Source organism: Blennius ocellaris, assembly GCF_963422515.1.
Source record: "Blennius ocellaris genome assembly, chromosome: 22".
Classification (NCBI taxonomy): Eukaryota; Metazoa; Chordata; class Actinopteri; order Blenniiformes; family Blenniidae; genus Blennius; species Blennius ocellaris.
The window spans coordinates 3784715-3928893 of NC_137671.1; the positions used below are offsets into that span (position 1 = coordinate 3784715).

Consider the following 144179-nt stretch of genomic DNA (forward strand, 5'->3'; position numbering starts at 1 on the left):
ACACAACATTTGCTTTGTAAATGGTTTTTTTATTAGCAAAATAAGGGAGATGAGTCTACAAAGATTCTCCTTTCTGGGAGAACAAACACATTACACTGACGGTTGTGGCAGTTTCTTTTCACGAACAGATCCAGGACCAAAGTTTCCGCCACTTTTCTCGGTAAAAGCAGAATCACAGACCCCAGCTCTGTCCGCCTTCTCCAGGGAAACTCTTCTTCAGACTGTCGTCGCCCGTGAGGAGCGACCTCCTCTGTGGTTCAGCTTCTCTCCTCCCAATATGTTAAAATATACAGTAAAATGTGCCGACCCGGGTCTCTGCACTGAAAACATTTGAGCGTCGCCCCTCGGCTCACCATCTTCTGAATGGACAAGTTTATGCGTTTTAAAAACCAGAAGCCCACGTTTGTGGGGTGAAAGTAAGAATTTACATCTCAGTATTGTACTGTGATCAGCCATTGGCATGATGGGGGGGGTCTGTGGAGGCTACATGTTGGTCCCAATGAAGACCAATGTACCTGCAGAGGGGAGACCAGCATCTTCCTGATGTGGGGGGGGGGGGGGGGGGGGGGGGGGGGGGGGCACAGAGGAGACAGTAACATATGAAGACGGTTCCCCTCTTATGTCTAGAACAATCAGCAGGCAACACAACGAGCATCAGGACGACGACCGCGGGAAAATTCATGCCAAGGCACAAGAACCAACAGACTGGACTCCCGAGTTGTAGCACCTCCTTTTATCTTCCCCGCTTGTTTTTTCAAAAAAAAAAAAATGTTTTTTTTTTTTTTTTTTTTTTTTTTTTTAGGTAAAAGGGAAGAAAGAAAAGATGCATTTCCTCCAAGTTTCCTTTTCCAGAAGACATGACAAGAACGATCGCCTCTTTTCTCCTCGAAAATAAAAACGAAGAAGGAAAACAAAACAAAAGACGCTTTTACAATGATACAAACATCCTACACAAATGTTGCAACGCTAAGTTTTAAAATGTTCCAAGACGAAAACATAAATAAAGCTGTTTAAAAGTGGCGTATAGTACAGCACTGGTCCGTGACTGATCCTCCCCGATCCGCTCGTCTTCAACGCCGAAGACGCAAGAAAAAGTGGCTCCGCTGCCTGAAAAGACAAACAAAGAAACGATGAAGGACAACTATCTGGAAACTAACGGTTTGATTCCCGTTTCTCCCCGTATAACATCTCCATGGAAACGCAAGTTTTTGAAAACGCCAACACTTTGACTCCATGGAAATGGGGAAAAAAAAAACCAAGTTTGTGAAAACGGTACGACTTCTTAGTGGCAATGGTGAAAAAGCAACTTTTTGAAAATGTTCAGACTGTCTAAAACACAGAAAAACCTTTCTGAAACAATGCCCCTGCACACAAATGTTTCCAGGGGCCAATTATTATGTTGTATAAGAAAATGTGTTTTCACATAAAAAAGTTACTCGAATGTTCGACAGGCTGTTTGGGAGCGTTTGTTTTCCTCACCAGGAGTAAAAAGATGGCGTTGCGGTGTCCGCCCGCTCAGAAGAGCCCGCAGTCTTTCAGGTTGTTCTTGATGATGACGTCGGTGACGGCGTCGAACACGAACTGGACGTTCTTGGTGTCGGTGGCGCAGGTGAAGTGGGTGTAGATCTCCTTGGTGTCCTTCCTCTTGTTCAGGTCCTCGAACTGACACTGGATGTAGGCGGCCGCTTCCTCGTACGTGTTGAGGCCTGCGGAGGGAAACGAGGCAGTAAAGTCCGACCCCCCTCTAATGTTTCACCCCCCCCCCCCCCCCCCCACCAGCTTTAGAAAGCTGCTTCCTGCGTTGCCGCCTCACCGGCGTACTCGGGGTAGCAGATGGTGAGCGGACTCTTCTTGATCTTCTCCTCGAACAGGTCCTTCTTGTTGAGGAAGAGGATGATGGAGGTGTCGGTGAACCACTTGTTGTTGCAGATGGAGTCGAACAGCTTCATGCTCTCGTGCATCCGGTTCTGAGGGAAGCAGGAAAATTTTTTTTTTTTTTAAATTGAACGAGAACTGAATGGAAACCAATGGATTACAAGGTTATTTGATCCGTCACACGACTCCCTCCATCGTTTGTCGCGGTTGTTTGAATTGCTTCATGTCGTCACCTTGACCTTTGACCCAATTGCTTTCACAAACGGTAACATATCGACGTACAAACAAACCAATAAATAAACAAATAGATAAATACATGGGGACAAAAAGGTCATCGAGAGCCCCTCACCATCTCCTCGTCTTCGGCCAGCACCAGGTCGTAGTCGCTCAGCGCCACGCAGAAGATGATGGCGGTCACGCCCTCGAAGCAGTGGATCCACTTCTTCCTCTCTGACCTCTGACCTCCAACGTCAAACATTCTGAAGGGGAAGGTCAGCAAAAACAGAGAGAACGCTCATTTAAACACTCCTGTTTGCATGTGATGCCGTTATTGTGAGTAAATATTGCCGTTGCCGTGAGGGGGGAGTTTACAGTTTAAAGCAACATGATGTATTTAATCAGGAGGGGCTCGAGTTGTGTCAGAGTATTATTCCTACAAGCAGACAATCCAATGCCATGTGGTCCATTTTTTTCACCAACAAATCAAATGTAACTGGGAAAAAGGTTTCATTCATGTAGTTGTTTAAAATCAAAATCTGCATCTTATGTTGCTTTCATAAGTTTACAATCAGTAACAATTTTCACAATTTCAGCTGTTTTTGTACCGGATTTGAGTGGTTTCATCTGTGTTTTGCAGCATTTTGAGACAATTCTGACATGTTTGAATTGCATACAATAGAAATACTTTATTACATTAAGCACTGCTCCACACAGATTCAATAGAAAAAAAAGTTGAAGATCAAATAAGACAGGATAGAAAATGATACATTTTAAATATCAATATACACAAGGCTTAACTGTGACATTTAAGTTATTGCTTCTTTTGTTAAAGCCTTTTTTATCCAAGAGATAAAAGTCATTTTGAAAACAATTCTGGTTTTGTAAATAAACTAAAAACTTCAGATAAAACTTAGTGAAAGCTTCAGGGAGCCACAACAGACGATCCAAAGAGCCACAAGTGGCTCCAGAGCTGCAGGCTGCAGACCTCTGAAATCAATTTACAGAGTAAATAAAATATCAAAATATAATTCAAAAAAAAAAAAAGTATTTTGAGCATGCAATCTTAAGAAAAAATGGTTACTTTATTGTGAAATAACCCCACGAAAATATTTAATTTGACTATAGAATTCCATAAAAAGTCATTTCAGCAAGTAATTCTCCAACAAACAATTTCATTTTCCATGTTAATACTACGAATGTGGTTCATCTCGGCATATAATTCCTCAAAATCAATCCCAGTGCTAAAGCACAGCCTGGTAATAGTTTGGCTTCTCAGGCAGAAGAAGAAAGGCAGGGAGGGACTGCGTGACGTCTTTATATGCTCAAATGGAATCAATAAAACACATTGAACTTGTTAAAACATGCTTTCCAGCTCAGCAGGTTGGCTCTCTTTCATGATGAGTAAAACAATGAGAAAAGTCGTTTTCTCTTCCTTTTCTCCATGAAAGTCTTCAGGTTTCTCTTTTTTATGATCGACCATAAATACATGAACTTCTTTTACCTTAATGTTTTTAAAAATGACCAAAGAAAAAAGACAATTCTGGTCCAATATTAAAGAGTAAAACCCTCACTTGAAGTGCAGATCCTTGAAGGTGAAGTGCGTCTCCACGATGCCGGTGGTTTTGACTCGGGTCCTCAGGACATCCTGCTGGGTGGGGATGTAGGTGGCCTGGGATATCCTGTCCAGATCGTTCAAATAGCTGCGAGGACGAGAAGAAAGGCAGTGAGGAATGTGTCGACAACTTTTCCTCCTTTCTACCCCAAAAACTGCCACTCAAAACTGATTTAACAGTTAAATATTCAGTTTCACATTGGAAGGTGTCCAACCCATTGACCTTTAACAACACCTTGCGCACAAGTGGGAAACAGACTTGAACCAAATTGGAACGTGGCTCTAAAACGAACATTCACAACAGAGTGTCACTATTTGTGCTTCTCTGGAGGTTTGAAACGGTTGACAATTGGTTCTAAATATATCAAATGCAGAACTTGCATTTAAGAAATTTTCCCCTGGGATAACAATAGTAGTATAAATTTGTTTTCTATTCTATTCTATTTACCTGTAACAGTAAGAAGGGTCAAGTTAGTTTAGATTTGTATTTATCCTTTAAAATAATAAAACAGTTTGAGAAACACATTTTTTTTTAAATCATTTAATCAAATTATTAAATCATGTGAAAGTAACTTTTCCATGGGATTTTCTTGACGAGTATACAAGTACTACGACCTTGAAGTGCTAAAATTGGGAATTAAGTTGCTTTTAAAGTAGTTTATAATTATTTATTGTGTCTCTTTTTTGACTGAAATCTTCACAGTGAAGTATGCGATTGTTTTATTGTTTTGGACCGGTGGTTTTTACGCTTTCGTTCCAGTCAAGTCTCGCATTTACGCGCCGACGTTTCGAAAAAGGTGTACGTTTCCATTTCCATTCGAAAACGTGGACGCAGCCTCAAAACGACGAGGAAGAAGACGGCGAGCCTCTGCAGCGATCACTTCCCCCCCGGGGGAGTTTCAGGTTTTACGTATCATCTGCTGTTAAAACACCCCGCCGGTCTTTTGCGTGTCATTTCTGTGGTCGGTGGCGTTCCTCTCGGGCGCCACTCCGCTCCCTCCCACAATCCCACTGGAAACTCCCCACGTGTGAGCCTGATTGTCTCTGTGCATCAGAGCCTGTAATGGACTCTCCACGTGTCCAGGGTGCCGTCCCACATTCTGCAAAGTGCTGGGACAGACACTCTCCCGGCTCCACAGGAACAGATGATTGGATTTTTCCTCAGTTCTCATCAGATTGAGCATTTTTCCCCAACTCCTTGGCCTTGACGCGAGTCATCTTCAAACAAACAAACTTTTTTATTTTACTTCAACCTTCTATGTTACCGTGAATTGAAAATGTCAATGGCACGACACTAATTATTTCACACCTGGTGGCCACATGGGAAAAAACATCGGCTGGTTGGAAGAGTTGAGAAATAACTAGAAATTAAAATAAAGACTCACCATCTGGTTCAGTGCTTGTATTTGTTCAGCTCCCAGTTTCACGTCCAGCCTTTACTTTGAAGGTTAGGATTAAGACTGTTCTATTAAATAAAGTTATTTTCTTTTTGAATTAAATAAATACAGTTGGGCTGGTTGAGGACACACTGGATTATTTTCTAGTGAAGCTGCTGCAGGTTTAGACTGCTGGATGACCGACTCTCTCTCTCTCTCTCTCGTTCATTCTTGATTGCCTGCTCCCTCTCTCTATCTGTTTCTCTCCATCTTTTGCTTGTTTGTTCTCTCTCACGCTCTCTCTCATCCACTCACTCTCTCTTGCTCACCCTCGCTCCTGCTCGTCTCACCCTCTTCCTCCCTCATTTGTTCTCTCGTACCCTCTCGCTTGTTCTCTCACCTTCTTTCTCGCTCATTCTCTCTCTCGCTCATTTGTTCATTCTCTTGCTCTCTCTCTCACTCTCTCTTTTTCTCTCGCCGACAGTGGAACTGGATGTTCGTGGTCTGATCCTCCATCACGCCGGCAGCATCTGTTTGCTTGTTGCTCTTTGTTTCATCCTTTTCTCTCCTTCTATCCTCCAACAGAAAAAGCAGAGAGCCTCGTCCTCAGAGTCTGGTTCTTCTGGTTTGTTCTTGTTAAAAGAGATTTTTTTTTTTCCCTTTCCACCATCTCCTTGAAAAGTGCTGGGAGACGACTTGCGTTATATTTGGTGCTATAGAAATCTAATTAAAACTGAACTGAATTGAATCTCACATCTCATCTCGATACTCATTACTACATGATATCATTACTTTAAAAAGTGATGCGGCAATCGGACCCGTGGGAGTTTCTTGTTTTTGTGCCACTTAAAGAAAAAAAAAAAAGTATTTTGACTTCACATGACGTGGTGAATGTTCCAGCACTGGAGTGTCAGGTCAAAGTGCCGCCACTCTACAGGCTCGGTGGAGGAAGGCAAATATTGACAGTGTGAAAGTCCAAACTGCTTTCTGAGAAGTGAAATGACAGTAATTTTGGGCTTCTGGTGAGAGGAGGTGAAACACTGTGTGCGTGTGTGTGTGTGTGTGAGAGAGACTCACTATGCCGCCGAGTCGTTGAGCTGATATTCTCGGGAGCGGATGAAGCAGGCCTGAACTCCTCCGTCCTTCCACAGCCGCTTGATGACGCCGGCCAGCTCGGCCGTCATGAAGCCCTCCTCGGCCGAGCCGGCCAACACGAACAGCTGCCGCGCGTCGTCCTGGAAGAGCAGGCAAGGTCAAGAAAAAAAAAAGCCTTCAAATATATAAACGAGAATCTGTAATTCCGGCTCTGGGAGCAGCTCGACACTCTTCTTTTAATCTTCACCATCGACAGAGATGAGGTATCAAAGTATACATCAGTTTTAGGGCTCCTCTCAATGTAAAGGCCACTTTCAAATGGGGGTTTAACTTATTTTCCGACACCACAAGCTGCCGTCACGCCTCTGCTCTTAACCGGACCACATCCCGCTCCGATCGCCGTCACTCACAGCTCTGGCAGCGTTGCCGAAGTCGATCTTGAGGCGCCCCATGGCTCTGATGATGGCGATGATGGACTGGATGGTGTTGCTGTAGACCACAGCCTTGTACTGCTTGCACTCCTCTTCTGAGTAGCCCGCCTCGTGGATGATCCTGCAGAAACAACAGCAACAAAAGAAATGGTCAGGAAGTCCAGTCCGGAGACCCCGAACTCATTTTCACAAATGTTCCCCACTGAATGGCTCGTCATTACTTTTTGCCAACACTTGAACAGACTGATGTGTCTCCGGGGCTCAGTTCCTTTTAAAACACCTCCAGCGTATGCTAATTGTTTCATCCACACGAATACAAAGTGGCCGCAAAGGCCCTGAACTCTTTAATTCCAGCCACTGGAATTCTGATCATCCAGGGACACAAGTCCTAGATGAATGTACCACAACCTCATCAAGACCTACTGGTTGACCTGAAACGGGGATCAAAAAGACTTCATGTCAACCAAAATGATGAGGCTAAATGTCCGAGCTGCTGAAAACAACCCGCAAGGCAATGGCACAGGACCATTCCCAATACTATGCTTAGTTGATAGAGTACTACTGTTCTAGAAATGTTCAGGCTACACATTTTAATTAAATCATTTCGTGCAAAAACAATAACTGAGAAATAAGCTCCATCTTTACCATTTACATTGTCGAAAGCATTTTGTCAACTGAAACTGTCTTATACTGCAATCACTAGATATATCATGCCCAAAGTATTGACGCAAGATTTCTCAGCGTGGAACATTCAACCCATGACGCATCGGACGCTGCAAAAGCTAAAGAATAAACATGACTGTGCAACTGACATGTGCACGTCTGTCCATTGACGGGAGTCAGCTTATGAAAGATGCAATTTATACGCACACATGCAGATGCACACGCACGCAGGCTCAGTTCAAATATACTGCTGGGGCGTCTCCCTGATCCATTATGCACGGTATCTGCTTTGTACTGCGATCCGCAGAGCGTAGCGTTGCCCAGAGAGACGCCAACAAATGCATGATTGCCGTTTGACACTGTTTGTGTTCTGGAAAATTAATTCTTTCTCTGGAGTGTAATCTACTGTGGTGCCACAATGCTGATCTGATAGGAGAAGTCACGTGTGTGTGTGTGTGTGTGTGTGTGTGTGTGTGTGTGGGGGGGGGGGGGGGGGACTCACTTCATCTGCTTGACAATTGTGCTTTTCCCCGATTCGCCAGCACCTGAAACAAACAAAAGAAAGCTTTATTGGAGGGTGTGAACATTTCAAGAGGTTAATGCCGACAATATATATACACAAGATTAGATGAAGCTCAGTTTGTAGAGCGAGTCTATGTGCAATCTCAAGGACGGCAGTTCGCCATGTCAATTGTCTAAATATTACTCTGGGGAAAGACACTAAACTCCAAATTGCTCCCAATGGTGTGTGTGTGTGTGTGTCTGTGTGTGTGTGTGTGTGTGAGCATCACGCATGGTCGCAATCACCGCCGGTGTGTGAGATGTAACTGATCATGTAAAACGCGTTGAGACGGCTGAAATGGTAAGAGTGCAGGATACGACTGAAGTGACTGACGACGTTCCTCTTCTAGCTTCACGTTTTTGCTCAACGTCAGAAACCTTCTCAAGTGAAAACGCAAAACTTTCGTTGCGTCTTGGGTGTCCGGTTTAGTCGACAACAATGTTCTGAGCCACTGAAAACATGATTTTAACTTGAAACTTTGTCATGCAAAAGGGGCCTTCGTCAGTTTATGTGTTATCCATGTGCAAACAGCTCCGTCAGACAGTGGTGGAACAGACCCTCCTTTTAAATCAGCTTGTCAGAATTTGCATTTATTAAAAAAAAAAAAAAAAAGTATGAAGGCTATTTCAGGAAAAAAGAAAAAAGACATATCATCACTCAACTGGAGCGCCAAGCATCCGTGCACTAACTTGCACTGAAGTACAGCTGCTGCCTCTAGTGGTCTACTAAAACTGGATTTCTGTAAAAGATTGTCTACACACTTGCAAATCGTACTCTCCCATAATCTCCCGTGCTTTTTCAAACAAAGGACTATTGAATCTGACGTACATTTGAAAGCCAACATTTTTCTCACACCAGACAAGAACGAAATGTGCAAATTACCAAACGAGGTCACTTATACAAAACGCCGATCTCGACAAAGAAAATTGCTCCAACATGAGAATTCTTTGTGACCAGATGGCATGACAAGAGACCTGGGAATGAACTCCGCGCACAACCACTTCGATCAAAATGTTACCGAGAGACGAGTGTGTGTTCAACCTGAGGTCCGCGTATGACTTGGATATTACGGTTAACGAGGAGTCTTTCACAACTGCTGCTCTGTCCTCCGCTGCATGCGGTTCAATCTTCACGAGACAAGTGCGGCTCCCCTCCACCTCGGCTCACCCTCAACGTACACAGAGTGGAGTAAAACCCCGCACGGTACGTTCTGGAGGCTCCAAAGCATCATGAAGCCAGTGGGAGGGGAGGAGAAGACACAGATTCATCAATAACATGTGATAGCGTACCCTAAACAAACCAGCGATTGTCGATTAGATGCACGTCGTAATATATCGTCGCTGAACTGTTGGCGAAACCGAGGAGGAAAACAAGAAAATCTGGAAATAACAGAGGAACTGAAGTGCCTGCATTCAGAGCTGACAACCGACTCGGAAATCTCTTTGCGGGTGGTTTGTTCTGCAGATTGATTCCCCCGTGCATCAAGTTTGTTCAAAACCGTTAAAAGCATCAGGCAAAGCCGACGATCGAATTGTTTCATGTCATTATCCTGGGCCGGTGGAATAAATGCCAGGCGGTAACCACACACAATGATTACTTGAGGAGAAGCAGATGTTCCTCTGGGATCCTCATTTCCTCCTGGCATTAAAATGCATTCTGGATGGGTTGGACTGGAGTCAAATAGCATCCCACCACATCAAAGTTCAACCTCAATACATCCGAGGTGTCCGATCGTGACTGAGACCAGACTAAACGGTCAATTCGTGTACAGCAATGATGACCACCACTCTCCTCTGCAACCAAATGGCTGAACGCCTCAACGCATCGCTTGTGGATGACAACAAACTCAAGGCAAATAAATCTAATCCAATCTTGTAAAAGATGCAGAAACAAGACAATTTCTTTAGTCATGGTTTAGACATTATGTCTTACATTCATGATAAGTAATTTGCAGAACCATGCTTGAAACCAAAGATAAGATGATCTTGCCTTCTGACATCATTGGATCTATGACTTAAAGCTTCACACCAAACAGCAAAACTGGTGTAACAATCAATGTGACAATAGAGAGATTAGCTGAACTATATCAAGGTAAAATGCAAGATTATGCTCACATATATGTATCACAAAGAACAATATATTTGCCATGGCAGGATTTATGCATGTTGATCCTCCTATAGCTTCCATTCACGTTTGACTCGGGGATTCCAAGTTATCGACTTGATGTTGTGCCCAAGTTCGCCCATCACATCGGCCACTTAAGTACAAACGATTTCAGTAACAGCGACTGTACGTTTTTTGCTATTTCGGTAAACACTTCATGAAGAGGGCCTTTAATCTCTTCGCACCAAAAAAAACAAACAAAAGACGACCAGTCTGTCACCGTTCAGCTGTGGTGCTTTATTATCATATGCAGTCGTCACGGAAAGATGATGCTCCAGATGCACCCCGTCAATGAAGTGTTTGGTCTTGAGGGAGAAAGTAGCACGGAAGCAAGCAGAGCAAAGTACTGCAGCTCATTTTCATTCCTTGACAGTCGAGTTGTCAAACTCATTTTGGCTCAGGGGCCGTAGAAAAACCCAGTTTCAGGCCGGAGAAGTGCCGTGAGCCGTTTACTTTCTGAAAATGGTCTCTGGTAGGTATATTTCCTTATTTCTGTTCAGTGGATGCATTAAAGGCGACTCTGCTAAGACGCTCAGCAGCGTGTTGACCATTTATGTTCATGCATGCAGCAGGAGTACAGTTCACCTTTGTTTATTTCTTTTAGTCTCACATGTAAGGGATGAAGAAGAAAAAAAGACACGCATGCAAAAAAGTCCTATTTGTGTGGTCAATTTAGCACGTAATCCGTGATGAAGCTCTTATGGGAGATTACCAACCAAGAAGGAACGCGCAGGAAAACCCCAGGACTGTTTGACAAGAGAAGCACTATCTCAGAACCTGGAAACGACGAGCGGAACAGAAACTGTGTCAAACTGGCATAAGATTGCCAGATTAGCTCAAGATCATTCGAAGTGGCATGATTTTGTGGATGCCCCATGCTCCTCTTAATAGCATTGGGCTAAATTAGCGAACCAATTTTTCCAAAAAAGTAAAAAAATAAATCAAATGTAGATTTAGACATCACCACTCAGCAATCAAACAAACTGTAAGGAGAATAAGTGAGGCAACCACTGACGTAGGGGGTAACAACAATTCAAAATGTACTTCAGGGGCGAAAACGACAGCAAAAGATGAACCAAAGTTAAATCAGATGACTGCTCAGTTTATATTTTTTTATCTATTCTAATGTGAGCAAGTCTCTCCTTGCATAAGCCCGCTGTGTGTCTGGAATTTTATCAGCTCACCTCATGTTTTGGGCCGGGAGGCCGCTGCCTCACAGCTGACGGTAAAATAGATAATTCCAGGAAAAGACTGTTGACGGTTTACGAAGGACGGCGGAGATGACGAGACCGTAAATCTCTCAAACGCAACAGTGTCATGGCAACTGCTCTGGTTATATCTGGGACACGTCCAGAGTGGATCTACAGTCACCTGAGGAGGATCTGTGGAGTGTGTGTGTGTGTGTGTGTGTGTCATATTGGCTCCCATTATGTATTATGCATCTGCTGCCCTTTCCCCCCTTTGGTGTTCAAACCATTGGAAGTGCTCTTTCATGGGAAATCTTCCGTTTACCAATCCCAGTCATAAGTGATATCTCCATAAGCCATCATTAGAGATAATGGGAATTACTATAAACTACATTACATAAAGCCGAATCAATGTTATCGTGTTACAGGAGAGACTTCCAGCCAAGCCGGATCTCTCCCGACGGAACGCTCCTCTGCCACCGGAGGAGGTTTCTCAAACCCGGCGAGAGTGTCGACTCCCTCAGTAAACACTCACAGCTTCTCTTGAAACAGCAGAAAGAGGAAGTGCAATCATATCAGGAAATCTACCGCTTGGCGGGTTGCTCCCTCGTGATACTGTCAGCACAGACAACACGGTGTGTGCTCTTGCATAATAAATCATCCACCGAGATCTACTTCCACTTTTTTGCAAAACACGCCACTCGCCGACTTCGTCTCGAGCTTGAATCATTGCGTGCGTGCAACAGCTCCGCCACAATCCCGGGACAACACAAGATGCACGCAGAAAACCTGAAACCGGACTCGAACCGGGGACTGTTGCACTACGAGTCACAGATATGAACCAAAAAACCTTAAGAAAATCCCTGTAAAAGTACCAAGAATGTCGAGAAATAAATGCTTCGTTGGTGCTTTTTAGGGTTTGACCTTTGATTGTAATTAATTACGTGTGAAACTGACACAGTAAAAGATTTAATTCTGTTTCATTTTTACATTCCGAGATTAAATACCTCACAGAATGAATAAAAAGTCCCTTTCAGACTCTCACATGGAGCGATCATGGAGATGGATCAGACAAAAGAATTGCAGATAAAAGCACAGCCAAAAGAAAAAAAAGGCAAGATAGAATTTACATTTCAAGTCTTTGGTGCAGGTATTTTGCTTTCTTTTTTTTGTTTTCACGACATACTTTTGACATGTTTCGATGGTGTTCTTTTGTTGATGGAAGATCGTCATGATGAAGACGGTCAAGAGGTTTCAATGGTGAAAAGAAGCAAAACACTTATGAACAAGCTAAAGACATACTGAACTTAATTGAATGAAGTCTTAACCCCAATGCTCAATGTGTAGCCATGAAGTATCGTTGAGGTTATTCCTGCTGTAATATGAAAAACACATTTTAAGTAAGAAAAAAAAAACCCAAATAAACATGATCAGTAAGTCTACTGTTTCATTCAATCATCGACCAAAATCACCTTGAAAACCATCGTTCTTTCATCAAAAAATTATTAAAATGTGATTGACTGCAGCTAATTTCACAATCAAGCCCCATCACATGTTCCTTGCTAAGATGGGTTATCCAATATCTGATGTTTCCGCATTTTCACAATTGTCGGGGGTGAAAGCACTCAGCTGAGTTGCTCAATCGTGCTCCGCGACGGATTGTATTCCTTCGCCGTGTGCACACCGGCGGTCGAAATTCCTCCAAAGTTTCCCACCAGTCACAGCCGTGTGCCGACCGCCCAGTCCGGGCACTTCACCTTCAGGAATAATTGGATGAGAGTCACCTGAGGACACATTATTCTAATTACGTGTCACCACTCAGGCACTCCAGAGAAGGGGGTGGGGGGGGGGTGATGCTACAGTGGCAGCTCCCTGTGCTCCGGGGCCAAATGTTCGGCTGTGCGAGTCCCTGAAGGGAATCGGGCACAGCCGCCAACACCCCTGCAGCCATTTCCACCACACCTCGGACACTTCACATACCAGTGCAGTGCTTCTCGGATGACCGGCTACTTCAGGCTGCCAACAGGCTCATACCCAAGTTCAAGAAGCCTCCTTATAAAGGAAACTCAGGCTAAGTGGCAGTGACCTGGTGAACGTCGGCTGACGTGTCTGAGACAGAAACCTCATCGAGCCACTGATTTAAAAGGGAGCATATTAGGCAAAGGTCACTTTCCAAAAGTGATGTGCGACCCCCATACGTGGAAACGACGCCCCAGAAGTGACGAAACTCTGTCATCGTCCTCCCTGGCTAGTCATGCAGCTCTGCTCTGGCACATGGCACCACGAGAGGAAGTACTACCTCCTCTTCCCAAGATGGGCATGTGTGGGCGGAGCCAGTCCAGCTCACACAGACACAGCAGATTCTGAATGCAGCGCCTATGATCCGATATTCTAATGGAGGAAAATCTAGGAAAAGCTGGATTTGGAGCAATAAACTTTGAAGTGTGATAATCGTTTTATCTTTTGCTTTTTCTCATAACAGGTTTTTTTTAATGACATTTGAGAAAACAAATTGCTTTTTCTTTTTATGAGTGCAAAAGATAATGACGCTCCTCAAATTCAGGGAAATAACTTGTCTTGCTCAGCCAAAGTAAACAGCAATGTCAGTTAAATCATAGTGGAAATCACTGTAAATGAAACCAGCTGTACAAACGCCGACTCCTAACTTTTACGCGCTCAGTTTAGGTAAAACTGGATGAATCCTGTACAGTTTGTGGGTGAGCCTTTATTCTAATCAATGAGACGTGAGCCGTGTGTTTATGCAAGTGTCCACGCAACACCGGTGATATCATCTGGGTGTGTCTCCTGTCAAGGCCTGGAGGTCTGGCCGGCACCAAATGCACACGCACTCAAAGACTTTTAAGGGTTTTAGAGGAACCACAGTGTCATGTTACACACTTTGATACGCCCACCCCAAAGACCGCGACAGACCGAAAACCACTGGAGCAGCTGGTTTCTGTTTCTTGTGGGTTCAAACTATTTTTAGGGGAGGATTCGAGAGTAACTCTTGCAGTGGAAATGCTTCTTCTTTTCTTCCACGGCGAACAGGGCAGCCTCTATCTACTGACCACAAACACTTCTTTCCTTTGGGTTCAACCTCCCCTAAGTAGGAAGTCAGAGAGGACAGGGAACGTCGTAGAACGACGGCGTCTGCAATGAAATGAGAGGAGAAAAAAATAAAAGGGGGCTACTTTTCAGGCCAGCAACAGTTAATGTTGAACGTTCTTTTAGGGTCATGGAGATAAGTTTGGTTTTGAGACGTTCACTCTCAGTTGAGGAGTTGAACGGCCCCGGGAAGGTTTATGAGGTTCTGCACAATGTGCCAAACACATTAGTGATGCCGCATTAGTGGCATGAGCCACGTTGACCCTCTCCTCAGCTTTTTGGTTTTCCGATCCGACCCAGCCGCACACATCCTTCAATCTCCCACAAGCCATTCTCTCTTCATGATTTATTCTTCCTTTCATTCACTAAGCAATCTCCCCCCACCCCCCCCGACACAGGGGGATGTGAGCATGACTCACTGCTGAAGGACTCCAGGAGCGCCGCGACGCTAAATCACGAGGATCGATACGCCACAAGAGGTAATCGACGGCCGCGGAGATTGTTTTCCCCCCCAAAACACGTGCTCGAGCCTCCAGACTCCTCGCGGCTAATTGTCGCCAACTCCAACAATTGGACGACTTTGCCTTCTCGCGTTCCACCCGAGGAGCCTCTCGTCTGGAGGATGAGTGGCAGTGTATGAGCGGTTATATAACGTGAACTGGATGGGAAACATCAGCGGGGAGAACAATGGCTGAAGTCACGCAAAGCTGCCTCGAGGATTATTAATAAAATCTTCCCACCGTTGCACGGCAGCCGTAGAGTGAGTAATTAGGCTGAGGTGATTGTAATCTATTTTAGCACGTAGATATGAATAGTAGGATAATTGGGTCCTGCAGAGGACGGGGACATAACGAGAGTCAAGGAAAGACTAAAAGGCTTAATGAGAAATATGCTCAGCGTATTACAGAAAAATATGGAAGTACAACTTCTTGTTTTGTTTTTTTGCCATTTTGACCGACAGAGAAGACTCTAGAAAATTATAAATTTTACACTTTAACACAGTTGTTCACTTAAATTGACCCAACTAGAGATTTTCTTACAGGAGGAGTGGGAAGTTGTGGTCACAAGACTGCTTCTCTAACCTCGAGGCAGGGACCATGAAAACCAAGAAAATACCTCTTGATCAAGATATATGGCGGAAAGAGAACTTCCTTCAGAATGACTTAAAAGAGTGAATTGGGAAAAGGCCTGAAGGCTGTTGACATTCTTTTTGAAATGTATAAATAGACAGATTTTTTCACAACGTAATCCTCTCTCAAAGACAAAACGAGATCTGATCTCGTGTTTTAATGTCATCACATTATGCTGTCGCGCATTATCACACTATAATCTTAAAGACTATTCCGGAAAGTTTTCCAGTTAAATTAACCCTTTATGGTGACTATATTTGGCAACTTGACACATGACACATGGCATAGTTGAACTATATATTGAAACATCTCACATATACCTTAATGGTTTTACCCTTTTGGTTCAACTGCTAGAAAATACAGAAAAAACATTTAATTGTGTTCAATGTACATGTCTAATGATTAATATTAAAGTCAGCTTTTTGCAAGTAAGACATTCAATTGTTGGTTTTTGACAGTATTCAGCTGCAAATTTTGAAATAAATGTGCTTTAGGTGAGTTTTGCACTTTAAAACTGATTTTAACACATATTGATGACCTAGAACAGCAGGTTTAAATCGCAATAATGGAATAAACCCAATATTATATATGAGCTTTGCAAATCTGAAAATGCTACAGCGACAGTGTATTCCGGTTGATCTCGGAATTCCAAGTCAATTTCCAAGTTCCAGTAGGAATTCCATGTTTGAACTTCAACCCCAATTGGATCTCGATAGGATTTTGAAGCTTTTCTTGAATTTTTTTATGGAGAGTAAAATCCTCTCTGGTGAAAAGCTGCCTGTATGTATGAACTATGGCTGTTCTTGTGAATTTAATGAGATTTTTTTGGAAACATTTCCTCAGAGATTCATTTTTCAAGTCGATAAAGCCCGATTTCCACAAGCCCAGCCAGGAATTCAGGGTTTGAACTTGAAAAATAAGGTTTCAATATGGCTACAGACTTTAATGTTTAATGTATACATGCACTGCAACGACTACTACAAACATAAGACTTTGCTGTAGAGCCATGATGGCGTTCTTGTAAATGGAATATGAATTTTTTTTCCCTATAATCTGAAAAGTTATACCAAAAAATCTTTTTCTTAAGCCCTCTGTGTTACATTACAACTTTATGATTAAATGAAGAGCAACAACTTGGGCTCTCCCAGGAAATTACATCCTTCTAACTTGGGAGTTTCTCATTAAATGAAATGCACCACTTTAAAATACATTATGAAAAGTTTCTCATCATAGTGCAACACGGATGATTATGACAGCAATTTTTTTTTGGGGTCCTTTTTCACTTTTCCTTAATTCATGACAACATAACAAACCAATTTTTGTAGACGTGCACAAAGTTGTAGTCATTTTGAACCATGCAACTTCCTGTTCTTGCATGTATGTAATGACAAGAGCCTTTTAGCACCTGATCGCCATTCACTGTGACGTTCTGGAGCCAAAACACCAAACTGCGACCAACTGGACTGGAAGTGTCTCTAAAATTTGGTCGAGTTGCTCAACACCTTGAATACAGCACCTCTGAAGCCGCGCCAGCTGTTTACAACCAATACACACGCTTTGTTGACTCCTTCTCTTTGTGGACAGGGTGTGTTTGGAGAAAAGCGCACACTGGAGTTCACAAACCTCGGAGAAGAAGTGTATTTTTAGCGGTTGTTTATCCGTACGGTAAACAGCTGGAAAGCCGAACTGGGTTTCGCCGGCGCAGCTTCTTCATTTTTAATGCCTTGGTCACTCGCTCTCGGCTTACAGGCCCTCGCTTCCTTTCTCCCGGCATGTCTGTGGTGTCACTTCAGGCGAGTAACCTGAAGAGGCTGAGCGGGTTACCTGGCTACCGGGGCGACGGGGGCCGCGTGTCCGACGGACGGTCACATCCCACACGGAATGCAAAGTCGTTTTCAAGCCTTCAGCGGCCAAGCACAAACTTGACCCGACTCGTCTGGCCTCCAAGCTACCCCCCCCCCACCGAGGAATGCCGCCTGCCATTACCACGAAAATATGTACATTCCTCTTTAAACACAACACTAGCATGGAACCGTCACGTCTGTGTACCGGGATTTTAAAAAAAAAACCCGTCTATTCATACAATAAACACTGGGATAAAGAAGCCGGAGTGGCTGCGTTTATCTCACTCGGGCTCGTTTTGTGTCCACAAAAGCTGCAAACAAGCGCTCATTCTGTCGCATTCTGCCAGGTGTTTGCTCGCCACCGCCACTGACTACAAGCTTTGTGTCCTGGTAACCCACATACCACGTGTGTGCATGTCAACATTCCCCGCAGCTCCGTGGAAAAGTTTTTCACCTATGGCCTTTATTTAGGAGTAAAACAAGAGTTCCCCCCCCAAATGTGAGTAAACGCCAAATATTTACACACAACGAGCTCCTGACATGCGAAGGAAATCGTGTCACTGCGAAAGAAAACAAGCCAAATAAATGAGATAAACTGCAGTAATGAGGGACTGAAGACTTCAAGAGTTGCACAGGGAAATTTAAATTAGATTGTTTTGGTTGTCAAAAGTGCCGGAACATATAAAGGTCGGGGGGGGGGGGGGGGGAGGGGGGGGGGTAAAACTGGCCTCAGCTGAGAGTAATGAGAGGCTCGTGAAGTAAACAACTCAGCATGTAATGTTATAAAGATGATTGGTTATTTAAGAGGATCACAGCCATTTAGTTTAATTGGAAACTACTTTCGGCTCCTGTTTTGACATTTTCATGACGCAATATTTCAGCGAGCTCAGTGAGAACTGAGACTAGGTCAAGTGAGATCAGATTAAACGTCTTGTTGCATTCGGTTATTCAGTTTCATGAAAGGTACGCGATCTAAAAAATTATAATAATAAACTGAAGGGAATTATTACCTTGGTAAAACCAGAATCTTCATGACCGTACAGGTGAAGAAATGTGTTTGGTAGATTAGTTCTCTTTTGTAAAAATGCATCCATGCAATAAATCTGTTGGGAACGCTGTCCGCTTCTTTTAATTGATGCATTTGTGGAATAAGGAGAAAAGCTGTGTGCGACATGAGAAAAGAAAGATAAATAGTCAAATATTAGTTTCCCCCCATATTTTTTGTCTTTTCAGGCATGTAGGTTCCCGTTGCAAGTTAAACTTAAAACCTTTATTGTGGTTTGGCCGTCTGTTTATACGACAACGCTGCTCAGAGCCTCTCAACTTTCTGAAAATGCAACAAAAATCGTTTTCAATACGTTGCCGCACAAATGCAAAACCTTTCTGCAGAAACGACGCATTTTCACTTGAAACGTTGTGGTGTAAACAGGGCCTTAAAAAGCTACTTGCCTGAAAAGACGAAATCAAAATACTAAAGACACGATGGACTACTTGTATACGCTCCGTGTGCAGAGGTGCGTTCTGCCTTTTGGGGCAGATGTAGGAACACAATGTAAACCAATAAGACATGCTTGTCATGGGATTTGAAAATGTCATAATAGATGAGCTGAGATATCGTTGATGTTGCAAGGAGAAATAGCTACCCGCAAAAACTTACATTATGAAGCAGATATTGAAAAGGTGTTTTTGGAAATTGGACCGGTTTTATTAAATTTGGCTTGATGTTGAGCTTGTAGTCATTTTCAGTCGTAATTGTTTGGAAAAGGCATTTTCATCACATGTACTCTGCACAACAACAAATAAAATGCTTTAAAGTTTAAATTTAAAGGTTATTGTGGCACTACTATACCAGTCCTGCGCACTACGGATGAGATAGGGCCGTTTGTGGCCCCTGAAGTAAAATGTGTTTGACACCTTTGTGCTAAAAAGGACAAAGGGGGAACTTGGTAAGAATAACTAAGCTTTAGTCCATCAGGAGGTTCAGTTTTCTGAAGGGCTGATCCTTTGTGAATGATGAAAAATGAGTTTCAGTCACCCTCACTCAGGCCTGGGGCCCCATTGAGCCACTGAGCCCATTTCCACTGGATTAACCAAGAGGAACAGTGCCATTGTTGGGAGGGATCCGGTCTATATACCGACGGTCTGGGCGGGTGTAATTGAAACAGTTGCAAGAAAAGGGAAAAGGTGGAAATGTCATCAAGTGAGAGTTTTCAAAGGGGAATTAAGATTTGCGAGTTTAATCATGTGTTGAGTTCACTGGCCAGAGTGTGCCATGGCGCACGGAACCCAAAGACGAACCAAGTGTGATGTGGTGTATAAGAGACGATTAAAAGAGCGGTGTGATTCCAGGGAGTGTCTTCCTCCTCCTCCTCCTCCCTTCCTTACCCAGCAGGAGCAGCTTGACCTCCCGGGCAGCCTTCTCCCCGTCGTCCCGCAGGTTGCGGTCGATCATCTTGCTGCGCTCCACCGCCGCCTTGTCCTCGGTGCTCAGCGTGCAGCCCATCCTCCACCGTGTCCTTCAACCCACACCGCGCTGAGAAGAAACACCTCTACAACACCATAGATCCCGGCATCGAGGGCTTTAAAAACTGCCTTCAAACCCGCACACACGCCCTGTTGTTTGTTTGTTTGTTGTTGTTTTTTTTATGGCGTTTAAAAAGCAAGAGAGAGGTACAGATTAAAATAACGGAGGGAGAGGGTGTCGGGTTATCTCCAGGCTGGTTGCCGATTCGCGGGGATAATCCTCACAAGCATCCGAGAGGGAGAGCGATGAGAAAAGGGGAACGGTTCCTCGGTGCTGCCTCTCCCGCCCGTCCGCCTCCATTCGATGCAGTCAGCGGTGACTGTCAGTGGAACGTCCGTGCGGCTCGCGCTGCGCGCCGTGCGTAAAGCTGCGCCGACGAACGAGCGAGCGCGCGCGCGCGCGCTCCCGGACGTCCGCCTCGACAAAATAACAGCCTCGAGATTAAAAGTCCTCCCGCAAAAGTTGGCGTAACATGCATGGTGTGTCAGGTTGTGGTAAAAGCAGCAGCTAAGTAAACACCATCCATACCATCTATCCAATTAAATCACATTTTTATTTCTAGTGCTCCAAATACAACACAGTCATCCCAAGAAACCTTCACGGGAGATAAACACAATTCCATATGAACAAACACATAAGAAGGTGGAGAGGATGAAACACATTTTTAACAGGAAGAAACCTGCAGAACCACTCAGGTGGAGACTTTTTGCTGTTCTGGTTGGAGGTTAGATGAGGGAAAGATCTGGCAACCAGTTGACAGATTGGTTTTGTGATTGTGTAATAGTGAAACATGGAGAGGAAAGAAAGTCAGTGGAGGTCTCCCAGTAGCCTAAACCTATAGCAGCGTCACTGTAAAGTAATCCACAGTGTTCATCCATCCACCAGATAGAATAAGAAAGAACCATGCAATAAAGCTATTAATGATCTGCTGGCTCCACATCAGCTCCTCCCCAATGTGTTGAAGGTGGATTGAGCAGCTGGTTGTGTCCGTAACGCTGCATTACATTTACACTGGATGAATTTTCATTCAAATGTGATTTAAAGAATCAGAATGTGGCTTACACACAGACTCGGTCCGTATGCCTCCATCAAACAATATTTAGTCCTTGTAGCCTTTGACCAGCTGGTATTCTACACAACAAGAGGAAGTGCTCATAGCCAGGCCTAAGAGAGCGAATGCACACATTTCAGGAAGTCTCATTTTAAAACAATGTATTGCTTAATCTCATTTCCAAAATACACCCAGCTTGGTTTTCCCTATTGAGAGCGTGTTGATTACTCACCACACTTCAAACACATTACAAGACTGCTGTGTTGATTCACTGGAAATACATGATGTCATCTTGTGAGAAGTTTGAATATATTTTCATAACGGTACATGAGATATGAGGGATCATACAAAGGCCTCTGGTCACATTACCCGTTCAGGCTGGGGGAAATGAGCAGCCAGCCTGGGTCAGTCCCGTCCCAGTGCATTCAGCTGCACGGCCATTGTTTGTGTTCTGAATAATTTAATCTGCCAAAGTCAAGTCTGGTTCTTCAAAGTCACTGAAGTCTGCGATGCTCTCTTCGGGAAACCTTTTTGGAATGGTGGAGCAAAAGTTCAAAGCGATTTACATTAAAATAGATAAATAAATACATTTCTGAGCTTCTGCAAGCTGATCATGTGACCTCTGAATTCTAGTGCCTGCGGATTTACCTGTCACAAGATCACACTGAACTGGCTTGAAGGCTGACGTTGATTTATTTAGCACATAAAAACCACAGACAAGGACCCATTGATTCATTTCCATGAAAGAAAAAAGGTTTAGGCTTCAGGCAGTTTACTGTACATACATTTCTTATATGTGTCCAAGAGCTATGATTTGTTGAGACTTATGTGTTTTGATGTGTCTCTTTTTTTATTTTATTTATTCCATCCATTCATGCATATATTAAACTAACTTGGATCTGGAGTCTGTCTCTGTTGACTGTCTACGTCTGTGGCAGTGGGGAGGACTGGGCAGGTTAGTTCACCCTGGCCTGGGTAAACACATGGAGATAAACAATCACATGACCTTTTATTTGGTCTATTCGTTTTATCACACAAACATCTGCATTTAGATTTTTACTAAGCGTATTGTCTTTGCATTGTATTATTAGGGCAATAAAAAAAAAAATCTGTGTTTCTGTGTTTCCACTCAAACCGAAATCCAGATGTTGTATTGGCAGGATAAACGCTCGGCGACATTCGTACTGTTTGTGTAAAAACAGACGTATTTGCCATGAAGCTGGGCCTCCACACTGCACATGCAAAATCCTTGAATGAAGGAATGCTTGTGCTGCACTCTCGTGGTGGGCATATGTAACTCCACAGTGTGCAAGTCGTTAAAGGTGCAGGAGCTCCACTAAATCCTCCAGGGTCGACTGACAATGCACTTAAACAGAGGGAGAGCGTTTTCAGAAAGTTGCATTTTCTCCTGTGTGCATGAAGATGTACGGAGCCCCTCTGGTGACATTGGTGAAAAAAAAATATGATTGCTTAATAACGCGTGGCCACGCGTTATTAAGCAATAATATTTTTTTTCACCAATGTCACCAGAGGGGCCCCGTAAAGATGGACTCAGCATTAAAAAAAAAAAAAAAAAAATGCATTATGCTCGTTTTCACAGAGATGGCGTCAGGGCAACGTCAGAAAGTTGTGTTTTGCCCCATTTCCATGGCGATGGAGTCGCAGCATTTTTAGAAGGTTGTGCCTCCCTCCTCTCCCCCGTTTCCATGGAGATAGTTTGAGAGCATTTTCACAAAAGTTGCATTTCCCCACATTTGCACGTGTGTTTTCCAAAGATTCCACCTTTGGAGGCGTTTCCAAAAAGGTTGCGTTTCAATGGCTGCGAGCGCCGTTGTCGTATAAACGGACAATCAAAACAAAACAGACATTTTCTCTGTTCATTTGAAGACATCGCTGTGTGAACTCGAACTGGAGTCGTTGCGGGGACTCATGATAAGCATGGGAGGGGGGGATATCTCGGCGAGATAGAGAGCAATGAAAAGACACGGCCGCAGATTCCAGATAAGGCTTTGCGATTGTGTCTGCACAAGGAGAACACACTGAATCATTGATGTGGTGTGGCTTGTTCTCAAAGTCGCGGGTTGACGGAACGGGCAACGAGTTTGGGGCAAAAAAAAAAAAGGAACGTGATGAGCGGGATGGACTGGAGGGGCAGTGGTGGTCTTAGAGGGTCAAGAAGCAAAGGTTGCATTGGGAGGTTTACACGTTTGAATATCTGATTAATCAGTATGTAGTAAAAAATTATCATAATAATACTAGAAAGCTCTCGAAAACTTGAGTGTTTTATGTAAAACTCACGACAATCAAGTGGAGTACTCGTACAGTATGCATGTGCATCAGGTTCACTTTCAACCTTTATCCTCAAGTAATTGTTGCTGTTATCACCCGGTCAGAAGTTGCTGATACCTGCAGGGGAAGCTCTCAGCTGACCCTCCAACCCGCCATGTGCTTATATAATCGCGTGTAGGGGAAGTGCCTGGGCACCTGCCAGAGGTGTGTGTACCTTTACCTGGCCTTCCGTCAGCTCCTCCGACGGCTCAACACCGCCCAAAGTCTGCCGCTCCTGCTGCTGGGACACAAACACAGGCAGAGCTCAGAACACACACACACTCTCTCACACACACACACACTCTCTCACACACGCGCTCCGCCGGCAACACGGAGACAGAAGGAGAACCGGCGGAGAGACGGAGAGATAGCTGAGAGAGGAGGGGGAACGCAGACTGCCATGGACTGCTGTAACAGGAGGTGCGGGCTGATCGCCGGAGCCGTGTTCGGGGCGTTGGTGGCCATCCTGGGAGGCGCCCTCATCCCCATCGGGAACAGCATCATTCAGGGGACAGTGGAGGAGGTACAACGCTCCCTTTCACCCCCAGATTAGAGGACAGAGATGCTTGAACAGTGTGTGTGTGTGTGTGTGTGTGTGTGCGTGTGTGCCATACGCAGGGATCAAGGTGAACGAGGAGAAAGCTTTTTTGGGTTTTTTTTGGAAAGCTGCTTTTAAATGGCAAACAAGGAGCCGTGCAGAAAGTGTGCTTTTCTGAAGACATCTGTACTTGAGAAATCTTCACCGATTAATATCCAATTTTCCTTTCAGATGACATTTTTATTTTTTTTATTTTTCTCCAATGTTGTCAGTGGAGCTGCCGGCCTGCTGGCAGTCTTGAAGGCGAGTTAAAAATAGACCGTGCCTCTGTCTTGTGGGGTTTAGGAAGCCGTGATCGAGCCCGGAACCACGGCTCATGACAACTGGGTGGCTGCAGGGGCAGAGGTGTACAGGCAGTTCTGGTTTTTCGACGTGAAAAACCCCATCGAGGTTGTGGAGCACGGAGCCACACCGGTGGTGATGGAAAAAGGACCGTACACGTACAGGTGAGAGCGGCTCGTTACCTCCACCTATGGGCGGCATGACATTTTGGGGGAAAACACACTTATGTGGACGATGTGAATGTCTATTTTGAGATTTGTTCCTTCTGTGGACAGTGCTCTCTCTCTCTCTCTCTCTCTCTCTCTCTCTCTCTCTCTCTCTCTCTCGACACAGCTTCTTGACTTTGTTTTTTTTTTGTTTTTTTGTCATTTGTTTCTACTTTTTTTTTTGCACCTCTGAGTTTTTCTAAAGATTCAGGAGTCAAATCATTAGAATTTTTCAAATTTGCTCGAATGTTTTGAATTTGCAGAAAGTGCAGCACCCGGAAAGAGAAAGTATCACAGTCCAGTCAGTCTTTCGCAATGCGTCTGAGTCATGTCGCAATATTGATCAGTAATTTATTGTGTCGCACTTCTTCACATTTGAAAATTTCATTCCACTGTTTCTCAAGTCTCTTTTATTTTTTTTTTCGGGACATTTTTCAAATTTTCATTTGGACTCTTTGCCGTCTTCAGGACACGGTATCTCGCCAGATCGGACATCGTATTTAACCCCAATATGACCGCGTCCTTCGAGCTGCCCAGCGGCGCCATCTTCGAACCGTCCATGTCAGTGGGACCAGAGGAGGACCGTGTCACCGCCCTCAACCTGGCAGTGGCTGTGAGTACCCGGCATCCAAGGCCGAGGACTTCACTCGTAGCATTTTACTCGGTTCCCGTTTGTGAGCGATGCAAGCAAAGCCAAAGCAAACTGTGCAGGCCAGGGTGGGCCGCTTTGGTCCGCAATCAGTCGGTTTAGTCAACCTTTGTGAAATCTCCCCGTCTGTGTTTGGGAAATATCGCCAAAGAGCTGTTCTACGTCCTCCTTGGGTATTTGTTTCGACTTGAAATCACTCCAGAGAGCCATGATTAAAGAGCCATGACATCGTGAATATCAACATCAATATCCTCTTTGGGTTCAATCATGAGTAACCTATTAACATAGAAGGATTTACTCAAACTCAAAGGACAAGAAAAGGGTTTAAAAAAAAAAAGATGAGAAAAAACAAACATTTCAAGAAAGAGCTAAAAAAAAAAAAAAGGCCAAAATATTTCCAAAAAAGTTAAAATGACCAAAAAAATAAAGCTAAATAAAGATTATTTGATAAAATGACTGCTGTTATAAATTGTACTTCGTGAGTGTCATAAATGCCAAAATAGAAAAAACTTGCAAAGGAAAATAAAAGCTTAAATTGTGTGACATTTCTAGAAAGAAAATAAAATCAATAATGGTAAAACAACTAACGCAACTAAATCCACAGATTATGGCTAAAAAACACAGAAATGCATTAAAATGTTCACCAATTTGAACAAAATGTGAATTTCTTTCTTTCTTTCTTTCTTTCTTTTTTTTTGACAATCAATGGAAGACTATAAATGGCTAAAACTGCAAAATGGAATGGTTAGAACAGCTAACAAACTCAATCGCGCCAACCCATAGTCTGGCAGACTATCAACATCGCTTTCAGCATTTCTGCCATTTTTGTGTAAATGGACATCATCTTCAGAACGCTGTGGTGTAATGGTCATATTTTCCTTAAACGAAAATGCAAAAAGAAGGCGTTTTTGCTTGAAATGTTGGGGTGTAAACGAGGCCTCAGTTGCTAATTTTTACAAAGGGAAAAAATGAAACAAGCTAATATAGCTTAATCTCTTTTCTTTTGTAGATAAAACAAAGCAAAAAAATGAAATAAAAATAAAAGAATCTTAAAAAAATAAAACTGCAAAATGAGCAGCGAAAAATTCATGAATATTCTTTTTATGTAAATAAATAAAACAATGTGAAGAACTACATGTTCTATGTTGTCTTGAAGTTGAATATTTAATATTGAATATTTGCAAACCTCTGGTCTCATCTTGGCTCAGCTCGAGTTTTGGATCATCAACAAACCGAGGAACATGTTTAATATTGTTGCCATGACGATTGCATGCCACATCACGCCGGTTCCTTTGATCAGGAGTTAGCATGTATCCTTTAGTATTAAAAGCATTTTCGCACAGTTGCTGCGCTTGCATGTTTGCTGCGCGGTGAAAGTGAGAGCATCTTGAAGTTGTGAATGTGTTTGATTGTCCTTCATGTTCCAGGGAGCGTATTCAATGGTGGGCCCAGCTTTTCACTTCGCCCTCGAAATAATGATGAAACGGAGCAAGTCGTCCCTGTTCCAACGCCGCACGGTCAAAGAAATGCTGTGGGGCTACCTTGACCCCATGCTGAATGGCACTGTGGGACTTTTTCCAAATGTAAGAAAGCCTGCGCGCAATCCCAACGGCTCAGTCTGTCGTCGGGAGTGAAATGCGCCCCGATTTCATCAAACGTGTCCCTTCCAGTACAACAGCACCCCCGACGGCCCCTACAACGTCTACACCGGGAAGGACGACATCTCTAAAGTGGGAATAATTGACAACTGGAGGGGAGAGAGGTGAGTCCAGCGATCAGACGACTGCTGCATTGGAAAAAAAAAAAAAAACAAAACCCAAAAAACAAACAAGCTTCCAAAGGTGTGATTTTCAGGCGTGAGAATCCTGTTTTCTTTCCAAACTGTGAGATTTCAAAACAAAATGAGACGAATCAGGTTGTACAGACAATTTTAATGCGTTTGATTTTGCTCCAACAGCAAGTTGAGTTTTTGGAACGACACGTACTGCGACATGCTCAACGGCACAGGTACAGCGGCCTCACCGACACACACCAGGTGCAAAATGTTTTGTTGTCGTGAACCGTTGGATCAAACCATTTATGTTTACCGTCTTTCCCTCAGACGCCTCCTTCTTTCCTCCGTTCTTGGACAAGAGCAAACCCCTTTATTTCTTCTCCTCAGACATCTGCAGGTACAGAAGTTCATCTCACCTAGCAAAATATCACGTCTGGTTTCGGATCGATACGAATGCCAACATATTGATATCAACATATTGATGTATAGAGATCCGTTGTGAAACAAACAAACCGTTTGTCTTTGCTTTATTTAGTAAGAGAAGCACTTCAAAGCTAAAAATGGTTTAACAATGAAATTCGACTTATTTTTCTTTGTGTATTTAGAGTTTTTCAGGTTTTTGAGAAACGATCGAGATCAAAACTGTTAATTCATGGATTGTAATACGGTCATTTTATCCACCTTGTGGAGATGAAATTAGGGTTAAAAAAAAACAAAGTGGAATTTTTGCTCATTTTTCACTGGATAAAAAAATGTTAAGAGACATTTTATCAAAGTTTGGAGCCATTTTAGTCATGTTAGCATTCAAGTTTTTTTTTTCCCCTTTCTAGCTTTATTTGAGTCTATTTACTTTTAGCCGTCTTGCTTTTTTTTAGTCATTTTGGGACCATTTTATCCCGGTTACACCTTTTGTTGGTTTAAGCTGATTTCGGTGTCAAAGTTTTAGTATTTTCAGTTCCTCTGAATGGTTTCGTCATTCCAGTGAAACGTTTTATTCGCCACTTTCCATCCTGGCACACGTCAGGCGGGTGACGAGCTGGCATGCGAGTCCGATTTTAGAGGACGCTCTTTGACTCGAGGGTCACATTTTATCCTCGTGAACTGTGAGATAAGAGTTCGGACGGGACGAGCCACGGGTCGCACACCTCTTCTGTGGAGTGGGTGGATTGAAGTCAACGTTCGCTCAACCTCGCTCTGCTTCGCCTTCAGGTCGGTGTCGGCCAGCTACGACTTCAGTTACGATCTGAAAGGCATCGAGGTTTACCGCTACGGCCTCCTCCCTTCCACCATGGCTTCCCCCGTGGACAACCCAGACAACCACTGCTTCTGCAGAGACCCGGTGACCACCAAGAACTGCACCCTGGCCGGAGTGCTGGACCTCACCGCCTGTCAAGACGGTCAGTCAGAGCTTTGTTTTTGATCCTGACTCAAGTGGAAGTCGCGGCCCACAGTTCTGCTGCTTTGTCATTCTGATGAGCTGCCTGGCATTTTGACGTGCTGTTCTCCGCTCTCGCCATCTGGACAGGAAAAACCATCTACATATCCCTGCCCCATTTCCTTCACGGCAGTCAGTCCCTGCGAGACGCCGTCTTGGGCCTCAACCCCATCCAGGAGCACCATGACACCTACATGGACGTAGAGCCTGTACGATCCATCGCGTCGAGAGAAGTGGTTTTTGCTTTTTCAAGGCAGAAACGCTGAAAAAGGTAGTAATCTGGTCTCCTTACGTTTTCTCACTCAGAACACCGGCTTCACCCTGAGGTTCGCCAAGAGGATTCAAGTGAATATGATGTATGGACCCTCGGCTATCGTCACGTAAGTCGTCGTTTTGCTTCCGAGTTTCATTTTGTGCAACGCTACATGTTTTTTTTTCCATCTTTGCTTCTCACATGAAAGACACATTCTGTCACAATTCCCAAAGAGTCAAACAATTCGAAGAAGCCAAGTTTTGAGGCAGAACCGTTCACTGAACGTCAAGTAACAGACTCTCCCCCTGCAGGGCGCTGAAGAAAGTCAAAGATTACACCATATTCCCGATTGTTTGGATGAATGAGGTAAGAAAACAAATCTTGAAAGTCTGTCAGCTCCAGACGCATTTAAATCAGATGCAGCCATCGGAGGCTATATTCACTCTGCACTGTCTTAATGTGATGACGGAATTCGATTTTTTTTGGAGTCGCAGGTCTGCAACATGCAGCTCTGCAGCTCCCTGAGCATTTCAGCAAAATGATGTGACCCAACATTGATGTTGATTTTATTTGCACATCAGATTCATTCTTAAAAAAGTCTCTTGTTTCATGACAATAAGGAACAAAACATTTTGAACAGAAAAAAAATTGTAAAAAAATAAACTAATGGCTCGAACAGAAACATCTAAAATTGATTTAAAGGAATTAATAGCGAGCTGAACATACTAAAGTAATGACTCAACATAACAAAAACATTCATAATCAACTGCAAGTAAACAGAAAAACAGTGAGATAAGAAGAGAGGGAAAAAAAAAGTCAGAAAGAAGCCATATTGGTCAAATAAACAAAAAAAATACCACCTTAAAACCACATGAGGGCTGAATCAGATAAAATGGCCCCATCAGTCATTGCTCGAATGGCTAAAAGGGCGAGAACTGCAAAAGAAAAAGTTTAACACGCTAAAGACAACCGAAACAGGTAAAATAGTGACGCCGTGAAGTAAATGAAGTGTCAAAATAGCTAAAATTAGCTACAATAAGTCAAATGGCTAATATCAGATAATAAATGTAAATCACTTAAAACAGTGGTAAAATGACTACAGTTGCTAAAAACAGCTGAAATGGCTCAAACTTCTTAAAATGAAGAAAATCGTCAAACTAATCAGTTGGAATGCGAAATCATAAAATATTGATCCGTTAAGAGGATCGCATATGAAAGTTGACTATGCCAGATTTAAAACCAGACGAAGCGCTACGGGGAAGAACATCATCCTGCCGAGTAATTAACGGACAAACCAACCAATCAACGGCAATGGAAACAAAAGCAAGCAAACCTGATTTCTAAAACAATCCCATATGAGCCAATCCCAAAAAAAAGGTGGTCCTTTTGAGTTTGTGCTGCAGTGTTAGCGTAGCCTCGTGCTTACCGTCTCTCCTGTGGAACCAGACGGCCACGCTGGACGACCAAACGGCCAACATAATCAAGGAGGAGCTCGTGTCCCGCATCCACATGTTGGAGCTGGCACAGCAGGTGCTGATGGGAGTGGGCGCCGCCATCTTCGTCCTGTGCCTCATCTCGTATTGCGTGGTGAGGCGTGGTGGGGCCGAGCAGCAACAGACGAAGTTCGCGTGAACGCATCGCCACAAGCACAACGCCGTTAAAAGCTGCCACTGGAAAGCCAACCCTTTTTGATATAGACTTGCACTTTTCTTTTCTTTTGGATGGTGTTATTCCAGTGTTATTTATAATCTATTTGACTCCGAGGGAGGAATACTGTGATTTTGTAAACGCTCAAGAATTCCTTTGCCAAGCGTTATTTTAATTGCAAAACACTGTAACGTGAACTCAATCAGGGATTTCTAAGGAGAGTGGGTCGCGACTTCTCTTGGCTGTTGAGTAAAATCCTCCCGACTCCGGCAGGAGTGTCCCTGCGAAAGAAATGTACATGAAGCCAATACCGCACAAATGTCTGTATACCCTGCTGAACTGTTGTGTTCCAAATGAATAAAAGCTGAAAAAGTGAGTTTTCCAGTGCGTGTCCTCTACTTGCATTGTTGAAAACTGCTCCGTCCTTTGATTTGATGTTGCAACTCGGGGAGAACAAATAGATTCATTGTGCTTTCCTCTTTATCTCAAGTGGCCTATGAATAAAAAAAAAAAAAAAAAAAGAGCAAACCCAAACTGGAAGATGAATAAACCGTGGTTATGAATGGCTTGTTTGGTAAAACAGCAGTATTCTTAGGTTTTAAATTCACAGAGTGGCTTTCATTCTGCTGCACATACACTCATAACAATAACACAATAAAATAATATATGACCACATTCACATATTGAAAAAAACTTTTCTTCATTTAAGTTTGGGTTAAAAAAAAAAAAATTGTATTTTCGGTGGATCTTATTTTCTGGCTTAAAAACATTTACAAAGGTAAAATAGCTTGAATGGCATAAAGCGAATAAAGTACGCTTAAAAAGGGAAACTAGCTAAAATGGTTAAAACAACGAAACCAAGTGAACTGGGCAGAATGGTCAAAATAGCTAACAAAAATAAAAGATAGCTAAAAAAAAATACAATAGTGAGAATTGCTCAAATGGGCGAAAATGGCAAAAAAGGTCAAATGGCTACAGCTGGTGACTTGATAAAAAAATTAAAGATATATGTACATAGCTTCTGTACATGACTGTAAAACCATTAAAAGATGAGTTTAGGTTTTGTAAAAAAAAAAAAAAAAAAAAAAGAGTATTTAACACAATTGCATACATTCGATTTCATTAATAGTTTGTTCCAGGCTTCTCGTGGAAAAATTCCCCAAAATTCAAAAAATGAGTCTAAATGAAAGGTACCATGCCTCTGCTTGAAAAACATTTGAGTGAGCTGACCAACTCAAATGTTTTATTCTAATACTTCCGACATTTATCCGAGATCATTCCAATTAAGCACAAAAATCCACATTTTGACACGACTGGATTAAGAATGAAGTCTTACAATAAACTCATCTTTTTCTATAAACGGGAAAACGCATGTGAACATATTTATTCAGGCTATCATCACATTAATAAATAGAAATACATAGATTTCGAAACGCTAAGTTTACACTGATGTTACTGGTAACAGTTTTATTAAATGTTGGACAGAGAACCGTACGGGGGGGGACAAACAGTCTTTTTCTCAGAATGAAAATAATACTGCATACCTCTGCAATTTGCAGATACAGTCACAGTTAGTGGGTGAAATGTGGTGAAATTATGTACAGTATGACACTTTCAACAAAAACCGGGCGCAACATTAAATTAAAAAGCATGAGAAAATACTTTGTACACGAGGAACCATAAACTATCTACATTAGCTACGTTTGAAAAAAAAAAAAAATCCTATTCACATATGTCAACTCGTCTAAACCACAGATTACTTCACTACATGACAATAACTACATTTAAACTGAAATTATGTACATAAGTTTGGAAAATGCTGAATTCTCTTGTCCTGTTCCAGCACCTCATATGATTCTGAGCGAAGATGTGCGTATCAACGCGCTTTGCTGCTAAAATCTAACCCCGAGAAACTCCGTTTTATTTTTTTTACACAAACGATGGAATTCTACAGGCATGCATGCTGGGAACAAGCTGAGATATGCAGCTGAGGCACATGCTCTTCCACTATGTACATCAAACGGGAAAAAAAAAAAAAAAACGTGTGAAAAGTTTGCAGCAGCGCACATGGAATTCATATTCTGCTCAGTAACTTAAGCTCTTTCAATTTCAACAATCTTTTTTTTTTTTTTAATTCGGAACACATCTGCGCTATTGTACATAGCATGCTACGCTACGATTCCCCGACATGTTGCGTTTTACGATAATGATACCAGTCATGATAAAGGCAAACACTTACGCAGATGATACTGATGTATTTGTTGACTTCGAATTCTTCCTTATAGGAAATAACAAAAGCCGTCAATCAACGAAAATTTTCTCCAAGTTGAACACTATTGCTTTAAGGATAATTTATCGTAGTTCAGCATGTCATTTGCGATGATCATATTGCGTTGATATCGCGATAAAAACATTTACGATGAAATTTGACACCCGAGAGTAGATACACTTTGGCGAGTATTTCAACTAATACACTCCTCCCGGTTAGTCACAAAATCACACAAAAAAAACCCCATTGCCAATATTGATTATTAATAACAGCCCAAATTATGTTATACCTGGTCTCCACGATGGGTCGGAACACATTAAAAAAGGGATTAAAATAGAAATATTGCTTATCGGAACTCAAGATTCACACTCAATGGGAAAAGATAAAACTGTTATTTAGAAGGAATCCAATTAACACCGTCGACATAAGTGTTTATGGAATCGTATCGTCGCAGCAATACCCAACAACATTATTGTTTATCGCGCCGCCCGAAACTAAAGTCCGACGAGAAAGTGAGAGCGCTGCGTCGCACACTGTTGTTCTGACAAATGTCAGCCGAGGACAGCTCAACAATTGCACCCACTTCCGTTTGTTTTGTGACTGCAAATGAATGACTCGTATGTGTGTGTGTGTGTGTGTGTGTGTACGTCACAGCCATCTGTGCAACACAGTACTTCATGCTAAAAAAAAAAACAAGGATTTTGCCGACGAAGCTCCTCACACCCACCTCCTGGGTTTACTGTCCGTCCACGGTGCAGCTCTGCAGTCCAGATGAGACTTTAGCGGAGCAGGAAACAAGGATCGGCTTGATTCTGAATCAGGAGGAAGGTGTAAGGGTTTTTTTTTTTTTTTTTTTCTTTCTAATTCTTATTATTTATTCAGTTCGACCTCCGGCTCGCGGCGTCAGTCCTCGGGGGAGTGGTTCCGCCGATTGCGGCTCTTCCTCCGGTCCAGGAGGGGCTTGAGTTTGGCCAGATCCCCCCTCAGAGGTCCGGGCGGCGGCGGCTGCTGCTGCTGCTTCTGCTGCTGCTGCTTCTGCCTCTGCTGGAGGCTCTGCAGCTCCTTCCTCTCCTTGCAGTACTGCTGCACAGCCAGCGTCTCTGCGGGGCTGAAGGCGGCCAGCAGGGCTTTGGGATGCAGGGAGCTGGCCCACGCCCAAGGCGACTGCTGCTTGTCCGTCAGCACGCTCACCATGGCCTCGCTCAGCACGCGCAGCCGGATCTTGGCGACGGTGCGCTTGAAGCCGTTCTCCGTGGTCAGGCAGTAGTACAGGCCCTGGTCGGACGGCTGGGCGCTGCGGACGAGGAGGCCGTGCTCGGTGGAGACGACGCGCTCGCTCAGTTTGACCTGCAGTAGACCAAAATCACAGCACCCTGCTTCATGGAAAGTGGCAAAAACGTTGACATTTCTTTGCCCCGTCTCCTGAGGAACAAGTGCCTCGTATTCTCAATAACTGCCCACGTTCACTTCGCTGACGGAAAACGATGACACCATATGTCATGAGAGACTATAGGTGGACTACATCATTTAGATTTGGATCTGATTTCAGGCCTTACAATCTCTGAACACTCAGTTAAAACATAAATGCATCATTACGGCTTTTATTTGTCAAACACGCTGTAAGAATTGTGCAATTTATACATATAAACAACGATAGAGCAGCCTCGTCTTTATAATAAATCCAAATAAATGCAGCCTACTTATTCTTTATTGACTGCTGAAATATGAGCCGGGTGTCGGTTTGGAGAAGACTGCAGTGATTGCGCGTCGTAAAAAACTAGTGATATATTTCAGGGGCCGGCTTCTTCCCCCCCCCCCGTCGAAACGGTGATTAAATGGCCATTACTGTGACACCGCTGGGCCGAGAGGAGGAAGAAATCCATAAAAGACATGTCTCTATGAAGCGGCTGCTCTCCTGCAAGTCTTTATTAAAGCTTTTTTTTTTTATTGCGCAACACTGCAGAGTGTAAAAATGACCCCCAAAGAAGTGTCTCATTCTAATCTCGTCGCTGTTTTCGTGAGCGTAGCCGACATAGCAAAACACCTGGGGCCCATTCAGAAAAGAACGTTGTGGACAGTACGGGTAGTACCCAACCGTTACTAGCAAGCAGCTCATCGGCTGTATAAACGCGATGAACCGTGCCGTGTGGACGTTGGTGTATTAGCGTGTCGCGTCACGCAGCGGGGACGTTGACCTCGGACGTCTTCTCCAAGTCAAAACGAACCTCTTTCCTCCTGTCGTTGTCCCTCTGAATCAGCCAGCGAATGGACGCCTGAGGAGACTTGGGAAGGCACTCCAGGAAAGTGGTGTTGTTTTTCACGCCGTACTGCGTCATCTCCACTGCGTTTCTGTAAGCTAGCACACACACACACACACACACACAAAGAGTCAAGGAGGATGCATCAGACGTCAGTCACTGTCAGACACAAAGCCCACAGATGGAGTCGGATCTGCGGGAGTGAAAATGTTGACATGGAGCTCAGTCTGACACCTGCAGCACAACCGAAGGGGAAAAAAAAAAAAAAAAGCCGCTCTTACAAACGCGGCGATCCTCCTCGCTTCGGTTCCTCCTCGAACACTCGTGTCATTTCTGTTGCGTTCACGTTTCCTCGCTCGGCTGGAGGCACGACGGCTGTGACTAATTACTGGCGTTGGTCTCATGGCTGTTCTTCCACTCTCACGTTCATTCTTCCAAAATGTAAACCAACGATGAATTCTCCTCGCTCATTAAGGTCCGCGGGATGTGTTTTCATGAAGGATGTCATGCCGTTAGAAATAATCTCATAGTAACATCTGTTGGATCCGATCTCAGCCAGTCAATCTCTTTCAGGAACATTTTCGTGCACAGCTTTACGATACAAATCTGAACTTTTTTCAAAACTTATTTTCTATGTCTTAATGAAATTATAATTATTATTAAAGTTTCCTTTTTTTGCATGATGACTTGGGTTGTCCCTGTACAAAATGCTTTAAAAAAACATAAGAAATTAAAGTGTGACAACTCTGTGTTATTATTAATATTATTAATAATAATAATAATGACATAATGTGGCACTAAAAACCCTAATAAAACATTTAATAATAGTATTTTATGTAATTTCACTCACATGAAACAATAACTATTAAACTATATAATTCTTCTATCTGCTACGTTTGAAAAAAAACATGATTTCGTTGCAGTTTTAACTCCTGCTGACAAAATAAACAATGGATGATCATGTTCACACACTATGTTCAGCCATGTTGAGTGAAGTTCTGCAAGCTTTTAACTCACCATGGCCGAGCATCTTTCACATGACTTAAAATGTGTTCTATACAAATCTCTTTTGTTAATTACCTTTTAGATTGAATCCCCGGCATTGAGTGAGCGGATTTCCATGGATTATATCCTGCCGCCTGCTTCTCCTTTAAAGAAAAAAAAAAGAAATGGAAAAAAGGGATAAGTGTGAAATGCAAAATGAAATACACAACCACAGACGGCCAAAACAAACGGAGGAAAAGTCTCGCTGTGTTGTTCCTGGGACCGAACTAGAACTTGACCCACGCCTTAATGAAATGTCAAGAGACGTGCCGCTGGCCCTTTCAACAGGCCGCAGGAGGATCGGCGAGGTGTCGCTCGCAAAAATCCTCGTCTGCGTTACGTCTCGACGCGTAAACAACGACAGCTCAATTTGTGACAAGTGCGCCCTGAAGGACGCCGGTCATGTGACCTCTTCGCCCTCGCAAGTTGTTGAACAGCTCCATTTTCCGAGCGTCGCATTACAGTACATTGTTGTGCAAAAAGAGGTTGGAACATTGGTTGGGGCTGCCTGGTTTGGTTGCTGAGGGTTCGTACAGCCTTTTCAGACTTAAAGCACTTTGACTCAATGCACCACCCTGTGGTATACAATGGCATTGCAACACACACACACACACGCAACACTTTCGGCTAAAAACAAGGGGCCGCTGCGGGGCGTGGAGCATCATAGAAAAGCAGTTTTCTGAAAGATTTTTAATTTATATTTTGATGCTGAAATATTTTCTTCCATTTTTTATGACACTTGCATCTCGCTCGTTGGCTCCTGCTCCTCTGCCCAATGTTTTTAGACTGAAAACGCAGTTTTTCATGCAAAATGTTTTATTTATTTTGACTGAAAACGGACCTGACAATGCAGGTACAAACTGGTTTTGCAGCAACTCTTGTTTTTAGCTAAAAACAGGAGGTATCAAAAGTTGTAGGAGAGCTTCAGTGTTTATTTGTTTTCTTTCCTTTTATGCATCTATAGAGTTTCATAAATTCCTTGTCTTTGTATGTTTAAGTAATAGTACTTTTTATGTTCTTATTTGGGTTGCATTTTATTCTTACTCATTCTGTTTCTTTGGCTGCATGCCATGGTTTATGCTTTTATGGATGTAAAATGCTTTGGGTGACCACAGGCCATTGTAAACTGCCATAAACATAAACTATAATTGACTTGTGTTTGCCTTCATAACAATAAAACATTATATGATACTAGCCATACCGAATGAGAGTCTGAGTAATTTATATGAGAGAAAAGTGCCCAAAACAAACAAATATCTACTATATGTATTTTGAATACGCAGAACAACAAATGCCACTCTTTTTCTCAGTGCAACCTGAGAAAGTCAAGGTAAATACTGGGAAGTATTTAAGATATCATCATTTGGCTGGGTGTTTATACAACAGCGGGGAAAGTTGTGAGCGGCTGTCTCCATGAATGAAGACTTAATCAGCACCAGTCAGCTCTGATCAACACCCAGAAGACGTTCCCCGGAGCGCAAATTCACACACGACTCCTCATAAAAACCTTTTTGCGAGGCTGAAAGCTTCGATTACCTTTTGCCGGTGGGGTAGAAGCGGGAGCAGCTCAGGCCGTCCCAGGCGCAGTAGGGGTCCCTGGCCAGGCAGCAGTCGGCGCAGGCCGAGCCGTAAGCGTGACAGCGGTGCAGGGAGACCTGCGAGACCCCCAACTCGGAGCTGGCGTACAGCTGTTGCTGCAACGCAAACAGTTCAAATGTCAGCCGCCCTGTTTGTCTTAATAAGTGGTCGGCTGACAGGAAAATGAGGCGCGGGACCGAAGCAATTACGGCTTATTATTTCCGTCCCACTGGGAGGCGCATTGTGCACTGGAGAGTTCCGCGCCGTGCATTAGTGGAAACAGACAATGAATTCATTGAAAACATTATCGCAGGTCTTTGGAATGAAAATAAATAGAGGACGCTTACTTTTTTCGACGAGATCCTGAGATTTGTGATCGGAGCTTGGTTCTGAAACAGACGCAGAACAGATTCTTTAAAAAATGCTGGCATTTTTTGAGAAAATTCGCATTTATATTGGCGTAGCATCACTAAAATCTCAGTGATTGTCATAAATCTGCCGCAGAAGCTACGGAAAATTAATACTCATAATTTTTACTGTCATTTTTTTCTTTCCCGATATTTTAACATTGGTTCGGCACACAGTATGTGACTTCATTTTCTAGCTTGTGGTTAAAAGTTGAAATGTCTTCAAAGACAGACGACCGAGTCCTGCTGAATTGATTCGATTCCTTTGGAAGACATCCTGAGAATATCCCAAAGTTATTATGCGTCAAACTACCGCCGAAATATCTCAAGGTCAGGCCAAGTCTCTTCTCTGTTTACGAGACGTTTTGAGCAGAGTTGAAACAACATGTGGCGAGGTTCAATCGGGGACGACGTCCAGACGGTTGCATGTTTCCCGTCACTCTTCGCCGCCTCGCCCCGCAGAACGTCCACCTCCTGAGTGCCGCCCCTTGCTTTGGTCTGTCTGCCCCCCCCCCCCCGGCCTCTGAGTCGCAGCCCAGGGGCAACACTCCTCTCACCTCCCTTTGATATTAGGGAAGGAAAAGGATTAAAGCAAAGGAGAGGGGGAAAAAAAAAAGAAAAGAGAACCTTAAACACTTCCAGCTCCTCCAGGATCAAGTCTTCATGTAGGGACTGATTGGTCGGCAGAACGATCACCTTCTGTATCGTACCTTTGTCTGAGGGCAGAAAGCGGACACGTCAGGAGTCGTAACCACGCACAGATGAAACGGATACGGCACTTCGCGAGGAATCAGTGAGACCAGAGCGAAACTGCTGGTGGAAGAAAAACTGAGCCCTTGATCTGTTTTCATTCCCTGTTTGCTTCTGAATTTAGGAGGAAAACTCAGCAGTGGCAAGAAGGGAACTGGGGTGTTGAGGACTAAAAAAACGGGAAAAATGCAACACAATTACCACCATCGATATTTTACTTTAACCAAAAATCAAGCTTAACGATAGAAAATACAACTTTTTGGCTCTCTTGTATATATTTTTAATTGTTTTGTCTTATAAGTGTACCTGTCTTGTATTGTATTGTATTCTAGTAGACTGGTTTCGTCTCCATGGAAACGGGAGACATGCTACTCCATGGAAATGGGGGGGGGGGGATTGCAACTTTTTGAAAACACTCCGATTCCCCATGCTCGTACATGGAGAAAAACACAACTTTTCCGGAATGCTGCTATTGTGCATGTGCATCACGGCCACGATAAAATCTCCTTCTGCACAGGTAGATGCACAATAACAACGTTTGCCATGTCATGACTCCCAGTCCAGATTCTCCGAGGACTTTGTGGTTTTATAGTTGACAACCACCATAACACCAATCCAACTTTATTGTCAGTCCATACAAATGTCTGTGTCCTCCCATTGTTAATGTTTATAGCATATTCCTCTCGGTGTGCATGTAGTTTTATTGCAAAAACGTGGATAATATAATATTGTAATATTGTAGATTTCCCTGTTTCTGTGTTATGAATAGAAGGAAAGTCCTTGTAAAGAGCTACGACTGAAACGACAACATATGGTTGACACATTCCATTACCCCGCCAATTGGAAAGTGCCTCTACCGTTTCAAAAACGAAAAAAAAAAAAGTAACTCGTCCAGGAGGGAGAAGGCGTCGTATTAACAGCTCCTGGAAAAGCCCGATAAGCTCCGTCTCCCTCATCCGTGAGACAAAAGCACCTTTTCGGGAGCAGATGTGGCGAGGCTGTTGGCTTTCCTTCAAGAATCCCGGGGAAAAAAGGAGAGGCTGCTTGAAAAACACGAGCAGGTTCGTGAGAGTCCCGGAGTGGCTTTCTGAATATAAATGTGCACACATGGACAAACAGAATAGCAAGCATAATTCTGCCTGTAATCACACTCTATCCTGTTATGCTAACAACGGATTTACACCGGTATCTAATACAATACTCTGCCCCAATATAGAATGCATACAAGCGTGGAGCTCATGTTTATATTTAGATTTTGCCTTTGAAAATATGGTGTTGTGACAATTTTCTGATCTTTTGTACCCCTTTTAGCACTGATTTGCTACTATTCAAGGTGAAAATCAAAGGATTTCCAGCTGCCACCTGATTGTGACCTGATCAAAACTACACACACACACACACATATACACTCTGTACGATCCTCTCTGATATCTTATCTGATAACCAGCTGAAACAATCGGCTCCGAGTCACAAATGATTTACTTCTGAATCCCCTCGGTGATAAAACGGAGAGAAAAGGGCTGCGTTGGGCGGTTTTCCTTTTTTCGCCTTTCTTTTCAGCATGTCACCGTACCCCGGTCTGTTTTTAGCTTACCTGCCTGGTAACAAGGCTGCGCCGACTCACCATTGCTTATTCTAAAGTGTCGACGGCGGCATGCAGATGTTGCGGCTCGAGTTAGTGACGCTGCAGAAACGTGCGTCAGGGGTGGCGTTAGTCAGGCGGTTCCTTTGTGCCTTGGGAAATCGAATGAATGTGGTGAAATACTGACAATTCAACAAACTAAATGTGCATCAAATCGGGTAAAATTTGAGTTACTTCATTTTGCCGTGCCTTAATTAGTCATTGTGGGTGTTTTAATCAGACTCCTGCTCAAAGAAGAATAAAATAAAGCACATAAAGAGGCATTTTGGGCAAAATGTTCCCACATTTGCGTCTACAGTTTGTCGAAGACCTTTTATACAATTGATTCTACTGTTCTAACTGGCTTTTGTCCATTAAATGCACTTTTATGTTCTTCAGATTTTAATGTAATTATAGAGATCCCTTTGCTTTCGTGAAGCACTTTGAATTGCCTCGTGTACAAACTAGGCGATACAAATCAACTTGCCTTCTCCTCCAACTGACTTCATAAATGCTCTCCAGTAGAAAACCGGTACATAACCTCTACAATCATTATTTCCACAGAGAACGAGTTAAGAGCATTTTCTTGGTCGGCGTTTTCAAAAAGTTACAGTATCAGTGGCCCCGAGTGCCGTTGTTGTGTAAACATACAGTGCAACACGTTTTCTGTTTTCACGTAAACAAGGGTCTTATTCCAAAATAGATTGAATTCATTTTTTCCCTCAAAAGTTAATTTGATACATTTTTTAAAATATAAACCTTTTTGTGTTTTGAACATGCAAAAAAAAAAAAAAAAAAATCCTACAAAAGTTGCTTTGAAGAGTGGATATCAACATACAGTACAATCGAAGCATTTGTCATCAATTTGTTTCGGGAAAGAAATAAAAAAACTTCCAAAAACGGTTTGACTTTCCTGTCATTGTCACTTTAACCTGTTATTTTTGAAATCATGTAGAATTTCAGGACTTGATAAAGACCCTGATGTGGCTTCTTTTTTTTAATTTTTCTCCACACCAGCAGTTGGCAGACAGTAAGAATAAAAAGCGAGCGTCTTATTTGCGAGAAGCTGCGGGAGCCTGCGAGCGAGCGTACCTGTGCCGAGGAAGAGCACTTGGTAGTTTCCGTCGGCGGCCGCCACCTGGTCCACGGCCACCGACGTGTACTTGTAGTCGGCGTTGGTGCGGACCACCAGGGGTCTCCTGCCCACCGGGTAGATGGGGTTGAACATGACCGGGTGGTTACGGACAAAGGTCACCACGTCGTCTGGGAACTCCTTTGTGGTCTGAATGTCCGGCGTGAAGGCTCCACCGGGACACTGGAGAAACAAACCGCTCGGATTTATTGTTTTGTGCAGACCTTTTATTTTCTCTGTGTCATCTGTAAAGATTGAACACAGAATCATCTTGGGAAATACACTAATAGAATAGATCGTATAGGATTTCGTAGCTTAAAGCGTGTTACAACACACTACCATGGAGTCTCACAAGAATCAACACTGGAGCCTTTTTTTTATTTGTGGGAATTTATAATAGCCTTTCAAAATGGTGCAATTACCGCATACTAAAGACTTTTATTGTGGATATGCTATGAGGTACTGGAAGTCTTCATTCTTCCTGGACAATGATTTGCCAACATCTTTTACGATCCAGTCATATAAGAGTCTGTGCGTTCTCGTGGACCTTTATCTCATACAGATGACCGTTTGTGTCAAAGTAAATTGCAGTTCTGATTGTAAGGCATTGCGAAGATCATAAACTGGGTTCTGAATTCCAAAGAGTAATATTGTGTCTGTTTCCTGACGCAGCGAATTCACAGCAGGGGGCGTGGCCTATTTGTAAAAAGTGACAGGTTGGTAACGCCAGCTGATCTGGAGACATTTTCTCACTAAGATGAAAGAATCCAGTCGAAACATGTCAAAAAGACACATGTTGGAAAAAAAAGTCTACTTGCCTGAACAGAAAAAAAAGAGAATAATAGAACTAAGGGTACGAGGAGAGTTTTTTTGTAAAGTCATATGGTAAACAACCAAGTTTGAGGAATTATATGCTTTTAGATTAACCACATTTGGAAACTTGTAAATTGCATTGCGTTGTATGAAAATGTTTGCTGGAGAACTACATACTCAAAGAAAATGTTTTACGGGGAGTAATTTAATGCTAAAATATTTTTTTGGCCTCGAATTACATTAGAAAATCTAATCTTTTTTGGGGGAAATGCTTGGCGGAAATACAAGTTGTGTGAAATGCAATGTAAGAGCTAAAGGTTAAAGTAATGACTTAATGAAAAAAATGCTAAGATCTCCAGTTTTGTGGAAAATACACACGGAAAATAGCAGGGTTTTTTTGGAATAACATTCAAAACTGTTTGGAGATATATATATACTGAACATACTGTTGTTTATGGATACATTTTGAATAAAAATCGTTTTATGGGAATGACATACTGAAATATCCCGGAATATTCTTTTGTTCTGGCGAGTTTTAAATGTTAACACAACAAATGGAACGACGCCTGAATGACCTGAAAATGAACTTACAGTCCCAGGCCTGGGGTATGGGATGCGTCCCTGGAACGCCACCCACTGGAAGTTGGGCCCCTCCCTGTGAGCGAAGGGCCCGTTGAAGACGGTGAGGATGTCGGCCATGTTATAGACGCACACTGCCGAGCCCTTGAAGACGGAGCTGAGGGAGCAAGACACAAACATTTGAATGAAACACCGACTCCGCTGACCGGCTTTCACTAAAAGACCCACCCTGCTGAAATATTTTGCCGTTCTTTGTCGAAATCGCAGTTCGGGAGGACGTGCGAGTCATTAATTCCGGGTGAAACCACGGCCGCGGTCCTCGGAGGACAGCTCACCTACTTCCTCCTCGGTGACTCAGTGACCTGACGTGGTTTGGCTCGGTCATTTAATACCACACTGCTTAACACATAAAAAGGGGCTCTGCTGACAGAGGGTAACAGAAGCACACTGTGCAAACGGGAGGAGAAGCAGAGTGGATATAAGGATAATATTGAGCTCAGAGCCCTCGAGGACCCCGGTGTTTAGATTGGATGTGTTCTTGGAGCCCGGATACACCACTTCAGGCTTTCCGAGGTAACAAGTGGCTGGACGGAGGGCCTGCAGCCCAATTAAAGATCAGAAGAAGAGGATCAGGTGACCGTTCCATAAAACCTCCAAATTTGTCATGCTGGATATGGACTGGTTGTGACTTTGTGCCCAGTGAAAGAATCACATTCATTTCATTCAAGTTCCTCATAACACATGTTGAATTTGTTCCCGCAATTCCAAAAAGTCACAAATGATCAAACTTTGGCAGCACAAAGTCTGGAGTGTCCGAAAATCCCCTCGCCGATTCACTAATGAGAACACAATCAAAACGTTGTGTGTATGGGTGAATTCAAATAAACGCCCAATGTTTCTTCCTCTCTGAAGGCACGTTGCATTAAAAAAAATTATTTTCTCAGTTTGAATCCACTGAATAAAGAGAAAGTCACACAATAAATAACAGGGAAATGTTAAGGAGTCACATAAACAAACAAACAAAATAAAGAAAAACTAAGAAAAGGCATTACAATAAACTAATGACACATTGAATAAATATATTAAAGTAATGAAATAAAGTACATGAGTCAAAGTGGAAATTCTATGTTACAATGACAGAATGACAGTATATGAAATCAACAAATCAATCAACTGATAAAATAGCTTTCCATCCATCGCACGTTTATCTGTATTTTTCTTTAGAGGTTATCACTTGATGTTTCAATCATACATTACAGAAATCTTTTGGCTCAAATAGCTGCCTGTAAATGTAATTTAGAATTGATTAAAAAACCTCCGCAGACTAATAAAATATTCCCTGCACTCAAGTATCCCGCTGAGCTTCCTATCAAAAGCTTTTGGAAGAAATCCAACAATCATGCGATGCATATTTTCTAACACTGCGCATTACAAAGTTATCGTTTCAGCAGAGATTACAGGGAACCGACAAAGAAAACCAAGGCCATATGGTGGCGCCGACAGGACGCTGTAATTGATAGTTCGTCACACGAAGAAGCTGCTCGGCAACGTGACACATGACGTCTCTATGCAACGGGCTCCCCGACAGGCCCCCCGGCCCCCCCCCCCCTGCTGGTATCCGGTCAGCGATTACCGTCGCCACACAACCCTGCGGGAATGTTACAGTTGGCTTTGCCTGGTCTTACCTTGTGGACGTGAAGACTCCGAACACCAGCAGGCCTTTGGGCTGATCGGTTTCCAGCAAAAACACACTCTCTGTAAAAGGAAAAACACACGTGTGCACATGCCTCCGGGTTAATACCCTGAGCAAATTCCCCCAAAATCCCCCTCATCGATTCATCCAGCAGGTAAGAAGGCCTAAACATGATGAATGCAGCAATTAAAGAAGTGCGCGTGTTGACGGATGGAGTACTACGGTGACCTGGATAGAAAAAGCAGGTCTGTAATAGCGTGTGCCGAGGCAGACGCTCGCAATGTTCTGGACTAATGTGCTCACAAATGAATACAAGGCAACCAAGAGCAACAGAGCAATTGTTGTGAAAGCTGACCAAGGGCTACAGTCCTAATCCAGACCAAACACGGGGAATTCTGCGGATTGTTTGTGGAAAAAAGCTATCAAAAGAAAAGAAATGGCTCAGATATGACAGTGGACCTTGGCAATATATTCTTTCCCCAAAGTTTCTTCGAACTTGTTTCACGGACCAAGTGAAAACATGGGTGGAAACAAAAAAAATGTAAAATTCACTCTCACGTCTGTGACGGTGTGTTTTTTTAAAGATTTTTTTTTTAAACTCACCGAGTTCATCAAAGTGGGTTTCGGTACCGTCTTCCTCCAGGACCGAACACACCATCCTGGCTTTCAGGAAGGTGGTCCATTTGTTCACGAGGCTCCGCTGTCCTCCGATGTCGCTCTGCGGGCAGAGAGCTGCAGGTGGTAAACTTGAAACCGCAAAGTAGGCAGCGCGGAGTCATTTAAGCTCGGACCAGAGGCACTTACCGGACAGACTCTGGCCAGCATGGTGTGGATATTTTTAGTATTTCCATTGTTATCCGTGAGCCTCTCACGGAAGAAAAAATACAATTTGGCATCATTGGGGTCCGTTCCATCTGGGATCAGGTGGGCATCGACAAAAATGGGCTCTGAATGGAATCAAGAAAGAACATTTGCATCCGTAGCTAGAAGAATGGAACGTCTTTACATGTATACTTTTACAATGTGTGTGTGTGTGTGTGTGTGCGCTCACCACTAAGCCACTTGGAGTTGTGCTGATCGGTCCGGACTGCATTTCTCTTGGTAAGACTCCTGAAGATGGCAGCATCTGTCCCCATGAAGTCGATGTACATGCCAGAGAAAAGCTCCTGATCTGGAAACATGCACAAACACCACATTGACAAAATCCTCACAGCTTTTCTTTTTCTTTTTTTTTTTAAAGAGAGAGAAAACAGACAGAAAAAAAGAGAATACTGCCACAAAGACATAAGAGAAAGGAACTCTAGAAACATCGATCCAGTCGACGTCCCGGGTTTGGATTATAGGAAGACGTACGGTTGGTTGATCCATGTAAACGTCCTTTTTGGTCCACATGGGTTCGCATTGGGAATATATGACAAGCAGGGAAACCCTGAAATCCCCGTCTTCTGCAACTTCCTCAGTTCAACAAAGGTCCTTACCAAGCCAGTCATGAGATACGATCTCTTCATTTGTCCCGAGCCAACCTTAAGGCCGAATCTCAGCTGGTTGGAGCTGCTTTATCTCTCATGGTTTCAACCATGCACTCAATTTCAGCATTTGACACAGTGGGACAACACATTTCACCGCCCAATGCCAATCTTTAGTGAATCTGAGGTGATGTCCACACACGTATGATGATGTCAGTCGCTCAGACGCCAAGACAATGACATTATCGTGTGCATCACTGCATTATCATGACTCAGTATCGGTTGTTTGTAAGAAATAAAATTTGCCTCCACATGTGATCCCGATAAAAGTGTAGCAAATAGAGATGTGAGAAGGAGCAGTGCTGTTAAATTCAAGTGTGAAAAGCACAAATCGCAATCATCGTTATGAATGATTCTTTCTTTATGATTTACTGCAACTACGGTGTGAATGCAGTTTTAGATTTTGACTTTGCTCCTGACAATTGGAAGGCATACTCTCATACTTTGCAAAGTGAGTAGTTGTGTCCATCGATGCATCATTTGCCACGTTGCATTAGTTGATGATCAGCTGTAGTGTAATGACTCCTGTCAGAAAAGTATTGCTGCTTGTGGGTGGTTCCATGACCTTGAAATGGCTATAAGAGAACCTCGCTCATGGCCACACACAAGACTGTAGAACAATGGATATTCCATCTTCTGTCTGGGATGGCTGAAATTGTAAAGTTTGCAGCCACAGTAAGCGGAGACCATGAAGAGTCCTGACAAACCACTTCAAGCGGCTCCACTGTGAGCGTCTTCTGGATGACTGAACTGTTCACTCGGTCCCAAACTCATTTTGGCTGCTCGTGTCTCATTCTTTCGGTCACGACCCACAAATTCTGACTGATACACAAAGAGCTTTGCCATTCTGCTTCGCGCCATATTGACCAACATCCTGGATACGAAAAAGAACCTGAGATACACAAAATCCCCCTATCTGGTGTCCAGTTTTTCCGAGTTACACAAAAAGGGTATAGATTTGACTTTTCGCTGACATCGGCACAGGGTCCACATGAAAACTCCATACTGAAAGCTCCATTTGAACCACAAACCTTCTTCCTTTCAGGCAGAACCTTCTGCTTACAATGTGAACCGTTCATACAGATGGAAATGATAATAGAGGCTACGACAATCCCTTATAGATTCACAGTCTGCGTGTGTCCTGCTGCTAATAAAGCAACCTTATGCTCTCTCCAGCCGCCTCATGTTTTTCACCATTCCTTTACTCTCACTTCATCATCTATTAGTTGCAGACCATGTGTTTTGGAGGACGGGTGGCAACTACAAGGACGATTAAAACTATGTGGCCCCCATCCAAGCGAGCCTGCTAAGGAGTGGGTGTTGACAGCACTCAGACAGTCTCAGAGAATCCAAAACACGAGGACCGGGATATGAAGAGCAGGTTTTTTTTTTTTTTATTATTACTCAGCGCAGACAATGGCTGGGATTGTCCTGTGAGGCTCGCAGTGCTGCATCACTGCTTCCACTGTTTTGCCTCTGACCTCTGCAGCACTTGGCAGACCTCCCCCCTCCCCGTTCCGCCCTTCCCTCCGCTGGCCCTCTCCCCGTGGGGATCTGTGACGGCGCTCATCCCGCCTGGCGGAGCCGCTGCTGACGCGGCGATGCTCAGGTGTCAGAAAGGAGAGACGATTTTGCAGCGTGCGTCACCTTTAGCCGAGTCGAAGCAACTCAACACCGCCTCCCACCAATCACGGATCAAAGGGTAGGTGGGGGGGGGTCGTCGAGGGGGAAGGTGTTAGACTGGCTTGAAGAAGACGTGCATCTCTTCATGTTTAAATGACATTCCACTTCAAAATTATAACCGACATTGCTCCCAGTGCGAATACAGCTCATTTTTCACATTAGGCATATTTTGCATGCGGCGTCGCTGACATCCAATCTCCTGAACGGAAAGCTGATTGACATTTGAAAGTCGGTATCGCTTTGAGGCACGTTGCCAACTTTTGTGATACTCTTACTGACAGGGGCAAGTAATAGCCCTGCATGATGTATTCACTCTGAGATACGTGACAGATCACCCCCCTCTGAAAAGCCAATACAGTTTAACACTTGCACTCTATTTGCACCAGTAAAATGCTTTGCAGAGTTTATATAATGAGATCGAGCTTTCAGATATCTCATCTAATAGACAATGACACGTAAATAAATTCAATTAAATAGTAAAATATTAAATTGTAATAAATGTTAGATCATAAAATGGATTTGCCAGCCTGAAAGCCATCACTTCATTGTGACGCTGGTACATTGTGCCAGATGGTGTCACAATATGGGGAATATTTTCACAAGCCAAAGGAAATAAAAGACACCATTTATTTTCACGGAGAGTAATTATATTGAGCGCTTTATGGAAACAATATATTATTGAAATTTATTTTTTTCCAATCATTATTTCCATATGATTTAAATTTTTGTCAATTCGGTCATGAAAAAGTAATCCTGTAATGAGGATGCAAATTACTCCCAAGTCCCTCCACCGTTGGTAATCATTCAAATGAGATGGCGCTTACCACCAGTTCAGACGACAACGTTTCAAATGGAGAAGCATTGCTTTTGAGTTTTACTCTCAGAAAAGTTCTATGTTTACACAGCAACATTTTGAAAACACGTCTGTTCAATAGCTCGCAATGAAAAGTTTTTGAACGTTGTGTGAACGGGGCCTTATTCAGACAAGCACCGTCATCAAATTCTCGCATCAGAAATGTTTGAGGCTCAGTTGGAGCTCGCTGCCTTTATTTCCTGTCTCTTTGTGGTGTGAAAGTGAGCCAAGGCATCATTCTGCACGCTAATGGAGTAAAGTAGGAAGCACTGAAACCACAGAGAGAACCACACTCCTGTCTGACTCCGTGTGTATTGAGGTGCCTAAAAAAAACAAAAAAAAACAAGCAATGCAAAGTATTTTTAAACACCGTGACTAACTGTGAAGTCACGCATCAGCAGCTCCGCCACCTATCCCACATGGCCTGAATGCAGCAGAACTAAAGCCCTGGAAGCACGCTCCTCAGTGCCCACAGCCCGCCTGGTTAGAGGCCCGGAGAATCAGCACCGCAAACATGTTTTGATTGACACAAACCCAAGAAAAACTTTTTAAACGTCATATTTGAGGGTCCGAAACCTGCCGAAAGAGAGTGATGGAGGCACCTACTGAGCATGACCGAGACTGTATTCACTTGGGGGTTGAAGGAGCACCTCCCTTTTCCCGACTCCGTCTTTGAGTCGATGTGAAAAACTTGTTCCTGTCAGAAGAGAGAGAGGGAAAAAAAAGAAAAAGAAAAAGGAAAGGAAATCAGACATCCGGGAGACGGTTTTATACGAAACGCTGGTCGGGCTCGCGGGACAATAAAACGGGTCTATGAGCAAAACAAATGGTGCACAACAGTTCGGGGGCAGGTTGAAACAGCATTTGGTCTTAAGTCAAGAAGAGAGGAACATCTCTCTTTTTAACAGGGCCAGGAGGGACGGTCAAAAAGGAAGGAAGGAAATCTCTCCATCTGAGGTGGAAACACAGGCCACCATTCATTCTCTGGCAGCGGATTCGTACACATTTACTTAAACACATGGTGTGATCAAACTAAAAATAGAAAACAAATGATCGTCAGCCAACGAGATCAGGCAAAAAAATGTGTGAATTGACCAAAACGTTCTGGATCATTCACATTTTCATTACTTTAGAGTTTCTAGTTGTCAAACACACACACAGGGAGAACGTGCGAGCAAAGCCTGGGCCTGAGAAAAGAGTACTATCACCCGCTGCCCCACAAATGCAACTTCAAATTGAGTTTCAATCCTTTTGCCTGCAAACCGGGTCAACTCTGTACTCCAGCATCTTGTTATGCTTAACAGAGTGTTTTGGAGCTCGGGAGTTGCAAAGCGAGCAGTCCGTCTTTCAAACAAAACCCCCAAATGACAAAAAGGCACCGCGGTGAGGGACGAGTCTGGTCGAGGCTCGCTCGCTCTCCTTATTAGAGTTTTGGCAGCGGCCCGGCAGTCTGCGGCCCGACGCCGCTCGCTGGATGAGCACTTTTTTTTTTTTCCCCCCGGAGGGCTTCCTCGCTCTTGGAGACGAGCGGCGCTCCGTGACCGACGCCGCAACATCCATCCGCCAACACTCATCCCCCCCCCCCCCACCCAAGTGGGAGCAAACATGGAAAGTTTGCCCGCGTCTCATCGCGGGACCTCGAACAGCGTTTCTCTGACTGCAAAACCTCCCCGAATCAGATCCGTCAAAACATGCAGCTCTTCAAACAAAAACAGTTTAGTATGCACAAGCTGTCGCTTCAACACATTCTGCAAAAGCTTCTTTGTTCAAGCTGCTCAGTGAATCCTCCTGGCACTATATAGTTTTTTTTTTTTTATTCTTTCTTTTTCTAATTTGTCTTTATTTATGACATTTAATTACTTTCCACTGTTGTCTGCTTGTAGCTGTAACCCTCTGTTACTGTTTGTCTGTCTACCCATAAAATATCCTTCAGACGAATGACCTTTTTATATGAAAGTAAAGTACTGTAATCATTTCAAAACAGTCTAAAGTTCAACTAATTAATCTCTAATCATTCATAGTTACATTTAAACCAAGAAATAAGCAAATATATAGGTCAGAATCAAAGAAAGATGATTGAATACACTTGTGTTATCTATATTATTAAAGAGGACTAAATGTTTTATATATACAAGATAAACAAAACAAACCAACAATTGAACAAACACACGCCCACATGCATGCACACACAATAAATAAATAATAAATAGAAATGTAAACATCGAATTCTAAACACATTTCAATATTTAAAAGCACTGGAATGAACTAAACGATAAACAAAATAAATCTACACGTGATAATTCACTCAGACTCTATTGCAGGGAACATGTTTTATCAGGGTGTGAAATTATCTATACTGTATATACGCATTTACATAAAACTGTTCCTTTTCTTTCTGGTTTCACCTCATTCCTCACACAAAAGGTTGTTGTCGTCTTGCTCTGGGTGGCAGTGTTCACACTCATTTCACTTCACGCTACACAGGTTCACTCCAGCAGTCTGCTCCAGGTGGTGAGTTAAGCACCAAAAAGAAGAAGAGGCTTATTAAGTTTCCAGGAGAGAAGCAGAACTTTACATCAAATGAGCTAAAACGTTAATTTAAATCGACATTATTTCAGCTTAGGATCGCTATATTTTTATAATTCATCCAGAGTGTACATATTGAAAAATGCACTTCAGTGCCAGATGGGCTCCGTGTTAAAATAGTCATTATTCTCTTCGATGCAGGAAAATAAAACATGCACTGGCCTGCCAGAGGCTACAATCAAACCCATGGGATGATATTATAAAGCGTGAACTTTAGAAAGAGAAACGCATTTTTCAAACAAAAGTAATCCCTGTATACAGTTACAGTATTGATATTACACAACACCCAGAGCCAGAACTGAAGATCAGACTCAAGCAAGATTTTTTTAAATGACCTGCTTTGTTTGTAATGATTAACATTAGATTGTAATCCACACTGCGAGGGCTCGCTTGAGAAAACATGAATGTGGTCATGGTCTACTGATTGGATACCGTGGTGAAACTATAGCCAGGATGATATTAAGTTATGACACCAACATGATACTGATCCAACACAATTCCGATACTATAATTAAGTAATACCGATCAGATATAATACCAACACAATATCAATACAACACAATAAGATGATGATACTTTGTGGAAAAAATGTCTACCGTTCTGATTTTTGAAATATTGGTGTCTTGTTAAGATGAATCAGTGTTTTGGCATCACAAGTATTTGTGTTTTAGTATCACAAGTATTGGTGTTCTAGTATCAGAAGTATTGGTGTTCTAGTATCAGAAGTATTTGGTGCTTTGGTATCAGAAGTATTGGTGTTCTAGTATCAGAAGTATTTGGTGTTTTGGTATCAGAAGTATTTGGTGTTCTAGTATCAGAAGTATTTGGTGTTTTGGTACCAGAAGTATTTAGTGGTTTGGTATCAGAAGTATTTATTGTTCTAGTATCAGAAGTATTAGTGTTCTCGTATCATAAGTATTTGGTGTTCTAGTATCAGAAGTATTTGGTGTTTTGGTATCAGAAGAATTGGTGTTCTAGTATCATGAGTATTTGGTGTTCTAGTATCAGAAGTATTTGGTGTTCTAGTATCAGAAGTATTTGGTGTTTTGGTACCAGAAGTATTTAGTGGTTTTTTATCAGAAGTATTTATTGTTCTAGTATCAGAAGTATTGGTGTTCTCGTATCAGAAGTATTTGGTGTTTTGGTATCAGAAGAATTGGTGTTCTAGTATCAGAAGTATTGGTGTTCTCGTATCAGAAGTATTGGTGTTTTGGTACCAGAAGTATTGATGTATGGTGTCGATCAACAGCATGGAGACGGTTGCAGACATCAAGCAGCCTGAGAAGCACCAACATTTTGCCAGAAGACGACTTTTCAGGTTGTCACGCATACATTTTGGAAAAAATTGCCTTCGGTGTAAAGAATTCCACAAAGTACTCATGAGCATTATTCTGGACACCCGGGGGTGGGTTGAATAGATCTTTCCAAAGAAGTGGTGTCAACCATCAAAGCGAACGTTCCCCGAACAGTTTAGAATCTCTCACGAGTTTGTTACTATAAAGAAGTGAATCAGTCATCGTGGGCCCACCTCTGGTCTGCGGCCTCTGTTGATGTACACACAGACGGGACTGTACGCGCCGCTGCCGCACATGAACAGATGAGTCCGGTTATACGGCTGCACCACCCGGATGAAGTTCCCACAGCCGTGCTGGAAAACAGAGACAAAGAAAAACACCGTATATAAATAAAGTGCAGCCCTGCTCCCAAACCACGTTGCTGCAAACCAATACAGCACTTTTAAAATAAAAAAAAAACATATTTTTCAATCACACTTATGACACATTGCCCTGAAACAGACACGAGAGGAAACGTCTATTTCCTGGTATGGAGCCAAGCGGACACCAAATCACTCTTGAAGTGTCTCGTTCCATATGAGGTAGTAGTTCAAACTTATCGTACTTGTTATGACGGTTATACAATCGCATGCTGCACAATAAAACGATCCCTCAGCTCGCTGGTGTGGTATTGGGGCCAGTGGAAAAAAAAGAACGTCAGTGGGTAAATGTGATATATGAAGGTAAGATCGACCGCTGAGCTTCCACTTTCTGAGCTTGCAGGGGTGCCGGGGCCATCGCTGCCAATTAAACCCGAATATTCAGGGAAAAAGGAGTGAGGAGAAGAGGGAATAAGTGGGGAGGAGAGGAAGACGCAGCAGTCAGGAAGTTGGCCGCGGCTGCAGGAACGGCAGCTGCACGCGGCTCCTCGGGGAGCCGTGAATGAAAGAGTGCGTGCTTTTACCATCACACGCCCATTTCTGTTATTTATCTTGCGCTTCTCTATCTCTGTCCCTCTGTACTGCTGCCGTCTGGCTTTTTATCACCCGTTGGTTTCATCACACCGCGCTGGAGCCTGCGTCCATATCAGTGTTACAGACAGATACAGTACATGTACAGTCCGAGGCCTTATCCTGTTTTTATTCTCCTCCTCACAGGACAAGTATACCCAGTTCAAGTCTGACCTTGAAGGCCTTTATGTGCAGAATTTGCATGTCGTTCTTGAGCATGCATGAGTTTTCTGCAGGTTTACCCGATGTCGACCAGTGTCTTCCAACCCAATCGGTCTAATTTACCAGGATCCTGCAAAATTAATAGCTTTCACTTTCACTTTGTGTGTATTTTGTGAAAATGGAATTCTTACATTGCTATTTGGTTTGGGTTTACATGACAATGGTGCTCAGAGCCTTAGGAAATGCAACTTTCTTGAAAACGACTTCCAAGGTGGAACTTTTCAAAATCTCCAAGTCTCCATGGCAAATTTTCGGAAATGCTGCGACTCAGGACACCCAGTCCATATTCTCCTGGGACGTAGTTTCATAGTTGTGTGGGAATGTGTGCGTCGTTTCATTACACAAACACACAAGGGCCGCAACACAACGACATCGTTTTCAGAATTTCCATGTGAACGCTATCATGTAAATGTGAAACTTTACTGAAACAAAAACGATGCATTTTCAACTTGGAACATCCAAATCCAAGCAACGTCTTCCATGCTTTAAATCCTGGCTCTATTGCAGCAAATGGGCGGAGCACTGAGCACCTACAGTTTGATGTACTAGTGGAGAAAGTTATTACAGCAAATTCGTCTGATATTAGAAGAGGAAACAAAAGAGAAAATCTGACAGAACAAAAGCTGTAGGAAGAATAGAGTTAGCAAAGCAATTCAGGAAAATATTGCAAAAACCAAGAAGCGGAACGACACAGAAACTATCTTAAGGTAAATTAAAATAAAAAGAATTGTGGGAGGCCAGTTGAGAAAATGCCTCTTAGCACTCGTTTCAAACACATTAAAAACAGAATCATATGCAACCCAAATGTTTTCAGCTGTTCCAGATTCCAGTCACTAAATTGGGCAAAGCGGTATGGAAGATGATTGGCTGTCCTCCTCATGCATACGTAACCTTCTGGATCATGTCATATAAACAGCAGCCAGCTTGAAAGCCTCAGGGCCAAGTGGTCACAGAGGAGCGTTGGAATGGCAGGAAACAGGCGAAATCTAACTAGTTTGTCTTCAATTCCCCTCCGATGCCATCCTGAGGCACAAACAACGTGTTTTCTTGACCACAGATTCTATCGGGGGAAAATTCAACATACACAGACGAGGAGGGGAACCGTACCAGATGTATGCACAAGGACAATGTGGATATGAGAAAATTTTATAAACTGTGGTAAGAACAAATGAATACATGTTGAAAGAGTTGGAACAAGTGAAAAAAAAAAAAGTACTATAGAAACATAAATGGACGTGAGAGAGGAGAAACTGGGAGAGCTGTATGTAAAAAAAAAAGAAAAAAAAAAGAAGAGAGATGACAGAAGGGAAAAGCGGCCATTGAGCGGCTCCACACCGAGATGGCTCACCCAAATATTTGTGGGAGCCTGTCTGCAGCAGGCGCACTGTGACTCAGAGCACAAATCACTCAGTGACTGGAAACAGCTTCCTCTCTATTTCTGCAACAGCATGTTGGACAAAAACCTTGGCTCTGGTGCGCCAGCTGCTGTCAAAGGATGAAGTGATGGTGGAGATATGCGAGACAAATAAGCCGTCCTGGTGGCGAAGAGATGCTTCTTACGGAGAGAAAAATAAGCTGCAACATTTATGCAGAAATCAAGAGTTTCTTTTACTTCTACAAAAGCATTGTTGTGTTCCCCCCCCATGCCTTCTGCATTGCAGGATCTATAGGAAACTGCGTGCAGCCCACTTGTTCCAGGACAACCCAATTAGAGGAAAAGTGAGACAGAGGAGGAATCAGTCCTCTGAGCCTCGCTGTGGGTCTTCATTAAAAACCGCATTGCAGCTAACAAGTTGCGAGGATCTGATCCCAGTTCATTTTTTTTTCTTTCTTGAAATCCTGTCACAGCGACGCGCGGCCTTTCGATCCTCCCACGCCTCCCGTTGGTTCTGCCGCCCCGCGCCACCGCCAGGAGGACTCCGGGCCAGTCGGGTCGCCCTGCGGACATCTGCTGCTCGCTGATGAAATACACGCTTGGAACCGACGCAGGCTCACAGATGCGAGTGGGAAATCCCAGGAGGCAACACACTACAAGTTCCACTGCAGACCCAGCTGGAGAGGAAGATCCGGGAACAGCTGACAAAACTTTCAGCCCAGATTTGGGCCATCTTGGAGAAAAACACCGGAAACAACTCCTGCTGTGTGATTTGTCAAGTTCCAGTCGCTACCGATGTGCGACAACTTTTACATACAATGTACAAACAGTATTTTCTTCCAAAATACTTTCATATTGGAGGGAACAAATAAATCAGTAAATTAGGGCCCTGTTTAGATGACAATTTTTGAAAATGCATTTGCATGGAAATGACAAAAACACTGATATGATGCACTTAGCATGCCAGGCCACAAGTTGGCGCTGTTTGTTGTTTTATACAACAATGTTTCAAGTGAAATGCATCATTTTTGCACTCTCTTTTCAAATGCATTTCACATTCAGCGACATTTTGAAGGCAATGTGCGTTTACATGGTAATGGCAGAAACACTGAAAATGATGGAGTTAAACACGGCAGGCCAACAATACACTAACAAACATTAACATGGCGAGTAACCCACTTTCTTCCCCACTTATATACGATTTCGTAATTTTCAGTGGCTCTGAGCACTGTTATGTAAAAAGACCCACAAAATATGCAATAAATATTTTCTGTTTTCACTTAATCAGCCTCGGGCCCGACAACACGACAACATTTCAAGTGACAAAACATTGACCGTTTAAACAATACGTTGCGATTTCACTGCAGCGGCAGACACACTGACAACGATGTAGTTAGCACGCCAGCCACGGGAGGATGCTGCTGCTTGTTTTCGTACTGAACCCACACAGACATGTGTGCACAGAACAATATGCTATGATTGAACAAAATGGAGAGAACCCGGCATTCTTATGGACTGATGATGAATCGGATGCTATCAGGGGTGAGTCTCAACTATAAAACTACTGATATGGACGATAAAACAAAGGGTACGGTCCGCGAGTCATGCCACTACCATGTTTGATACTTGCACATGAGCAGAAGGTTTGCTTTCAGTTTTCATCTTTAAAGTGCTAGAAGGAGATGCTGTTCTTACCGTTGGGTCCTTGCCAGCCATTTGGCATTCATCTATTTTGCTTGTAGACGCCGGCCAGAACACCTGGTGGTACAAACAGCACGGCGTTTAAATTAGCGACTGATCCCTGCAGAGACAGAATCGCGAGCGGCGTCGACATGAAAACGCTCGCGAGGGTTTTGATCACATCCTGTTCAGACCCAGCGCACATCACATGGAGAAAATTAATGTTTCAAAAGTTTCACTTTCCAAGGGAAGTTCTGGCGTCGAGGATTACAGCGAGCCATCACCCGCAGAAAAATGTGTGTGTGTGTGTGTGTGTCGAAACCAGGGAGAGGTTTGGCTGGATGAAAATATCAAGCAATTTACTCTGGGAAAAAAAATAAAAAATGGATGCAGATCAGCAACTCCCTTGGGGGAGCCTAAATGCTTTCCCATCTGTTTATGCACTTCATGCCTGTCAATTACAGAGGAGATAATTCCTTCACTGCATGCAGAATTAGTTGCAAGCGAGCTCGAGCATTTTTATGGCTCTCTTGAATAACGCTAAAATCGACCTGATCGCGGTAAATGTACGCCAATTTGCATATCATTGGAACGATGCTTCAATAATATCCACAGCAGCAGTTACCGTGCGCTGGTTGCAGATAACGTTTTTCATTTTGTCTCAGTTATACAAAGCATTGGAGGGAAATATTTGTTTAGGTGTTTTTTCTTCTTCTTTTTTTCGTTGTTTTTTTTTTCGAACAGTGGGCATCTGCTGACCTTAAGCGTGCCATGTGTGATGTTGTTGATATCCATGGAGAGGACGTGGTCCTTGCAGCCCACGTACATCCTGTCTTGATCCTCGTCCATCTGCAGGATCCTGTAGTCCATCGCCTTGTCTGATATGCTGTAGTGTTCGAACGCCTGGGAGGCCTGCAGATCTGAGGGGAAGCAGAGGGGGGAAAAAAAAAAAGAAAACAAATAAGCTTGTTTCCACATTGAGGTGAGAGAGTGTTTTCTCTCTGCAAATGAATAGAGAAAGCAGATGTACCAAACCAAAAGTATGTCTGTGCTTGAAACACAAACATGTCGAAATTCATCGCGTCGTCTTTTTATACTTGTGGGGGGGATCAGTCGTGGCGAAGCCCAGCAAAACAAACACAGAAGTATCCACACAGTTTTCAGAGTGGCTGTTGTGTAAGCAGCTCTACTGCGTTTAAAACTACCAGCTAAATCTCCAGTTTGCACCTGATGTCACTTGTAGTGTTCATCTCAGTCGAAAACACTATCAGACCTGTGCAAGTCGGCACATTACATCCAGTGATTCAACACGATGCCCTTTTGCAGGCATCTATGGCTTCTTCTGACTGGCTGAATATGTTTATGTGCGTGAATAGTGCATGAAGTGCATGTTGTTATCACAATGACAAATGCTTGATACCTCCTCCTCATATTAGAAGCACATGCAACAGATTAAATTCTTGGCCAATACTACTTAAATTGATTCCGGGACAAGTTCAAGTTCAGTGTTTCCAGAGTATTTCAGACTGAGACCAAACAGGGTGGAAACCAAGTCAAGACTTAGAGCAAAGGAATGAAAGTGTGGATTTGATACTCCAAAACCTGCAGGCTTACTGCTGCACCGAGACTCAACTGTGATGCAACTTCTCTGATTTAGGGACATGGAGAATGGAGGATTCTAAATGAGTTAGTTTGAGTTAGATTTAGTTTAGAAATATAGGACCAACCGACTTCCCTTCACCTCTCGTCACCTAATGTACCAAACAAAGTCAATCTATTGCTTCTGTTAGCTTCTAGAAGACTGGCGGGAATGCAGTCAAAAATAAATGACTATTTACCGAAGGCTTCCAGTGTCTTACGTATCCAATCCACGCTTCATGACATCTTTCCACATATTTCTGCTGAAATCAAGAGTCACAGTATTTTCTGCTTTTATCCGTTCATTTCGGATGAAGCCGATTACGGCGCACATGTTCAGTTGGAGATGTGGCGTATTAACGTGAAAGTTTTCCAGCTGAATCCTTCCCTATTCATTAAAAGCGCACATTGTTTACTTTGCGCTGTGTGAACACTTGCAGACTTGTTATTTTCGGCCTTATTTGCTCCAGAGATAGCGAATCCTCAACCATACCATCAAAGGCCTTCACTGTCTAAGCCGAGCTCATGCATATTTATCACTTTTCCAATCTGCGGTGAGAGCAGGGGGCGTGTGGAAGGGGGGGCCGATGTAGATTTACGCCCTCCATTTCCTCCCCTTTATTGACCCTCTCTGGGCTCCCTTTGTGTTCCCCTCGCTAATCAACAAACAGGTTGCTGGCGCTTCGCTTCAATGCCTCAGGCTAAAGTCACATTTTCATTATTGTCTGACATATGCTTTTGAGGCTGGAGCCTTTTATCTGGAAGGAAAGTGGCTTTTTTTCTGTGGCAGGCCCCTGTTTGCTGCGTTTGCTATGCAAAATCCTGAAGTGTTTAACTTTAAAGCAAGACAAGTTTACCACTTCAGCCGCAGGCGACTTTCCCACGACAGCTCGTGCTCCGTCTTCTACTGTGTTTAGGTAAATTACCTTATGTGGCGAAGTGAAAGTGGGGGTGTTTTTAAGCGCCGCATCAGCCGTAACGAGAGCGGCATGTAGTGCCTGATGAAAAACACGATCCGTTTTTTTTTTTCACATGAGCCAGAGAGCAAATTTAAAGCATGCTTATTCTGTCAGGCAGATTTGTGTTCAATAAAAGAAAAAAAAACCTTAGATCGTATCAGATGTGTGTTTGAAAGCGGCCAAAATTGCAGATAGCATCGCAGAGAGCGCCGTGTGGAGGCAACATTATCCCCGACGCTGAAAGACACGCGTTGTTCCGGGCAGAGTGCACGCCACCAGGAGTGAAGCGCTCTCTTACGACTAATTAAAAAACACGCAGGGTTTTACAATTCTGCCAGAAAAAAAACAACCCGTTTGAATCGTCTTCACCGAGCGAAGGCCTGGAGGCAAAAGCTCTTACTCCACAGCAGTGAATCTCACTTTAGCACTTCCAATTTAAGCACGCTTCAATCTGGATTAGTCTGGGACATGAAGGTGGCGGCCGCCATTAAACACACAGCCGTTTACAGTGGACAGACTGAGTGGGAGTTTCATCTTTTACGGGGGGGCTGCAGGACGAGGGAGGAATGATGTCAGTGTGTTGAAGCTGAGCGCCGATGGCGCGGCAAAACACGTTATGTAACGTGAACCTGAGATGAAGATAAAAGAAGGTGCATCATGAAAATGCAAGAGGCTTTTTGTTGTAAAAGCATGTTAACGGATCTATACAAATATCCTTTCACAAAATGTCGAGTTCCAGTTTTTGCTTTTCGTAATGTCGTGTGAAGCATTTACGCGACAACAGATATACCACAGCGGTCTTATCAAATGTTGACAGCTGCACGTTCGGTTTGGTTTCTATGTTTGGTCATGGTTGTTTAGATGATCTCCACTCCACCTCAGACTATCCTCTTTATCGTTTCAGCAAATCAGGAATGAAAACAGCCCTCAACCTGGTCCTCATCCAGGACCAGCGGCTCCATTTTCCTTGACGCTCGATGACAAAATGATTGCTGGACTGAGAAGAAACTGTATACTTAATATGGTCAAGAATTTTTTAATCGCCTTGCAGAATCGTCTCCTGTTGACTGTTCCGACAACATTGTGTTTTTATGACGGTCGTGAGCTCAAAGAAATGTAATATTATCTGGGCAAAGTCTTATGAAACCCCATGCAACATGTAAACTCATGAAAAAACCATCATAAATTGTCACAGCTCAGTAAGGCTGAGGCTTCATACAGACGTTAATCTTCTTTTCACTACAGATTTTTGTCATTGTAATAGTTTGATACATTATTTTCAACAGTAATGGAAAGTTATTGTGCGGCATTATACTCTAGCCACTTGATAAGCATGTTGCTTCTTCCTATTATTTTCGGGCAGCAAATATATTTATTATTGGTGATTGACTATTGATATCATTATTGCAATTATTGTGATTAGTGTTGTAATGATTATTAATATATTTCTCATTTCATGAGAGCATCATGCATTATTGTTTTATTGTCTTTTAATTGTAAAATGTTCAAAATAACAAGGGGTCATCCCTATTAAATACACATATGTGTTTGATATTTACACTTTTGCACATGCTGGCATAATTTTGTAATTATACATTTAGTATTTTGCTATTCCACATGAATTTAGCCTCACAGAGCCAAAATAATGTGCTTGAATCACGATGAATTTCTCAGGAAAACGCTTCTTTGCTCACTTCACTTTCGCCCCACTGTTTCTTCACTTGTGTCTATTTACGAATTTGTGTCATGTGATTGAAGCTTGGCCCTCTTTCTTACAACCGCAGCTATAAATTCACTCCGACATTAAACAAGACAAAGCTCCTGCTCTTCCAGAACATTCCACGAAGGGGAACAAAGTGTTCCGATGGGCGTGGCGAGGATGAAATAACTGTTTAATATTATGCTGAACCTTGTATTGTTTTCCCAGCGGGGGTCAAATGGGAGACTTTCATGTTCCCCCGTGAGGGTGGGAGGCCGAGTTAAGCCCGGTGCCGAGACGGTGCGCAGCAGGGGCGTGTCACAAGGATCCGTCTTTTTCCGACCGAACGAACCTCTGGAGTCCACATGCCGGGTGGATCCAGTGTCATCTCGGGGGGTCTGCTTTCCATCCCACATAAACACGAGTCGTGCAGCATTGTACACAAGCAGTAAAACATGGCTGGATGCTGCACCTGCTCTGGCAACAAATATCAAAAGTTTCTGGGTTATAAAAACCCACCAAGTTGAAACAAGTGTTAAGAAACCCGCTGCCAGCTCATAACTTCTGGATCAGGCTCCGCCGACTGATGCTGTAATGCAAGTTAAGGTCAAATTCATCCCGTAAAGTCGGGGTTATTATTATTAATATTAACCGGGGCCTCCTGACTGAGCCTGAACAACATTGCAACACCTCTACTTTCATGTGGAAAATCTTTATCGCAGGAAAAATATCACAATTCAGGGTGTTTATCCTAATTTTTTTCCCTTCATATAAGCAGGGTGTGATTTGCTCAGTGGGAATGGGGAAGATAACAATCTCCCTCTGCATTGTGATTAAAGCTACTTCACCAGCACTTTGTGATCTACTCAAGGCGCCGTCCACACAACGCGTGGATACGGAAAACCTTCATCGCATCTTGGGTTTCTGATTATATGACACTGGTGCTGTTCTAAGTTCTAAGTGGATCAAAACATTGAAGAAAGACAGTTTGAAGCAGCGTAAAAGTTTCGGTGTTTCAAATTAAAATGCAATGTTTTTGCCGACCAAGTCGGATTGTTATTTCGGTGACTGCAACTATAAAACTACCAAGTCCCAGGAGAACGTGGGCTGGGAGTCATGACACTCTGGAGGCAGACATTGTTCTTATTGTCCATCTACTGAGCATTTGCAGAAAACGCGCTCACCTTGGGCCCAGTCCACATTTACACTAGAAACGTTTCAGAAAAGTTTTTCCCCCCATTTCCTTCGAGACAAAGTGTTTTCAAAAAGTTTTTACTTAAAATTTTTTACTGTGTTTCTTTGACTCCCAACATCGTTGTTGTGTAAATGAAGCCAAAATATACAAGTGCCCATTTTTGATTATGTATAAATAAAGATCGAATTCAATTGCATTCTGGGCTAAATGCAACACAAGGACTGTTGGATCACAATGGAGCAATTTTTTAATATCAAAGAAGTCAGAAATAGCTTTCATATTCATCAAAACATCAGCGAAGCCAAAAATCTGATCCCGACTTCAGGATGAGAACATTCACACGAACAACTGGACCAGACCAGAGCAGTGTGAAATGTCCTGAAATACATGAGCAACAATGATATTTCACCAAGAACCCAAAACGAAAAAGTGTGGGCACACCCGTTTTGTTTATATGGCTGCGATGAAAAAAACTCCACTGGACCACATGTGCTTTGTTAGTCGTGGGTTTATATGCATTCCTCGCTGTTGAGATCGCACAACCCTCGAGGGGGAACCGCGTGTGCACATCATTACCAAGCCACCGTCAAGCGTCGTGTTATATTTCAAGGTGCGTGTTGCTTGTTTGTGCTGCAGAAAAGAAAGAAAGAAACAAACAAACTGGCTTTTCAGATGATAAAGGCACGAATGTGTGACCTTATTAGGTGGAAGTAGTGACTGATATATAAACAAAGATAGAGGAAGTGGGTTTGAGCATTGACAGCTGGTGGGTTTTCTATTATGGATGTGTGCAGGTGGGCTTTGGCCCCCCGTGTGCTGCCTTTCAGGCTGAGCTTCGACCCACAGACTCCATGGCGAAAAAGCTCTGTTCATCTTCTACTTTTACTATTAAAATACAAAGAAATGAGATAGGAGAATCGAATTGGTTTATTTTTTGTTTGTTTTATCCAAGAAATATAACCAATATAAGTAAGAGTGGCCATGTGGCTCTCGGGCTTTATAGTCCTTTTGTTTGTTTGTTATTTGCTATTTGCTTTTAAATAGAAATTATTATGCGAGATAAATGGGCGTAGTTGATAAGCTAATCTTCTGTCTGCTCCCTTTTATTCAGAAAATGTGAAAACCTTTGTCCTGTATTATATTGAATTGATTTTTTTTCATTTTTACAATGAATGAAATAAATTATCTAAAAGTTAATGTTACTTTGTTTGTCTTTTTTTTTTTTTAATAATTTGATCATTCATGTAATCACTATGAACTAGATCACTGTCTTGACAACTTGATCTTACAGTGGAAAGAGGAATTTATTTAAATAGTGAACCTGAAAGAGTCTAAACTTTGTCTAAACTTTAAAATGAGGATAAAACTGACAAGTCTTGACAAAAGCTGTATTTGCTATTGTATTTAAGATTTACATAGGCCATTTTATTAGTTATTCAACTGTTGAATTGTTAGAAAATTGACCATTTTAGCCATTTTTACAAACTTTTACATGATAAAAATTTTTTTTCAAGCATAATAAGTGGTCTTAGATTGCTATAGCAATGTTTCATGTCTTACTCATGTTGTTGCAGCAATGTCTGTGCACTGTAGTGAGGCAGCGGTCGTGGAATCGAAGATTACGTTTGCTCTTTGTCTGTACTACCGGGACAACGGCCGTTTTTAGTCTGGGACGGCCGGCCCGATAACCGCCCTAAAATCCCACTCTTATTCTCCTTCTTTAACGACTCTGATCCATGCAAGAGACAGTAGTGTTAGTGGGGAGGACAAGGCGGTGACCAAAAGGCCGCGTCGCTCTCTTTGATGTGTTCTTTCCTCCCTTTTCTTATTTGGTGTGGAGTGGTGAAGCGGAAGCAACACAAAAGCCTTTTGTTAGACCGAGAAACTACAGTAGTCATTCAATATTGAACAGTACCTTTCTTTCTTTGTTTCTTTAGTACAGACAGGCTCTTATTGACAGGGGGGAAAAAAGCATCTTATGTTGGCGAATGGATAGTGATTTATTAAAAAAGAAAAGGCTCAAAATATACAGTTTATTGACTCTTCCAATTAGCAATGCCTTTGTTTAGAGAATGTGAGGCGTAATTGAGCTCCATGTCGCGACATTTGCCGAAAGCGCATTAATGATGCTGTCAAATCGTGCTTCTCTGAAGCATGACTGACGGTTCGGGTTTTGTTTGTTCGGTCGTGATATTCACCTCGACGGGAGAGACACTCGAGCTGTGATCGCTGTGGCGGTTAATTCCCCTTTCTCCCGAACCGGAGTCACAGAGTCAGAGAATCGCTTGTTCATTGGCTCCAGTGTAAGAACTCAGTGAGGCAAAAAAAAAAATACAAGCATCCAGGAGGGTGAAAAAAGGAGCAACCTTTTTTATGCAACTGTGAAAAGCAGAGTAGAAATGGAGGAGGGGGTGAAAGCAACAGGAAAAAACGTGTCATAGTGCTCATGTTTGGCAAATATTAAGTCAGTGGAGTACGCTGTTCGCTGATTATACAGCCAATGCAATAAATTCAACAGCCGCGAGGAGAGGCGGGTCATGTTTTCAATCCCTGTGGCTTTGACTGAACCCCCCCCCCAAATTATTAGCGTGCTCAAATAATCGAGTTTTACATCGATGCGAGCTGCGGTAAACAACGCCTCCATGGTTCCAATTTGGGATGTCCTTACAAGGAGCGGTTTGTTGTGCTGCAGCATTGGGAACATTTAGAAATTGACAGTGGCTGGAAAGTATGCAGGATCTTTATTGGAAGAAACAACTACAGTTCTGAGTCGGAGGGCTGTGGAAGCTGAGGGCAGTGTTACTGGAGCAGGAGATGGCGAGAAGTGTCGGGACTTAAAATGAAAAAAAAAAAAAATCAAGAACTATAGTGGCAAGAACATGGAAACAACCGCTGAACTGTGTAAGATTCAACTTAACGCCAACAACAAAAGAGTTACCTCCTTAGGGATTCGTCAGCGGATTCGTTTCTTCCCACCAACAAGAGTGATCAATCAGGAGAGAGCAACAACATGGGATCATCTTGTCAGAAGATTAGTTTCGCCTTTGCACAGCAGGAGACGACACAGCTTTAATCAAACTGACTGGCCGCCTTCGGTGCCGCGCTTCTTGATTAATTCCAGTGTCTGAAAAGTGGCCAAAATACCCTCACGCCAATTAAAAACACTCCGGGGTCAGACAGCAGGCCAATTACAAACCAACATTAGTGTCTCATATATACATCTGGCCTCATCAGTTAAGCCTTCCATGTGAAAGGCCCGGCATGAATATATTACTCCAATGCTAATGAGGCTAGCTTTCCGTGTACGTCAGGAACAACCTGTTCTATGGTTGCCAGGGGCAGCTGGTGGGAAGACCCCCAATCACCCACCCATCTTGATAAATATTGGAGCAGAGGCTTATGCCGCCCTCTTGCAATTCATCTCTCCTCACAAGATGGAGTGGGTCTCACACAGTGGCCTGACTTCAAACCTGTTGCCAAATGCCATTGCTCTCTGTCTGGGACAATGCTAAGAGCTCTTTGAATTCACTTCTGGATGACTGCACTTACCAAACACAGTGCTGGGCTGGTAAACGAGTCTGTCCCGGCAACTGACAAGCCTCCTCCAGAGATTAAAAAAAAAAAATGGCTGAAGCCAGAACAGGACCCCGCTCGCACACATTAATGACTGGTGCCGTACAGATATGGCAGAGGGGAAGTTAAGGCGTCGATCCAGTCCAGGAAGACCACCCAAGATGTCCCGCGTGAGCCGACGGAGTCGTCCGATTGTCTGTCCAAGAGACATACTCCACATTCCCAGGAAGGCTGCCCTCAAAACGCAAACAGCATGGACCAAATGTGCTGTATAGCAACTGCTTGTCAAGGACGGCGGCCAAAGTTAGCTCAGACAGAAGAGACTCTGTATGTTCTGCGTTCTATTAATTTCCTGATTGTTGTCTGTCACCAATTATCTCCACGCAGACATTTGTAATGGGAATCATATGGCGGCAGAGAATGCCTGAGTTCTTACGTATGCCTCGTCTCACGCCGGCCTCACCAAGTTGACACCATATCCACAGTTGACATTCAAGACGACAGCGTATTTTCTTCCCTGTCCTTCGGTGTGTGTGAGTGTCTGTGTCGAGTGACGGTACTCAGAGCTAATCTCAACTGCTGGTTGCTTGCGCATGGCTGACCTGCTGAGGTGATGCCTAATCGTCCCTGTAGGATATGAAACTGGAGACGGTAAACTTGTCCGTCAAGCCACCGCTGCCGCCAGCAAGTTTGCGTTCCCGGTGCCCCAATTAGCACTCGCCCCCCCCCTCACATGTCACCGATGGCCGATCCCTCGCACACAACCTCCGACCTATACTGTCTGCCACCGTGCCTCTTAGCGTGTAACCTCTCCCCCTGCACCATCAGGAGCCTCTAGTTACCAGTTACCTCCAGCAGATAGTAAATCTCTGTAATTTTACTGTCACAGCGGTGCTCGGAGAGTCTCAGTACGAAAGGGAGGCTTCCAGGAGACGTGGGTCAGAGGATCTTTGTAGCCGATGTGTTTACTGGTCATGGAGGACGGCCAAAGGGAAGAGGAAAAGCTCAACCAGGTGGAACGGCGACTATTTTCAAGGCGCGTTGAAAAAAATGTCTGCTTGCTCCGTGACACTGATGTCAAAAGGTTGCGTCTGTGGTGTTGAGTGAAGGTACAGATTTACTGCCGGAGCAACAATGACATATGCACCTGTTGAAATATTTGCAAAAGAAAGACTGTTTCTATATTTCTTTAAGCCAGAGGTTTAAGAAGCAAATCCTTTCCATCACCTAACATTTCCAGTAATGGAAAAGGCTTAAGCTGTAATCCAGAAATAGTTAATGCCTTTTTATACCTGTGCAAGAATAAATACGGCTGAGCTGAAGGAAAATCCTGAATGCGAGTGGAGCTTTACAAAATTCAATATACACTGCACCAAAGCAACATGCATATATGTCATTTAATAAGAATATATTACTGTTTTGTGATAGTTACACCCTCTGACTCGGCAACTTTTCAGCGACCTTTCCTCTCCTTGAAGAAAGTCGGTCTTTGCTCCTATTGACGGGACATTGATTACCTTTCAACATGTGGCAGGGTGGGGAGTAATGAAACATTCAACAAGGCCTGCAAGGTCAGACTCAGGAATGGCTCAACACGGAGAGACAGGCAGAGAAAGGCAGACTGACAGAGGAGCTGTCAAACATCTCACAGGCTGTAGGCCCCAAGCGAAGCGAGAACTCCCCACGGCCGCTAATCCTGTAACGCAGAAAATATCCATGCAGCTGTGGTAATTACAGGGACGTCTCAGAAGATGGGAAGATGCAGCTTTCTGCATGCAATTCTAACCTACAGCTATTTGTAGCACGTCTGTTTGTCACTGCCGACAGCTTTGACTGGCCTGTGCTTTGCCCACTCAGGAATTATCTGTAATAACAGAGCACGACTGATGGTACTTCAAGCAAAAGCTTCATATTGTGGTCACCCCTGAGAAGTGGAGATGCAAATGTGCAAGGTAAATGTAAAGTAAAGGCAAGAGACTGTCCGCATGCTGGACCAGCCGTTTCAAACTGATGAAGACAAAGACATCCCGGTTGGCTTCTGGCTCCGTGTCATTGGGACACTTTGACCTATTGATCTCTTGTTGACCCCTAAAGATCCCACATGCCACTAGCCCTCTGTTTCCTGCATTGCTGAATATTCACCATGCTTCTTTAAAGTCCAGTGAAAAACAACATCCGAAAAGTGCGAAGCACTTCAGATAAAATGACACCAATTCTTCCTACTTACCAAGTAAACTAACAGCTAAAATGACATTAGCATCAGCTCCATTTACGCAGTCAGTTTTTGTCATTGTGATTGAATTCTTTCTGATTGAGAGATCAGATTGTACTGTTTACATAAACCCTGAATAAATGATTGGATTGCAAGTTTATATAGACCAGTAATAATATCAGATTCAGTAATCAGTGGATCAATCCTGTGCTCATCCTATAATGCTTTTCCCTGCAATGTTGGCCTCAACCAGCTTCACCCAGCCCAGCAGAATTGATTTGTTGGACTTCACTAGAAACTAAAACACCAATGAGTCATTATCCTTCTACAGAATCCGATGAAGAAAAGGCAAGCTTGAAGTATTTTTTACGTGATTTAAGAGCTTTGTCTCGTGTATCGACTGGTCACTTTACCCCCCTTGCATCTTTTTTCCAAAGCAGCGTGCATGAAGTAATCCAATCACAATCGAAACTCTCACAATCTATTTGTAGCTTCAATTCAATTGGATAGTAATTATATAGCGGCAACATTTTTAAGTCACAGAGAAAAACATTTCCACTTGAGCAAGCAGAGGAGACAGTCGAAATGAAAACTCCCTTGAAGCAGGAAGAAACCTGCAGGACTCCAAGGAGGAAACTTTCTCCAGTTCTGGTTTGTGTTTAGAGGATAGAAAAAGAGAGAACAGAGACGGATATAATCAATTTGATCCAATTGAAGAGCATCATGGACAATGGTGCGATTTGAATAGAATCTTATGACTTACAGTCCATGCTACCGAAGCTGCAATGTTACCTTCCAATAAAAAGACCATGGTGAGCTTTCTGGCCTGTGATCTTTCTGTCTGAGTCTGCATGTTCCCCCAGTGTCCATATGGCTCTTCGTCAGTGAGTCTAAACTGTTTTGAGTTCAGTCATTGTATATCATTACCTGGTCCTTCAAGCAAAACATCTGAATGGTAGCGAATAAAAAGAGAGTGTAGAAGATGGGTGAACTACTGAGGCATATCAACCCCCAAATGGCTTCAGGAAACACAGTAACTGTCACAGACAGTCCACGCTGTCTTAGTATTCCACTCTTTGAGGTATCCACTTGGCAAAGGAGTTGTAGATCATGTTTCTCAAATGCAGACAGCGTCCAAAGCTAGAAAACCTTGCGGCTTCAACGTTGAATCAGCAGAAAGTTTGACATCGAAATGCAATCAAGTCAAGGAATGCACATTTAACACACATTCTTTGTGAGGTTTACTGACGTGCACACACTCCTACAGACCCTGACTAAGTAAACACCCTCAACAGACTGATTTCCACCTACATCTGAATGAAGAGTATCATTCATGGCTGAATAATGGCGATGAGTGGAAGTTGTAATGAGTCATAAACTGGACGAGGTTCATCTGCGACGCCTGCTCCTATTCAGGCTTCGGTCCATGTGGGTCATACACGTCTAAAAACAACAGGCATCCTCTTGATCAGTCTTTCCTGTGTCTCAACCAGGTTCTCAACAGTATGCACAAAAATCTAATTATGAATCCGAAAGCATGCGCACGCCTGCTCACTTTCCAAATAAACATCCTTTGATGTTTGACGTGTCCTCTGTTTATATTTCTAAGTTAATATTGTGTTGAATATGGAGGTTAGCCAAGACAGAGTGAGACTGCTGATGAGGTTAAATGACCCTGACCATAAACACAGACCACTGCTCCATCTGTCAAGTGGGGGGGGGGGGGGGAATAAATGAGGCATTTTGTGATCCCTTATTCACGTACATGGCAACAATTTGGCCTCTCATACAGTAGCAGAACCAATGAGCCGCATAGTAAAATGTTACTAGCTTTTATAGAGTGGCTCTACTTTGAGCTCACAGGATGTCAGTGCTCGTAGGGGTCAGTGAGAAATGAACGTGATGAGCAAATAAAAAGATTCATAAAGATAGTTTATATGCTAAACCCAATCTGGAAAAAACTATTTATTTCATTAATTATCATTATTTCATCACTGAATAAATGTCATTCAAAATTAAATGAAACCAATGTGAAGACAAGTTGGAGAACTTTATATACTTGTGGCAGGATTATAAAGCCGGGGTGTCAAATTATTTTTTCTTCATGTGTTGAAATGCATGAAGTGAAAAGGATGTCTGGCATTTAGCAACTTCCCCATAATGTGATAGTCACAGAAGAAAAAATCCAAAGAGTGGGATTCGCGATAGGAAAGAAGTAGGCCTGCGAGAAGACAGAAGCATTATAACAATGGAGTTCGGCACCGTGAAGCAGATGTGAGGGTGGTCCAAGACATTCTGGAAACACTCAACAGTTCACTGTAATAAGTCTCGTCAGGAGCTGGGATGATGTTCCCAGCATGCAAGCTGGATCATCAGCATAGTGTCGCAGTTCGGGCACAGCGGGGTCAAGCAGAGTGATTGTCACCGGCCAAGAACCCAATCCAAAAAATCCACAGCAACCTCAAAAATCCATTGCCAAAGTTCCACAGGAGCCCTAAGAACCCATGGCAAAGATCCAAGGGAGCTCCAAGGAGCAGCGCAAGTCCTGTGACCCTGTGAGTAACTCCCTGGGGACCCCAGAAGCCACCTCCAAATGAATAAAAACAGAAGGGCACTCTCCAAGCGATGGCCAGTGAAGCCATGATGGATCCACATATGGGACAGAACAGCCCTTCAGCCACCCACGAGATCGCCCCTCCATTCGGGGCAGAACCCAAGAAGATCCATACATTTTGAAGACCATGTTCTGTAGGGCATCAGACCACCCGCTGTGGAATCCATAGAACACATTCCACCACAGACTAGTCAACAACACCAGGGTGGAAGTCCTTTACGGGCCGTCCCATCGACAAGGGGCTAAAGATCCACATGCCCTGATAAATCTGAAAGTAGCGCAGTCACCATGTCTCCCTACCGCCCCCTGACCGGGAACCATCACCCTGACACCATGACTGGGTTCAACATAGTGTCATGTGGAGCATTAAAATTGTATTAAAAGGTGATTCTAACAGGGGAATGTTTTGTTACGGTGGTGAGTTTCAGTGCCAATTAAAACAATAATATATACCCAATACGAATATAAGGAAACCTACAATTCAACCCACACATTTTAAGACTTTCTAGTTGTGAAAATTGTTAGTTTTTTTGTAAGTTCCCAGCCTCATTCTGACACAGCAAATCCACCCAACATGCCACAAATCAGGTCAAAACATCTGTAGAGAGAACAGGAGATATATAAAGCAACTGAAGCGGGGTAATTATCTTTTATCAGGCCGGGTATCCCTGAATAGTTCTGCTTGTAAGGGAACCGGGGCCCCGTGTTAACTCTGGCCACGGGAAGAAAAAAAAGCACCACTTGAGAGTTTATTATTTGGGCTAGCTGCATTTTTCACTGTTTATTATGCGGTTTTAATTGCGGTCTGGCTGCATTCGCCTCGAGATTACGAGGGTAAGCAGAGTGGGGAGCGGAGGAATGTCAGAGGCAGCAACTTCTCGGCAGGACGCGAGGCGTCGGTCCCGTGAACCTGCCGTACCCCCCAGGTCGGGTTTCAGAAGTGACACGAGGAGGGGAATAGACGAGAGGATATTCTCCTGGCCTTCTGTGATCTCTGGACATATTGCTTGCAGGTTTATTTCCCCGCTTTACGCAAGAATTAGCAGGTCGTCACATGTGGGAATGAAGGAATCCAGAGTGAAGGACACACAACAGGTGCCAGACACCTGCATCTTCTTCCAAAACTCCTCTTACCAGTTGGTAAGATAAGCATACTTCTTCTCCTGGACTGAAACCAAATCCCCCAAATCCTTCCCCTGAGGCGGGACCTTCCGTGTTTATGTAGGAAATGAACCTCCACCTTGGTCCTGAGGAGTCTCTCTCTCCATCTGGCTCTCAACAATGCCAAAATATCTGCTGAAACTACGACTTGAAAAATGATTTTTTTATACCCCAAGAAACAAAGGTGCGCCTGCTCAGAGCTCCCCGATGTGCCGTATCAAAGCTGGAATGTAAATGTACACCTGATGTCGGCTGTTTGGCCTCGAACAAACATTTGGCTCACAAATTTCCTGCTGTGCGCACACCTTTACCTCATCATATATATATAAGCACTCATTACAATTAAAGTCCGGAGCTTGTTATACAAAGCTGCTAAATGTATTCACATCTTTTATTACCGCCAACAATAAATGGTTGCTTGCAGCTTTTTCTTTTTTCTGGAAAAGAAACCATTATAAGTTAATGGCAAATTCAGTAAACATCTTTTTTTTTTTGTTAGAACATTACTGTTCAGCGGTTAGGATGAGACAACATGATTGTGAATGCTATTTTACTGGATGAATGTGTGTAGGTACGGTGATTGGAATGATATGTGTGTGAGAAATTATGCGTTTTCACTTTTTCTCGTGTGAACGGTGACGGAATCACCCTGATAGCATTTAAAACAAGGAATGAGAGTTTGAATACTGTTCCAAAATACAAGTATTTGCCTTACAATGCAGCAATAAAAAGTGAAAAAGCTCCTTGAAAAACAAACATTCAAGTGAAATACAGAAACCTGATAATCCAAGCACATAAATTTAAAAAAAAAAAGCATACATTCTCTACGAGTTGCCACTTAAAGGAATGAATACTTTCGGAAAGTCAAAAACTTCCTTTTTTGGTCCGCTTTGCAGAAAAGCACACGCACAGTAAATAAGGCAGGTTCAGTCTAACCCACACTGACAGAGCGTCAAGCTGTTTTAGATGTATGAGGATTTTCAGCTTGGCCACCTTTGACACATTAAGATGGGGTTTTGGAAACATCACAGGGAAAGAAGTGAGTGAAAAGTGTGACTTGAATGGACAAAGCCCAGAAAAATGATGATGTAGATTCTTCCTGCCCTTTCGTCGGAAAGTCTGGAGTTTTGCCAGGATGACGGTCAAATTGTGATCTTTTTAACTTCAACTTCTCAACAAATACTTGGACTGAAAAATGGAGTTAAAATAAATGATAATCCAATTCATATATATCTGTATCTAATATTAGAGTGTAAAACTGAATAAAAATCTCATATTTCACAATTTATACATTCGGAAATACCATGTCGTGTCCAAAGTTACTAAATGAGACACTCGATAATAGGTTTATATACAAATCAAAATCACTGTGGAGTATTTACAAGCAGGATACACTGATACACTACATAGTTAGAGTATTATCCATTTATGCAGATTTCTGCACGTGAGACTAAAGAATAGCTCAATTCTGTTGGTAATGATATATTAACCATGCATGAATTAATTTGAGAGAACGTTTTATTAAAAAATAAGTTGTTTTTGCTCTCCCTTCATGTTTGTAGTATTGAAACTGAATAGTAAAACCATGCAAAACAGCTAAGGTTTGTAAAATAACCCCCAGAAATGTTAAAATCAACAAAATTGCCAGAAATGGCTAAAATGACAAAACAGCTAAAATGCTTGAAAACAGCCAACATAATTAAAAACTGTTAAAAATGGATAAAATACCTCAAACAGAAAGAAAAAAAACCCCACCTAGAATGCTTAAAAATGATAGAACTGCTAAAACAGCTCTCACAAAACACAAAGAAAAATCCGCAAGTGAAACAAAATTGCTGCAAACGCCTAAAACAAAATGGTCAAGAATGTAACGGCAGTTTTCGTTGCACTTTCTAAAGTATATAGGTGCAACATAAACGACAAAATGATGTTTGGAAGCTTTGATATTTCCATTTGAAAAGGTAAGAACTGCTACAAAATCTTTGTATTTGCTGGAAAACTGAGTGTGAAGGAAAAAATGTAACGTAAAGAACTATGTCCAAGTTCCCACTTCTGATAAAGTAGACAAGGATTCCTCAGGCTGTACAGACGAGGTCAAAAACTGGTTCAAAACTGTTGAATCAAACCCAAACTCGCACAACGGAAAGAAAGAGACTGAATGTGAAGGATTCAGACCAAATTGGGACAAAGCCACAACATCTTAAGACAGATATAGTCATGTTAAGTCGGACCAGAAGTCCTGAAAGGCTTTTCTGGCTCGGTGCAGGAGCGTGACTGATGGACAGCCTCAGCTGCTCTGCGTTGTCCCGAGAAGTCCGACGGAGGGAACGGTGATCAAACGCCTCCTTCAGCCACTGCGAAAAGGTGACTGCCAGTCCGCACACAAGTCGAACTGGAAAGCACTATCAAAAATTCATTAAATAATCTGAGTTTGGAAAGAAACCAAAACAAAAGGACTAAATAAAACAAGAGAATCAGAACCAGAGGCAGCCACAATACCCACAAGTCCCGCAGCAGTACAGAGCAGCGTGATTAAAGTTTAACCAGGAACAGATTTAGGGCAGGACCGACAGGCAATGCCACCTCCTGCAGAGGTTTGACTTCTGCATGACACGCTGCAGGACGATGGATGGGCAAGGACTGTCGAGGAAACGGTTCAGGAGAACTTTTGCTTCCGCCAAAGACACCTTTGACACGTTTCGATAATGTGCTTCCACCAGAATCATCATGAAATATATACAAATTAAAGTCTCAATGAACTTAGCTGAACCATGTCGAGGAAGTTACGGAACGAAGACGGAAGCATCAAAACATGTCGCTGGTACGCTTTAAAAACCAACTTCCCCGAAAAGACGAAAGCAAAAGAACAAAGCAAAGGCAGAATGAATTTAACTGAACCATGTTGAGGAACAGCACTAAAAAAAAAAAAAAAAAAAAACCCTGGGAAAGTTTCACAATTGACTCCAATTAGAAATCCAATGCAAACAATCTACCACAGCTTAGGCTCTTTAAGTGTCACACAAGTTTTATACCACGTTGTAAAGACGAGCCTGCAGCTACCGATTTGTTTAGTGTTACTGCACTAAGCGCATGGCTTTCGCGACAACGGAACGGGCGCAATTAAGCTGATGATTTACAAGAATTGCTTTTCTTCTTTACCTTCAAAGGGGAGGAAGACTCTGGGCAGAGGCTGCAGGAGGCCGGAGACCCCGGTGCACAGGACAGAGAGAGCCAGGAGGGAGAACGCCATGTCTGACACCAGAGGTGGCCTGGCCAACCCCTCCGGCCTGCCCATCGCCGCAGCAATCAGGAAGAACCACCGGTCCGGAACAGCCTGGAGGAGGGTCTTTGGGGGGAAAAAAGCAGAAAAGGGTTGTGTTAGTTTTTTGTAACTTCAGTTTCTTTTCAGGTGAATGCACACCGGTTTTGCGTGGCAACGTTTTTTTTAAACGATGTCTGTTTACACAGAAAAGCTGAAAGCAATGTAGTTAGCATGTTAGGCCTCGAGTTGGTGCTGTTTTTCAATTTTGTAGTGAAATCACTCACACACACACAGAACAATATCCTATAAACATTATCAATGGCGAGGACACGGACATTTGCATAGACAGATGACGAAGTTGGATTGTTATTATGGCGACTCAACTATGAAACCACCAAGTTCCAGGAGAATCTGCTTCTATTATTCACTGTGAGGTGATAGAGCTAATCGCTACAGATGATAAATATATAAAAACAATATCAATCCAATTCAGAAACATATAAAAACACTTATTGAGTTGCAAAGCGATGCTATTTTGTTTTTACAGATATATCCTGATTTGAAATAGTATTGCCCTTTTTGGCCACTAGAGGCAACAACGTGCCTTCTTATTTGTATGTTACAAATAAGAAGGCCTTTTTGCACAAGTAGTAAACTTTGCTTGACAAATTAAAACCCTGCAAAAAGACTTTAAGAATGACAAAGTTACTTCTCGACCACATCCTCAACATCACGACTACAAACCAGTGAATGAAGAGGAAATATATTCCTCCTGTGACGCATCAATCATCACTTTGTGCACAGTTTTCTTAGATGTGTCACCACTTGCACATGTGTAACAAACATAGGCGTTAACGCATCTTGATACTAGTAAACCACAATGAACACTCACTGCACTGTTATTTCCTCATGCAATCCGAAACATGAGCGATTTTTAGTCTCCAGATGAGTCCTGAGGCTCACCGGCCGAGGAATATCGACTTTAGTAGAAACCCCCCCCCCAAAAAAAACAAACAAACGTTGAATTAAGACACAGATGGCAACACAACATGTCAGTTGAATCCCACCACTTTCACGATATCCCTGCAAATGTACCTCTGTTAAATATGGATGAGTTAAATCTGCACAAAAGAGCTGCCAGAGAAACACTCCCCTCAGCCTCGTGGCTTTTCCACAGCAGGACAAGGGCGGCTCAATTATTGATAGAGGCAGGTACTGTACAGCCTGTGGGCAGATAACTCCTGCACTGCAAAAGACAATTTGGCCTGCTTTTTTTGGCTATTTGCTACAGCACCCGCATTGCACAAAACCACCCGGCACTTGTCGCAAGAAATGAACCTTTTTTTTTTTCTAACATGCAAAAAGAAAAAAACTATGCTTCTTAACAGAATCTCTGCTCTCATGGCTTATACATGCGCAATGAAAAATTGATAGCCAGGAGATAAGAAAGCTGCACGATTGCAATGAAAATTTCAGGTGTAGCATACAAATAGGTCGAGACACATGTGTGTTGGGAGTGTGTGTGCCGTGCAGCTGAAGACTTGAGCTTCAGGTGCAGGAGGAGAACATATGGGGGGGAAACCGCGGAGCAACGAGATCTCTGGCTGCACTTGAGAGGAATAAAACAGCATGTGGCTTAAACAGACGGGCCACGTCTCACACACATGCACGCACGCACACACACACACACACACAAAGGTGACCGTCACTTCTCAGATATTCATTAATAATATGCAGACATGTCCGCTGGACTGCCCTGTATATCTCAAAAGACATTTGACCCTATATTTGAATGGCTTCATAGCTTCACAAAGTGTGAAGTATGAGCATGGAATTCTGCAGCATTTGACAAATTCCCTTCAAACTTGCCTTCATTCTCTTACTCACAACTGTTTCCTCGTGGGAAGCTTCCACAAAAGTTCTCGTTACAACTGTGTGAATGAGCCCAGGAAATGCTGTGGGACTATTGTCAAACAGTTTTCATATTATCGCTCAATTTAATAGCCAATTTATCGTGTCCCAGACATAAACAACAAAAAAAAACAACCCGTTTTGGGATTTTGCAGGGAATCTACAGTAACCAGAGGAAACTGGCAAACAGCCCTGTCTTAGAGTAATCGAACTTCTTGATATCAGTGCTAATCTAGATAATTGTTTTATTTCATTTCATTTTATAGCACTGTAATAATCCCCAGAGGGGCAATTCCTTCCCAAATCGACCCATCTTTCTTAAAACTGCCACTGTGGGAGGAAACCAGAGTACCTGGAACAACGTCCATGTCTGGTTTTAAGATGTCTGATCAAAATGACAAATGGAAATAACAGAATGGGTATTTTTACCAGTAAAAAGGTGGTGAGGTGGTTAACACACGCAACTCACACCCGTTTGTGTGCTAGATTGTGTGCGGGCTTTCATGCATTCAAAGTTTTTATGCAGGACATTTTTTTGGACTAAGTCCCACCTTAATCGGGAAGTACATCATGAGGAGGAATAACAAAAGACGCATAAATTCCTCCATGTCCTGATGTAACTGTTGATAATTCTGGTCCAGCAGGTGCCATTTCTAAATCTTCCTTGAATTTGTTCCACAGCCCTTGCTTTTAGGCCACGATCTGCCTTGCATGTTTTACTATAGCAGCATTCTGTTGTCATACGGGGACCTCTTGTGGTCCTAAATGGTATGTCCCAGTAGATTTTGATATTCAAGCTGCTTGGAAATAACTAACATGACCAGCTAAATATCTAAAAAAGGCGAAACTGCAAAAATCCCCTCAATTGTTGTAAAGCAACTACCGTATTCCCCAGACTATAAGTCACATCTGTAAAACAGTCACATCATGAAGAGGAAAATACAAAAAAGTCACATTTATGAGTGCATGTCCAGATGTAATGACCTTATTTCTGCTTTAAATTTCTCCTGTGGACATTCTTCTTTCCGGAGACATTTTTCTCACTGCTTTGTTGATCACATACATTTTCTGGGGTCGTGTAGCAGCTTTCTGCTGCCATACAGAGACATCTAGTGGTCACACATGATGTGAACTGTCTTCTTATTCTTACTATCTACCTGAAGAGCCACAAATTCTCACCTCATACTAAATTGTTATGCATTTATGTTTGCTTTCTCTCTTGCTCCTATCATAATCAACATGACCACTGGAGGTCTCGAAACAAACGCAAAATCAACAATCCCCCACTGTCGTCTCCGATTGGAGGACAGGCTGTAATAGCGGGAGCCAGGTAATTAAATCTAGAAGGTATGAGGATGAGCAACACTTTACAGACATATTTATTTTTTCATCGCTCCGAGATTTTAGCGGGACAAACACTGAATGTTTGTCCTAATCAGGCTCAGGCCTCCAGCCAGCGAGTCAAAGTCAACCTCAAGTTGCTCTTAAAAGGTTGCTGAAGTCCTTTTGTTGGTATACATGTCCGGGAAGAGGTGACGTAAACCGCTGAGGTTTCCCAATTCTTCACAGGAATGGGACAATTACAATTACAAAAGCAGCCACACTGTTGAACCTCGGTTAACTCTTTAAGGAGAGTTGGAGCGTTTGCAAAAAGTGCCACATTGGTTTTTTGAAAAGCTGAGTTTGCCAGGGACTCCGAGCACTGTTGTTGTGAAAACCATCATACATCACAATGTTCTCCTTTTAACAGTTTTATACTAAACATTATATAATAAACATAGAGGCCAAATTTGAGTGCTGCTAATCTATCACGAGTTAATGGCTCAAAATAAAACTGGAATTTCACAAAAGGGTAAAAATGTTAATATTGAGAGTTGTGTGTTTCTTGGATGGAAAAATTTTTTCAATCTGATGATAAGATTTTTCTTTTAGCCAGCGATAATTGTACAAATGTTGCCAATTTAGAGCTGAACAGGTTAAAAAGTCACCAAAATATCATTAAATCCCGAAATGCTTTTTTGCAATTTCCATTTTATTCAATGAGGGTTTCACCAACGGTTAGCCGACTCTGGCGCCTCCACCGTGCGTCTCCCGTCGTCGACCCCCCGAGATCGATCCACCCTGTGAACATGCACACCTACAAGCTCTGCCGATCCTTCCAGCGCGGATAATGTTGGTCCCGCAGCTGCTAAACTCGTCGTCGGGGTGGAAGGGTGGGGGGGGGGGGGGGGGTTAAGTGGCATCCCCATGAGGTCAGGTTTTGACACTCGGTTTCGCCACGCTGCAGAAGCCAATGAGCTCATTACCGCGTTGCCCTCACACTCTCCCGGCACTGCGACACGCCGAGATGAAAGGGTCCCCCCCCCCCCAGATCCACCCGGCTGTTTGTTGCCATGAGCGGGGAAAAAAAATAAAAAATAAACACTCCAATTAATTTTTTTTGCTCAACTCTTGTGCCCAGAAATTCCAGGACCGTGTCTTGCCAGGATTCTCAGCAACAAGCAATTAAACGTCTCTCCACAAAAGGAGGTGAGCGGAGGGAGCCGGCCTGGATGGAGAGTTACATTTCCAGTGGGGTGTCGTGATAATTGTGTTTATTGTGCTCGCCGTTTGGCCGACGGCCTAATGAATTTCCCGTCTCGTCATTTCAGAGGCGCTGCTGAAAAACTTAAATTAATGAAAGCACAGAAGAAGAATCACATCTTCTGTTGTTTTCCTAACATGGGAGTGGAATTGCTTCACTGAATTAAAGGAAAAGAAGCCCTGATACTTGGAGCCCAGATCCCATAAATTCAATTATATCCCCGTAATGAAAGAAAAATGCATGATAATCAAAGTAAACAAGTTGTCCCATACTCCAGCTCTAACAGGACGGTGTGTGTTCATACCACACCCTGTCAGTCACTTGTCAGCAGCTCTATTACAAACACACGTACACACACACACAAGTGTGTATTTCAGCTATTTAAACTTTAGAAGAGCCAGTTGGAGTTGGAACACTGACCTCTATTTCTTCTTAGTATCTTAATCTCGAAGTACGCAGCATTTAAACAGAAGAAACTTTATTTTATAACCAAATGCATGTCCAATCAGTTAAAAGTCACATTTTTATGTCCGTGAGCTTCAGGGAGACTAAACAAGTCCCATCTGATCTTCTGGGAATGCACAGGATTTCCAAAAGACCGTTGCAAGTGGAGCATGGCAGCGCCGTCTGACCTGACACTGTTTGGCTGCCTCCACTCACATGAGTCACATTGAGTTTACCTCCATGTATTCTCAGCCAATCCCCCAGCGCCGGCAGCCTGCACCTGTCATCTAAACTTCATCCACCAACTGCTCCCTGCATCCGCCGGCCACGTCTTCCCTCTCTACGGACCGGCAGGTCAAACCTCGTGTTCCCGTCAGAGCAGGACTCACCTTTTGGAAACTTCCCCCGGCACCGGTCCCAGCTTGAAAGAAGGCAGGCGAACCTAATGACCAGATCTGACCTGATCTGATCGGATCTGATCTGAGCTCCTTGTCCAGATTATTTCCGGTCTCCTCCAGTGACACACCAGTGAGGGGAAAACGCCGTTATTCCATCCAAGTGCTCGCAGGCTTGACTGGGTGAGAGCTCAGGAGAGAGAGAGAGAGAAGAGAGGAGAGGAGAGAGGGAGGAGAAGGAAAAGACAGAGAGGGAGCCGGTGTCCTATTACACACTCTCCAGCAAAGTCCTCCTCCTCCTCCTCCTCCTCCTCCTCCTCGTCCTCCTCCTCCCTCTGTTAACTAGACAGCAAACAGATCACTTTAACATGCACAGCTCACAACATCACAGATGTGGAGGACGCGGTGTGCTTCACCCGGTGGAAACTACAAGCCGGACGCATCCACAATTTACGGCGTTTCTCATCTGCAGAGCAGTAAATCAGCTGTCCAAACGCATTCAGCTCCGATGATGTGAATTAAGTTGGACATTTTCCACACACTTTGTGCTTCTGTGAAGCTACTAAAGTGATGATCTGGGTTTCTTTTCTGATGCATTTACACCCTTTTGACACAATAAAATACCGTTTGTGAATAGTCAAAATTAAGATTAAGACAAAAAATGGACATGATTATGTAATTTATCTCAAATAAAATCTTTAAAAATGTATGAAACTGATGAAAGTTGGACATTTCATGATCTTATTCAGCACATTTCTCATTCAGTTCAGCATAATGTACAACAAAGGTCAAAACGTGCCCATAATTTATTAATTTCACCCGTTTATAAATTTCAATTTGGTGTAATTTTTTACAATGTCAACGGGTTCAATCTTGTATAATAAAAACGTGATTTTCCCAAGACACAACATCAAAAACATGTCAAGGTTTGTCAGATGTTTAAAGCAGGAGTGACACAATTTGTTATTATTTACAGAGATAAAAGAGAGAAAAAACACGTCTTTTAATCCTTTGGTGATTAGTGAAAAACCTCATGAAGGGTATTTCTACTTTTTAAAGAGACAAAAGTTCAAATATAATCTGAAGAAAATGTATAACACTGATGAAAATAGCACATATTTCATGATTTATTGCTCGTAAATTCACCCGAATGGAATATATTTATCATTGGATGATTGTAAAACATAAAATCTTGTAAAACATATCCAGCAAATATTGCTAAACATGCTGCCAAATTATCAATTCTTACCTGTCATGACACCCAGTCCATGTTATCCTGGGACTTGGTAGTTATATAGTTGAGTCACCATAAAAACAATCCAACGTGGTCGTCTTTCACCACAACGTCTGTGTTCTACCATTCTTAATTGTTCTTTGCACCCGTGTGTAGTTTCATTACAAAAACAAACTACAGCGCCACCCGGCGGTCTGGCATGCTCACTACATATTTTTCGGACATCCTGCTGTGTAAATATGAAACGAAAACGGTGCATTTTTTTTTTTAATGTCTTCTGTAGTTGTCTTTAACTCAAGTTTAGAAAAATATAGTGAACATTGTCAATGGCCAAATAAAAGCTGAGGTTTAATTCTTACTTTTTCATCCTTCTGCTCCATTTAAAATCTTTGATGAAACAAGTCACAATGTGTGAACAGAAACTCCAAACAAACGAAGATTTATTTTAAAGGCTAATTAACATTTACTGCATTTAATGGTAATTTTGTGATTATATTGGGATAGTTTTTAACTTTGAGGTTGATGGAAAGCATGCAACACATTTTAAAGTTACGTTTTCAATATGTGGCTATGTGTCTCCATAGAATGTCAGAAATTAAGCTAAATTACATTGTGTGTGTGAGAAAAAAGAAGAGCTTATACCTGCAAGTAGACAAAGGAGACCAAATAATCTATTTAAATTGGACAGAATTTCAAAGATGTTTTTCTGGGAATTTCTAAAATGTTTGAAGAATTAAATGACAAAGTTTGAGGTCATGACCTCTAACTTGAGACACTGAAGATTTGAAATGCAACAATTTGGCAAATGAGTAAATGCGATTATAAGAAATGTATACGGAAGGTTTACTACATGCATCTTTATAGAGATATAAAATCAGATGTATGAAAATAAGGAAGATTCCGAGTGTTTATACGATAAACTGTTGAAATGGTGCCGTGTAAACACTAAGCTTTTCAGAGAAGAAAATGCAAAAAAAGAAAGAAAGAAGAAAGCAAAATGAAAGATGATCTGTCATAAAGTCAAAGCTGTGGGAAGAATGAGAGAAACAAAGGATCGAGCTCAGACATAACAGACACAAGACGGTCCAACGAAACAGAAGATATATCCTGATTCATTTCTGAAATGGAAGTTGACGTCATCCAGCTGAGAAACATCTTCTCACCACAACAGCAGCAGCAGCTTCTCTGCGGAAGGCGGAGTTGATTTACGCCTCCTTTTAAACGTACTAAAAACAGTCATAAACAAGACGTGTCGTCAGACAATGTAAATCACATTTTGACCACTAATCTATTATCACAAATACCTCCCTGTATTTTGCCCAACGTTACACGTTCAAGTCAAAGTGGTCCGTCCCGTCTGCAGATCACCCTTCACACGTGGATGCACTATATCACGTTTTGTCCTGAACGTTTCATTTCAAAAGCTTATAAAGCTGCTTCACTGACAAAGCTACCACTGGATGTTCTACAATGTAGGATGAAATGGGCAATGTTTGAAACCATAATTAAAAATGAGAAATAAAAGTGCCATATTGATCTTAAAATTCAAATTATAAAGCTTTTTTTTGTTTAAAAAGTTTTTTTTAAAGTCTGTTTTTGTACGAACAAACTGAAAACTGCTACAATTTCAACATAAAGATATTTTTAGCCCCCGTTTCCACCGTGGTTCTGGGAGAGCTACTTTGGCACGATGTCCAAAATACTGTTGTTGCAATATTTGGGATTCCTGAAAACTCAGTTTACAACAATACGGTTTGATATCACATCATTTACATCACTTTTATCCAGGTTGTGTGTTGCTGTGGTGGAAATCCAAAAATGCTCCATCTTGTATTCAGTGATTCACTGGTGCCATGTCATTTTTTTTTAAATGAGAAAAGGTTGCACATTGTGTCAGAGGCAGTACTGGCAGTTTTTATGGAAAATGGAAGCCTGTTTCGTCTCAGTTTACTTCCTAGAACACTCGAATAATTCCCCCTCCCTCTTCTGTTCATTTATTCATTTATTATATCTCCTTTTTCTTCTTTCTTCTTGAGTTAAGAGTTCAGTTTTTTTAGTGGGTGGATCACTTGCTTACCTTAAAGCACACGTGGAATATGGGGCTCGGTTACGTTTAAAAGAAGAAGGAAGTTAGTTTGTCTTTATGCTTCATGTTTAACCGTTTGTTTATGTACAAATATTGTTTAAACATATCTGTTACCAGCTCGTTTGCTATAATAAAAAAAAAAAAAAGCTGTAAACTTCATGAGAGCTGGCACTTTACAGCAGAGTTAAAGAAAAAAAAAACCCACAATATGCATAGAAACTATGTCAACCTCCATCAGCAGGTTCTGTAGCTTCAAGTTAAACAAAGCAGGAGTCCAGACAGACTTGGCTGCTAAACGTCTGCTGTGGTATGCATCACAATGTGCCTTTGATTTTACTGGATTTCCACGCGGAGCTCCGCAGAGATATTATGCTCTGTTTGCGATTCCATGAATGGATGCACTTGTACTCCTCAGCTGGGTGTCACATGTCACTTCACTGCAGGTATGAGCCAGGAAGTGAACAATTTTACACTTTAACACGTCGGCTACGAGGGGAAAATGTGAGCTTTTTCCACTGAAAATAAAGAAAAATCACCACAAAGGAAAGAGAGAGAGAGAGAGAGAGAGAGTGTGTGAGCCAGCTCTGAAAGGAAAAGTAAAATGGGTGAGAGGAAAGAGACAGGAGGAAATAATTACCCCTCTCGATGACAATGGAGGCCTGATTTATGCCTCTTCAATTAAAGTGTGAGGACGGCCCACGAGAGCAGGCGCAGGCATTTCATTGGTGCGCCAGGACTCGATTGCTCGCTCCTTATAGGTGAGGAGGGAGAACAGAAAGAGGCGTGTGAGTGGGAAAGTGAAAACGACGTCCCAGCAAATTAACTTAATGGCGGCGGTGAGTGTTTTGCTGCGGGACAGACAGCAGACGTGATTACAGGACATTATGTCTGACAGAAAGTGAATGTGAAGCTCTTTCTATCCATCCTATCGTTTTCCGTCCTCTAACCTCCGTCTCCACCTCCCAGTCTGGTTCCGCAGGTTTCTTCCCGTTAAAAATGAGTTTTTCGTCTCCCATGTCTCATCTGCTTGCTCATGTGGAATTATTGAGTTTTGTCTGTAAAAGTAACTTAAAATGACCGGGTTGGATTTGGCGCAGCAGAAATAAAATTGAATCGGTCATTTAAAAACATATTTACTTCAAGGCAGATGTGCTGAGTTTCTCATTTTTATGGATGTTTTTGTCCATGTGGGTACATTTTCCAATGTTTATTTTATTTTTTTTAATTTTCTCACTTGAGCTGTCCTCTATCATGTAGGTGCTAGTGGATGTGGCACAGTCTCTCCTGACAAACTTTTATTTTTGGTGGGTTTTTGCCCGTTCCCATGGCGACGGAGTTGGACATTCTCTGCAAAGTTCTACCCTGGACCCAAAAGGCAACTCAGGATTTTCACTTGAAGACGTGCTGTAAACAGGGCCTTGATGGAGTGTTCGTCTATTCACACATTTCTAAAAACTGCCGGTGATAATTCCCTGTCATGCGAGTTGGGAGACACCACCCGACACCGGAGTCGACCACCCACAAAGTTTGTTTGAATATCGAATTGAGCTGCCGAGCACGAGATGTGAAGTTCACAACATCGGAGGCAAAAACACATTTTGTTGCAGTGACGTGGAAGATCGTAAATCATGGATTTTAACACGTCTGTATTCACAATATTTTTTATGTACAAGACTTAAGAAAATAGATTAGCGGTATATCATTTCAAATGCATTAAAAGAATTGTATGCTCTCCTAAAATGAGGTATGAATGAGTAATGTAAAACACCAGGATAACAATGTTCACATGCAAATAAAATACGACTAAATCATTCAACCACTTCTTCGCTAGAGCTGGACCACATTTCATTGTAAACACTTCAACCAGACAGATTTGAGGTTTTGGTTGGAGCAGGTGGACTTTGGGTCATTTGGAGAGTGATTTTAATGAAGGTTTTTCTTTGTTTTTAGCTCCTCAACCGCTTTCTCTCTCCCTCAAACACTTTCAATTAATCACTCAAAGTGAGCTGTTGGACGTGAAGGACGCTGCCCATTCGCGTTTAGCATTTATCAGATCTGCCCTTTCGTGGCTGGCAGCTAATTAACGACCCCCATTATTCACGTCCCCTGCCTTTTGTTTTTGCCTCCTCTCCCGCTCTCGCCTCTCCGCGCGAACATGCGACGGCTGCACAGATGGATTGAACATGTGTATGCGAGGAGCAGCTGCCTCGGCGAGGCAAAGATTGATCCCATTTGCACAAAAAAACGAATTTATCGTGCGGATCAGTCGGGATGTTCAGTCACACGAGAAAGTTAAATCGGATATTTCTGGACTTTTTTTTCAGTGAATCCTTCATGCGTTCCGCGGTATTAAAGTGCAAAAATAATTGAAGTGCCTGAGTAGACTATAACATACAAGATTGTACTGTTTAATATTCACGCATTTTACACACTGATGCGCCTTCCGTGTCTATTTCTGCAGGAATCTGCCTTGAAATGATCTTAAAGCACATGGATATTGGCGCTCGCACGATGACGATTAAGACTAATGTTTGATACTGTATTGTGAGTTTTTCAGTAACGGTGTGTGTATACATATGTATGTGTCAGCAAAAGGCCCAAACGCATTGAAATATCACCGTTTTCACTCGTTTTTGTTGTCAAGCAAACGGGCCCGAGAATAGAACCTATTCCTCCTCTGGGCTCACCTCATATACTTCTAGCTAACGAACCCAAAGGGAGAATTTGTGGGCTATCTTTGACAGTCGAGTTTGGAAACGGGCCAAAGTGGAACCCATCTGTCCCTGCTTTACCTGACACACTACACCGGTGATTTCTAACATGCATTCCCCCCTCTGCTGTCTCTGCACATCATTTCCTCCCGTCTCGGCAGGTGGGGAAAACAGCAAATCTTATTAGAAAAACTTCTCCGCTCAAAGCATTAACTTCCACAGGGGAACTAATTGGATCTGCTTACCATTTATTCCTGCTTCCTGTGTCTGCATGTGATCCTCAGCTCCCCGGCAGGGAGGAGTTCGAGCCTTAGATCATAACAGATTTTGTGGTAAACACTACACACACACACACACACCCGCAATTTTATTGCCGCAATAAATGTAATTAACTTACACATTAAGATCTGCTGTTGCAGTAGTTGTGGTTTTCAGTGGCAGCTTTAACAAGCCTCACCTTCGATTTATGGGTTTTGTAGTTTCTAAGTTCATGATATTGAGAAAAAAACCTCTCTCAGGACAGACAAACATTCAATATTATTATTGTTCATGCGTGCTTCTGATTTTGTTATGCAGACATCATTTTTTCAAGTTTTCTCCTCTGTATCTGCAGGGAATAGCAATGTCCAAAAGATTACAGTCTCCGTCTTGAATTTAGGTTTTCCCCTCAAATAGCCTCCAAGCAGGAAATAAAGTGTTTTCCTCAAGCTGGATGAGACGTATGTATTGCACATGTGCGAGTTAGAAATCGTTTTGTTAAGCTAAATTAATCAAAAGGAGCATTGACATTTTTCAACCTGATGTCTCGTGCGTCAGTTCACGTTAATTTCCCAGAGGTTTAAACTGACATGTTTGAAATTAACTGACATTTAAGATTCAGCTGCTCGCATATAAATGATAAACTCAGCGGGTTGTTCCGACGCAGGAATTCAATTAAGTAAGTGCACGAGTTTGACAAGGGTTTGGCTTTTACTTGAGTTAAGGATTTGAGCTTTTATGCTGGATATGAATGATATTTTGATGGAAAGTAGAACGATCCGGAGTTAAATTAAATCCCGGCAGCATTAAGGAATGGCAAATCGAAACATCTACAAGAGCCTTTTGTCATAAACATTTGTCATTGGTTCAGAGATCATGAGCCACTGGGTTGCAAACAAGCCTTATAGGCATCCGAAAAGACGTTAAGCGTCGGCAGATCAGTGCTGTTTGGACGTTTGGCTCGACGTTTGGATGAGGCGGATCACTTTGGGGATTTGACGCAATGAAACAACCTCCTCCAGAGATTCAGGATCTGGACCGAGCGCTTTGGACTCGGGCGGGCGGCAGCTGTTGGGAGGAGAATCCTGGAAGCAGGTCCTGGAGTAATGGAGTTTCTGGAGAGGAAACGCTGCCATGTTGATGGGTTTGAGGGTGATGTTTGCCACCAGGCTGGAGACACACGGTCACAGCGACGTGGATATTTTCGGGCTGAGGGTGCAGGGAGCCACGCAGTGGTGAAGACGTTAGAACTCTGGCAGAAGGTACCAATAAGCTGCAGCACCCTGCTTTGGAAGAAGCTGTACAGATTAGGGGCGGATGATTAATGGAGGACTACGTTATGGCTGACTCACACTCAGATGGCTTCTAGGGAAATACCGTGCTCAGATGAAGGCCGAGCCACTAATTAGAATGTATCTGCATCCAGAAGCACACGGCTAATTATTTGGCACTTGCCAAGATTTAAAATGCCATTTTTTTGACATTATAGATAATTTTGGCTCATTAAAAAGTCACATAATCTTTAGTTTTGATTCAAAAATCTTATTTCAAGATTTCTTGTCAATTAAAATTGACTTGCTGTATGGACAGATCATTTGAATAGTTGAACTGATAGAAGATTTGGGCCAAAGAATATGAAATTAATTAAAGCCGGGACATTGGTGTGATGGTTGAGGTAGATTTACACCCAATTAAAGAAAAAACAAAAACAAAACTATAACAAATTCCTTTCTGGGGTATTGTCAAAGTTACCTCAGCAGCCACTTATAGTTGGACTGGATAGAGAAAGTAGTAGCATAAAAACTAGTCAGATATGGTAAAAAACAAACAAACAAACAAACAAATAAATGCTATAATAATTTGGGGATTCAGAATTATAATGTCATGGTATGTCAGGGCTTCATCAAAGAAGCGACATGTATTATTTCATCCTGTTTTCAGAACGTGAATGAATCAATAAATAGACATATGTGTCGACTATGGAGGACCGAAATTTACCAAAATTCAATATAAATCTTGAAGCAACACTGGACCATGGAATATAGTGAAATAATTATATATGCTTTTTACATCCAAAGAATTAGCATTTGATTGAATAAATTACACATTTATGGATTTAATTCCAATTTGAATGAATAATGATACATAGTGAAAGACACAGACGCACAGGATTTTTATGTTTGATGCTCTGTTTTGACTCACAGCTGACGTGAGAGCATTCGAGCTTAAAGAGTCACAGACTTGATTTTCTTAATTGGCAAAATGTACAAAAAGTATTTTCTTCTATGAAACTTGGCACAAGGCCAATATTACCGCTATTATGCTTTAAATAAATTTAAAGTTAAAGATCATCCTGTAATGGGAAGTTTACATAAGAGAGTTTCATTTAAAGCCTTAAAAAAAAGCATTCAAATAGTGGAAAGAAAGACAATATTGTGTGAAATGTTGACCTACATCTACTAAATAAAGCAAAATATTTGATTTATCATTATAGTGTCAGCAGGGTAGGCTAGTTACTCATCCTTAAATGTAATGATAAAAAACTTCTGGACAACCTGGCAACAGTTAAAGGAGAACTGTTGTCAATGATTCCCTAATGATGGTAAATGCTCTCTGCTTGCATAGGTTGGGAAAAAGGGTTTTGTTTCTCCAATTATAGTGCAACTATAAAGAAACATCAATCTCTCAATACAACACATACCTTATTTATTAAGTCCAGAGGAATGCAATGTATACAATTTGTGGACTTTCTTAGCTGCTTCAGGGAAATAAAAAAAAAAAAAAAAAAGTTAGAAACCACCGGCCCATTATATTTAGCTTTATACTCACACTGGCATTTTTTTTATTATTTCAGACTGAAACTTGTAAACGAACTCAGTGTTGGATGTTTACAATAGTATGCCAACCAGCCAGGAGCCGACCAAGACCTTTAAAATGTACAAAGAAGTCCAAACAGTTTTGAAATTGCTTTATTGCACGCACTAACACACACACGCACACACACACACACACACACACACACACACACACACACACACACACACACACACACACACACACACACACACACACACACACACACACACACACACACACACACACACACCCCTGCCTATTTTCAGGATTCAGGATTTTCTTTTTATAAAAGAAAAAGTTATTTAAAGCAGGGGACCCTGGGAAAGTTGAGAAGTTCCAAGTAAAAACTGCAAACCTGGCAACAGTGTCATGGATCCCATCGGAAGCTCCAACAGGTACCTGGAGAGTCACACTGTGGCAGGAAAACAAGTGCAAGCGGCCAAATAAAATTGCCAGAGGAGAGGAGAGGAGAGGAGAGGAGAGGAATTGTTATTACAGAGATGCAGGAGTGGTTTGGCATGTTTCACCATTTGTCATCACTGTGATTCACAAAGACTGCAAACAATTTTGTGCTGTTTGGTTGTTTTTGTGATGAAACCACACATGTGTGCAGAGAACAATACGCAAGAGAAATTAACAATCGGAGTACACAGCAAGCATGTGGAGATTAATCGATATGAATCTGGATCTAGATACAAACGTGCACAATAACGAATTTTGCATGTGAATCTCCACCAATGACAACGATTCGATGCGAACCTCGATACATGACCAGCAGTACAACGCATTAGCGATTCATTGAATCCCCTGGCGAGGCGATACGATGCACCTCTGGTCCCGTATTGATATGATTTGATATTAATTTCATGGCGATTCAATTCTAAACGATGCGATTCAAAAATAGGATTCAACATAATGTAAAGAAATAATACCAAAAACTTTAAATAGAAAATAAGAAGTTGCAATTTCGTATGGCACGAGAGGCAGAGGATTTATTCTTTATTTCAATCCTCATAAGCAGCAAATTTAACAAAAAGTGCACATTTTGCTGATAATCTACTAGAACAATGCATCGCTTTATGCTTCTTCTTCTTGTCCTCATAAAAAGCACAAGACAACAACGTTGGGATTTGGAACCAGATCCAACACAAGGAACAGGAATCGGTTCGTCACATTAGGAACTCGTTTTATCACACTGTCACAACTTAAACAGTAAAGAGTAAGACAACAGCAACAATCACTATCAATGAGCAACTCAAAGTGACACTTTCAATAGTGCAATGTCTAGATAACATTCATTTTCAAAAAGTTTCAGTTTGGGTGCCATTTTCAAAAAGATGTGTTTTCAGTGGCGCCGAGCATCATTGTCATGTAAACGGACGTCCAAAACAAAAGCTTTCTATTTTCATTTAAAAACACTGTAATGTAAACGGGATCTCAATACCCAACGGCAGGAAGTCGATCTATTTAGGAACGTTAAATATGGTTAAAATGAGCTGCTGATGAATTTTTAAACTGAGAATGAGAACGGAGGAGAAAGGAGATTTAAACTACTCGATATATGGCAGTTGGTCTGAGTCAGTCACAAGTCGTTTGGGGGTTTTCACAAATAATCTCAAACAGAGAAGGGTCTGACCGATCTGTTCAAAGTAAAAGCCGATAAGAGACACGTCATACGACACCACCAGATGATGATTCTGATGAAGACGGCAGCGTGGGGCCATGGAAACATGTCAAACATAAGTTATAAAAACCCACTTGCTCTAAAAGACGGTATTAAAGATAATATGAAGTTATCCTCTGGGTCATTATTTTCCATGCTTGTCATGATAAAAGACGTCGTTTCACATCGGCTATGTTAAACATCTTGCTTGAAGATTTGTTTTGTGGACGATTGGTTCAAGTTAAAGATGTAATCAGGGAGACAAATGCAGCCGTCAGGATCGTACGTTATACTACACACAAAACACTACACACAAAATACTACCAGCCTATCAGGGCAAATTGATTTTGGCATCTCGGCCACAGCTCATTAACTTGCCACACCAGTTCCTGTCTCAGTATTGTGCCTTCTGCTGCGTTTTGTTGAATTTCACAGCTCATTTCCTTTATTTTTTTTAGATTTTTTTCCCCCTCCCTCTACACTGCACTGGATACAGCCGTTTCAACTTAGAACTGAAAATTTATTTGACTTTAATGAAATAAAACAACAAAAACAAGCTGAGATCTAAACCTACTTGATTGGAGCGCTTATTTTTGTTGTAAGATAAAAAAAAATGTTGAAGAAATGTACATGTTCAACTTTAGAGAGAAGCTGGTTTTCCTAATGTTTGCTGGAGCAGCGTGTTGGTTTAACCCTCAGTTAAACTTTCAGATCAAGAGCGTGCCTGGTTTTGGCCACGTTGATAAGATCTACACTGATTACCGAGCCGTAAACACCCTCAGTAATGAATACCGATGAGACAACACATACCAATAGGATACAATCTTCTCAACGTAAAGAAAAACTCAAGCAACAACACGCCAAATTCACCCCCAGGAGCATTTATCATAATTTACACGACTGCGCCAGATTTGCTTTAGGATGTCGGAGGATAAACATCTGCTTTAGGGAAGGCCGATATTTATCTTCTTCATCTGTAATTTGACTGTCACTGCGGATCACTGCCTCCACTTTGGATCTTCCTGAAAGCCCCGCACAGGCATTTCAATCACGCCGAGGGGCGGGTTTCCTCCGTCAGTCAATAATTGCCAACATGTCGGAGGCGGTCGACGATGATATACATTCAGTGGGCGTCCCCAAGCTTTGAGGAGAGCGTGTTGGTGTCGGTTCAGGAATGGGGTCGTCTGATTGAGGACTCTTTAATCTTTAGGGGTCAGCTGTCAATCACTGACCTGGCGTCAGTCTCACATGACCTCTCTGGCAGGGCGGATTTTCTGCAACCGCTGCGATATAGTCCTCTCTTGGTTAATTATGTTGTAAATAGGTTTTGTGTTACAGACAGTTAAAAAACAAAGATCGCCATAGTACCAGTTTCACTTGATGAGTGTCATGCTTCTTGGTCTACACAGTGCAAACCTTTTTGAAGATATCTTATGTGGAGTCCTTCGATTGATCGTCACATTTGAATAATCCGCATTACAATGGCTGACAGTCTGAGGGAAGATTCAAAGGGAACAGAATTGGTTCAGACAGCAGGGAAAAAAACCAACATTGAAATCAACCTCCAGTCTCTGTTTGACATCAGGAGTGAATTCTCTGTGATCTTGTTTCCCAACATGGGGTCCAGGACCCCCGGAGAGAGCTGCCACAGATTACAAGATCTCTTACAAGAGATTACACATTCTTCCTTGATCTGGTTGTTCTAACTCTATTTTCACATGTTAGACAAAGACATAATACCAGACTTTGGGGGAACCTGATTCCGACGGCTCCAGGCTTTCCTGAGAGTGGCCATGAGCATCATTGTCTGGCTTCACTTGAATATTTGAGCAAATTAGAGACGAGGACAAAGGCAAATAGTGTAACAGAGAAAGTGAATTAATACTTAAACACAACCTATCATGGCTATAAAATCCTGTGTGACATTAGTGAGTTAGAATATGTTGATTCCAAAGTAAGTGTTGATTAAAATGTTAATTATTATTAGATTGTCAAAACTCCAAGAGTTTTCAGACTGCCGACATGTAATAATGACTTTTATCTGAGTATATATTTGGTGTAATATTACAGCTTTTATGATAGCAGAGGCGGTCAAATTTACTTCCCGTGAGGCTGCATACAAAAATAGCAAGGCTATAGTGGTCTTTGCAATGCATTTAAGTAAGGTCGGCTCAATATTATCTTCATATAAAGACTCTTTACAGGATGAATGGTCCAAATTTGTGAATTTGTCCACAAGGTTTGTTCGAATCAAAATGTAATCCTTGAACATACCGATCTGCTCTGCACAAACTAAATGAATAAGGCACTTTGATGGGGGGAAAAAAACAACCCTGCATTCCTTTTTCTTGATTTTCAAGGAATCCGAGATGAATTATTAACTTTATACAAAGTTCAAATACTTTTGCTATTATATATTTTTTTTCCTTTTAGTGCAAGTACTGACTGAAGTAGTTCAATCTAGTCAAAAAAGATGAAAAAAGAAACAAAAACATGTCATTGCTTTGTTTTTGGAGGCCATTTGTTGTAATGGAGCCAATAACATCACATATTTGTCATAAATAATGCCACATATGGGAGATGGATGATGTTGTGTTGGCTCTATTCTCAAAGTTATTTTCTGTTAGTTTTTACTGCGAGATATCACTTGTTTTGCCGTGTTGCATCGTTCATTACATTTTACATTCACCGGACATGAGATTCTAAAAAAAAGAAACAAAACAAAACAAATGGTTTGCCTTTGGTTGAATCTAGAACGTCTGGAATCGAATTAAGAACATCCATAATAAAGCAGCAATTCCTCTGAAATGAAGATAATGTCATAAAAAGGAAGATTTATTTTGAGATGTCAGATTTTAGAACCTTAAAAAGCCCAATCAAGTACATCCTTGACTGCTTCCTCCTTTGAATTTGTATAATTGATGTGACTTCAGGCAGAATGGAAGGACACAAACGTCTAGTGAGCTCACATCCCCTGGTTTTATCATTTGGAAAATTATAGTCGTCATTCACTGCGACGGCGTGTCATACAATTTATCAGTCTGTTTTTAACAGAACTGTTATCTCTGACTCAGTAGCTCGTAGACGCAGCTCTTGTCAGTTCTGACTTTTCAATGTCACAGAAATAGATAGTAGAAACTAAAATAACTGTTGGGTCAAACATTTTATCATGTCTCTGGACGAGTTGGCATTTAATTCATTTAAAAGAAAAAAACCCTATGTTTAAGTGTCGCGCTACAAGTAAATTGTTTATTTTTAAAAAGACAGAAAATATTATTTGTCAAAGGTTCAAAACCATCGCAAACCCTTGAGCATTTTCAAAATGATCAACCTGTCTGCAGTGTACAGGGAGAAGAACTGGCAACGCATCAGGTTAGATAGAAAGGTGATTAGAAGAAGATGAAGAAGAGGAAGTACTGAGAGACTTCTGTAGAACTTCATAGGCTCCGTTTACACTGCAGGTCGAGGTGCTCATTTCTGATTTCTTCCTGTGATTCGATTTCTTTGCGTGATCATTCACACTACATTTTAAATGCGACCAAAACCAGCGTAAACGTTATCCGACCTCAAAGTGACCCGCGTGTGTAGAAGGTGGCGTGACGTCACGCCGAGTAAGTCTTTCACAGAAGTAAACATGGCTATTACAACGGAGAGACACCAGATACGAATCCCATTTGGTACCACATGTCACCGAGGGTCTCGTGTTCAGAAATCCATATTGCAACGTTCACACCGTCACAGACAGATGGGATACGGGTCAATTGTGAGCAGAAAATTAGAATTGGGCCAAATTTACCTGCAGTGTGAATGTTGATCAAGAAAGAAAATGGACAAAATCAGAGCTGAATGTATCGTTTGTAGTGGAAAACTGGTGAATTTAAGTTTTTTTTTGTAATTGTATAAGGTGCGGTGGGGAGTCGCCTAAGTTAACAATGGTAAAATTTTGGGTGGGAACCACTTGCGTCAACGAGAAGATATTCGAAAAGTAAAGTGTATACAAAGCGTTTAAGCGAAAAAAAAAAGAAAAAAAAAAGGTAGGAACCAGCATCATTCATCTTGGACAATATAAATAAACAAAGCTTCCCTAATGACCACCTTCCACCATCATTTTAAACACTAAATGGGACACCCTGCAACAATCGTGGCATTGTTTTAAGTGTGAAGATGGATGGAGCACTTGCGGTCAAAAGACGCCCCATTTTAAACATTTTATCTCTGGGGGGCATCTTATCAGCGTCACTGAGGGACTTTTTGAAGTTCAAAGGTGGCGCTGTCTGCGTCAGTGTGGATAAAACTCAAAAGACATACAGCCTCATTAGACTGAGAGCCAGGGTCGCCCAAGAAGCACATGGCTCCGCTGCCATCAATTTAGACACATCAGCAGATTGGTGGGCTTCACAGAAGCCCCCCCCTCCACCACCATGTCACCCCCACCCCACGCTACCTGCATTATGAACAGATGTGCCAGGAGCCCGCGCTCCCGATCCAGCGACGCATGACGAATGGCTGGATTTCACCGCTGGGCCAAAGGTCGAGACATATCCCTTACCCGACCCTGGCATTAGACACAGACGCATGATGTCAGTTCCCATGTGGAAGGTGACTGCGAACCTCCTCGACATACCAAAGGCTTCCCAGCGGAGCTGCAACCCCCTTTGTAAGCAACTGGCAGTGAACCGCGGACCCCCAGTTCCCCGATACACACTTCAAACTATCTGGCCCCAGAGGATCTCTGCACTTTATTCCGTTCACCTTCACCTGCCATTCCCCGGGAACCGAGGAGCCCCCAGACGCCCGCCAAAGCCACTCACCTGCAGAGAAAAGTACAAAAAGAGCTCCAAATGATGTGTTAGCTTGTAGGTCCTGGCCTTGTAAAGGTCTCTATTATTATTTATGGAACACTACACAGACACACTGCTGAGGTCACTGCCGCACATGGCAACGTTTACCTTCGCTTCTTCTATGAATCCAGAAACATCTTATTTACAACCAGATACTGTCGTGCCACAAACTGATAAAAGTCTCATGTGCTTAAATAGCTTTGCGCTATTATTGACAGAACAAACACAACCAACACTGCAAAGAGGATTTATAGAATAAATAGTGTTTGCTGAGATTTTTGGTCCTTTTCATGTTTATCTTAGTCACAATGAAGCCTTGTACATTTTCCCTCTCTTAACAAAACCATTTCTCTTTTATTCTATTTTTATTGATCAGATTTTGAACTTGGTGCAAAAATACCAACAGCCTACAACTGTTTAATCATGAATTTAATGATTGTCATTGATAATCAGTTAAAAAAAGAGGAAGAAATGCAGAACTTATAATAATATAGGGAATTATCACTTGTCCAATATAAGGTTGATTGAAGGCTTTAGATTGATGTCACAGAATGAACTTATATTGCCAACCTGCATTTACTCATACTGTATACATCCAAGTGAAACAAAGGTCCATTCATCAGATTAGAGTGCCTGCATGGCAGGAACTGCACTAATATACGGCCTCATGTGTCACCCATCACTTCGAAATTAGGGCTTGTGTAAACTTCCTGCTGTTTTATATGCTTCCTGGGGGGTAAAGGTCAACTGACGAGCATGACTAATCTCAAAATAAATCAACGTCTGAAAGCCTCCTGTCATCAGCAGACCAGAATTCAATTAGCTTTAATTCATTGTATAAATGCCTCCGTGGCTCCAGCTGTTATTCATCTTGACGAATGGAGGTTTTAAGAGTGGCTTTGCATAAATGTCGTGCACAACTCTGGGTGATGTTCGCAAACCAGAAAGAAACCGTCCTTCGACATCCTCACCATTAAGATTTTACAAGGCGGTAACGAGTCAGAGGTTGTATTTTCAGCTTGTTCTTCTGGCTTCAGGAAGGAGAAAATCAATCAGTGCGGCCTTAACTTGGGACTGTTTAGCCTCTTTTCTGAGTACACACTTTTCCAGGTAAAACATCACGAGGGAACAAGGAAATGAGACACAGCTGTAAAGAGGTGAGAAGAAGAGCTAATTAACAAGGGAAGAGCACAACACAAGATTCAAGTGACACTACAAAAGTAAAGAGCCATCAAATTCATTCATTCAAATGTATTACTACACTGTCAAATACAACACAATTACTTCAAGAGCGCGCAAGAGACACGGACAAAGGAAAGAAGCTCAGCGTATGTCTCCCAGCAGTCTAAACCTATAGCAGCTTCACTCTAAAATAACTGTAAGCCTGATTAAATGACTTCCAAGTAGGGACTGTGTCAACCTCCCGATCAGAAACTGGGAGCTGGATCCACATGAGAGAAGCCTGATAGCTGAAAACTCTGCCTCCCGCTCTACCCACAGCCCAGTTTGACCTGAAGTGGGTCAGAGTGGCACAATTTCCTAGAGACGTTTATTGTCAGTGAGCATTGTACAGTGAAAAAGTCTATTTAAAAGAATGCATAAAAGACATGTATTAAAACTGGGGTCCTCCGCTCTTCTTCACTAAAATGCATTTCCTATAACTCACAGTAGACTCTCCATCAAAAACCAGTCTCGTACATCTCCAAACATTTGTATTATTGCCTGATCAAGACATATTTAAACCATCACATTTTTGCATGTTTGTGCATCTCCACATAGTTTTCTCAACAGTCACTCAACAGTGGCCACGTCCAAACCTCAGACTCAATCACGGAGCCAATTTAAACCCTTTTTTTCTTGGAGAGAAATGTATCCAGGAACATTTTTAAAAGATATAAAAGCAAAAAAATCAAAAGGGACAGTTCCAGGGCCCGAAATGTGGTTTATCTTTGGAGGTCAAAGCTATGCTGTAGAGCAGGACATCAAACATGAGGCTCGTGGGCCAAAACCAGCCCGCAAGAGGCTCCACTTCGGCCAAACCACAGAGAAATGTGAAGAAATTTCAAAGCAAACATTGATTTTTTAAAACAAATTAAAAGAGGGAATCGGACACAACACAATGTTGAGAAGCCGCAATTAATTTCACACACACACACACACAAAAAAAAAAAAAATCCAAGAAATGTCTTTTTAATTTCTATACTGTGTGTGACACCTTTGGTTTAGTCATCCTCCTGAGGAAGAGAAAAAATGCATTCCCTCTCTCTGGGATCTGGTTTGAGAGTTCTTGCAGCTCAACACATCATCCAAGTGGAATTTCTTTCCATGGGTGGTGTCGGACAACTATTGTGTGATTCGAAGTTTCAAATGAGTGTTTTTCATGAAAAATGAAGTGAACATGCCACTGACATAAAAAAATAAATAAAAAATTCATCCTCTTCAATGAGTTCTGCGTTTGGGTTTTTTCATGAATTTTCAAATTCCCTGACCAGAGCTCATTTTGTTCTGACCACCTGGAAATACATTTCTGATCTGACTGAATATGTTTCTACCTTCAACAAAGAGGTGAGACAGGGAAGAGTTCGTACAGCCTTTCTGCATTTGAATCAACTATAAATGACTGAAACATGTTTTAATCAATGACTTTTTGTACTGTTGATGACTCATGATGAGTTTGAGGATCTCCTGACCTTTTCCCTCTCTCGCAGTAGCTGCAGTTTACAGGGAAATATTTCACAAATTATTCACTGGATTTCAGAGAAATTGAGTCAGGACTTTAGTGTTTCCCCTCTAGACGGATTGTTTTAACTCTGGACGATCCCTCAACTTCTGCTGGGGCCAGATTATAATTATGTTTCTGTCTTTAGCATGTGGACAGTGAAACGGCAGAGGAATTATGTTTTCGACTGGCTTGCCGTATCCTTGGTATTGTTCAGGCCCCAGAACACGTGGAGAGAATTTCTTAAAATGTTGGCATGTTTATTCTCACTCACTTGGAGATGGATCAGTTTTATTTCGATCACCAAATGTTGAAGTTCGCGATCAATGGACGCCAAATGTTAATTTCCTAATGCTTCATAAATTCTTTCAATCCGGGGCAATAGCCAGGCTTTGAAGTGGTTGGCATTCTCACTCCACAGTTATGACACAAGGCATGGCACATCCCAGATGCACAAGTCTGAGGCAGGCAGTCGTAAAAACAAAAGGCTTTATGGACAGGTGGGTTTGATTAAGTACTGCAGAATGCAAAAATCCAGCCAAAGACTCAAGACGGCAAAAGGCAGAATCAAACACCAGGATGACAACAAGTGCAACAAAGAAAAATCACAGAGCACTCTGCTTGTATACACATAGGGACTGGGAATAACAAGACACAGGTGGCATCAATTAAGATGACGTTTCTGATGAAGACGGAAGTACGTCATCAAAACATGTCAAGGTATGTTTTAAAAATGTGCATTAAAAAAAGCAACTTGGAATACAGACATCTGACATGAGAGGAAAAAGACGTTAAGAAGTGACACAAGAAGGAAAACATTTAGGCAATGATTTCAAGCGAAAACGCGAACATTTCGTTGCATTTTGGGTGTACGTTCACACAACTACTGCAACACCTGAACACAGTTGTTGAACACCAACCACTGAAAACACAACTTCTTGAAAACGGCTCCCAAGGGGGAACTTTTCAAAAACGCCCCAGCTCGGTCTCCGTGTAGATGCCAGGAATGCTGCAACTGCACATAACAGCTGGAATAAACACATTTCTGCACACGCTCAGTCGATGGACAATAAAAATAATGGCCACCTCCAGAGTGTCACGACTCCCAGTCCATATTCTCCTGAGACTCAGTAGTTTTAAACTTTATCGTCTGTCCATATGATTGTCCGTACACTCCCATTGTTCATGTCTAGAGTGTTGTTCTCTGAACGTGTGTGTGGTTTCATGACAAAAACAAACATGAGCATCCACTAGTGACCAAACATGCTAAATATGTCATTTTCGGCGTTTCTGCTGTTTCCATGGGAGACGACATCAATTACAAAACGTTGCCGTGTAAATGTGAAACTTTTCTGAAACAATAAGCATTTGAACATTGTTGTGTAAACGGATTCAAAAACAGAAGGTATAAGACTGTAAATTGGAAAATTGCATTTGGTAAATTCCCACTTTGAAGTTGTCAGTGTACAGTACAAACTGCACAACAGGCTAGGGCCATTGAAATATGAGTAGACGTTTCAAACATTCAACACAAACACCTAAAGTCAATATTCTTCTCTTTTGGCATCTTTTAAAGGTTAAAGTGCTACTTTAGCACTAATAACAAATGAACCCTTTAAAAAATCAGTGGTAAAAGTTGCCTCAGTGACTTCAGCTCCTATAAAGACTTTTATTCCAGTGTTTCTTTTATTTTTGGTTGTAAAGGCGACCTGGTTTTAATTAAAGCACATAAAGTGGAGGACGTGCTGTTTTCACTGGATTAAGTCATGCAGGTGGCCGACATGTCTCCCTGCTGCAGCTCTTTGCTTCGCTACCTGCTATTTACTTGCGCCTTCGTTTCATCTAGAGGGCCCCTGAAGGCCAATTAAACCCTGAGTGACGCGCTGATAGAGGCCGCGACAGTTTAATCAATATGCTGAGGATTAGTGGAGGTAAGACGGTGTCATCTGAATAACTTCCAGCTTTAATTAGCATTACTGCTTTGCTTGCTGGAGGGAAGCACATTTAAATAACCACCACAGGCAAAGTGCTGATTTCCTCTTTCCCATCAGTTTATGGTCAAAATATAAATCACAAGCGACCTCGAGATCGAATAGTTTGGGCTAATTAAACTACCTTCCAGGAAAGTAGATCTCACAGCAACAATCATTTGAGATTTATTTTCTCATTATGGCACAGGAATTCTCCGTTTCCTTTGCCAAAGTTGCACTGCAGCATGAACGTAATGCAGCAGTATTTTTTAAAATTTTTTTAGTAAACACAACCATTTGAAACCAAATGATCCACTTTTCTCATCAATCTAAATTTGAATCACTCAAACCGCTGAATGTCACTCGTGTGAAGATTTGAGCAGGAGGCGCACCTGGAGGGGGGATATGACTTCACTTCATGTGAAGCGGGCTGCCGCCACGTCACGAGGAAGAGACTCATTTCGGCAAACAATCTGCAGGATTATAAACACATGCGGTTGAGGGGTGAAACAGGTAGAAGCTGGAAACAAACACAGCAAGATGGATTGTGTGTGGAGTTCATCTTATAGGAGTCTGATGATTGCAATATTTGTGCAATAATCATAATCAATGCATTAATTGATTATGCAAGCGAAAACCAGAATTATGAGGCAATTACTTTTTTTACTTACACAATGAGTAGTGATAGTAATTCCACAACTACAGTATCTAAAATAGCGACTATAACTGTTATCAAGTCCTAATTTTGCCCTTGTATGTGGAAGACTCAAGGTTTTTAATGAGTATGTTTTCTTGATCAATGGCTATAATTCCTCTGCCGTTAACTATTCATTTTTTTTGAGAAGCCAACCTATACAATTTATGTTATTGTCTAAATAAATTATGCTTTTGGCTATTATTAAAACTAAAATGTGCAAAATGTAGATGTTATGATGAGAGGTTGACCGCTATTGGCCACTATTATATAATAGTGAAAGATAGTAAAAGAAAATGAATAATTATTGTATCCATCGGATAAGCGTCCAAAGTGCTGGTATTTATACAGATAAATGATCAAACCTTGAGTTTTTAACCTCAGTGCTACTTTTCTATGAGAGACGAGTCAAATATAAGGAAGTCATTGACAAGTCCCCGATCCGCCCTTCACTATATCCTCACGTCACTCAAAGTTGTTTGGTCTCACAATTCAATTACAGCAGCATCTGTGACCTGCCATTCTCCATTTCCTTGATTGCCCCCTATAGACTCCTAAAAAGGTCTGAATCAATAATCAAAACCCAAAGACTCGCCCCATCCTGCCACACAGGGGCCGCCCAGGCTTTTAGGAAATGAGTAGCAAAAAAGAAAGATGTTTAATTAGTTCGACCGCTTGGCCGTCGGGGGACCATAGCACTAATTGGCTGAGTGAAAGATCAGGAATACTTACAGGTGATCCATCCAAGGCTCCGATTGATTGGGTCAGCATTAACCTGTGGACTCCCACCGGGATGTACAAGGGAGGCGGGCATCTTTATCTAGAGTGTGCTTTATCTAGAGTGTGCAAAAACAAGAGAGTAGCAACTTTGCTGCATTAGCATAAAATCTGTCATCACTGATGCACTTCAGTGAGTGAAATCACAAATCTTATAAATAATTAGTCTTGCTTTTCTCCAGTCGGGGTCATAACAGTGACTAGTACAAAGGATGAGTGCGTGGATGAGTGAGCGCATTCCCACTGATGCTTTATTTTCACAATGAAGAGCTTCAGTGACTATAACTTCACAGGAATGTCACAAGATTACAGTTACAATAATAGTGAAGTTACAAATTCAAAGTGTTTTTACCCACAAGCATAACTCTGGGACACAATGAAGACTCCACCAGATCACAGTTTATGCTGACGCCAGCCAAACACACAAATACCAGCAGCATCGAGCCAATAAATGAGTCATAATGTGCACATGAGAGCTTTGGATGTATCACCAACATAAGCATTCAGGCGTGCCCTGCATACACCGATCCTCTTGGTTGTTGTTACAGAAATCTTAAAATGCACCAGACAAGTGCTTCCACTCTCTCCCTCTCTTTCTGCAATATTCATTGAACCACGAGCAGCAGCCATCAGACAGAATTAACAACAATTACATAAAAGGTGCCGTGTCGTACAATACAGACAGAGGAGCCGACTCAGATGAGGTAGGAGGAAATGATCTTTCCTTTACTTTAGGAGTATTTGAAAACTGAAGGAAGGTGGATGCGCAGAGGGTGGAGAGGAGTCAGTGGCTTTGATGGGATTGAGGACGTCTGAGGAAGTGGAGACCTGGAACCGACAGGTGAATCCTAAACAGCAGGGGGACACAGTGGATCAGTTCCATGAGTCACAGGGGGAAAGCACAACGGGAATCTGACAAGCAAACTGCCACGTGAGGAAACCGTGACAAAAACAACGCAAACAGCACATGTAACTCTCAAGATATGCCAGTATGCAGATGAGACATTGCTCTTCCTGTTAAAGGCACAGATTTCTCTTCCTGAAACAAGAGAGATTATCAAGAGGTTCTCTTCAATTTCAAAATCATCCATGAATTGGAGTACATCCATTTTCATTGTTGTCCCATGACACCACTAAATCCAGGGTATCTCTTAACTGGTTGGCTTGTGTCGGGGTTTGAGGCCCAGTGTTCATTCGCCTTCTTCTCACTTTTCCCCTGGTGCCTTCTGGCTAACAGACTCAGGCTCCATCAGGTCTGCTGGGGTGCTGTGGGGGGCCCATGGTCTGGACATGTAATATTGTACGTCTTAGCTGATGAACAGCAAAAAAAAAAAAAAGTCAGCTTGTTGTTTGTTTTACTTTGTGTACTCAGATTGCTGTCGGGAAAGCACATGAGTGAAAGAGCAAAAGTACTGCAGTCAAGCAACAACAGACAGAACAGATGAGAAAGAAAGAAGCACCGTGCCAGAGAATTAAGGCTTAAATATGCCCGTTGAACTGAAATAATTCCAAAATCTGGATACATGTAGATGCCAGTTATTAAGTGTTATTCCGGCTTTGGAGTGTTTCCATTTTATCATTCATCCCCCTTTTTTAATATATATATTTTTTGTTGTAATTCATCTTATGCTGCTAATAAGCTAATATCTAAAAGGCAAAGCAGACTTATACGTGTGGAACATCTCAGCAACAACACAAGTCAAAGTACATTGAAAACATGCACAGCTGTCTAGAGCAATAAGAAAGGTGAATAAAAATAGAACACATCAAAGCAATTCTCAATAAAGGCCTGGTTTCAACTGAGAGTCTGAACTGTCTGACGTTTGGTTCTGACTCTGGGCGCAGACAGGTTTGAGCCAGATGACCCGAGAGAGCTGCTTGGATCAGAACAAAATAGAGAGTCTGAGATGTATTCTGAGCTTAAAATAGTCAGAGCAGGAAACCAGTGCAGAGACCTGATAATAATCTGTCTTCATTTGAAGACGTTTTAAGATGACTCAGGTCAGAGTCCATGAGCACACCAAGATTTATGGCTTCATCACTGCTGTTTCGCATCACAGATTGACGGAGTGCACTGGACTTATCTGGACACTTGGTCATTATCGGAAATCTAAACCAGTCGGAGCGCGTAGATTCTAAACAGAAGTGGGCCCAGTATGGGGCTTTGTGGAACTCCACATGCAATTTTACTAAACCAGACCTCAAACTTAATTGAAAATGGAAATGTTTGGAAGTTATTTTGTCTTTGTAGTTTAGTTTCTTCACTTTGATGCTTATTTTTGGTTTTATATATGTTAGTTTCACATTTCTTTGCATATTTTTTGTGTGCATGTTGTTTGGTGTCTGGCTCTGGTCTTTTTTGGTCTTTGTTTGTCTTTTGTTCCTCGGTGATCCTTTTTTTAGTCATTTCCATTTCTATTGTGTTTATTTTGTGTCCATAGATGAGCCTCTTTGAGGTTCTTTGGTATTTTGTGTAATCTCTTTTACTTTTCTTTTTTTTTTAATTTGTGTGGTAGTTTAGTGCCTTGGTATTGTCTTTCCTCATCATATTGTCTTCTTCGAGTTGCATTCGCTGTATTTCCAGTTGTTTTTGTATATGTTTTTATTTCTCCTTGTAATGATTGTGTGGTTGTTCTGTATTTTTTTTGGAAACATATTTTATGCCCTTATGATTACTTTCTTTTTGTGGCCTGTTTTTGCCTTGTGGTCAGTTTGTGTCATTTTTCATTTGTGCTTATATTATGTGCTTTGTGCTTTCATGTTTTGTTTTATTTATTCATTATATTATTGTAATAAATAAATAAATAAATAGTTATATTGTATTATATTTTCAATATTGTTTTTTCTTTTAAATGTCTGTGGCTTTTTTGGAGACTTTTTGTGGTTGTTTTCTGTTTTGTCCTTTTGTGACATTTGTCTTAAAAAAAATTTCTCCTTCACATTCAATTTTATGTCAAAAGAGTAATTATTTTTATTTTCCTGCCGATGATGTTGTGCCTGTTTGTGGATTAAATACAATTTGTTTTTCAGTTTTTTCTGTTTGTTTCTCTCATTTCAGGTTCATTTCAAGAACTACAAAATGAATCTGGCACATCATGGTTCGCGCCGAATTGACAGATCACAATTGATTGTAAACATCTGTCCCGTCATTACTCATGAGATACTTAGCCAGTCATGCACATTATTATAGAATATTGAAAAGCAATCTAAATTTAGTTTATTGTTCATCTGCTCAGAACTGAATGTTCACTTTTCATTCACTTTAAACAGGCAGATCTGCTTTCAATGTCTTGTTTGGTTTGACAAAGTTTTAATGGTAAATAGATCACAGATGTGGAAGCATGAGTCTGTACTTCACATGTCCTGACCTCAGCGGAGTCTTTTAAAAACCTGCTTTGTAACTTTGGGGCAGTCCTGGCAACGCAACCAGACGAGGATTTCCTGGGTAAAGCTTAACGGACTCGTGCGGAGGGCAGACGAGGGGCTCTGAAAGAGGAATGCAGCAACATGCGACTGGACTTGGAAAAGAGCGCCCACGAGCTGAAGCATTCCTGAGCTGGTTTCACATCAATCAATGTTTTTTTTCCCGCCACAACATCCCATCCAGGAAAGCCCTGTTTTACATACATCCTCACGTCACGATCATCTGATGAACAAATGTGGGGTAATTGTGCAGCAGATCATGTAGATTCACGCTGTCAACTTTCAGTGTTTCTTCAGATGTGATGATTAATGTAATCTGATTTACACAAAAAGACCAAAGTGATGTGTTTCGACCAGAATCTGACTCCTACTTTTGCAGACGAAACTTCAGCTGAACTTAAAGAGTGACTCAGTCAATAAAGTGACCCACACAGTGACGACAGCTGAGCTAATGTGTCACACAAACACGACAACAACACAACTAAGTGACCGATATCAAGACAGGATGAAGACAAAGTAGACTTTATTTTCAGTAACTAGTCAAATGAATCCACCGCAACCAGCAGCTAGTAAGTGTAAATAAATCAAGCACAATTCATTTGGCAGTAGCAAATGACCTCGACTTCTATTTACAGTAATAGAGTTCTACAGCTATTCAAAGCAGTGACGAGTGACTAATGATTTTAAACATGTGCAAACTTCTGTGTCAAGTAAAGTTTTTTGACTGCTATTTGAAGCAATAACAGTAATTGAGCAAAGTCAGGCAGCCTTGCTTCTATTTAACATCGTCACTGGTATTCATAAATGGAATTGAGTAAAGCCAGACAACAAGCTTGATAACATTCTCAAGTGAAAAATGAAAACTTTTGTAGCATTTGTTTCCGTTTCCATGGCAATGGTGCTCGGAGCCATCGAAAATGCAACTTTTCGAATACACCAACTAGTGGCCTAAGATGCCAACAGCATTACTTTCTTTGTTTCTGCCATTTCTGGGTAAACGGACATCGTTTTCAAAACATTGCCGTATCAACGCAAAACGTTTCTGAAGTGAAAAGGCAACAACATTGTGATTTCATGTGAAATTTGTAAATGAGGTCTAAAAGTCTACTTTTACTTTTACCTCTGCTCGTACTTAAAGCATTGACTGGCAATTTGAGTCAAGTACAAGATTTTCAGTAACTACTAAAAGGAGTATTTGAAGCAATCACTTTAGAAAGTAAAGTGCAAATTTTCAATTCCAAGTAAAGTTACTTTGCCCATTTTTATACTTGCAACTTACAGTTATGAAAAAAGTAATTCCACTGCTATATTGTGTAAAGCAATAAACAAAACTATAACTAAGTACTAATTTTGAGTAAAATGTATCGTTGGGGGGGAGTAGCTGCAAATCAAATCAAACTAGTTGTCTCACACTTTTCTTCCAGTTCTGTAGCACAGAATGTTTTACATGCTTAAAAAGACATTAAAAATAAGGGCGAGATGGCCTCACAGTTTCCGTTAACTCGGGAGCATCCAGTCGTCCGGGCGGCTCCGATCCCACGTGCTCTGTGAGGCGGAAGAAGATCAGTCTGAGTGGGATGAAGTGGAATCACTGGAAAAGACGAGGGCGACGGGTGAAAATAACATTGCACGTGTCGGAGAGGTGAATCGTGGGGTTTTTGGCGCCCAGCTGCCAAACGGAAAGCATCTGCTGAGCCACTTCGCCATCAGACACGCACACACACACACACACACACACACACATCTGTTTCTTCAAACCGTCTCGTTGTAAAACACAACTGGAGGCCAGTGTATCTTAGGTCTCTGCTCCAACATGTTCCCTCTCGGAAGAGGAAAACTCAGGCTGCGGTGATGCAGAAACTGGCGAGGTCGCAGTGAGGACGGGACCATTTTTTAAAACTGTATACAGATGATAAACAAACCGGACCGCTCGGAGAAAGCGAGCGTGTAAGCAAAGTGTGAGTAAACGGTTGGTGTCGGGCTCCCCGGGGGCCCCGTACACTTCGGCGCAGTCGGTTTTGAAAGCAAACACTTAATAAAGTGGGCAGGCAGTGGTCTGACGACTCGGCCAGGGCTCCAGGTCTCACACAAACACTGTGAGACAAACACTACGCTTTAACCGGCCGCTCATGCTCTGCCATCCCCGCTCCCGACGTCGCGGGTTCCTGAGGGTGTTTACACTGAAGCTAAACACCCATTAGCAGGAACCGTTGAAACAAAAACTGGCAGACAACCGGTCGTCGGAGTCACTTCATAATTAATTCTTCTCCGAAAAACTAAATAAGCCACAGAGTCGACGTTCCAGTCGGAGAATCAACAAACATCCACTTTCTCTGAAAAAATCGGAGCGTTTATAAAGCGTTTTACAGTGTTTTTACGTGATGGATTGCTTCTCTTCCAGTTCGACGTCTCAAGCGTTGGGCGTTCGCTCATTACTCGTGCAGATCTGGATCCGAGGAGTCCCGCCAGGATCCATCTTAGGCCCACGGTTATTTTTGAAGAGTTTTAAAGCTTTGCTGTTATATTGTCTTTAAAAGTCAATAGTTTTAAAGACAATTCTACATATTAAAGTGTAACTTTGTTATGAGACTATGTGGAGCGTACATGAGGATTCATTACAGGGAATCAGGAAGAGGAAACACTTTTGTGGTTATGTGGTGCAGTTTGACGATTCTTCCTGCTTTTAGTTACACGGTGACCATAATTCGAGAAGACTTTGAACCTTGGTGATTTGGGGGTCTCTTTCGCTCTTTTTCCCTTTTTAACATTTCGCCTCAGGGTTGCGCTCGTCAAAAGAACGATGAGGGATCGGTAGATCCTCATCACTGTGGCCACTCAAGACATCTGAAACATTACACTCTGCTACAGTCATGTTGTGTTTTGTTTTGTTCTGTTTGAATGTTTACCCTTGGAACGACAAGGTAACTCGCTGTACGGCGAGGACGTTAAATATATGGTCAAAAGTGGCCCAACTGGCAATGCTGTTTGTGAAACAAAACTACAAAAACATGCATGCAGAGAACAATACACTGTAGTAATTGTCAATGGGAGTACAAGGACATTTGTCACGACAGATGATGAAGTGTATTGTAGATTAGTACACAGTGGAAGGTGTATTAAGACATTTTTCCCCAATTCACACAATGAAGTTGGAAGTCGGTGCCATTTTCAAAAAGTAGCGTTTTCACTGAGCATCGTATGGACACCCAAAAGACAATGAACGTTTTGTGTTTTTCACATGAAAAACCAAAGGAAAACCCACTACTGACACCTAGTACAAAAATGTAAACTCTGCAAATCTTTAAACTTCTTTAAACTTAACCTGCAGATCAGTGTGCTCAGTATTTTATACACACGGAAACAAATAACTCAAAGCTTCTGTTTACAGCTCAGTTCAGACATTTCAGACAATAAATCACAAAGGAGCCATAAAATCACTGTGTTTTCCGTGGGTGTAGTCTAAAAATGAAAAGTATGTTGGATTTGGTTTTATGGATGAACACGCACACACATCACGTCACACGAGGAGCTTCAACATCAGACTCTGTGCATCTTTAAAAGCAATCATCTCCCCCGACTGGAAAGGCGTTGCATTTCAACGTCTCGCCCATCACCTCCACAGCGGCGGCGTCATTTCGAATGCGTCATGCGAAGCCTCCCCGTGAGACCGCTCCACTTGCCGCTGAGCTGCGCCCCTCCAAATCTGATTAGCTGCGCCGGGCTTCACAACACTGCAGCTCCCATGTGAATCCGGAGCTCCGATAAGGAGGGGAGTGAGAAAAAAACCTCAGCCAACTTCCAGCCTCGCTCCTCTTATCGAAGCTCCGTCGCGATGTGGTGGGAAAGCTGAGAAGTTTTGCAAAACTGGAAAGATTGTGAGGTTGTGTTTTAAGAATGAAATTCTCATTGGAGTTTGGCCTTGAGCGAGGGAGTGGGGGACCCTGGTTTGAGTTCACACTCGACAAATCTTCGCGTTGAGATTTGTGTAAAAATGGAAGCATCTTTAAAGTCCCTTATAAGGAGCTTTAACACATTCAGTGACTTGTGCATGCGATTTGTGTCGGAAAAAGTTTGTATTTTAATGATGAATGATACACGTACAAATATTATGACTGTGATATTCTGTTCATCCGTGTGGATCCAGTAGCTGAATCACCAGCAATGACACATAATGATTCAATCTGTGTCTTTTGTTATTTAGTTTTGAAAAAAAAAAATGACAGGATGTTAATTTAAAACACTACGAATATCCCTCAAAACAATATACTTAAAAAAAAAATCTGTTAAAAATAGGTGAAAACAGTCATTCAACTATAATTGCCATTGTTGATGTAACTTGATTCAAAAAATCATTAAAATCCTTGTGTAATCATCCAATGCTGAGTCATCCTTCAAATAATCCAGTTTTAAGAACACAAAAGCAGGAGAAGATGCAAAAATTAGTGTTCAAAGTACAGCAGCAGAGTACAAATATTTTAAATGTTATCTCCACCGTTAGTCTCTGAGGTGTTTTTATGAAAAACTTGGGTTCGTTCTTGGAATCCGGAGTGAGCAGGAGGTTTGTTCTCAAGGCTCACGCTGTGTTGTTGGCTCTGCTCCTCAGTGAGGCATCTATCTATCTATCTATCTATCTATCTATCTATCTATCTATCTATCTATCTATCTATCTATCTATCTATCTATCTATCTATCTATCTATCTATCTATCTATCTATCTATCTATCTATCTATCTATCTATCTATCTATACAGTTGCAGCATTGTTTGTCATGTTTTATGGTAGTTTTACAGACAAGATAAAAACTATTCTCTCCTCTATCATCTCTAATCCATTTCTCCCATCATCAGTATCATCAGTTTTATCACTGTATATTTTATAACAATTCAGGTTGTTGTTACACACTGGGCTCTAAAAAGACTCATCATATTGCAGCAGTATTTGGATGTTTTTGACGTGTTTTCATTTTTTTTATACAGTGGGGATTGAAAGTTTGTCCCCACCCGGGTCAAAATGTGTATAAATGTGAATATTGAAGCTGAGGGAAGCTGAAAATATCTCCCAAAGGCATGAAATTACAGATGAGACATTCCCATGACTTCAAACAAAATTGGGTTTTATTTACATGTTTAAGTAACAGAAAACAAAAAACAGGCTCCTAGAAAATGGCGTCTCTGGTTCACCATTGCGAAGCTCTTCTCTTCTTCTGTTGTTTTGCTTTCTTCGCTTGTCTTCTGCTCACAAACTTCTTTCCTTGTCCCAAATCTGAAAAACAAAATGTTTGTTGTGTTAAACAATGCTGGATAAACATCAGATCATCAGAGATAAAGTTTGGACAAAATGCCTGTTGACAGTCTCTGCATGGTCCAACTCCTCCAGGTGCTTTTCGTCGTTTGAAGTCTTTTCTTCACTGAAGGTGATGCTCGCAAAAAGTGGCTGTATATATTCATCTTCCTCAGAGCTGCAATCGTCACACTCCACCACGTGTTTGCTGTAAGAATTCACATTGGAAAATGAATTATCATTCCACAGCTTGCAAAAGCACAATGCTGTTGAATATTTGGAACACTTAGCAGCTACTGCATTGGTTTGTTTGTTTAAAAGACTCAAAATCATCAGATAGATAAAGTTTGGACAAATACCTGTTGACAGACTCTGAATGGTCTGCTTCCTCCATGTGGTTTTCGTTGTTTAATCTGTTGTTTTCACTGAAGGTGATGCTGGCGAAAAGAGGCTGAAAAGAGGCTCCTGCAGATTCAACACACCCAGGGGCCCTGGAACCCCCATGTCTGCTAGAGAAACACACCCAGGGGCCCTGGAACCCCCATGTCTCCTACAGAAACACACCCAGGGGCCCTGGAACCCCCATGCATGCTAGAGAAACACACCCAGGGGCCCGGGAACCCCCATGCCTGCTAGAGAAACACACCCAGGGGCCCTGGAACCCCCATGTCTCCTAGAGAAACACACCCAGGGGCCCTGGAACCCTCATGCCTGCTAGAGAAACACACCCAGGGGCCCGGGAACCCCCATGTCTCCTAGAGAAACACACCCAGGGGCCCGGGAACCCCCATGTCTCCTAGAGAAACACACCCAGGGGCCCTGGAACCCCCATGCCTGCTAGAGAAACACACCCAGGTGCCCTGGAACCCCCATGTCTCCTAGAGAAACACACCCAGGGGCCCGGGAACCCCCATGTCTCCTAGAGAAACACACCCAGGGGCCCGGGAACCCCCATGTCTCCTAGAGAAACACACCCAGGGACCCTGGAACCCCCATGCCTGCTAGAGAAACACACCCAGGTGCCCTGGAACCCCCATGTCTCCTAGAGAAACACACCCAGGGGCCCTGGAACCACCATGTCTCCTAGAGAAACGCACCCAGGGGCCCTGGAACCCCCATGTCTCCTACAGAAACACACCCAGGGGCCCTGGAACCACCATGTCTCCTAGAGAAACGCACCCAGGGGCCCTGGAACCCCCATGTCTCCTAGAGAAACACACCCAGGGGCCCTGGAACCACCATGTCTCCTAGAGAAACACACCCAGGGGCCCGGGAACCCCCATGTCTCCTAGAGAAACACACCCAGGGGCCCGGGAACCCCCATGTCTCCTAGAGAAACACACCCAGGGGCCCTGGAACCCCCATGTCTCCTAGAGAAACACACCCAGGGGCCCGGGAACCCCCATGTCTCCTAGAGAAACACACCCAGGGGCCCTGGAACCCCCATGTCTCCTAGAGAAACACACCCAGGGGCCCTGGACCCCCCATGTCTGTGATGATGTCAAAATCTTCCAGTCGAGCCCTGGAACGATGAGACGGGGCGGCGAAGAGGCGGCCGACGTGTCCGAGGCCGTGACGGACAGACGTCCGCGACCCCGTGACCTCAGCCCGTTGTTGATTCTGCAGCTTAGAACTGGCCGCTCCTCCCACATCTGGACCTTCACTCTGTGTTTGACACCCGATGGGAATGACAGTAATTTGCCTAATAAAATAGAAGGTGGAAAAAAAATTTGCTTATAAAAAGTTTGTTCCCCCTCAAGAACACGTTGGGAAGATGGAAACTTCAAAGAGGATGTTTTTCAATTCATCTAACTAAAGAGCTTCAATTATTTTTTCATAATATCCGACGTTTCCATGGGTTCTTCTTTGGCGGGGTTCCACGCACTCCTCGTAAACACTCCATATTACATCATTTAATTTGCTGCAGAGTGGGCACATAGACTGTATATGTATATGCTGTATACGTGACACGCGGTGACATCCACTCTCGCCGCCTGAGAGAAAGCTGAAGCATGAAAACATGCCTGACAGCTGTGGAGGGAGAACACATGTAGCTGATAAGCTCCGAGTTAAAACAACGTCTCCACCAGGAAAGACAGCATTTCTCCATAAGACTCCGTTCCAGCTCGCGCACAGACGTGCACTTAAAGGCAGATATGAATGTGCCACGTCTTATTGTTTTCACCTCGAAACACATGGTCACGTCTTCAAAGGGGACTTCAGAGACAAAATTAATGAAATGAGATTATTGGTGCATGAATGCACAGGTTTGTCATCTATATGATCAGGTTCATGTGTTGAAGCTCACAAACAGCTGCACAAATCAAATAACGACGAAGTGATGAATGAGGATCATGTTGGAAATGCTGCCACCTACTGAAAAAAAATACTAATTACAGGCGTTATTTGGTCCCCGTTGGTCTCCCAGCCCTGCAGGGTGAGACAGCCGTGTTGGGCTGCAGGACCTCTTCTGTGTGGAGTTTGCATGTTCTCACAGTGAAAGCACAGAGCAAGAGTTCTGAAAATCCTGGTACATAATTCAGTTTAACTAATATTCTGATTCACATTTTTTTTTTTTAATTCCCCACAATGTAAATACTAACCATCACTTGTGCAATTCAAATCCTAGAGCAAGGGTGTCAAACTGAACTGATAAAAATAATGCCACAATTACTTTTAAATTGAAACTATAAAGCTTGTTTTTGTTGTACCACAAACTGTACGTGATGAAAATGTAAAACAAACTACTACAGAAAATGTCTCCAATCTCAACATAAAGACAATGTTAATCAAACTTCCTGGTGCAAAATACAGTGACATTTTAAAACGAAGTCTCCTGAAGTTGTTACACTGTGCATGTTTTTACAAATTCACCCCAAATGGTGGTTTGTTTCCTTTCATTTTCAGTAGGAATCGTTTGGTTTTGTGAAATTTCCATCATGTATACTCTGCGCCACGACAAAGAAATAGGTTTAAAGGTTCAATTTAATTGATTGAAAGTGAATAAAAGTGTTGGTGAGTCTCTTTTTTGGAAGTGAATATTTGTAAAAAGCTACATAATAGAGATCCTTCACCTCGCTGCACGGGTCCTCTGATCCACAGACAGTAACATCGATGGTAGAGATGGATGTAATTTTTACTACGAATTGTTCAGATAAAAAAAAAAAAAAAAAGACTTAAAAAAAAAAATTCATGTATACTATGGGTCATGACAAAGAAGACCTAAAATGTTAAATATAAAGCTTATCATGCACTATCTTTGGCTCAATAAATATGAAATTAGGTTGAATGTGGCAGCCGAGTTATACGTTTGACACTCCTGTGCATTCTTTAGAGAGATTCAAACCAGTTTTCATTCAAGTCTTTCAATCAGATGAGTTTGCTGTATATTTTATTCCTGCTTCATGCTCATATGTGAATGTAATGAAGCATTACAGCATGGATCGGGTTCAGTCTGTATTCTAATTGCCTGGAATCACAGCCACCAGATAAGAGAGATTTCACAGATTTCTATGAAGAACAACCAAACAACTGAAGCAGATCAGGTTGCAAGCATTTGGAAAATAATTCCCTTGATTAACCGGAACGTGTCTAGACTGCACTGATTACATGATTATATCCTGTATTTTTGGATTGGAACAGATTAGACTGCTCAGTTATTTCCTGATGTACAGATATTTGCATTTCATAATGTATCAGTATTGCTGAATGACGACACAGTGATATACAGGCTGCGTCCACTTGGTGGTGCTCACTCAACATGCATGGACTTCCACATGACATTTTGGAGATAATACACTAACTGGATGAATTATTACAGACTCATTTTTTATGACGCACGGTAATAAGTCAGTAATCCACTTTTTTCTTTGCTTCTTCTGCTCCTTATTAAATCTGTGCTATAATCACAGAGGAGGAGAAGCAGCGTAGTCAGTGACATTAAAACTTTAATGCCATTAAACGGCAGATTGTGCAAGAAAAAAAAAAGGGGGGGTTTGCATTTGGAAGATTTCTAAATGAAACCGAAGAATTAAATAACTCTGGGAATGCACCGATGAGACAGGAATGCGTACTAAATGACAGACTTCTACATTTGTAACTCAGATTCTTGACGTAAGTTAAACCAGGGGTGTCAAACATAAGGCTAATTTCAAAGAAAACATGGATTTTGGCAATTTTGTGTTTGTGTTGTTTGGACAGATTAAAAAAATTAATACCTTAAGGTTATTATGGCACTATTTTACAGGTCCGACCCATTTAAAATGACATTGGACTGCATTGATTCATGAACCAACATGTATTTGCCACTCCTGAGATATTTACACTTCTTTTTATATGTATACTGATAAATAATATTTACTCTTATTGCCAATAAAATAAAATAAGCTTTGAAGGTCATATTCATAGTTTCTGTGAACTTCTGCAGCTTCCTGGGGGGAATGCAGCAACCGGCTGGGATTCGAACCACAAACTTAGTTCTCCAACCTGGGACCCACCATTTATAAGGCAAGTGACCACATTTGGTAACTTCTTGTTTCTTCTGAAATACACCTATTCCAGATCAAGATAATGAACGACTTGGTGTGTAAAAGGGTGAATTTAAGTCCTCTTTATCCAATTTTGATGAAAGTTGATGCAATGCATCATGAAGCACGCACGATTCCAGTCATTTTCATGTTATTACTGATTTGCTTCTATTCAAAAGGCATGTAATGTTGATTATCAAGGCTGAATGAAACAGTACAAAAGTTTAAAAGGCTTGAAATGTCTTTTCACAACATCGTCAAATGATGAAATGTATTAAATCTGAGCCTGTAGCATCAAAGTAAACCTCCTACACCAATCAATATGTTCATATTCTACAGTATGCAGTGATTTGAGCACATTGATTTGGGATTTTCTTGTAATATCTGAAACATTAAGGGGTTATATGAGGTTATTCTTTCAATTTTGTTCAACACAATGATGAAGGATAACATTTATCCCACTTTCTCGACTCTACGTCAATCCGTGACCTGATAACGCCTAAGAAATCTCATCACCGTCATCGTCATCATCATCGTCGTTTGAACAGTTGAGGGGATAAATGCTGATTTTTCTGTCCTGGAAGGAAACTGCTCGCCGCAGAGATCTTTGGTTCCTCATCAATCATCCCTCAGAGTGAATTTGGAGCCGGAGCTCTGCACGACATGCTGAGAAAGACGAAGAGAAAAAAAAAAAAACCTGTGATCAACATATGCATTTTTAAAAGACACTGCTGCAGGAAATGACAAAAGCCACTCCCAGACTGCATAAAAGCTCAAACTGAGGATGTAAAACTAATCGAGTCAAGGAGGGAAAACAACACAAAATACGATATATGCACTCCGATCCACTCTCAGACATGCAGAGTGCACAAAAGCTTATTAGGACAAGTACCGAGTTCCCAAAAACAAGTGTGGGGGAGGGAGGGGGGGGGGGGGGGGGGGGAGAGTAGCTTTTGAAGCAAACAGCCATCAGACAGTTCACACTTTGGTTAAATGAGCAATCAATGGTATTGATGTACACAGACTCTTAAGTACACCATTTTTATTCAGACTGGTTCTTTTTTTTAAGCTGACAAATCAAACGAGCTGAGCAATCTCTCCTCGACAGAGCCAACGACGTCTGGTTACTGTGCATCCAGTTGTGGATGTTTGTCCTTTTTTTTTTTTTTTTTTTCCGGGTTTTGAAGTCAGGCCGAGAAAGTCAGAAAAACAAACTCCGGGGGCGTTTAAAAGTATCAGCGGTGCTTCTGAGACTTCAGCCGTGTTGAAAGTTGTGGGAGTTTACTCAAGCTCACTGGGATTAATGAGGCCGTCCTCCAGTTTGCACAGGAAGCTGCGACGCTTGGTTTGAGTTCCTCGCAGTGAACAAATACGTCGGATCAGACGTAATGCGTGACAGTTGCAACGGATTGGGAGGGAAAACAAACCGAGGAGAAATACAGTCAAAACAGGAATCTTAAAGGTCCCATGTTATACAGTTGTTTTTTTTTTGTTTGTTTTTTTGAACAATTTCACGTAGGTGTCAGAAGACCAACAACACTGTATTCAAAGTGTATTTCCAGACTATGGAAAGAGGTTCCATGGGCTAATGTTTCTGGTGGATTTCTCGCCAGTGCTCGGAAAAACACTGTTTATCCCAGAAGGAGAGGCTCCTGAAGAAGGTGAGACTCTGCGGCAGGACATTTCAGAACAGTTCGAAAGTTGTCACAGTCACTACCGAGTAGCTAACCTTAGCTCCTGCTTTTTTTCATATTATCCTGAATTTATTTACATTTCTCCTTCATGACATCATGAAGGGGAAATCTGAATCACCTGTATTAGCACAAAATCACAAAAAAATGAAGCATGCAGGGGAGAAAGATGACAGTTTCTTCACATCTCGGACCGCCTACAGAATATGGGGACATATATTAATGATAGGAAACTATTCTGAAATCAATTTAGCATAATATGGGATATTTAAAGCCACTGAAACGCCAGTGTAATCAGAGAAGTAATGAAAGTAAAATAATCTTGACATTTCTACATTTATTTGCACAGGTACATTGTACTATTAGTGCATTTATTCATCTTACAGCTATACAAGTGAAGAGTGTGTCATATTGTCTCAAAGTCGGTGCCAAAGTGTGTCAATAGTTGCAAACCACAGCAAAACAGGCACATTAAAACCATTAAACCTGATGTGGATAAAACTGTAGACTAACACTGTTCTCTAAAATTATGGGTTGGGACAAGGACACAATCATCTTCTACCTGCTGGTAAGTGGATTTAAATATGGCTATTGTCTGGCAATGCTCTGAATGAAGAAAGGAGAAAATTGTAGGAACCCGTAGCTAGAATTAAAGCAATTTGAAGATGATGATGGATTTTCAAGGCAAACCAAAGAGAGAAAGGCTGAATCATCTGTCTAGGGTTTGCAGCACTGCCTCACACATAAGACTGTAAACTGCACTAAAGTCTGGAGCTTTATTCTCGACCTTGTAGCTGTTGAAGTCAATACCTGGGCCCACTTCATTCAGCCAGAGAAAACCTGTCAAACCGACACACTTATGCAGCACCTGCAAATAGTTCAATACAACACATAAATGCAAGACTGTATGAAAGTAACATTGGGGCTATGCCAAAACAGAAGCCAAGGACTGTAACGTTATTTACTGAACAAGCATCGGAATTAGAGATGATCTCTTTCGAAACTACCGTGTCGGATTCCTTCTCAAAAGAGTTTGAGGTCTTTTTGAATGGCTCGAAACAGCTGGATCATCGTGTCGTTCCACATCGCTCTCTGGTGCCGGTCGGTGACTTGAGCCAGCGTCTGGGTGCTGTAGACCAACGTCAGCACCGTCCTCTCGAAGTCCGCCCAGCTCAGAGGCTGCTGGCGCCTGTCGAGCTCGGCGGTCAGCCGGCGGATGTCGGAGAGCGTCTTGGGCAGGATGTCCTCGCAGAGGACTTCCAGCTTCTCCACGCACTTCAGTGACGCCAGCTCCTCGTCTGGGATGAGCAGCGACTGAGCCTCACCTTGGATTTCCATTCCAGCCAGGAGAATCTGCACATCCCAATTGAGTTCAGAAAAAACTCATTATACTGGGCAAATTTAACATTCGTGTCGCTGTTGATAATGATAGCCTCAACATTGCAAGGAAATAAAGATGAAATAAGAATAAACATAAAGACGAAAAGGGACCAGCATTGTGGAAAAACTGACCTCAAAAAGGAGATTGGCGTCCTCCACCGAGCGCTGGAACGTGGGGTTAATCAGTGTATGTGTCCCACGCTTTATCCTGTACGCAGACGGGTATAGAGCTGGAACACACAGAACAAATGCTTCGGTTGAGATGATCCGCCTGGCATTCAAGAGTCTCGGCTTCACACTGTCTGAATGGACAGGCGTGTGTGTGTGTGTGTGTGTGTGGGCCACAGGTTGAATAAGCAGAGATTCATTACTGCTTCAACATCACGGAGGTGGAGAAGACTCTGACTGCAGCTGTGAAGGAGGTGAATTGGCCTTCGACCAGCTCCGTATGTTGGCGAGTTCTGGTGAAGGCAGAGGTGAGACATCTGCAGGTTTGTTCCAGGGGAGGGCAGCTGTGATCAACTTCATTTTGGCAGATATCAGAATGTCACTGCCTGTGAGCGGCAGACCGTTCTATCACAAGGCTGCACATGTTATCCGTTAGTGGAAAGGTGAGTACATCATGGAAATATTATTCCGCAAATAAAGGCCACAGATTGATTTGAAGAAACATGTTGTCAGGCTCAGTTTTACACGACAACAATTCAAGTGAAAACGCTGTGTATTTTTGCTTTTTCGTTTCGTTGCTTTTCTACTTTTGAGAGTCTTAGTTTCATTTAAAAAAATAAATAGCTTATTTTATTTGTCTTAATCTACTGTGCCCCTATGTTCAATTCTGGTTTTATCCAGGAATTCTCTGACCTTTTATCAAACTTAATGGTGCACTATGACAGAGTTCTTATCCTCGGTGGTTTTAACATTCATGTGTGTTGTCCCTCCTCTTCTTTTACTTCAGACTTTCTTCAACTTTTAGACATTTTTAACCCAGTTTGTGAAGCAGCCCAGCCATGACATGGGACACATGCTTGACCTATAGTCTCTGTAGAGATAACCTGATCTTGGCTGAATTTGCCGTCTCTGATCCCAAAGCAGTGCTCGTTCAGATTCCTCTCTCTATTACTGAGTCAAAACCCACCGTCCAAATTTGCTCCCACCCCATAAACCTTGCGCAGCTTTAATGCCAATTTCCATTTATTTATGCAGACGACACACAACTGTACTTTCCGCTAAAGCCTGGCACGACAGGCACTTCCTCCATCCTTTCCTGCTCAGAAAAGGCAAAGAGCTGGATGACAGAATTAATTTTTTTACAAATAAATTCCTTAAAAAACCGAAACCCTTTTTTTATCGCCCCTTATGGACCCAGTTCTGGTTTTAGTTGGAGTTATTTTAACAGCCTCTGCTACAGTCTGGGGAGCTCATTGAGCAATGTGTGAAAAAGTGCTGCAATCTTGGTGTCATGTTTGACTCCGGCTTGTCTTTTGACTGCCAGGTGACCAAGGTGGACCAATTGTGCTTTGCGCAACTGAGACGACGAGACAAGTTCAGGTCATTCTTCTCCCCAGCAGCCCTGGAGGAAGTCATACATGCCTTCATCTCATCAAGGCTGGATTACTGTAATTTCCTTCATTCGGGCATCAGAAGATCAAGTTCGATTGCTATTACAGGTCACTCAACTATAAAATGACCCAAGTCTATATATTTATGCATGTGCAGAAACTTTTCTGCAACGATGCGTTTTCACCTGAAACGCTGTCGTGTAAACGAGGCCCAAGTGCTGCCTTTATCAGACAGTGTCGAAATCCAGAAAAGGAAAACGCTATCAATGGAACTTCCAACACGGAACCTGGACAGCGGCATGAACACAGAGACGACGTTGGAAGGAAAACCAGAAGTGTGACTAACAGAAGAATTGAAAAGGTGAAGAGATACGGGGGCTGTTAACCCGAGCTAAACACACCGACAGACTGAGAGCTTATATACACACACCAGGAGGAGAGGCGAGACGAGGTGCAGGTGAAAACACTCGAGGGGCGATCAGGCGGGGTTGAGGGGAGGGAGAAGTGCACTTAAAAACCCACTATAGAGACGCAGCGCACGAGCAGACGTGAATATGTAAAGTAAATCAAAGAAAACAACACGCTCAGGGACCGGAAACACAAGGGATTATAAGGAGATGACACACAAGGAGAAACTCATCAAGCAGGCACATAGAATTCTGAAAAAAAAAAAAGTCTGAACAAGTCTGAAATATCAGGGTGAAGAAGGGTCACATGAGGATTCAGTAGCTGCTTCCCCCCCCTTCCTGTACAGTTTAAATACAGTGCCGCTGCTCGCCAGACACTTGAAATGTGCTCATTTTATGGTTCTTTCTTTCTTCTCGCAGCGCTTCAGGAGCAAAAAACTCAAAGCAAATTTGATTTGTGCACTGGTGGGACTTTGGTAATGGAGTAAGGTAAAACTTCCTCTGAGCTTCTCCAGACATCTCACTCTCCTTTCCATTGCCTCACATATCCTGTTGTTGCCTTCTCGGCGCTCGGCTCGGCTCAGCATGCGAGCCAGCGCGCGGATCGCACACACTGATCTTAATGAGGTATACAGTATAAACACCGCGCTTCGTCTGAGTTTGGATCAAATCCTCCCTCCACCCTACAGCGGCGGCCGCTTCGCCAATCCTGCAGTAATGATTGGCCCCGCTGCCTCGCACACCAGATGCATTTTGGCTTTCCGGCGATGACCCCCCCCCCCCCCCCCCCCCCTCCCCCCCTCCCGTGTACCTGCCTCCTACTTGGGTGACCGCCAGTCTCAATGGCTTGATTTAACAATTCAGCCACCATTCAGAATGTAAAGAGACCCCGCAGCTCTGTTCCAGCGCTGGAATAATAAACTCCACATATTTGGCGCGTCTGTGTAATCCGCCACATATTATCTTGAACCTTTCACCTGTCCCAGCGCCCAAAGCCAAACAGACTCAAAGCCAGGATTTTTTTAATAGAGAAACAGGAGTCAAAAGTCCCAGAAAACAAAGCCTAAAAAGTCCACCCTCTTTGAAAAATCCCCCAGTGGAATATGTAACAAAACTCCTAAAATGTTTTTATTAACTCAACACATCATAAAAAGTAAATGCTCAAAGGTTGTCTTAATCGTTTGACTAACACTTGGACATATGTTCTTTTTTTTTTTTTGGTTCCCTCATTCCAGAGAGATTGAATTATTTTAATGGGTTCTTGGTTGGATGCATTATACGGTGTGTGTGTGTGTGTGTGTGTGTGTGTGTGTGTGTGTGTGTGTGGGTGTGTGTGTGTGTCTATATATATATATATATATATATATATATATATATATAAATAAAGAGTTATTATCCTATGTTTAAAGCCATTTTAGCCAAGTGTTAAGAATCCCTTTTAAAAGGACTCTGTTGAATAAATAGGTTAAAAGTAAAACAAAATGCAATTTTGTGAAATCTTCAGGGAGCCGCTACAGAGGAGCTAAAGAGCCTCAGTCTAATATTCAAGCTCCTTCTGCATAATAGGAATATTTTCGACTGAGTTGAAATGAATAAATAAATCAATAAACTTCATTTGCAAAAGCCTGACATACACAGATTAACACTCTTTACTTTACTTCAGTTGTTCTGTCTTCCAAACATCAGTCCTGATATTTCCCCTGATCCAACACGGACATGCACCTGTGAGCCTTCTTGTACACTGCGGGTGAAAATCTACGCTCCTCATTGACGGAGCGACTCCTGGAGGCGTTATTATCAGCGGAGGTGGATCGCCTGAGCAAACATTAGATTAGATGCTGAACTGACAGACGCTGCAGCTTCAATGGGCCATTGCCGATGTAAACAGAACAGCACTCGGGAGCGGAGGAGTGCTCATTAGAACAAGGGTTACATTGTTAAAGGATGGAGGAGCTGCGGGGAAACGACGGCTCGGAGGCCAACCCGGCACTGATTTACATTCAAAATTAATAATCTGTAATTTACATAAAAAGGCCATCTTCTACTCTCTGTCATTGTTTGCTGTAAGACAATCATCCTTTGGATATTTTGAAGAGAGTTCTCTTTTATGTTTGTTGCGCCGGTGAGAGCAGTTTGGAATACAAATGTTATTGTTACTTAACGCTCAGATGGTTGGAGAATCGTCACCACAGGAAATGAAGATAACCCGTGAGATTGCGACTTTTACTAGGCGAGATGTGGTAATGTTTACTTTTCTTCTTCTTTTTTGTTTTAAGATCGGGCTCGAGTGGACAACTTTCAGGATAAGTTCAAGTGTAGCGCAAAACTTTCATCTTGACAAATGAGACTGAGCATATCTACTACCAGGATGTGTGACGATTATGTCAACTAACTAAACAAAAAGGACGAATGGCATGTCTCCAGCTTTAATAAATGGGGAAGTTTGCGTTCGTTTTCCTCCTGATGGTTCAGTTTCCTTCCACTGTCCATAAACACGTCTTTGAGAATAATTAAGTGACTACTCGTGATGAGTAGTTAAATTGCCCATGATCAGCTGAGAGGAGAACGAGAAGTGGTTCTGTACATACTTCACTGCTCAGTGATCAGCTACATTCATTAGATCCACAAACTAATCATCATCAAATGTCCCAAAAAACGTCTTTGGAAAAACAGGTTTATCTCAACAGGTCTTCCACATCCTGCACACCCACTCGCTGTACTGATCTACTGTTGATGACGTTCCAGCTTATCAACCATCAAATCTACTTAAATGGACACCAAATGTAACGGACAAATAGATGTAAATATCCCCAGAAGGGCCGCAGTAAAATTGTCTGGCAAGAAAGTGTTCCATGGTACAGGAACGGTGACAGGCCGCTGGGTTACATAACATATTCTGGCAAGAATGTGAGAGGAGGAGGCAGAAACATCTGCAGAGCAGCTGATGAAAAGATTAGGAACAGGTGCAGAGGGCTTTTCGAGGTCATGTAATGATAGGAGGCAGAAAAACCTGACGCTCGGTGGATAACAAGGTCAGGAGTGACAGAAAAACCAGTTTCTGAAATCACCTACTTTGAGTAGGAGTTTTGACACTATGACTTTGGACACCCCGATACAAGAGGAGGATAAAAATATCGCATTACAGAGTCAACATGGAGTCGGTTTACAATACGGCTGGTGGCTGGCAGCCTAATTACAGGTGGTTAATGGTGCAGAAAAAGAGCTTGCTGTCACAGTGACAACACATAAAGTCAAGGGACCCATGACGCTGTAGTAGCAACAATGACATCTCAAACCTATGCGGTGGAAAGACACCCACTTGTACTTGTACCGGTAATTTCATGAGACAATACAGATGACTATTACCGTCTACCTGTTATGCACTTCGCATATAAAAATCCTTATGATGGGAACTCAAAGTCAATTCTCAACAAACAGAATTTAACAGAATTTAACCTGATAACAGAAAATAGCTCAACATACCTGACATTTACTGATCATCTGAGTTTCCACAAAAGCTCTATTTGATCTCAATTGGATTTGAATAGCAATTACATCACGGTGGCCTACAAATACAAACTATTGTAATCCTCTGTTATCATGGCGTCCAAATAACTGCTTAAGAAGTCATCAGTTGGTTCAAAATGCTGCAGAAAGAGAACAGACAGGAACCAGCAGGATTCCCATCACTCCAATATTGATATTCTATAACTTATTGATATTTTTAACTATTACTGGTACGTTACAAATACTTTTTTTTCTCTTACTGCTTCTTTATTGATACATTTTAACTATTACTGTTATCTACTGTACTCTCCCTTTCCTGTAGTCTGTGCTTTCTCTCTCTCTCTCCACACTCCGAGTCTGGTTCTGCAGAAAGTCTAGACCTCTGAGTCTGGTTCTGCAGGTTTCTTCATGTTAATAAAAGGGAGTTTCTCCTTGCCACTGTCTCCTCTGCTTGCTCCAGCAGAATTGCTGGATTGTTCTTTGTGCCTTGAGATGACTGTGTTGTATTTGGTGCTGCATAAATAAAAGAAAAATGATTTGAACGAGCCTGAAAAATATGAAACAATATGTTGTTTTTTTAATGTCAACTTCACCCTTTTACAGCATTACTTCAAGTTTAAGGCACTCCAAACATGAGGAAATTGCCCAACTTGAATTTTAAATGTGAGGCAGCAAATGAAAGAAAACTTACTTGCATAACTGGGAACATTTTGTGCAAGATAGGAAAGCAGCATTCAATCTACTTTTGCCTCTAAACATAATACATTTCAATACATTACGGATGCATGTACAACTCCTGGACTACTCAGGCACAAGCACTGCATATGGCGACGCAGACATTTTTCATGTGAAATGAGCCGACACACAATTCGCAGTTGTGCTACTGTTTATGTTTTCTCTTTCGAGCTGATTTATTATTATTTATTTTTTAAATTTCGATGTTGCCTCTCAAAACATCTCTGCCTTTCCTGCAGGTTTCTCCGAGTGCCTCCATTTGCCATGCGTCTTCCCCCTCCCTCTCTCTTGCTCGCCCGCTTGCTCCTCCAGCGCTTCATACGATCAATGTTTGGATGGGCAGGCTTCCCCCGGTGTCATTATGCAGAGGCAGGGAACTTGTAATCTCCTGCTAACTGCTCAGAAGGAGATGAGGGAACAACAAAGATCCATTAATTAGCTGGGCTAAATGGTACTGCTGGCTGGAGGGATGTCTTGATGGGAGAAGGGGAGAAAGCAGAGATAAAACACAAACAAAAACAAAACAGATCTGTGGATGCCCCCAGCATATAATAAAAGAGAAGGGTGAAAAGGGACACAAATTAAGAAAATCCTCTCAGTGTTTGGAATGTAATTTGCCTCCTAATGTTGGTTAATTCAAACGAATCACAATCATCGACTATTCGCTATGTAAAGATAGATTTCATCACCATTGCCCCCGCTGTGACTCCAAACTGAGACGAACGAAACTGCAAAGGAAGTCATAGGGTGTTTGTTTTTGAAGCAGACAAAATGTTCCATTTTGCATATTAGACTAATGGGGGAAGGGGTGAAATGGGAAATGATATGAAGAAATCACAAAGAGGGGAACCAAGGGTCTTCCTGGAAAACATCTACTTCTCGTACTAATATATGATTAGAGGAAAATTCACATTTCAACTCTATGATAATAAAAACCTGAAATGACTTTTGACATCCACAAAACAATGACATGGTGCATTTGACTTCTTGTAGATTAGGAGAAGTGGAGGTGACTGAGCTTCTTCCCAAAGATACAGCTAGATACACACAAATTGACATTTCGAATCGGCAATTTCACATCATAATGTCAAGGTTCATTTCCCTGTCATTCGATCAGTGGAAATGTTTCACAGTAGACATATTTCATCTGAAATAAGTGGCTACTTTACCACAGACTCAACCGCATGAAGAAATTGGCGCATTTGCAACTTTAAATGGTTTGGTCCACTTTACTGCCTGTGGATCAGTGGAAGTGTGGCGGAAACTGATCTAGAGTACGTCACTAACTTGGATAACACCTGTGACCAAGTCTCCAGAAATGTCTTGTGCTTTTATGGACTACGGAGTACCAGAACCGCCGCCGCCGAATATCCTTTGTACTTCAGGTGTGAGAGCTGCGGCCGTATACTCGGCATGTTACATAAAATAATACAGTTTGATAACTGGTCTCATTAGCCGTTTTCTCAATTCAAGCTGAGCTCATCAGTATTTGTTATGCAGCCCGCTATTTTTCTATGTGGATCAAATGACAAATGGTAATGTGAAAGAAGCCGCTGATGGTGACAAAGCAAACACCGAATAATTACCCAAGTTTACAGTTCCCCGCATCTCTGCGGAGTTTCTGAGCTTCAATCAGCTTCAATCAGCACATGCTTTTTTTTTGGTTTTATTTTTGGTTCCGTCTCTTCATGCTCATCCTCAATGAGTCTTTGCGGTGGCGGCAGGCAGCTGAAATAAAATGTGTGTGCATTAGAGGAGTGAGCTTCTAAAGTCTCACAATTTTCTTCTCGGAATTAGAGGGAATGGGTGATGTGTTAAAAGGAGTGCATTTTCCAGGCAATTTTCACGTGAAAGATAGAAGGCTAACAGCTCAAGCTACAAAAACAACTCAAGTTGACTCATATTGTCCTTTCCACTGGACTTCATGCAATGGGACATGGTCGCGTTGTGACTGGCGACAAATCCAGTGTTTTACCCTTTGCCCAATGCTAAGTGGATTAGCCCTCTTGTTTCCCCTGAACAAAGATGGATGGAATTATGCCTTTCCATGTTGGATAGAATAAGAAGTAACGGATTTAAGGTGGGATGGTGGGGGGCACAATGGGGATCTCACAGCGGTCTCGTGGTGAGCGCTCTCACCACATAGAAGTTCCCCAGTTGATGGACATGTTGGGCTCTTTATGTGCCATATTAGCATGTTTTACTTATAAAATCAGGGGCTTATTTCTCCCCCCCTGCGGTAGTCAGTGTAAATTTATGATATTTTGGATCGCAGTGCAAAAATACAACTTCTTTAGTTCTCCTCTGCTGTACTGGTCCTCATAACACAAGTCTCCCTCTATAATGCTCCCAAACTCTTTTGAACACAATGTATTACTCTGTCAAAAATAGTCCCCCCCCAAAATAAAACTGCCAAAGCAACAATAAAAATCGTCTGGACAAGACAGCACAGAAGATGGATGGAAGACTGCCTGTGTTCAAATCCCCAAACTTTGTGTCATCTTCATGTGTCTGAATAGGTTTTCCATCTCAGTTTGTTGGTTTCCTCCTAAATTTCATAAACATAATCTTGTTTGGTACTTGATGGCAGTAAACTGTCTGGAGGTGTGTCGGTCTGTCTTGATCTGTTGGCAGTGTGATAGATTAGAAGTTTGATCAAGATGGGCCCTGTTTTTTTTATTCAAATGATTAAAAGAGGCTCGAGTGCAGATCATTATTGTATTGCTATAATGGATTTAGAAGATTGATGGAAGGAGTTAAGTTAAGAGTTTTTTTCTGCTCCCTCTGAGTAACCACATCCATCAAAAACTTTTAGAAAACAGCAGAAAATTAAATCATAAGTGTCATCTCAAAATAAATCAATAAATTCCTAGTTCCTTTCATGTAGCTGGTTTGTTTTATCACCTTGTGACTGGTCCAAATGATTTTTTTTTTTGCTATGTGAATACTGAGACAGGAATTTCCTCAGCCGGCTCTTCCAGCAACAACACACCAAGTCTCTCTTCACTGGAACTCATATTCTGGTGTTTGGTATGTGAAAAAGTTTCTGATAACTCCAAGAAGATAAACACATTCCTCCACAGCGCCAAAAAACATCTCGACGGTGGCGCCTGGTGAGACATTTCTCAGGTGGGATTCTTCATTAATATTCAATTTCAGCCAGCGTTGTCTTCATTTAAATTAGTATGCTTATAAAACCACATTGCAACAATCTTGGATTTTTTAGTGTGTAAAACAAATAGAAGGTTAAGCTTCATTAGTCCCTTTTAGAAAATGAATGTGTTTTGGGGCTGGCTTTGAAAACTAAAGGTATATCAGGTGTATTTTTAAACAACACATCAAACTGTCTTTTAAAGCATTTTAGAATAAAACCACAAAAAACACATGTTAAATAAACTGTTTGCTTTTATCTGCTCTTAAGTTTTCAGTCATTGATAAATATGAGCATATCAAAACATTGATAAACCTCTGTGCCAAATCTGTGCACATTTGCAAAATTCCAAACACAATTCTCTTTGTGTGCATTTCAAAATAACTGTGATGGAGAAAGTTGAACCTGACCTGAACACACACACACACACACACACACAATAGAAAAAAAAAATCCTCTCTTTTATTAAAGATGATCTATTGACACAAATCATAGTTAAAGTCTACATTTCCAACATCCCTCTCTCGTGACGGTGATGCTGTGATTTGTTGTAGAGAGAGATTGATAGAAACCTCACGAGTGGTGAGTGGGACAGGTGTGTCCACCTACCTTTCCTGCAGGGCTGAGCGGCTGCTTCGCGGATGTTCGTCGACAGGTAAACAAGGACCAGAAAAGCCCTCCACTGCATCGTGTCGATCCCCTCCCCACACACACACACACACTCATGTGCATTCACACAAACCAACACACACACCTGCGCGCTCTCCTCCAGTCAAGGGATGCAATCACTGTCACAACTGTGGATGAGAGCCCTCCTCTTCTCGCCTCTCTCTGTCACACAATAGTTCCATGTGAAGGATCATGCCTTGATTTACAGTATTCGTCTTTTCTGTAGCCTCCACCCTCCCTGCGTGTGCGTGTGTGTGTGTGTGTGTGTGTGCGTGTGTGTGTGTGTGTGTGTGTGTGTGTGTGTGCGTGTGTGTTTCTTCTCCTCTCAGGCCAGGCAGTCTGGGCTCTCATCTGGAAATCATCAGGAGTCGGGGAAATGCCTGCCCTCTTGGCTGGACTTTCCTCACAGCTACTGGATGACTGCTTGACTGGCCCAGTGACTCAGTAACTGTTCAATTGACTGGATAACTCGGTGATTGAACAGCTGGCCGAGAGAGTATAATGGCGTCCCACGGGCCAGAATCAAACAAGTGTCGGGGTGTAGAACCTCTTTTGTAAAGCATCTTATTACTGCATTAGTCTGATTATATGAAATCGGGAAAAAGGGAGCTGGTCTAATATTCAGGAAAAAAAGAGATATTGTTTTTTTTCATCTTGTCTTTTAAACATCAGTAAACAGTCCACAAAGAAGTAAAAGTCTCCCTCACATCTCGATAATGATAACCTGCACCTAACATTTGAGGGATTCAGCAAATACCTGGAGAAAAGTGGCTCAAAAGTAGGTCAAATTAACCATTTCAACTTTATTATTTGTCCCTTGAAGGGAAATTTCTGGTGCAGCAGTTACAAAAATGTAACAAACGACCGATCAGTACAGCAGCAAACATAGCACATTACCTCCTCTTCTTCTTCACATTTAAAGTTTGGATGGAAGTACTCACAAAGAAGAGCAAGGTAAGATGGGGAACTGAAAACCAAAAAAAAAAAAAAAATGAGTCTGAACGACACAAAGTGTCAGAGGAGATCGTACTGTGATCTTCAAAGTGGTTAGGGAATGATTACTGAGCGAGAAACGCAAAGACAGAGTGAACATAGCCAGAGGTATTATTCATCTGAAGGTACGGAAAGTCTCCGCGGAGCTCAACCTCCCCGATACTGATATAATAAAGCTGGTCTGGGCTGGTGGAGAAGATTCATGCGGGGTAATGGGCTGTCATTACGGAGCAGAACAACTGTGGTCCAGTCTGAACTGGCGACGCTGAGAAGTTGCTGTCTTTACACTCTGATCCAGGGCATCTGGGTGGGATTTCCTCTGATCGATGACATGAGAGAAGAAATGCCCATTAAGGCCTGCATTTTTCACCGTGGACAAAAAAAGGCATCAGATCAGTGATGGTGAGGTCCAGTGGGAATGAAAAGAGTTGGTCTCCGTCACGCTGCACGTCTCGACAAACGTCTTCCGTCTGTTGCCCTGAAGCACAAAGCTCCTCCTGAAAGAGGCCGGCAGGCATCATCATACGTACGGGCGACATTATATTCAGACATACGGTAGTTCAAAGCAGTTTCTTTCTACAATAGTATCATTTATGTGATTTTGATCCTCTTTTCTGCCTTAAAATATCCCACTTTGCACTTTTTCACTGCCGCATCGCCCACTCCGCGCTCGCCGCTCCTCCAGCTTCTTCCAGACACATTCAAGTCACGTTCACATGGCTTCCTCCTGCCAGATGTGGATCCAGACAAAGTCCTCTCACCGCGTCTGCACAGCAGCCCGAGTATAGCTGCAGTTTAACAGCTTCCATTCCTTCAGTTCCAGCATAATTCATCAAAACGAGGTCCTATCTGTCAAAATGATGGTTTGGCTGCAGATGGCCTTCTTTTTTTTTTTTTTTTAAACACACAAAAGTGACATTCAGATATATGGAGACAAACTCTTGACATAACTTTTTAATCCTTGACAACCTTTTACTGAACATTTTCTAATTACTGTCATCCATCCAGCCATCGATTCATCCATCAATGCTATTTTTTTTTTTTACCCAAATCCTCGCACTTCAACAGGCGACTTGTTTGATTGCAAGTTGCCTGAATCAAGTAGGCAAACACGAGATGCAGACAGATGGAGTCAAACAGGCAAGTCCAATGTCAACAACAATATGAGGACCACGCAACACACCTTGATTAAAGGTTGTTCAAACTCTTGGTTCAAACTCCTTATTTTGTCCTCCACTGCCACTTCCGCTCTTTAATGCACATTCTCTGCAACAACAAACACACCTCCACACTTGTGGGTGCCTGAGCACATACGTGTGTGTGTGTGTGTGTGTGTGTGTGTGTGTGTGTGTGTGTGTGTGTGTGTGTGTGTGTGTGTGTGTGTGTGTGTGTGTGTGTGTGTGTGGACTTTAGTTTTCAGATGTTTCACAGTCTTGGCTGAATCTCTGGCACTCTGCTAAAATAAAATGGAAATAATATTCCAGGGATGATTTTGGGTGAAACCATTTAAAAAAAATGTTTTTGAAAGTTTTTAGAAAGATTCATGCTCCCACAGCAGATTACAGAGCAACAATTAACTATTCAATCAGATAAACTGAAATGTTTCTGCTAAGAATGTAAAATTGAGAAGAACTTTCTTTCACACTATGTTGTTTGTCCGTCCAGCCACAACAAGTAACTTTTATGCATTCTTACTTTTGTGCAATAATGAATCCATCCATCCATCCATAAACCAATGTGTCCAGTCATTCATAACTCCAATTCATCCATCCATCAGTACATGTTACCATCTCACATCATGTATATCCATCCACCCACCCATTCATGAGCCATCCGTCCAATAAGCCATGCAGCAAATCAAACCTCCATCCATGCAAGAATCCAACTTTTCCCACTTTCATCCATCTGTACGTTCATGCAGTCATCCAACCTTGCATGCAACCATCTTTTGAGCGCCCATCCCTCCACTTCAAGGCATCCATCCATCCCTACGTTGTCTGTGTGAGGTGGGGTTGGAGCCTCTGTGTTTCTGTCGCCCATCATATGCAAATGATACGGGGAGGATAGAAAACAGAACACTGTTGACTTCATCAGGGAACAGAAACCTTAATCTTGTTAATCTAGCGACATTCAAAGGTTTGATTAATCTACAGATCGCTTGGTGACTGCAGATTATGACTTATTGATGCAGTAATGTCTGATTGAATATTTGCCTGCGACAGATGGGCAATCAAGCTGTGGTGGCGTTCTCCCTCTTTTGTTCGCCGGAGAACATAAACTACGCCACACAGGGACGAGATCTCTGGGAGAATGTCGTTGAGGGCGAGCTGTAACTCTTGTCTGCATGTGATCCACATGAGTAACGCATAAGGTGACGGCAGATGGCATTTTGAAGGGCAAAGCAGAAGTCATAAACATTCGTCCCTACGCTTCTTGTCCCGTGTGTTTGTCTGCAGGTGTGCAGATTCAACTAGTGTAAAACAAGAGTAATGGTGCTGACCTCTGTGTGTGTGTGTGTGTGGTTGTTACGACACAAACACCCATTTATTTTATTTTTTTTAAGTCAAAGTGACCATAAGGGGGCAGTGTTACAACACCGATGCTGAGTTATCCCAACTTATCCAAGATCCTGCAGAGATTCCTTCTGCTCTCCAACTCTTTTTATTTCCTTTTTTTTTTTTTCTGTCATTGAAATTGCATGAATTGAGACATAATTGAATTCTATTCAGATAAGGTCTGGAAATATAAATGCAGCTACTTAACCGAGATCAAAGGGTCGTCTGGGTTCAAGCCAGGTGGTGACCCTCAAGACATCCTCAGTTTAATTGCTTCTGTGCTGTAAATCACTGGCATGCCTTCAATATGCAAAATTATATGAGACCGGTGGACGTATGAACTTGCATAGGGTCTGTGGAAAAAAGAAAAAGGAAAAATGCTATCACACAAAAAGTCTGCAGCTGTTTTATCGTACGGTCAGGATAAAGAGCAAACACCTAATCTGTATGCTCAAATATGTAAAATTGCTACGGTTTGCACTATACTGGAGGTGGGGTATTCCTTCCCAGTGAAGGTATTCTGACTCACGCGTAGCGCTTTAGGAAACGTCTCGACGTTAAAGTCATGTTGTGACACACTGGATATCGTTTCTGACAGATTGAAAGAGCCGACGCCTGGAGAGCCCAGCAGGAGACTGAATGCGCTCATGTAAAACACACTTCCTCGAGAAAAAAAAAAAAAGGCCTCCAGCTATGAATGGAGCCGATACAGTACCAGTAATATACATATGGCAGATCACATCTGCTGCCTGTGTTGGAGTTTGCCTTTTTGAAAAGGATTGGCGATTGCCAAGCAAAGCTATGTTGAATGGCGCTCTGGTTTTGTAAGAGTTTTATGGGAAATCACTTTGTTTCTGGTTGTAAAGAGGCAAAAGTTAAACAAACCGATTTTTGTCAATCACTCTTTTTTTTCTGCGGTAGATTAAGGATAAAACACTTTTCTCAGCTTTCTGATGCCAAACTTAGCACATAACCCGACGCGGTAACGTTTTCCGAAACGCAAAACTTTTTGTGTCTGTTCACATGACAACGGAGCTCAGAGCCACTGAAAACGCTACTTTTTGAAAATGGCTACCAAGGCTGATCTTTTTGATATTGCTTCGACTCCTCCTCTTCGAAAACTGGTGAAAATGCAACTTTTTAAAAATGCTTCTATTCCATCTCCATGGAAACCAGGGAGAACACATCCTTGCGCCACGGCCAAAGTACATAGTTCTTCTGCACATGTGTAAATAGATGGACAATACGAACAATGTTTGCCGTATGCAGGGTGTCATGACTCCCAGTCCATATTCTCCTGGGACGTGATATTTCTATCGTTGAGATTCACCCAGCTTCATCTTCTGCCCATACGAATGTCTGTGTACTCGCCATTGTTAATGTTTAATGTGCGCTTGTGTGGGGTTTCGTTACAAAATCATCAGCACTCACTCGTGGCTCGACAGCAAACCTATATATTTTTTTACTATTTAGCTTATTCTGCTATTGATACATTCACTGTAATGTACAGCTGTTTTTTTTGTTCGATTTTCTTCTTTATTCCACCGCTCCTGATTGTGTCCTTGTACATTTCGATTTGTGACAGACACACGTCACACTTCATGAATTCTGAGGAATGTTGAATAAACTCCGTACTTCTGTTTTATGTCAGTTGCTGCTTGTGTTTTGTTTTGTTTTTTGGCACACCTGTCCCACTTTATTCATTTGTTTGTTCTTTGTTATTGTTGCTGAAATCTTATTTTATTGCATTTTACTGTAAAGTGTATATAAAAAAAAAAAGTAATCCAAAACATTTTTGTAGAGGATAATAATGCCAAAAATTTGACAAGGCAGAATAAAGACGGAGACGAAGAGAGAATTGAATTATAAGGTAAGGATCTGGGTAACGAGAGAAAACAAATCCCCCTCAAAAAAAAAAGTTTGAAAATGCTTGAAAATGAGCACCTTGAAAGTCTTTGATTGACCGTAGTTAGTGGCAGCCGTCACAGCCCGGCGGGGCCGCTGTGAGAACAGGCTGTCGAACGCGTCTCCACCTGGCTGGCAGCAGGAAAGCACATCCCCAATCAAAACAGCTCGACAGAATATCGAGTGTGTGAGGATCCCACCACAATGCCTAATCATCATCGCTCGAGTGAATAATTACCTGGACTGTCCATCATACCTCTGCAAATGACTCCATCGCGACATGCGAGTTTTTGAATGGTCCTGGCAGGTCTTGGACGGCATGTTTGGCCCCGGTGGGCGTCGAGTGTCTCCAAAGCGAAATAAGTAGCCTGCCTGACATATTTATCCAATCGCAATGAGGCCACCTGCCTCATTATTGCAGCATTATTACCTCGCGACATCGTGATTAGTCATCAGAGTAAATAAAGCTCTCGACAGTTGCCGTTGTAAAGTTCACGTCCCTAATACTCCGCTTAGCTCTCCTGCTCCTCCGTTTTAACTGATTAATTTGTAATGGGTTAATTTGCAGTCATCAGTGCATCCGTTGGCACAGTGTGCAGGTGTAGGCAAGAAAAACAACATTAATAACTCTCTTAGTGGCAAATGAGTGCAGCGGCACAAGTTTAGCTCAAGTTTTAAGACAAAGGTCTGATTTAATTTCACTCTATTTGTTAAAACAGCTCATTATAATCATATGTGTTCTTGTTGTTGGAAGACTTTTAATTGTGATTATTAGTGTTAAATAGGAGATAAATAGGAGTCCATGTGGACTAAGTGGGAGTGAATAATGGCCTTGGATTGCACTGCTTCACAATGGATGGATGGATGGATGGATGGATGGATGCTTCCACTAAAAGCTGAAATGTATATTTGTCTTACAGGATGCTGAGACAACACGAATGGTGTCTCGTCACCAAATTGGCAACCCCCAACAAATTATTTTGAGCCCTTCCCGGGTCCTCCAGGCTTCAAGTTGTCTATTCAGCAGTTTGGAGTCAAGTCTTAGAAGACTATAAAAAGGGCAAAAATGTAAATCCTCTGCTATTTTTACCACATATTGAGGATTGTGTGTAGTTTTAATACCTTTGATATTTCGGCTGGTGTTATGCTGACATTGTGCATATTCTGATGTGTTTCATCAAATTATCACAGCCGTAGTGATATACAGCAAAAGTAGGGCAGAGGAGCGTCCCACTGAAGGAAAACCAGACGAGAAAATGTGCAGGGTGGCTCAACTGGGACCAGCAGCTCTTTTTTCCCAGAGCCCCATCGGCAGGTTATGTTTCTTATTCTTTTATTTTAATGAAAAATTGAGCTTATGCATGCCGTGTTCACTTTTGGAGGTACTTGAGAAAATAACGCCAGAACATTACGCAGGTGAAATGATGCCATTTCATTCACGCGGTTCAAGTTTTTAACTTGAAAGGACCGGAAATTAGGCAAAATCATTGGTAGAAATTGAAAACATCATTCATAATTGAAAACAGTGGGAGTATCTAAAAAAAAAAAATGGTTGTCCAGTAAATGTTTTTATGAATTCCATTCATTTATATTTTATTTATGGTGGCAAATTTTCAAGGGGGTTTAACTGAGAAAAAAACTATTTCAACCGTGGAGAGGAAAAACTCCCTTTAAACAGAAAAACCTGTAGAATTAGACCCAAAGGTGGAGATTGGAGGCGGAAAGTAACTCTAAACTCAGACACTTGTTGTTGTTTTGTTTTTTTTCAAACTGAATAGTCTTCTACTTTTATAGAAAAAGACACGTTTCCAGTGAAAATGCATCGTTTTTGTGTATTTGTCTGAGAAAGGTTTTGTGTTTACAGTGCAAATTTTTGAAAACAATGTCCGTTTGGCATCAATGCTGAAAATGATGGAGTTAGCGTGCCGGGCCACGATTTGGTGCTATTAGTTGTTTTATTTTTCTTCTTTTTAATGAAACCACACACGCACGCTTGAGAACAACACGCTATAAATGTTAAAAGCGGTGAGTTCAAGGACATTCATATGGACAGATGTTGGATTTTGCCCCGTTTCCACGGAGACAGAGGTTTATTAGAAAAGTTCCACCTTAATAGCACATGTAACATTAATTCTGAGCTGGAAAACAAGCCCTCTTCTGCTTTTAGCACGATCCACAACATGTATATTTAATTTAAGTTTCACAGCCTCGGGGATCGCTTGAATATACATTCAATTTAATTATTCTGTTAAGTAGCGAGCTATGCAACACTAATAAGTCTAGATTGTAATTATTAGTTAATGTCATTAAAACCCAACTAATTAAGGATATAAAAGTGTTTTTTTTTTGTTTCAGGTTTCTTGAGAAAGCAACCTTTTCACCCTTTGGGGTTTCACCAACAACTGCGGGGAAAATTAACACGGTATTAATGTGATGTTTTAAAGATCTCAAGGTCACAAGAGCCTGCAGGATTTAGCCCAAGGAAAGCTTCTCCTCTTCCTGCGGTACCCGCTGCCTGTAACTGCCGCCTAATAACTAGAATAATGATGGATACGTGTACTTCATTTCCCGTATAATCAGTGCACCGCTCTTGCTTGAGTGTGTGTCGGCCGTCCTCTGAATGCTAATGAAAGGCGCTCATGGAGTGATGGTGAGAAGCAAACAAATGGGCAGGCCGACATCTATCACTGTGATCAAGACCGATTCAGAAAATGGACTCGTAATTTCCAGTTCCAATCTTGAGCTGGTAATGACTAATCAGGACGTGTTTTCTTTCTTTGTCGTATGGCTCGTTCTTCTGGACAAACCGTGGAGAGTCGAACCGCACAACCTGAAGCCGGAAGCAGCCCAGCAAGCTGACCTAAGAGTCTCTCACAAAGAGATTTGTCACCTAAGAATGCTATAGAGGGCTTTGTTTTTTCTCACCGAGAGGTGCTTGGGTTCATTCAGAGCAGGAAATTCCATTCAATTGGAAAAATGTCAAGAAAGGGTTCTCGTTTCTTTTTGCTGGTTTCTGAGCCTGCTCTATCACTACAGAGAAATATAATGAATGACAGATAGGAATGAGTTTTTCTTAGCAATCTATCAGTAGCACCCATTCAACACCAGACCTTCCTACTCACTTTATCCAGATTCAGGTAAATTGATTTTTTTTATGTGGTGCATTTTACTGCTTAAACTGTTTCATTTAAATGACGTGTGGCATTTATACCAAGGGCGATGGCTGATCATGTTCCCAGTCTGGCTCAAGAATACTTCAACTTGTAGAGGGAAATCAAATCTACGACCAGTTTCAACCTTCTTTTCCAGCAATTTATGACATTTCAGGAGTCTTTCCTCTTTTAACTATTTTATTAAGCTTTTTCCAATTTTGTTTTACTTTTTTCTTTGTCTGTCATTTTTCTCAAGTTGTTTTAGGATTATTTCAGAATGTCTTGTGATTTTAGGTATTTTTGAGCCATTTTAGTAAAGAGATAAATAATTAAAACAAACCACAGACTACTGGTACAGTAGAGCCCCTCCTTCTGTATCAGGAACCAAAGACCAGTTGTTAAGGCAGAAAAGTCTCTGTCAGTGTGAGTGACAAGTAAAAGAGAAACATCACGATATGTAGAGTGGGAGAGGAAGAAAACCCAGAGCAGTGAGAGTCTCTCCTCTAAACCTACAGCAGCTTAACTAGGAAAGGGTCCAGCGTGGCCTGAACCTTCCCTAAATATAAGCTGTTAAATAGAAAAGCTAGAAATTTAACAGTAAAAGTAGAGACTGCGCTGCCCTCATCTTTCTGTGTCAACATGTTGATGATTTGAGACATTACTGTTGAAGGAAAGCAGTCCTGGAGGTAAAAAAAAAAAAAAAAAAAGATCAAACCAGGAGGTTCCCATTGGAAAATTTGAACACTTTCAGACACAGTTACTTATTTGTAATCTTGTTTTTGCCAATCTTTTTATTCCTTTCTTTTTCCTTTCATAATAAAGTGCTAGTTGTCACTTCGTTGCTCGTTTTTCAACATAAAGTACATTTTCCCACCAAGTTAAAAGTGAGTTCTCAATTGCATAAAAGCAACTATTAAGAACAATCTGTTGCTTCTATCATTGTTGGTGTCCCAGGCAGACACACACACACACACACACACACACACACACACACACACACACACACACACACACACACACACACACACACACACACACACACACACACACACACACACACACACACACACACACACTGGTTCTAGAAATAGTCGATCTGTGTGGCGTTTCCTGAAGATGCTGCAGAGGAAGTGGTGATGCAGCAGTCATCTCGGCCCATACAGTAATTCGGGGTTAGGGATTAGGGTGTAGCTGAAACTCCACAGGACCAATCGAATCTTCTTTTAAACTTTGGATGAAAACTTGTTTTTAATCTGTGAACACAGATCTTGGAAAGTTGAGGAAATTGCAAGTATCTTGATTTAATCAATGTAAATAAGATCCATCCACGTTTTGATTTGATGCATTGCAAATCTGTGCTGGTGATGATATTGCTCAGGGACAGAAAACTTTGTGAATAAGAAAAAAAAAAAAAAAGGATGAAAGTTTAGTGGAGTTTGAGTTACTGAGCTGTTCGGGAAAACGAAGGCTGCCTGAACTGTTTAGCGCTCAATTTCATGTGCACCGCACAGCGAGAAAACTCGGTTTGAAATCGCCCCGGACGACCCATTACATTGCCCCGTGTGACGCCGACCAGAAGACCTTCGCCTCTTCCGCTGCTGGAACACAGGCGGAAATATTAAAACAAAGATTTGTATTTTATGAGATAAGAGCCTCTGCTGTGAGAAGAAATACAGACTAAAATAAAATCTGACTTTATTTCGGTCATTTAAAACAACAAGACTGGAGGCTGATCCTCTATCAGGCACCTTGTGGAGACATTTTGCCGTTTCTATGGATGAAAACGTTCCTGCACCTGCACAGAACAAAGCCGCCGTCCTGTGAGGCTTCGTGGGGATGAATGAGAAATGGAGATCAGATGGCTCCGGCCGAGCCCGACGGAAGAGGTCAGCCCGAGGTCCCCGAGGAGGTCGTGCAGCGCGCGCTGTGTTTGTGGACCGGGGTGGGAGGTGAGTTTGAGGAGCTGGATTGAGGTGTTCGCTCTCGGCCCCCGGATGGAGGGCGGCGTGAGACATCAAAAGCAGAAGCCCAGATGGCTGGAAGCTGCATGAGACTGCAGCTTTTTGCTGATCGCGCTGAAGTAGGAGGTGACAGAAAATGTTCCAAACCGGCAACAGAAAAGGAGTAAATAATGCGTCTTATTGACAGTTGGGCAGGGGGGGGGGGGGGCACATGGGAGAGAATGGATTAACTGATTCAACTGAAACATCATCAAACACGACCCGGATGAAAGTGGGAAACTGACAGAATGCCCTGGAGCCGAGGTGCTGGCGGAGGGACGGAGAAGAGGTCGATGGTGGATGGAAATGTCGAAGAGGGAGGTCAGGTCCTTTGATGGAGACGGAGCGGTACATATGTAAAAGCCAGGATGACAAATTGATGGCCACAAGGTGCAACGACAAAACAATCAATCGGGAAATCCATTTTGGTGAAAATCGGAATTTGTGTATTCAAGAGTGGAGGACCAGTGGTTGTCACGTCACCCCACAAAGACATAGATGCTAAGATGAGTTATCCATGCAGCTCATACTCGAAAAACTATTTACTATGGCTGTGGTGTGGATGTGCTTTTTCAAAAAGTTGTATTTTCAGTAGCTTTTAGCATCGTTGTCCTGTAAACATACACGAAAAGGCAATGGCAGTCGTATAAAATGCTTCAACTACATGAACCAACTGAACCACCAGACACCAACAGTCCTGAAACATCTTAGAAATAAAATACTGTCCCGTGATGCGTGATGGCGTCATTCGAAAGGTTCGAACGTACACGCTTTGTTGGTATTCGGGAAATGTGGCTGAAGAAAGAAAGGGAGGGTTGAGTGTTTGTGTGAGATGTACGACGGACACCGACGAGAGCCACAGTGACAGCAGAGGGAACAATAAACCTTCAAACGTCCATTACGCGACATTACTCAGAATCCAATCTGAAGGAGTGAGATTTTACCAATACGAGATGTTCCATTAGAAATGTATCAGAAATGTGAACCATGTCAATATTATGGCAGCGAGAAAATAAGTGTGGATTTGATGTGTTTGTCCTCTCGGTATATTTCATCCCCGGGCTTGCGACTGGATTTTGGGGCCTTTTTTTTTTTCTTCCCGCCGCCAACTTCGTTCGAGCTCCGACTTTCTGTATCTGATTTCAAAACAACATCTGGAGGGAAGGAGGGAGGAGAGAGAAGGGGGGGGGGGGGGGGGGGGGGGGGTAGCGAAGTTTCAACCTGCCTCTCTCTTTTTATTGTGCTTACATCTTTGTGACTGTCAGCCAGTCACAAAGCCAACCAAATCCAAATCTCCCCCTTGTTAAAATTGCATGCTTTTTCTTTTCTTTTTTTTCCCCTCCTCCTCCAATCCTCTCAAAGCTGTCGACCGGGTTGCAAAGTGCCTTGTTAGATCAGATCTGTCGCCGGTTATCCTGCCAGCCAAGTCTGGATTAGACAATTAAACTCTCCAGTTTTGCATTTCAAAGCCTAAGCCCCCCCTTCATCAAAGCACAAACAACAGGCGGAATTATGAGAATGAACAACAATGAACAAAAAAGAAGAAAAAGCTGCGAGTACGCCTATACAAGCCGTACGTACAGAGGAACATGTGTCCTGATTGGAAATGCCAGCAGCTTGGTTAGTAGTTCATGTGCAATCCTTTTTTCCTCTCTGTTGTCCTCTTTTCAGGTTATTTCCTGTGAATCTGACGCTCCCTTCTCTTCTCCTCTCCTCTCCTCTCCTCTGCCGGCTCGTTCATACGTCTCATTAGCCGTGGCACTGTAAAGTTTTGCTCTCAAAGCTTCCGGCATCAAGGCTTTCCCCTCTGAAGCAGACTCGCTCTGCTTGCTTTGCTGATTCCTTCACATCCTCAAGACCAGTCACAGTAGCAACAAACGGCCGGGGATCTGCTGCCCCGATCGCAACAAAACACTTTTTAATGTCCAAAAAGTTCTGTATGGATTCCTTCTGTGGTGTTCTTGCCTGGTTTGTTAGGGAAGGAGAGCCGGGACCACCCAGAGGAGCAGTAACACATCCAAATGTCATGAACTAACAGTCAGACTTTTGCCAGCAGATCAGCTTCTCATGCACTGTGGAGTCGAAATGAAGACATGATTCAGGGCTTAATTCCTTTGGATGAAAGTTCACATTTTGTGGGAAGCACCACTTGAGAATTATTGCAATGGTAGGCAAACTTCAGACAAAGTACATCTTGGATCGTTCAACTCGTCTTTGAAAAGGTTTGCATAGCATCAAGCAGCAATAATATCATATTCTTCCTGGCTGTTGAGATCATTTTGCTTTTAAAGCCGCCAGAGATTTGATCCATAGAGTTTCATGGCCTTACAAACACAACGTTCGCTTAATACAAAGTGACTTTTTAATAATATGAAGTGCTTTTTCTAATCTATCAATATCCTGACCTCATAAAAAGGGTTAAACACTTTTCACTCACAACAAGAATATTCCGAGTTCAAGTCTGGGCTTTGTCTGTGTGGAATTACCTTATCTTTGTGTGTGTGTGTGTGTGTGTGTGTGTGTGTGTGTGTGTGTGTGTGTGTGTGTGTGTGTGTGTGTGTGTGTGTGTGTGTGTGTGTGTGTGTTTTCTCCTAATATGAATGTTTTTAATGCTATTCAGAAACACGCTGGAGCCAAACAGTAATTCTAAATTTGGGGAAGTTTTCCATTCCGAAGGTTGGAAGGTCAAACGTCGAACAGAAAACAAGGTTGAAGAACTTACTTGAGGAGCCTGTCACCAGCCGTGTGTGTGTGTGTGTGTGTGTGTGTGTCTGTGTCAATACATGTATCGTTAAAATGTTGATTTACCATTAAAAGGATCTGTTTACATGACATTGTTTCAATTGAAAACACACTGCCGTTGTCTTTTAGTTTCAGAAAATGTTCTCACTTACACAAAACGTTTTGAAAACGATATAGAGCGAACCAGACCATCCTCCCTCAAAAGAATTACCTGTGAGGTCTTCAGGGAGACATTAAACTGTGCAACAACAATAAAAGAAGTTAATAATCGCTCTTCTTTCATTCTGCTATTAAGCCCCTAAACACAGACCACACCCATTTTTAAAGATTTTATTTAGAGGACATTATTTCTTTTGTTATTATTGGGTTTTTTTTTCCCAGTTTTTAATCTTCTATGCTTTATCTTTTATATTGATTTTATCTTGTTCTACAACTTGTGTATGGAGGCTATTCATTGTCTTCTGACATCTTCCTTTGTTTCATGCGTAAAAGGTTTCCTTGACATCTTGATTATTTATTGATTTATTCAAGTTGTCTGACCTGAACTGAGTTAGTATTCCTGGGCAAGAGATGACACCACTTTCAAAAAGCTGCATTTTCAGCGGCTGCGACCATTGTCGTTATGTAAAACGGACACCGAAAGCACAACTCGCTTTCTGTTTTCACTTGAAAGCGTCGTGTAAACGGGGCCTAAATCATCCATGGTTGTGACTGTGAGTGCTTTTTTTTCCGGTCCTGTGATGAACTGGTGATCAGTGCAGGGTGGAAACTGCCTTCAAACATGTTCAGCTCTGCTTTCTCACCATAAAAAAACAAACAGAAAGACGTGCAGCCTGTTGTGCTCCGAGCACAAGACAAAAACAAAAAATATTTAAAAAAAAAACACGATTATGACCTCAACAGCAGCATCGCTTTTCAGAGATAATAAGCGAGAAAACTTTTCTTGCCAACAAATCAATGCCTCAGAGCTTCTCTGTCTGCTGTGGAGTCAAAACTAAAACAACATGCGGGGATGATTTAGGACTTAATACCTTCAGACAAAAGTTCACATTTGCAGAAAGCTGAAATATGTAGTTCTTGTGTTGAGTCATTCTTTAGAAACGGTATGTGTCGGATCACTGAAAAGAAACTAAAAGAAAAAAACGATAAAAAAAAACAAATGTCAGTTGCCAAATCAAATTTAAGTGGAGCCTCAAAACATGACGTCTCTGCCACCACACCTCCCCGTATGTTTACTGCGTGTGTAAATGAAGTGCGTTAGTTACGTTTAACAGTTAGACATGTTTCACTACTGCAGTTCTATTCGATTTGGTGGAGAGTGGTCATAAAGGTTGCAGAATTCTGGCGTAGAATCAAGAGGATGTCATGGATAGAACGTGGTCGGGGAGTGCAGCAGACAAACTGGGGTTGTCTCAACATCCAGAAGAGACTTGTGATCCTCAGGGGGGGGGTTAATGGAGGTAATGATTGAATACCGGAAGATGAATTGATTTCTATGACACCCGGGTGTGCGGAGAGAAAACCAACAGGCCTTTTCACACCCGGGAGGCTGTTTGATCAAAGTTGATCAAACTTCATCCGTCTGCCTTTTCTTCTTTTACAATAAATCCAAATTATTTACCGATTGTGATGAGATTTGCCACCTCACGCATTGTATCAGAAATTTATGACATAAATGCAATGCACGTTAGAAAAGCTGTACTTTTTAGAAATCTTAAAAAAAACACAAAAAAACCCAGGACTCATTGTTTAGCACAACACGTCTCACGCCTGCTTCAACCGTCTCAGAAGATTCCAGCTAATATGCCCGTCATTCTACCTTCTACCAATCAGTGTGTCTGACTGAGGCTTTCAAGTGAAAACTGAAAAGTTTCTGTGTTTTCGGGGTCCGCATACACCAGTGTCCTTTCCTGCATTTAACTCGTCCTAATTCATTGTTCACGCATGTCTAGTGGGAGCAGATGGGAGTCCCATAGTGAACTTTTAAAACTTGGTATTGTACGATTTGATGGATCTCAATTTGACAGCTTTTTGTTTCGCCATTTGTCATTTCCCTCTTCTTTTTCCCTTCCCCAAAAAAGATGCCTGCCAAATCGCAAACAGCTTCTCCTCCATCAAAAAAAAAAAAAAAAAAAAAAAAAAAATCACAGAGATTTGCTTCCTTTGCCAACAATCTGAATTGATTTGAATGGCACTTGTAAAACCGTGAACCTGTTTTTACTTTAGCCTTTCTATGATTACCAGGAGAAACCACATGTACACAAATTCTGAAATTTATCCCCTAAAAAAAAAATCCTCAAACTGATGAAGTCATGTAGGCTATTTTTAGCTAAAGGATAATCTTTTGAATACATTTTAGTCTTTCTCTGCCCTCACTTTGCTTATCAATGCTTAGATTGTGGAGTAAAAAAAAAGAATATAAAATGCCCTCGATGTGTCTCTCCTCTCCAGCAGTCACTCCTGTTATTTATCTCTCCTTGCTCTCTATCTGTCCATCTTGCCTACTCATAAGTTATTCCATTATGTCTCTCTGTTTTTCTCCCCTCGCTCCGTCCCTTCCCCACTCTGTCGCCTTTATCTTTCCCTTCATTTTCTGTCAATTTCCGTCCCTTTAATCCTTCCTCCTGGTGTTGTGACGGTGTTACTCAACTGCAGCCTCAAGGTCGGGGTTTCAGAGGCGACGCCT

The 144179-nt window shown here is 42.2% G+C and overlaps 4 protein-coding genes across 4 annotated transcripts; 1 reads left to right on the forward strand and 3 right to left on the reverse strand.

Annotated features, from left to right (window-relative positions):
* Positions 1-581: 581 nt before the first annotated feature.
* On the reverse strand, positions 582-20098 carry gnai1 (guanine nucleotide binding protein (G protein), alpha inhibiting activity polypeptide 1). Its single transcript, XM_080518168.1, has 9 exons — positions 19648-20098; positions 7774-7816; positions 6588-6729; positions 6160-6317; positions 3666-3794; positions 2225-2354; positions 1814-1967; positions 1480-1706; positions 582-1107 (listed from the first exon to the last, which is right to left on the reverse strand). Exons 1-8 carry the CDS (start codon positions 19763-19765, stop codon positions 1516-1518), a joined length of 1065 nt encoding a protein of 354 aa, XP_080374294.1. The 5' UTR covers positions 19766-20098; the 3' UTR covers positions 582-1107; positions 1480-1515.
* Positions 20099-23565: 3467 nt separating this feature from the next.
* On the forward strand, positions 23566-30205 carry cd36 (CD36 molecule (CD36 blood group); the record flags this gene model as incomplete). Its single annotated transcript, XM_080518047.1, has 12 exons — positions 23566-23688; positions 24049-24209; positions 24720-24864; positions 26328-26483; positions 26571-26662; positions 26858-26907; positions 27002-27071; positions 27884-28071; positions 28200-28318; positions 28416-28489; positions 28674-28728; positions 29809-30205. 12 exons carry the CDS (start codon positions 23566-23568, stop codon positions 29992-29994), a joined length of 1419 nt encoding a protein of 472 aa, XP_080374173.1. The 3' UTR covers positions 29995-30205.
* A 1155-nt stretch (positions 30206-31360) lies between these two features.
* Positions 31361-80167, reverse strand: sema3c (sema domain, immunoglobulin domain (Ig), short basic domain, secreted, (semaphorin) 3C). The gene is made up of 18 exons (XM_080518129.1): positions 80004-80167; positions 74573-74759; positions 57122-57282; positions 56378-56440; positions 52330-52449; positions 48822-48912; positions 45205-45324; positions 44958-45100; positions 44757-44871; positions 44146-44215; positions 42473-42617; positions 41029-41251; positions 38193-38281; positions 37506-37547; positions 37117-37274; positions 35617-35684; positions 34504-34634; positions 31361-33625 (listed from the first exon to the last, which is right to left on the reverse strand). The coding sequence occupies exons 2-18, from the start codon at positions 74706-74708 to the stop codon at positions 33182-33184; spliced, it is 2319 nt and encodes a 772-aa protein (XP_080374255.1). The 5' UTR covers positions 74709-74759; positions 80004-80167; the 3' UTR covers positions 31361-33181.
* Positions 80168-115628: 35461 nt separating this feature from the next.
* fam180a (family with sequence similarity 180 member A) lies at positions 115629-128207 on the reverse strand. Its single transcript, XM_080518022.1, has 4 exons — positions 128087-128207; positions 118251-118348; positions 117746-118091; positions 115629-115713 (listed from the first exon to the last, which is right to left on the reverse strand). The coding sequence occupies exons 1-3, from the start codon at positions 128163-128165 to the stop codon at positions 117762-117764; spliced, it is 507 nt and encodes a 168-aa protein (XP_080374148.1). The 5' UTR covers positions 128166-128207; the 3' UTR covers positions 115629-115713; positions 117746-117761.
* Positions 128208-144179: the final 15972 nt, after the last annotated feature.

What these genes read in the sequence shown, in the direction of transcription:
- gnai1 (XM_080518168.1), bottom strand. Translation starts at nt 19,765, where the DNA reads ATGGGCTGCACGCTGAGCACCGAGGACAAGGCGGCGGTGGAGCGCAGC. An exon ending in GGTCAAGCTGCTCCTGCTGG is followed by an intron (nt 7,817 to 19,647) that starts GTAAGGAAGGGA and finishes TGTTTGTTTCAG; the next exon opens with GTGCTGGCGAATCGGGGAAA. An exon ending in CTGCTACCCCGAGTACGCCG is followed by an intron (nt 1,707 to 1,813) that starts GTGAGGCGGCAA and finishes TTCCCTCCGCAG; the next exon opens with GCCTCAACACGTACGAGGAA.
- sema3c (XM_080518129.1), bottom strand. Translation starts at nt 74,708, where the DNA reads ATGGGCAGGCCGGAGGGGTTGGCCAGGCCACCTCTGGTGTCAGACATG. An exon ending in ACAGAGGCCGCAGACCAGAG is followed by an intron (nt 48,913 to 52,329) that starts GTGGGCCCACGA and finishes CTCTTCTGACAG; the next exon opens with GAACAAGTTTTTCACATCGA. An exon ending in TGCTGGCCAGAGTCTGTCCG is followed by an intron (nt 44,872 to 44,957) that starts GTAAGTGCCTCT and finishes CTCTGCCCGCAG; the next exon opens with AGCGACATCGGAGGACAGCG.
- fam180a (XM_080518022.1), bottom strand. Translation starts at nt 128,165, where the DNA reads ATGCAGTGGAGGGCTTTTCTGGTCCTTGTTTACCTGTCGACGAACATC. An exon ending in CGCTCAGCCCTGCAGGAAAG is followed by an intron (nt 118,349 to 128,086) that starts GTAGGTGGACAC and finishes TGTGTGTTCCAG; the next exon opens with CTCTATACCCGTCTGCGTAC. An exon ending in ACGCCAATCTCCTTTTTGAG is followed by an intron (nt 118,092 to 118,250) that starts GTCAGTTTTTCC and finishes TGGGATGTGCAG; the next exon opens with ATTCTCCTGGCTGGAATGGA.